The sequence below is a fragment of the Oncorhynchus gorbuscha genome, linkage group LG15, assembly GCF_021184085.1.
Source record: "Oncorhynchus gorbuscha isolate QuinsamMale2020 ecotype Even-year linkage group LG15, OgorEven_v1.0, whole genome shotgun sequence".
Lineage (NCBI taxonomy): Eukaryota > Metazoa > Chordata > Actinopteri > Salmoniformes > Salmonidae > Oncorhynchus > Oncorhynchus gorbuscha.
This window is the reverse complement of record NC_060187.1, coordinates 67,571,432-67,688,246: the sequence shown is the minus strand read 5'-3', so window position 1 is coordinate 67,688,246 and position 116,815 is coordinate 67,571,432. Positions and strand designations below refer to the sequence as shown.

Below are 116,815 nucleotides of genomic sequence, written 5' to 3'. Positions count from 1 at the left end.
CCTACTGTAAATTGGACAGTGCCATTAGATTAACAAGAATTGAACCGATATAAGACACTTGTATGTACCTAAATGTTTAATATCCATAATTTTGATGATTATTTATTTGAATTGCGCGCCCTCCAGTTTCACCGGAAGTTGTCCCGCTAGCGGGACCCCTAGCCTTAATTAAAGGAGAATTTACCCCCAAAACAATGTTATTTGATGATGTTTCCACTTACAGGGTACCTGAACTGTTGCCAAGCAACCAATGTAGGTATTTTCAGCAACCTCTCATTAGCTTAGAATACTAACTTGAGTGTCCAAAGAGATCCATGGGCAGATGTTAAAGCCTCAAACCAACTTGAAGTTATTTCTGTCCAAGTTCAATCACCATATTATTATGTGGCCAGATTTGCTCAATCACTTCAATGGGCACATTTCTGCTGATGTTCCACTTGGGAGAGATGCCTAGCTCAGGGGAAGAGGGTGAAATGTCAAAACAGCCTAGAAAGAGGTGATTTGACATTACCAAGCGTGGCCAGATGCTAAGTGATTACTTTCCAAAACCCGGACTCAAAAATATCATAATTTCTCTCTTCTGAGGGCTTTCATACTCACTCACTCACTCACTCACTCACTCACTCACTCACTCACTCACTCACCTCACTCACTCACTCAAATGTATATGCACACACTCACTCACACACACACACAAACATGCAAGTGTACACACTCACTCACACACACTCAAGTGCACAAAAATACACACATACATCCACATACAGTACACACACACACCTTTTTATAACTCTGCATGTTCCAGCCTCTAAAGATTAGTGTCACTTTGACATTTTCCCTGCTCTAATGTTACCTGAACACAAACACCCCCTCTATACTACTCCCTCCCTCCCTTTGTGTTGTCCTCCATCACCACCCCTCCCTCCTTTCTCTTTTCCTTGGCTCAAGCATATTACTGAGGAAATTGGGGCCGATGGAGTCTGTCACTGTACGACCTAGAGCTTACAGAAGAAAATGAGAGAGGATAAGAAAGAGGGGGAAGAGGGGAGGGAAGCAGAGACGGGTGCAGAAGTGTAGAGGAAACAGGCAGAGGGGAGGGAAGCAGGGACGGGTGCGGAAGTGTAGAGGAAACAGGCAGAGGGGAGGGAAGAGGAGCGGGAAACAGGGGGACAGAATGGGCAGAAATGGAGAAAGGGGCACAGAGAGAGGGAATGCAAGAGAGAGGGAGAGAGAGACTCAAATTAAATTCCCATCATGTCAGGGTAGAGCAGGATTCAGTAGTGTTTATTGGCAGCTCCGAGCCTCAGGGAAATTACATTCTGCTGCAGAGCGTGAACACACTGACACACCCTCACCCACACACCAACACACCCACACATAAACAGCTGTTTGTGTCCTAAGGGGTGGCCGCTGAGAAAACCCACTCACGTCAAGTCACTCTAGACGCATGACTGGGTGTGTGTGTGAGGGGGGTGGGTGGGTGAGAAGTTTTTGATTGTGTCCTAAGCTGGCCTATGTCTTCTCTCTTAGATCAAGATCAACCACACCAACACAAGTCTGCTTTAACGTAGTGACATGAAGATCTAATGTAGCGTTATGAAGGTTTAACGTAGTGTTATGAAGGATGAAATTGTCCCACTCCACCCTGCTGCTTTCCATAAACCCCACTGAGGACAGAACATCTGGAGTTGACATCTGTGATAGCATAACTAACATCTCTCTTTCCCACGTTCTACACCTTCTCTCTTTATCTCTCTCTCCATCTCTATCTCTCCACAAATGTTCTCTCTCTGTCCCTCTGTCTCTCTCTCTCTCTTTTGCTCTCTCTTTCTATAGGATCATGGTGAGAGTGCAGCAGGTACAGTGGAGGATGATGGGAAGTCGAGTTTCTTCTGCCAGCTGTGTGAGAAACAGTACCTGAGACACCAGGAGTATGACAACCACATCAACTCCTATGACCACGCACACAGACAGGTAACAAACACACACAAAAACACGCAAAACCTCCCCTCACACACACACAAAACAAGTCTTCCCGTCTCATCCCACACAGAGGAATGTAAAATAAACATAAAGCTGTTGTGTAGTTGTCATTGTTCTGAACATGAATTACAGCAGCCCAGAGTTAAGGCTTTGTTGTCGCCAGCGGCAAAGACATGAAACGAGCTATAGGGGCGGCAGAGACACTTTAGCCATGGGCGTTGTACCCACACACACACACACACACACACACACACACACACACACACACACACACACACACACACACACACACACACACACACACACACACACACACACACACACACACACACACACACACACACACACACACACACACACACACACACACACACATAAAGACACACACCAGTTTTCGAGCTGTAATGTAGAGACTAGTTAATGTAGCCTATTTGTGATTCAGAGGCTGCCGCTATAAAGACACGTCTGTTCTTCTTTTAACATCCTTTCAGGAAGAAAGACACGTCTGTTCTTCCTTGTCAGGGGTAGTGAAATAAACATGTTGGGATTGTATAACACTACAGAAACACGTTACACACTGATTACGTACTGTTGTTCTTTTATGCCGCGACCATTTGTGGTAGATGGTGGCATTCTGTTATCGCACCTCACTATCACAAGGAGGGTTAGCATGCTGATCTATCGGTAGTCTAAACTGTGACAATTAATGGAGGTGTTTTCAGTCTGAGAGTCTCCTCTGGCACTAGAGTCCTGCATCAGGCAACAACAACAACAAACTGTCGGTGGTCCTGGAGTTAAGAGAGAACTTGGGTAAATACAATGGGGGAATTTCACTTGACATGTGGACTGAAGATTTTCCCCCAAAAAATCTTGGTGGGCTTTTGGTTTCTCTTCCTCTAAAAACAGAAATAAATCATTCTAAATAACAAACTGGCTTTATTTACAAATTAGTAAGAATGTCTCACCCCATGTTCAAGAATGGCTTTTTTTCCAATTTATTCAGATTACAATCGCTCACTTTCAGTTATTTGAAACGAAATAATCTCCAAAATATCATTATTTTTTTAAACAAAGTGATTAATATTATTATTATTATTAACCATGCATTATTATTATATAAAAGCCCCTTAGATATTCTCACAGACAAGATTTGCCCTAATGGAAAATGCCCCTTAGATATTAATTTAGAATCCTCCAATCATCTAAATGTAATTCTTGGCGGAGAGTCACATCATTGGCGAGAGTCAGGAGGCATTGGCAGAGTTGAAGAGGGCGAGGAACGAGATGGAGTCACAATCCATGCCAGGCAAACATGCAGATGATTTTTTTAAATACATTTTAGTTGCAACAAGTTCGATCGGGTTTAAATCAGGAAACGTACATGTAGAGATTTTAAAAATATTTGTAGATATACTGTAGGCCTACCGTAGGCGACATGAGCCGAACTAGTGTTGAGCACTGTGCTGTTAAAAGTGTTGTAGGTCTTGTTAATTTAAACGTATTTTACTACATAAAGGTCTACTTACTGTGCTGGCGTCTTCACCCAGTTTGTGCCCTCATTTGCATTGCTAACCATAACGAAATACTATGGGAATAAATGGAAGAGACAAGTGGAAGGTGGGGGAAAGTAAGGAACTTCTCTGTTGGCCCTGGAGGCATATTGAAAACGTGTTTTCACCGTGGGATTTTGGTTTCTCTCCATCTAAAAACAGGGAGAGAAAACAAGCGTAGCAGGCTGTTCTGCAAACAACGTTTCTAGGATGGGCTTTTAGCAGGACAACAGTCTCTTCAACCATTAGAAAGGGTAGTAGTTCGACCTCTGTAGGTGTGACCCCCCCCCCACAACTTGCAATGTATTAAGTCCTCTAAAGTTTGACGTTTCTAACTCCAAACCTCATGAAACCACAAAACGTTGGATCAACCATCAACCATACAGTATTTGTGCTTTCCTTAATACCGGTCCACACAAGTTCCTTCAACTGTCTTCTGACGATGATTAGAGCGATGTTGATTGCCTTTGCCGATCGATGATCATCTTCAACCATCAGTGAATCCATCTTACCGAGACTAAAACCAGATTTGTCCCAACAAAAAAATGCATCAAGCCCTACAAATATCTACATTTATCATTAACCCTGCATTGTAATTGTAATGCAGGTGTTTATTTTGTTATGGATCCAAAACGAATTACTATGGGAATAAATGTCACTGAATGACATGTGGTCAACTATTTCATCACCGTTTCGCGCTGCTCTGAGACCAGCATGGGGACTGGTCTTGATAAATTAGTCAATGAGATATATATATATACACTACCATTTTAAAGTTTGGGATCACTTATAAATGTCCTTGTTTTTGAAAAGAAAGCCATTTTTTTGTCCATTAAAATAACATCAAATTGATCAGAAATACCGTGTAGATATTGTTACTGTTGTAAATGACTATTGTAGCTAGAAAGGGGCTGATTTTTAATGGAATTGGCCAGACACTGGACAGAGGAAATCTGCCAAGAAGCATCCCGGAGTTGCCTCTTCACTGAAGTTGAGTCATTACCCTTCCTCTCCACTCCTTACCTCTTATTTATCTAGTGCTTTTCTTATCTAGTGCTTTTTTCCAGGCCTATGGTGCTGGAGGGAATAGCAGCTGTTTTACGGGATCCTGAACAATTGTGCTATTTTGTGTGTGTTTTTTTTTTGAGCTGATCTTAACTTCTTTTGTACATAATGATTCCGCCATCATTTCCTATGACTGAAAAGAGCTTTCGGACATCAGAACAACGATCACTAACATCAATTTGGATGAGGATTTCTACTTCAATGATTCGGGTCGAATGACATACTGCTCATTCCGGACCAGGCCCAAATCCCGACACTCAAAAATGGAAGAGGCGGTGCTATAAAGGCCAGCGTGCGGGATGCCTGACAAGACAACATCGGCGAGTGGGTAAACCACCTCTTCCCTCGAACCAGCAATCACTGGAGAATAAACTGGAGGAGCTCCTTTCAAGACAATCTTATCAACGTGATCTGAAGAACTGTAATATCCTATGTTTCTCTGAGTTGTGACTGAACAAGGACATGGAAAATTTAAATCTAGCTGTTTTTTCTATACATCGGAAGGACAGAACGGCAGCGTGGGATAAACTCGGGGGGGGTGGTGTCTTTGTTAACAACAGCTGGTGTGTGGTCTCTAATACTAAGGAGGTCTCGAGGTTCTGCTCGCATTAGTTAGAATATCTCATGATAAACTGTAGATGATACTATTTACAGAGAGAGTTTTCATCTATAATTTTCATAGCCCTCTACTTACCACCACAAACCAATGCTGGCACTAAGTCCGCACTCAACGAGCTGTATAGGGCCCTAAGCAAACACGAAAATTCTCACCCAGAGGTGTAGCTCCTAGTGGCCAATGATTTTAATGCAGGAAAAATGAAATCCATCTTACCTTATGTCTACCAACATGTCACCTGTGAAACTAGAGGCGGAAAAACTCTAGATCACCTTTACTCCACACACAGAGACACATACAAACTCACCCTCCATTTGGCAAATCTGACCATAACTATATCCTCCTGATTCCTGCTTACAAGCTAAAATACACTGAGCTAAAGGCTAGAGCGGGACACTAATCCAGATGTGTATAAGAAATCCTGCTACGCCCTCGGACAAACCATCAAACAGGCAAAGCATCAATTCAGGACTAAGATCAAATCCTACTCTACTATCTCTGACGCTCGTCAGATGTGACAGGGCTTGCAAACTATCATGGATTACAAAGGGAAACCCAGCCATGAGCTGCCTAGTGACCCAAGCCTACCAGATGAGTATAAGAATACGTGAGAATGCTGTTAATTGACTACAGTTCAGCGTTGAAGACCATAGTGCCTTCAAGCTCATCACTAAGCTAAGGACCATGGGACTGAACACCTTCCCCTGCAACTGGATCCTGGACTTCCTGATGAGCCGCCCCCAGATGGTGAAGGTAGGCAACAACACATCCACCACGCTGACCCTCAACACAGGGCTCCACACGACACCAACACCATAAATTAAGATTGCCAACGGCACGACGCTGGTAGGCCTGATCACCGACAACGATGACACAGCCTATAGGGAGGAGGTCAGTGTGGTGCCGAGACAACAACCTCTCCCTCAATGTCAGCAAGACAAAGGAGCTGATCGTGGACTACAAGAAACGGAGCGGCGAGCACGCCCCCATTCACATTGAATGGGCTGTAGTGGATTGGGTCGAGAGCTTCAAGTTCCTCGGTGTTCACCACACTAAGGACCTATCATGGTCCAAACACACCAATACAGTCGTAAAGAGGGCACAACTACGCCATTTCTCCCTCAGGAGGCTGAACAAATTTTGGCATGGGCCCTCAAATCCTCAAACAATTATACAGCTGCAAGATCGAGAGGGTCTTGACTAGCTGCATCACCGCTTGGTACGGCAACTGCTTGGCATCCGACAGTAAGGCGCAACAGAGTGTAGTGCATACGACCCAGTACATTACTGGGGCCGAGCCTGCTATCCAGGACCTCTATAGCAGGCGGTGTCAGAGTGTAGTGCATACGACTCAGTACATTACTGGGGCCGAGCCTGCCATCCAGGACCTCTATAGCAGGCGGTGTCAGAGGAAGGCCAGACAAATTGTCAAAGAATTCAGCCACCCAAGTCATAGACTGTTCTCTCTGTTACCGCATGGCAAGCGGTACTGGAGCGACAAGTTTGGGACCAAAAGGCTATTGATCTGCTTCTAACCCTCAAGCAATAAGACTGCGGCACATGCTACTTGGACTATTTGCATTGGCTACCTTTCACCGGCTCTATGCATACTCACTGGACTATACCCACACACTCACACACACTACACTGACACTCCAACACACACATACACAAGCACATGCATATTGACGCCACATACACACACACTCACTCAGACACACTTTCACGCTCTTCACATACGCTGCTGCTACTCTGTTTATTATCTATCCTGCGTACCTAGTCACTTTTACCTCTACCTACAGTGCCTTCAGAAAGAATTCATACCCCTTGACTTGCCTGAATTTAAAATGGATTAAATATGTTTTTGTGTCCCCCATCTACACACAATACCCCATATGACAAAATGAAAACATGTTTTTAGCAGTGTTTGCAAATATCTCATTAATGTAAGTATTCACACCCCTGAGTCAATGCATGTTTGAATCACCTTTATCAGCGATTACAGCTGTGATTCTTTCTGGGTAAGTCTCTAAGAGCTTAGCACACCTGGATTGTACAATATTTGCCCATTATTGTTTTCAAAATTCTTCAAGCTCTGTCAAATTCATTTTCAAGTCTTGTTATAGATTTTCAAGCAGATTTAAGTCAAAACTGTAACTAGGCCACTCAGGAACATTCACTCTCTTCCTGGTAAGCAACGCCAATGTAGATTTGTGTTTTAGGTTATTGTCCTGCTGAAAGCTGCTTTCATCTCCAAGTGTCTTGTGAAAAGCAGACTGAAGCAGGTTTTTCTCTAGGATTTTACCTGTGCTTAGCTGCATTCTGTTTCTTTTTCATCCTAAAAAACATCCCAGTCCTTAACGATTATGCAGCCACCACCATGCTTACAAATATGGAAAGTAATGTGTTGTGTTGGATTTGCCCCAAACATAACGGTTTGTATTCAGGACATAAATTTAATTTCTTTGCCAGATTTCTTGCAGTTTTACTTTAGTGCCTTATTGCAAACAGGATGCATGTTTTGGAATATTTTTTATTCTGTACGGGCTTCCTTCTCACTCTGTCATTTAGATTAGTATTGTGGAGTAACTACAATGTTGTTGATCGATCCTCAGTTTTCTCCTTTTACAGCCATTAAACACTAACTGTTTTAAAGTCATCGTTGGCCTCATGGTGAAATCCCTGAACAGTTTCCTTCCTCTCTAGCAACTGAGTTAGGAAGGACCCCTGTATCGTTGTAGTGACTGGGTGTATTGATACACCATCCAAAGTGTAATTAATAACTTCACCATGTTCAAAGGGATATTCAATGTCTGATTTTCTTTTACCCATCTACCAATAGATGTCCTTCTTTGCGAGGCATTGAAAACCTCCCTGGTCTTTGTGGTTGAATCTGGGTTTGAAATTCATTGCTCGACTGAGGGACCTTACAGATAATTGTACGTGTGAGTCATTCAGAAATCACGTTAAACACTATAGTCCATGCAAGTTATTATGTGACTTGTTAAGCACATGTTTTACTCCTGGACTTATTTAGGCTTGTCATAACAGAGGGGTTGAATACTTATATACTGAAGACATATCTGCTTTAAGTTTTTAATAAATGTAATTAGATTAGATTTTTTTCTTACTTTTTAACTATGCATTGCTGGGAAAGGGCTCTTAAGCATTCCACTGTAATGTCTATACCTGTTGTATTCGGCGCATGTGACAAATACAATTTTCCTTCTATTCCCTCTTCACTCCTCTACTCTCGGGTGGTCCAGTCACTGACAGATCCGCTCCCTCTATGATTGACATAAGTCCTGTCACACACACACACACACACACACACACACACACATTCTTGTACACCTAACCTTATAGAGAATCTTATTTTCCCTAACCCTAACCCAACCCTAGCTCCTAACTCTGACCCTAAAACTAACACTAGCTCCTAACCCTAACCTTAAACCTAATTCTAACCCTAATTCTAACCTTAACCCTAAACCGCCTAGAAATAGCATTTGACCTTGTGGGGACTAACAAATGTCCCCAGTTGGTCAAGTGCTTGTTTGTTTACTATTCTTGTGGGGAGTTCCAACAAGTATAGTTAATCATGTCCACATACACACGGATAGAGAGTTATGTATTATGTAGGCATCTGAGTAGGAATATGATTCATATTTCTCACATACCAGCATTTGGCATCAAAGACTCAAAGCTCCTTACTGTACGCTACCTACACACACACACACATGCACTCAAACACACATACCACCCCCCTGGATCAGTGTTTTCCTGGATTAGCGGGATGAACTTATCTGACATTGATTAGCAGCCACGGGAGGTGTGATGGTGAGAGTGTGCATGAATAAATGCATGCTCATTTGAGTGTGTCAAGATGTGCCCTTAGGGTTTACTGTGTGTGTGATTTCATGATAGCAAGAGAGGAGAGTGAGAGGGGAGGGGTAGAAGGAGTAAGGAGCGAAGGAGAGAGAGAAAGACGGAAGAGAGGAGGGAAGGTTTGACTGAACGACATGTCAGGCAGAGATGCAGGAAATAATCAGCTGTTGGCAAAGATAGTTAGTGGCTAGATAAAATGATGGAGACTCCTAGATGCTAAGTTAGGTGTAAATATGATCAGCTAATGAGAGTAAGAGTGAGAGAGAGCGAGAGAAAGAGAGAGGGAGGGAGATAGGGAAAGAGAGAGGGAGGGAGATAGGGAAAGAGAGAGGGAGGGAGATAGGGAAAGAGAGAGGGAGGGAGATAGGGAAAGAGAGAAGGGAGGGAGAGAGGGAAAGAGAGAGGGAGGGAGATAGGGAAAGAGAGGGAGGGAGATAGGGAAAGAGAGAGGGAGGGAGATAGGGAAAGAGAGAGGGAGGGAGATAGGGGAAGGGAGAGAGGGAGGGAGATAGGGGAAAGAGAGAGGGAGGGAGATAGGGAAAGAGAGAGGGAGGGAGATAGGGGGAAAGGGAGAGGGAAGGGAGGGAGAGAGGGAAAGAGAGAGGGAGGGAGATAGGGAAAGAGAGAAGGGAGGGAGAGAGGGAAAGAGAGAGGGAGGGAGATAGGGAAAGAGAGAGGGAGGGAGATAGGGAAAGAGAGAGGGAGGGAGATAGGGAAAGAAAGAGGGAGGGAGATAGGGAAAGAGGGAAGGGAGACAGTGGCAGGGTAGCCTAGTGGTTTAGAGCGTTGGACTAGTAACCGAAATGGTTGCAAGTTCAAAGCCCCGAGCTGACAAGGTACAAATCTGTCGTTCTGCCCCTGAACAGGCAGTTAACCCACTGTTCCTAGGCCTTCGTTGAAAGTAAGAATTTGTTCTTAACTGACTTGCCTAGTTAAATTAAGTTAAATAAGGAGAGGAGTGAGAGGCTGATAGAATAGAGGAGATTGATGCAGCTATTGTCAGACACCTTTACATCCTTCTACAGCCTGAAGACAGACACACTGACACACACACACCACACATATATATACCTCTACCTGCCAAGTGCAGATAAAGGCAGGATGAAAAATTATTAACAAAGGAAGGCAGAGAAAGAGAGAAAGAGACATGAATCACTATTTCCCTGAAAGAGCTGGCACGCCTGAAGGAGCAGACTGATGACTGATGGAGAGGAGACCCACACAGTGGTCTGTTTCTCAGTACTGATGAGATGGTGCTTGCTGTGATCTTAGGAGTTCTAGGGAGTTAGAGGTGAGTTCTAGGTTAGAGGGATTTTTGGGCCTTCCAATGCAGTTCCTCTAGTGCTGTTTATGCTTTATTTATCCAATCAGTGGTCTGTAGTTTCTATTAGTAACATCATCTCCCTGCCATACTCCAGTCAATGTCTTCAATGTAAGATTCCAATAAGCAGGATTATCACTGAGATTTGCGTAATGAAGTAAGTTTCCTAAATGATCCTCTTATGATGAAGTCCATATTAATGTGACAGATGGTTGCTAGCATTTAGGCTGATGATTGAAGGGTTGATACACTGCAGCCTGCTGAGAGATGACAATCTGACAGACTGCAACACTCATCATCATTAGGCTTATAACACTGTCAGTACTCAATCATCACCATTCTCCCTGTCATACAGTTTCTATGGCAGACCATGTAGAAACAACATGTTTCTCTCCATCAGAGTTGAATGAGTCTGTAGACACACACTTTGGATTGATAGACAATTCACACTCAGAGATGGTTCTTCCAAGAGATGGAGGGAGCTGAAATAGTTTCCACACAACGTACACACACACATGCACGCACGCACACACACACACGCGCGCACACACACACGCGCGCGCACACACACACACACACACACACACACACACACACACACACACACACACACACACACACACACACACACACACACACACACACACACACACACACACACACACACACACACACACACACACACACACACACACACACACTCTGACCCTCTCCTCTCCTCCTTGTAGAGACTGAAGGAATTGAAGCAGAGGGAGTTTGCTCGGAATGTTGCGTCTAAGTCGTGGAAGGACGACCGCAAGCAGGAGAGAGCTCTGAGACGCCTACACCAACTAGCACTGCTACGACAACAGACACACAGGTAAGAGGGTGTGTGTGTGTAGAGACCTGCTTTCCAAGCGCACTGCAGGGAAATCTCTATGATACACACAAACTGTCCACATACGCTCACGTGCATACACTCTGTCAGTTTCTCTATTCCTCAGAGTGATGGATGTAAGAGCTGGCCTAGATACTGTAAGCACACGCTGAGTTAATATAACATGAACACTCACAGTAAACTGCATAATATGGACAGTGTTTCACATGTTTATTCTGTTCTCTGCTATCCTCTCGTCTCCACCTCTCCTCTCTTTTGCACCAGGGGACCGGGCCAGGTTGTTAGGTTCCAAGGGACAGTGAGAGCTGAGATCCAGCATTCAGAGAGACACTGTGGAGAGAGAGACTACAAACCAGGGGACCACTATGTCCCCTTGACCCAAACAGGGTTAATCCAAACCACAGGGAACTCCCAGCGACCCGCTGTTACCCTTCCTCCAACCCAGCCCCAGACCATCCCGCTCAGCCTCCAGGGAAAGGACTCCCCCCATCTCCAGACCAAGCCTCTCTCCCCCTCCCAGCCCCAGCAGCCAGAGGATCCTACCCACATACCCATTTTCCCTGGAGGGCCCCTCCAAGCCTCCCGTCCCCTAGCCTTGCTTTCCAGATGTGGATCTTCTCTGGAGGATCATCAGCCTCGCCTGAACAACTCTCCCCAGGACCCTGCCTTTCCATGGGGCAGAGACAGAGGAAGGGTGGGGGTCTCCTTCTGTTTCTCCAGGAGGGGCCCAAGACTAGAGCCATCTGCCTCCGTCTTCTCAGACCAGCAAGAGGAGGAGGGGAGAGGACGAGGAGGGCAGATGAAGGAGAAGGGAAGGGGAGGAGATGAACTATGGCTGCGTCACCCAGACAACCTGTTAGTAGGGCAACCAACCAACAGCCTTCACCCCGGAAACAAGACAGAACCCCCAGGTGGGGAAGAGGGGGAGGAGAGAAGAGAGAAGAGAGGAGGGGAGGAGAGAGACAGGTTCTCTGCTAGCCATGACCCAGGCTGTCCTACCCGCAATGCCAGACGGAGAGAAACAGACCAGAGCCCTGTACACGGGACAGAATATAAGAGGGAGGAGGGGGAAGAGAGGGAGGAAAGGAACAGGGGTACAGAGCACAGACAAGAAAAACATGAGGTGAATCAGACTCCTATGTCTGACTCCTATCTCCATGTGGTTGCCAGAGACGGATCCACCCGTTTGAGATGGCCAGCAGAACTGTTGCAGTTTACCACAGCCAAACCCCACCTCTCCTACAGCTGTAAGCCCACACACTGGCAACGCCACACCAACCCACTACACTGTAACCCTGAACACAACCACAACCACTGTCAAACCAAGTCACGCTGTAACCACTCAGCAAGCCAGCAGGAGACAGAGAAACACACAGAGGAGTCCGACTCCCTCATGTTCTCTAGCTCCCAGCCTCCTCCTCAGGACACAGAAAATGTAGAATCCAATACAGATCTATATACAGAGACAGGCGGGACAGATGAGGGAGCCAAACACTCATCATCCTGTCACGTTGTGGAGAAGACAGAAGCACATGGAGTGACAGCAGCCTTCCAGGCAGAAGCAACAGTGCCAGGGAGTGGAGGTGAATCTGGGTTCAGATGGCACCACCCCCTCTTCGGGAATGGTGACCCCCTTCGCGGTGACAACACACAAACAACCCCCCACAATCCCCAAAGAGGCAGATTAGGAGGACATGTGAGACAGGAGAGAGATCGAGCCGTCAGAACCCCCAGGCCTAAATTAGAGGCTGTCATCCAGCCCTGCGCCGCCGTGTGTGTGTGTGCAAGCGAGGTTAGATGTGTGTGCACGCACACTGCCGGCTCACGCACATACTCCGTGGGCGGTTCAGTAAGCACTTCGACAGATGTGTCATGCCGAAATGTAAACGACAGCACAAAGAAGAAGAGGAGGAGAGGGGAAAGGCATAATGGGACGTCAAAGGAGTGCGAGGGAGAGCGGCAGCGTCTTAGGAGCGTCATAACCTCTGTTTCCACCTGGTGGGGCGGAAAGAGGAGATGTGACGGAGACAGAGGGGGGAGAAGGAGACAGGGAAATAGAGCGGGAGAGAGAGACAGGCGGAAAGAGGAGAAGAAAGGCAGGGGGGAAGAGGAGGAGGGGGAAGAGGAGGAGGGGTGGGACTCTGTGCCTGCTGGGGGGAGTGTGACTCGGAGTCTGTGCCCTGCTCTGACAGACAGAGGCCTCACAGGAGTCACAGTAGAGACCAACATCACTATAACTATAACTCTGCCTCCCCGTTCAAACCAGCATCAAGAGTCACAGAGAGGACAGAGTACTACGGCACAGCGTCTCAGCTGTATAGAGAGATAGAGAGATATGGAGAGGTGGAGAGAGGAGAAAGGCAGGGATGGCCTTTCTACTGGAGTTCAGACTCCTCTCTGTGTTCTACTTCCGGGTCGCCCTGGGAAAAGGCTCACAACCTCCCAGTGGCATATGGTGGTCCCCACGGTTGCAGCGGGGGCTACCCAGTCTACAGTCGCCATGACAACATCCATGGTAGTAATATTTCCTGTAGCCCAGTGAGGAAGAGTAAATACATCCACAGAAACAGGAAATACATGAGTAGGAAGTGGTCAGAGAGTGAGGAGTGGGAAAGAACAAAGAGTGGAAGGAGGCAGAGCTGGGATGGAGGGAGTAGAGGCTGTCGGGAAAGTGGTAGGGAGAGAGGGAACAGAGATTGGGGGAGTAGGAGGCAGGGTTGGGTAAGCAGGTTATCCAGCCCTGGAGGAGTCAGTGGAGGGGGCTGGCAGGGGTATCTCTCGACCCCCAGTCACAGAACTCTGGAGGGTTTCAGGGGATGGAGGTCTAGTCCTGGGGAGGGAGAAGTCTGGAACAGAGGACCAGTAGACTCAAGCCCAGACAGATGTACATGGGGCAGCAGTGACAGTTGGGAGGACAGGGGGACATACTGCAGGGAGGACAGATACAGCTGGGATGACAACTGGGAGAGACAGAGGTCCACTGAAGGTAGAGAGAGCTGGAGCAGGTGGGAGAAGGGATCACGACCTAGCCCCAGACCTGATAGTTTTAGCTGGGACTGGGCAACCAGATGCCCTGACCATAGACACAGCCGCAGTCCTGGTTCCCAGTCTGTTCCCAGTGTGCAGGTTACCAGATGCCCCATCTCCAGCCCCTGGCCTGATTCTAGCCCTGACTGGCTACCCCGACAGCCCAGCCCTGGCTTCTGTAGCAGCAGCACCAGTGTGTCAGACCTGAGTGGGGGGTGGAGTAGCTTTAGTACCCACTCAAGACTCAACCTGACTGGGAGAAAAACAACAGGGGTGCCCAGGCGAGCACCATGTCCCTCACCCACCGAGGAGAAACACCAAGCCCCCAGCCTCAAACCTACTCCTCCTCGACCTCTGCCCAGCACTGATACCACCCATCCACAGGACAGAGGCCCCAAACCCACAGCACAGCCTACATGTCTCTCAGACAGAGTGCCCAAAGCCCCCCCAAAGCCCAGAGAGGAGAACCCCAGCAGAACTATGCTACTGCCACTTATCGGGAAACTACCAGCAATTAGGAGAGGAACTAGGAGACGAGGGGCAGAAAGAGAGAGGGAGGGCCCTGACCAAACAGAGAAACATGACCACAATCAAGACCAGGTCCAGACACAGGACAAGGACCACAACCAAGGGAAGGAGAGTATGAAGAATGGAGAGGTCCAAAGTGGTCGACTGTGCCCTCAAACCCTCTTGTCTCCGAGCCCTGAGAAAACTGGAGAGGACACGTCCTGTCCTTCCCTGACCTCATATCCTGCCCTAACCTTACCTCACAGGGGTCAGTGGTCACATGGCCCCTCCCCTCCTCTGGCTCAACAGCCAATCAGCTTCAGCGCTGAAGAGATGGGCAAGTATCGCTGTCTGCAGGAGCAGGCACGAGAGCACATGCAGAGACTGCTACAGGGGACAGAGACACACACACACCATACCCCCTCTCCAGAGCCATACACACACCCCTCACTCACTCATACACATGTGGCACAGACTCAAGACAAAAACATACACTCCACTTTCCTAAATACCTCTCTAAAGCTAGACGCACACCCCGTACAAACACAGCTCTTACAGACACACTCTACCCCCAAGCTCCCCCCTCCTCATCCTCCTGTCCCCATACCGCAGCCTCTAATGACCCACCCTCCTCCACCCACACAACATCATTACATTCTACAACACACAGCATTCAGTATGGCACTCTCGTCACCCTCCTCTACCTCTTCCTCTCTCGCCCCCACACCTCACCCCCTCATCACCTGCCCCTCCTACACCTCCCTCTCCCCCATCCCCACCTCCCTCCATTCTCCATCTCCTCTATCTTTCCCTCCATTCTACTCTCCCATCCGCCTCTACATCTCCTCCCTCCCTCCCCTGCCTTCCACCCCTCTCCCCTCACCGCTCTCCCCCCCCTCACACTGCCACCACCAAGACCGCCGTATCCAGAAAGACTTTGGTCATTGAGGTTTCAACAGAAAGCATTATGATGCTCTCTGAGGACATCACATAGTAATACAGTGCATTGTTAACTCCTGGACAATAATGTCCCATACAGTATAACAATCCACTGAATTCTCAGAATTTGTGTGTGTGTGTATTATGTTTTTGTATGAGTGCATGCGTGTGTGTATTATGTTTTTGTATGAGTGCATGCGTGTGTGCGCATGTGTGTGCATGTCGTCGTTGTCGGATGAAAACCTTGTAACTCCATTTTTGCCCATTTCATGTTTATACATGTATTGGAAGCATTAACTCCACTCAATGTTCTCTGAACATTTCATGACTTTTGGAACAAGAAAATGTATTCAACATAGCTTCTGTAGTTTCATAATTGTATGTTTCTATCCCTCCCTGTTCAAGTATGACTCAAGGGAAAACGTGCACCTGCTAAGACTAGCTGGCTTTCTCTCATCTCTTTCTTCCTCTCTGAACTTTAGGCATACTGGCTGTCTTTAGAAGTACCCTCATACTGGCTGTCTTTAGAAGTACCGTCATACTGGCTGTCTTTAGAAGTACCGTCATACTGGCTGTCTTTAGAAGTACCCTCATACTGGCTGTCTTTAGAAGTACCGTCATACTGGCTGTCTTTAGAAGTACCTTCATACTGGCTGTCTTTTGAAGTACTGTCATACTGGCTGTCTTATACTGGCTGTCTTTAGAAGTACCCTCATACTGGCTGTCTTTAGAAGTACCGTCATACTGGCTGTCTTTAGAAGTACCGTAAAACACCAGAGAGAGAGCGACAGACAGACGACAAGACCGTGAGCAGAGCAATAGGCCCAAACCCACTCCTACATCCGCCCAAGCCCCATTCAGCGACCAAAGAGTCATGTATCAGGTGCCCAGTATGTTCTGCTCACCCCTATTAGTCTGAGGCGTAACCACACAAAGCACAACACTGGACACTATGGAACACAAAGCTTTTACTATATCATGCTAGAATATCCAAGGTCTGAGGTCATCTGCCTTAGACCTAAAGTGCAGGAACCCAGACTTCACCAAAGAGATCAGAAATACAGACATTGTCATCCTACAAGAAACATGGTATAGAGGAGACAGACCCACTGGTTGCCCTCTAGGTTACAGAGAACTGGTAGTCCCATCCACTAAACTACCAGGAGTGAAAAGGGGAAGAGACTCAGGGAGTATGCTAATTGGGTGTAAAATCAGACCGAGCCAACTCTATTGAATTAATCAAAACAGGAGCATTTTAGATCTGGTTTGAAATAACAGAGAAAAATGTCCTCCTGTGTGCTACTTGTATACCCCCACTAGAATCCCCATGATTTAATGACAACAGCTTCTCCATCCTAGAGAGGGAGATCAACCATGTTCATGTTCTAGTCTGTGACGACGTAAAACACCAGAACCAGTCAGGGACCTGACACTCTCAGCACACAGGGGGGCAAACACCTACCTCGAAGTGACAGCATTCCCTCCCAATATGCCCCCCTAGACACAACTATGACAAAACAACCAACAAAAACAGGTCACAAATCCTGCAACTCTATCGCACGCTGGGTCTGATAGGTTTCGAAGGGACTCCTTCGGTAGGTACACTTACAACTCATCCCTTGGCAATAGTACTGTAGACTACTTTATTACCGAACTCAACCCAGAGTCTCAGAGCGTTCACAGTCAGCCCACTGACACCCCTATCAGATCATAGCAAAATCACAGTCTACTTGAACAGAGCAATACTCAACATGAGGCATCAAAGCTGAACAAACTGCACACCATTACAAAATGTTATAGATGGAAGGAAAGTAGAGTAGAAACCTACCAAAAAACAACTGGCAAACAAAAATGTAATCCCTCTCAGACAACTTCCTGGACAAAACATTTCACTGCAATAGTGAAGGTGTAAACCTGTAGTAGAAAGCCTAAACTGTATATTTGACCTTTCAACTTCCCTATCAAATATAACAATTCCAAGCAGACAACCTAAGAAAATGAACAACAATGACAAATGGTTTGATGAAGAATGCAAAAACCTAAGAAAGACATTTTGAAACCTATCTGTTCAAAAACAGGGACCCAGAAAACCTGAGCCTACGTCTTCACTATGGTGAAATATTAAAACACTACAGAAATATACTAAGGCAAAAGAAAGGGCAGCACTTCAGCAGTCAGCTCAAAGTAATTGAAGAACACATAGAACCAAACCACTTCTGGGGGACAACACAGCCCCACCCTCTTCAACATATACAGTATATCACTAAAGTGAGTACACCCCTCACATTTTTGGAAATATTTGAGAATATCTTTTCATGTGACAACACTGAAGACATGACTTTGCTACAATGTAAAGTAGTGAGTGTAAAGTTTGTATAACAGTGTAAATTTGCTGTCCCCTCAAAATAACTCAACACACAGCCATTAATTCTAAACCGCTGGCAACAAAAGTGAGTAGACCCCGAAGTGAAAATGTCCAAATTGGGCCCAATTAGCCATTTTCCCCCCGGTGTCATGTGGCTCGTTAGTGTTACTAGGTCTCAGGTGTGAATGGGGAGCAGGTGTGTTACATTTGGTGTCATCGCTCTCACACTCCCTCATACTGACTGGTCACTGGAAGTTCAACATGGCACCTCATGGCAAAGAACACTCTGAGGATCTGAAAAAAAGAATTGTTGCTCTACATAAAGATGGCCTGGGCTATAAGAAGATTGCCAAGACCCTGAAACTGAGCTGTAGCACGGTGGCCAAGACCATACAGTGGTTTAACTGGACAGGTTCCACTCAGAACAGGCCTCGCCAAGAAGTTGAGTGCACGTGCTCAGCGTCATATCCAGAGGTTGTCTTTGGGAAATAGACGTATGAGTGCTGCCAGCATTGCTGCAGAGGTTGAAGGGGTGGGGGTCAGCCTGTCAGTCCTCAGACCATACGCCGTACACTGCATCAAATTGGTCTGCATGGCTGTCATCCCAGAAGGAAGCCTCTTCTAAATATGATGCACAAGAAAGCCCACAAACATTTTGCTGAAGACAAGCAGACTAAGGACATGGATTACTGGAACCATGTCCTGATGAGACCCAGATAAACTTATTTGGTTCAGATGGTGTCAAGCGTGTGTGGTGGCAACCAGGTGAGGAGTACAAAGACAAGTGTGTCTTGCCTACAGTCAAGCATGATGGTGGGAGTGTCATGGTCTGGGGCTGCATGAGTGCTGCCGGTACTGGGGAACTACAGTTCATTGAGGGAACCATGAATGCCAACATGTACTGTGACATACTGAAGCAGAGCATGATCCCCTCCCTTCAGAGACTGGGCCACAGGGCAGTATTCCAACATGATAACGACCCCAAACACACCTCCAAGACGACCACTGCCTTGCTAAAGAGGCTGAGGGTAAAGGTGATGGACTGGCTAAGCATGTCTCCAGACCTAAACCCTATTGAGCATCTGTGGGGCATCCTCAAACGGAAGGTGGAGGAGTGCAAGGTCTCTAACATCCACCAGCTCTGTGATGTTGTCATGGAGGAGTGGAAGAGGACTCCGGTGGCAACCTGTGAAGCTCTGGTGAACTCCATGCCCAAGAGGGTTAAGGCAGTGCTGGAAAATTATGGTGGCCACACAAAATATTGACACTTTGGGCCCAATTTGGACATTTTCAGTTAGGGGTGTACTCACTTTTGTTGCCAGCGATTTAGACATTAATGGCTGTGTGTTGAGTTATTTTGAGGGGACAGCAAATGTACACTGTTATACAAGCTCTACACTCACTACTTTACATTGTAGCAAAGGGTCATTTCTTCAGTGTTGTCACATGAAAAGATATACTCAAATATTTACAAAAATGTGAGGGGTGTACTCACTTTTGTGATATACTGTATATCAATGAATTGCCGAGGGCACTAGATCAGTCTGTAGCACCCGGCATTACCCTACTATACTCTATAGTCAAATGCCTACTGTTTGCAGATGATCTGGTGCTTCTGTCACCAACCAAGGCAGGCCTACAGCAGCACCAAGATCTTCTGCACAGATTCTGTCAGACCTGGGCCTTGACAGTGAATCTCAGAAAGACAAAAATAATGGTGACCAACTAATTCAAATTCTATCTAGACACCATTGCCCTCGAGCACACATAGAACTATACCTACTATACCTCAGCCTGAACATCAGCATGACAGGTACCTTCTACAAAGCTGTGAATGATCTGAGAGACAAGGCAAGAAGGGCCTTCTAGGCCATCAAAAGGAACATAACATTCGACATCCCAATTAGGATCTGGCTAAAAATACTGGAAGCCGTTATAGAACCAATTGCTCTTTATGGTTGTGAGGTCTGGGGTCCACTTACCAACCAAAAAAAGTCACAAAATGGGACACACACCAAATCACATTGAAACTCTGCTTGGAGAATTCTGCAAACACATTATTTGTGTACAACGTAAAACCCAAACTAATGCATGCAGAGCAGAATTAGGGTGATAGCCGCTAATTATCAAAATCCAGAAAAGAGACGTTATGTTATGTTATACAACCACCTAAAAGGAAGCATCACCCAAACCTTCCATAACAGAGCCATCACCTACAGAGAGATTAACATGGAGAAGAGTCCCCTCAGCCAGCTTGTCCTGGGGCTCTGTTCACAAACACAAACAGATCCCACAGAGCCCCAGGACAGCAACACAATTAGACCCAACCAAATCATGAGACAACTATTTGACACATTGGAAGTAATTAACCGAGAAACAGACCAAACTGGAATGCTACCTTTCCCTAAAACAATGATATACAGTGGCAGAATAGCTGATGACTGTGCACTGGCGTAATGCAATTTCTCTGGACCCCCCAAAGGTCAGAGTTTGCAACGTACCTGTATATCCTACCTGAATGTGCATGACATGAGTCATTCCTCGCAGCGTGGATAGAAAATTGTTTTTTGTAAAACCAGTTTATTAATTCCAATCTCATTGTTTCTATGTAGAGGCCTGTAGTAGCTACAGTATGCGGCTGCGTCGGCTTGCATTTTTGTGTGCAAACGTTCTCACCACGGCCCGTAGGTCCAGGTTACAGACCCCACTGTTTTCTATACTGAGTATTGACAATCCAGACAGTTTTTTCTGAGACATTGTGCATTATATGTCCATTGCGCTGCACACAATTTAAACTTAGTCTTGAATGGTGCATAGCAAGATATACCAGAAATAAGGGACTGTTAATATTGAAACCACACAACTCAAATGACGGTTCACCAGAATGAACAAAATCAAGAACGCAGTTCTGTTTGCATCTGCCAATTTACTGGCTGTCCAGTATACAGACAACATGTCCCAGCGAGAGACTCAATTAAAGATATTGCTGAACTGCTATATTTGAAGCACCACTGCTTTCTTCCCAGTTTCCCTGACGTTGCTACGGCAATCAAGTTGTTTCTAACCATCCTGTAACTGTCACTTCTGTGAAGAGATCGTTTTCTAGACTAAAACTCATAAAGACCTAACTAAGAAGAGTTAGGCTCTCGGTCTGACATGAACAAGCTCCACTCATGTCACTGGGCACCGTGGTAGTTCTGACCAGGCATTTGCTCACCAATATCCACGTCATTTCAATCAGCTTAATGATTTATTTTTCAAGGCCTGAGGGACTTTGATCAGTCACATTATTGAAGCCCAATAAACAAATGCTTAGCTTCCTAGTAATATAATAATAATAATATATGCCATTTAGCAGACGCTTTTATCCAAAGCGACTTACAGTCATGTGTGCATACATTCTACGTATGGGTGGTCCCGGGGATCGAACCCACTACCCTGGCGTTACAAGCGCCATGCTCTACCAACTGAGCTACACAGGACCACAGTATATATGGACATTTAAAAGGTTAATGAATTACTTTTTAGAGGGTTACTGTGAAAATGATTTATTAACTAAAATAAAAATAGACCAACGTCAGACAGGCGCATGGCCTCCCACGGGGATGTGGGGGTATCCAGCACGCCAGTGCCACGGTGAGGAACCCAAACTTAAGAAAAGCCTTGCCTATTTACAGACTCCATGTGAGCCTTGCTGCTGAGAGAGGTCGTCATAGGCAGAGAGAGAGAAGAAAGTCTGTGCCCACTGTCCACCAAACGAGGTAGAAACTAAGCTTCACTTCCTAACCTCCGGCCAAGTATGAACATATTAGAGACACATATTTCCCTCAGATCACACAGACCAAGAAAGAATTTGAAAACCAATCAAATATTGACAAACACCCTTATTTGTCAAAATACCGCAGTGGGCCATCTCAGCAACCAAATGTGTGACCTATTGCCACAAGTAAAGGGCAACCAGTGTAGCACAAACCCCTTTGTAAGAACAACCAATATTGGTTTATTTTCCCTTGCCATTCCTATTACAACTATTTGCACACTGTTACAACATATACCTTGCAAACAATATAAAATTTGAGATGTCTTTATCCTTTTGAAACTTTTGTTTGTAATGTTAACTGTTAATTTCTGATTGCATATATCACTTTTGCTTATTGTTTTCCACTTGCTTTGGCAATATAAACAGGGTGTTTCCCATGCCCATAAATCCCCTTTGAATTAAATTGAATTGAGGGAGAGAAAGAGAGAGAGAAAGAACAGAGCAAGAGAGAAAGAAAGAAGAGAAAGCGCGAGGGAGAGAGAGAGAGCCCTCGAGGGATATAGCGAGAAAAGGGGAGGTGAGAAATAGAGGGAGAGAAAGATCAAGAAAAAGGGCCATCTCTGTTTCATACAGGTTAGTTAAGCATTTGTACAAAAAGGCATCAATCACATTAAAAGCTGAAAATACTGTAACTTAAAACATAAAGACTGTATCATCCCTGGGACAACACACACACATATAACGGAATGCAGCAAAATGTTTCCATATATCTGGTGTACAATGTAATGTAAATATATCTGCCCTGCTGAGGGGTAGAGACAGAGACTGACTGCATTATACAACCATGGGACAATAAAATTGACTTTACAGATACAATTTATTCCTGTCTGCTTATTTCACATGCTGTGCTCGTTGTTTTGCTTTTTAGCTCAATGTCTGCTCTCACACACAACCATACACAAACATCCACGCATGGGCACACATAAACATGTACGCACACACTATCTCAGTTCAGGTCCAGATGGCACATATTGAGTAGATTACCCAGAGTGATTTGATTGATTTGGCCTCTGTGAGATTATGGACCTCCGGGGGATGACGCACACACACACACCTACAGTAGCAGTCAGAGGTTTGGATACACCTGCTCAAGGGTTTTTCTTTATTTTTAAAATGTTCTTCATTGTATAATAATAGTGAAGACATCAAAACTTCGAAATAACACATATGGAATCATGTAGTAACCAAAAAAGTGTTAAACAAATCAAAATATACACTGCTCAAAAAAATAAAGGGAACACTTAAACAACACAATGTAACTCCAAGTCAATCACACTTCTGTGAAATCAAACTGTCCACTTAGGAAGCAACACTGATTGACAATAAATTCCACATGCTGTTGTGCAAATGGAATAGACAACAGGTGGAAATTATAGGCCATTAACAAGACACCCCCAATAAAGGAGTGGTTCTGCAGGTGGTGACCACTGACCAATATCAGGTCCTATGCTTCCTGACTGATGTTTTGGTCACTTTTGAATGCTGGCGGTGCTTTCACTCTAGTGGTAGCATGAGACGGAGTCTACAACTCACACAAGTGGCTCAGGTAGTGCAGCTCATCCAGGATGGCACATCAATGTGAGATGTGGCAAGGTTTGCTCTGTCTGTCAGCGTATTGTCCAGAGCATGGAGGCGCTACCAGGAGACAGGCCAGTACATCAGGAGACGTGGAGGAGGCCGTAGGAGGGCAACAACCCAGCAGCAGGACCGCTACCTCCGCCTTTGTGCAAGGAGGAGTAGGAGGAGCACTGCCAGAGCCCTGCAAAATTACCCCCAGCAGGCCACAAATGTGCATGTGTCTGCTCAAACAGTCAGAAACAGACTCCATGAGGGTGGTATGAGGGCCCGATGTCCACAGGTGGGGGTTGTGCTTACAGCCCAACACCGTGCAGGACGTTTGGCATTTTCCAGAGAACAACAAGATTGGCAAATTCTCCACTGGCGCCCTGTGCTCTTCACAGATGAAAGCAGGTTCACACTGAGCACGTGACAGACGTGTCAGAGTCTGAAGACGCTGTGGAGAACGTTCTGCTGCCTGCAACATCCTCCAGCATGGCCGATTTGGCGGTGGGTCAGTCATGGTGTGGGGTGGAATTTCTTTGTAGGGCCGCACAGCCCTCCATGTGATCGCCAGAGGTAGCCTGACTGCCATTAGGTACCGAGATGAGATCCTCAGACCCCTTGTGAGACCATATGCTGGTGCGGATGGCCCTGGGTTCCTCCTAATGCAAGACAATGCTAGACCTCATGTGGCTGGAGGGTGTCAGCAGTTCCTGCAAGAGGGAGGCATTGATGCTATGGACTGTCCCACCCGTTCCCCAGACCTGAATCCAATTGAGCACATCTGGGACATCATGTCTCGCTCCATCCACCAACGCCACGTTGCACCACAGACTGTCCAGGAGTTGGCGGATGCTTTAGTCCAGGTCTGGGAGGAGATCTCTCAGGAGACCATCTCATCAGGAGCATGCCCAGGCGTTGTAGGGAGGTCATACAGGCACGTGGAGGCCACACACACTACTGAGCCTCATTTTGACTTGTTTTAAGGACATTACATCAAAGTTGGATCAGCCTGTAGTGTGGTTTTCCACTTTAATTTTGAGTGTGACTCCAAATCCAGACCTCCATGGGTTGATACATTTGATTTCAATTGATAATTTTTGTGTGATTTTGTTGTCAGCACATTCAACTATGTAAAGAAAAAAGTATTTAATAAGAATATTTCATTCATTCAGATCTAGGATGTGTTATTTTAGTGTTCCCTTTATTTTTTTGAGCAGTGTATTTTATATTTTGGATTCTTCACCCCTTGCCTTGATGACATCTTTGCACACTCTTGGCATTTTCTCAACCAGCTTCACATGGAATGCTTTTCCAACAGTTGGAAGTTCCTACATATGCTGAGCACTTGTTGGCTGCTTTTCCTTTAATCCATGGTCCAACTCATCCCAAACCATCTCAATTGGTTTGAGGTCGGGTGATTGTGGAGGCCAGGTCATCTAATACAGCACTCCCTTACTCTCCATCTTGGTCAAATAGCCCTTACACAGCCTGGAGGTGTGTTTGGGGTAATTTTCCTGTTGAAAAACAAATGATAGTCCCACTAAGCGCAAACCAGATGGGATGGCGTATTGCTGCACAATGCTGTAGTTGCCATGCTGGTTAACTGTGCCTTGAATTCTAAATAAATCACTGACAGTGTCACCAGCAAAGCACCGGCACACCTCCTCTTCCATGCTTCACGGTGGGAACCACACATGCGGGGATCATCCGTTCACCTACTCTGCGTCTCACAATGACACGGTGGTTGGAACCAAAAATCTCAAATTTGGACTCATCAGACCAAAGAACAGATTTCCACCAGTCTAATGTCCACTGCTCATGTGTCTTGGCCCAAGCAAGTCTCTTCTTATTATTGGTGTCCTTTAGTAGTGGTTTCTTTGCAGCAATTCAACCATAAAGGCCTGATTCACACAGTCTCCTCTGAACTGTTGATGTTGAGATGTGTCTGTGACTTGAACTCTGTGAAGCATTTATTTGTGCTGCAATCTGAGGAGCAGTTAACTCTAATTATCCTCTGCAGCAGAGGTAACTCTGGGTCTTCCTTTCCATTGGCGGTCCTCATGAGAGCCAGTTTCATCATAGCGCTTGATGGTTTTTGCCAGTGCACTTGAAGAAACTTTCAAAGTTTTTGAAATTGTCCATATTGACTGACCTTCATGTCTGAAAGTAATGACGAATTGTCGTTTCTCTGCTTATTTGAGCTGTTCTAGCCATAATATGGAGTTGGTGTTTTACCAAATAGGGCTAACTTCTGAATACCACCCCTACCTTGTCACAACACAAAAGCATAAAGAAATTCCACAAATTAACTTTTACTGTATACACACATACATTCCTGTTATGTAAGTATGCGGAACCAAACAGACTACTAGGGTCTCAGTAATTGGAGTTCAAGCCTCCTCTCTCCTCCCTATGACCCCAAATTGTGTGTCTGTGTGTGTGCGCGCCAGAGCACGCACGCTCTCGATCCGTCTCCACAGGACAGCAGATCAAACAGATTGAGTGAAATCCAGAGCAGCAATAATTAGCAGCTGTTACAGCATCAAACCTCTCATCTTAAAATACAGACACTCAATTTGAAGGCACTGATAATGAGTGGATGTTTCATAATCAAGCTACACCAGTCAGCCATCAATCCTCCCCTGTCATCTATCAGACACACACATATTCTGACTGAACCACCACACAAACACACAGCTTGAACCTTCCCAAACACACACACGCACACGCACACGCACACACACACACACACACACACACACACACACACACACACACACACACACACACACACACACACACACACACACACACACACACACACACACACACACACACCACAAAACACAATGGTTATTATTGAAGTGAAGCAGCGATGCTGAACCCAAAGCTCACTGGAGTTAATGTTCAATGGAACTTCTCTGAGGGTGAGCAATAGCATGTGATGGTGTGATGTAAGAGGTGTACTGCTGAGAGAAAGACCCTCACCAGCATGACTCTGTAACAACAAAAACACACACACACACAAACCACACACACACACACCTCAGGATTAGGGGAAAAGGCCCCTTATTAATCATGATGTCACAGTATCATGATGGCGCTGCAGGTAGCCTAGGTCAGAGGTAGGTAGCCTAGGTCCGGACTAGTAACCGAAAGGTTGGTGGATCGGATCCCGGAGCTGACAAGGTTAAACAAAAATCTGTTGTTCTGCCCATGAACAAGGCAGTTAACCCATTGTTTTTAGGTCGTCATTGTAAATAAGAATTTGTTCTTTACTGATTTGCCTAGTTAAATAAAAACATTCCTGTTGTCTGTCAGTGACTGATTAAATCCTTATCACTCAAATCAAAACCCTGTGTGTGTGTGTGTGTGGTGATTTACGACCAGGAATAGGCTTTTTCTGTGGCCTAATGATGTAGGAAAACAAGGGAGGTGACACAATCTCACACACACACCACTGTTTGTAACTACAGTGTACAGCGGTCAGATGTGAGGTGTCGCTCTAAGACAGCATGGCTAATTGGCTGGTTATGTTATATCTTTGAAACACACTGTATCTAGTAAAGATTACAGCGCTCATGTACACACAGACAAACACAATGCTCTTTCACACACACACAGAGAGCGAGAGAGAGAGAGAAAGAGAGCGAGAGAGAGAGAGCAGAGCAGGCGGTGTTAGAATTAGAGTTATTGACAGAATAGTGAGGTCATTAATGAATGGCGTTCCATTTTGTGAAAGTTAATTATAAGAGTTAGTGCGTCTCTGCTAAATAGAGACTGAGTTCGCCTCCTTTCTATTGACTGTTGTACTGTAGAGAATAGAGAGGGAAAACTGAATACTTCATTTTAATTAACTTTTCACTGATGTTTTAACAGACAGATGGAGGCTTCAGAGCCTTTCAGAACACACCGCCCCAACACAGTGATAAAAATACACCCCCCCCCCCCGATCCTATAAAAAGGGCCAGTATATTAGAATGTTTCTTTATGGCCACTTTAAATCCATACTCTCAGCTGTTACTTACTTACTTACTTACTTACTTACTTACTTACTTACTTACTTACACACACACACACACACACACACGCTGCTTTTACTGCATTTTTACACTAATTGGTCCTTTGACGAATCAGGTCATCTCTGAAAAAGATCTGATGTGAAAAGTTCTGATGTGATTGGTCAAAAGATAAATAAGTGGAAAGAAATATCAGAATTGGGCTGCCTGTGTAAACTCAGCCTTACACACACACTTAAACACACGCGTGTGCTGACTGACTGTGACCACACATTGAAATCTCAGCTATTCAGGAAAACATCAGTGTACAATATGTGATAACTCAGGATGTGTGTATCCATTAATCCATTCACCTTACAGAGGATCCATCACTCTAAACACCAGGATGTTACTTTCTTTAGGAAGTATTATCCCTTTGGGTGCATTATGTATCATACTCATCAGGAAGGATATTAGCTTAGATACACAACTATCTCGCTCTGTCTCTCTCTGGGAGAGGGAGGTTATACACACCGACACAGGTCTGATGTGTTCATTTAGTAGGATTCTGATTTGATGATTTATTCATTAATTCCCTGCAAGATGGCCTGATTAACTCACTAATTAACTACACACACACACACAATGATCAATGTTCAGTTCCAACCGATGTGTTGTTATGACAACGCAAGTGTTATAATCTGTTAATCCAGGATTAGCTCTCTCCCACAAACCTATGTTCTGACTAATAAAACACACTCACAACTACACCACACACACTGAGTGTACAAAACATTAGGAACACCTGCTCTTTCCATGACATAGACTGACCAGGTGAATCCAGGTGATAGCAATGATCCCTTATTGATGTTACATGTTAAATCCACTTCAATCAGTGTCGATGAAGTAGAGGAGAGAGGTTAAATAATCATTTTTAAGCCTTGAGACAATTGTATTGTGTATGTGTGCCATTCAGAGGTTGAATGGGCAAGACAAAATATTGAAGTGCCTTTGAATGGGATATGGTAGTAGGTGCCAGGCGCACAGGTTTCAGTGCGTCAAGAAGTGTAATCCTGGTGGGTTTTTCACCCTCAACAGTTTCCTGTGTCTATCAAGAATGGTCCACCACCCAAAGGACATCCAGTCAACTAACTGTGGGAAGCATTGGTGTCAACATGGGCCAGCATCCCTGTGTAAAATTTGACACCTTGTCGAGTCCATGACCTGACAAATTAAGGCTGTTCTGAGGGCTAAAGGGGATGCAGCTCAATATTAGGAAGATGTTCCTAAAGTTTGCACACTGTGTATACCTGCACTCTGCAGACACCTACGCAGATGCACACACACCCCCCGTGCACACACACACGTATCCCCCCATGCACACACATGCAAAATCAGCTCTCCTCATCTAAACCCCAGCGTTCCCAAAGCAGCTACCACGGGCCTGATGATAATCAGTCCCGGAATCTTAGATAACATTCCTGTTTAGCGGTGTGGGAATTCTTCAAAGAGACGAGGTGCTGTGCTGTGTTGGGTTAGCTAACAGGCTTGGAGAGACACCTAGGTCAGTGTGTGTGTGTGTGTGTGTTTGTGTATTTGATTTAACATTGTCTGTTTATCTGTCTCAGATCCAGGAGGTGTTTCATAGTGTGTGAAGCGTAAAGTAGGTTAGAGTTGTGTGAGTGGACTAGAATAAGCAGATGATTCAACAGCCTAGATACTGTATATCCTCTTTCTGCTTTATTCGTGTTGCTTTAATGCTTTACTGTTCGTGTTCAGTTCAGTACTTTTTCCACATTGTGTTACCTTACAGACTTATTCTAAAACTGATTCAATTTTTTTTTCATTCTACAGACAATACCCCATAATGATGAAGCAAAAACAGGTTTTTAGATATTTTAGCAAAGTTATTCAAAATAAAAAGCTGAAATATCATATTTACATAAGTATTCAGACTTTTTACTCAGTACTTTGTTGAAGCAACTTTGGCAGCAATTACAGCCTCAAGTCTTCTTGGGTATGACGCTATAAGCTTGGCACGTGTATTTGGGGGGTTTCTCCCATTCTTCTCTGCAGATCCTCTCAAGCTCTGTCAGGTTGGATGGGGAGCGTCGCTGAACAGCTATTTTCAAAGATGTTAGATCGGGTTCAACCACTTTGAAAAATTTGGGCCACTCAAGGACATTCAGAGACTTGTCCCAAAGCCACTCCTGCATTGTCTTGGCTGTATGCTTAGTGTCATTGTCCTCACATCATGATGCTGCCAACCCCATGCTTCCCTGTAGGGATGGTGCCAGGTTTCTTCCAGATGTGATGCTTGGCATTCAGGACAAAGAGTTCAATATTGGTTTCATCAGACCAAAGAATCTTGTTTGTCATGGTCTGAGGGTCTTTAGGTGCCTTTTGGCAACCTAAAGGAGGGTAAGCTGTCATGTGCCTTTTACTGCGAGTTCATTAGAACGTGCGTTGAAGATGTCGACGATTAAAACATTCCCAAACCAGAAACCGTGGATTGATGGCAGCATTCTCTTGAAACTGAAAGCGCGAACCACTGCTTTTAATCAGGGCAAGGTGACCGGAAAAATGACTGAATACAAACAGTGTAACTATTCCCTCCGCAAGGCAATCAAACAAGCGAAGCATCAGTATAGAGACAAAGTAGAATCTCATTTCAACGGCTCAGACACAAGAGGTATGTGGCAGGGTCTACAGTCAATCACGGATTACAAAAAGAAAACCAGCCCCGTCACGGACCAGGATGTCTTGCTCCCAGGCAGACTAAATAACTTTTTTGCCCGCTTTGAGGACAATACAGTGCCACTGACACGGCCTGCAACCAAAACATGCGGCCTCTCCTTCACTACAGTCGAGGTGAGTAAAACATTTAAACGTGTTAACCCTCGCAAGGCTTCAGGCCCAGACGGCAGCCCCAGCCGCGCCCTCAGAGCATGCGCAGACTACCTGGCTGGTGTGTTTACGGACATATTCAGTCAATCCCTATCCCAGTCTGCTGTTCCCACATGCTTCAAGAGGGCCACCATTGTTCCTGTTCCCAAGAAAGCTAAGGTAACGACTACCGCCCCGTAGCACTCACTTCCGTCATTATGAAGTGCTTTGAGAGACTAGTCAAGGACCATATCACCTCCACCCTATCTCACACCCTAGACCCACTCCAATTTGCTTACCGCCCAAATAGGTCCACAGACGATGCAATCTCAACCACACTGCCCTAACCCATCTGGACAAGAGGAATACCTATGTGAAAATGCTGTTCATCGACTACAGCTCGGCATTTAACACCATATTACCCTCCAAGCTCGTCATCAAGCTCGAGACCCTGGGTCTCGACCCCGCCCTCTGCAACTGGGTACTTGACTTCCTGACGGGCCGCCCCCAGGTGGTGAGGGTAGGCAACAACATCTCCACCCCGCTGATCCTCAACACTGGGGCCCCACAAGGGTGCGTTCTGAGCCCTGTCCTGTACTCCCTGTTCACCCACGACTGCGTGGCCACGCACGCCTCCAACTCAATCATCAAGTTTGCGGACGACACAACAGTGGTAGGCTTGATTACCAACAATGACGAGACGGCCTACAGGGAGGAGGTGAGGGCCCTCGGAGTGTGGTGTCAGGAAAATAACCTCACACTCAACGTCAACAAAACTAAGGAGATGATTGTGGACTTCAGGAAACAGCAGAGGGAACAACCCCCTATCCACATCAATGGAACAGTAGTGGAGAGGGTAGTAAGTTTTAAGTTCCTCGGCATACACATCACAGACAAACTGAATTGGTCCACCCACACAGACAGCAAAAAAGAGAGAGCAGTCTCGGTTGAGTGACCCATCTTGAAGCCTGACTGGTTAGGGTCAAGGATGAGGGAAGTCAGGAATGGGAGAAGGTCTCCAGAGTTGGTCTGGGGAAGGAAGGAGGGGATGGGGTCAAGCCGGCAGGTTGCTGGGCAGCCAGACCTCAATAGTCACAGGATGTCATCTGGAGAGAGGGGGGAGAAAGAGTTCAATGCATAGGGTAGTTATGTGAGAGTGAGACCAGTGGACTCAATAGGCTGAGTGAATGAGTAGCGGATGTCAACCTTTTTTTCAAAGTGGTTGACAAAGTCGTTCGCAGAGAGGGAGGGGGTGGAGGATTAAGGAGGGAGGAGAAAGTGGAAAAGAGTTTCCTAGGATTAGAGGTAGAAGCTTGAAATTTAGAGTGGTAGAATGCAGCTTTAGCAGCGGATACAGAGGAAGAGAAGATAGAGTGAGTCACTCAGCCATGGAGCAAGAGGGGAGGGCCGACCCGGACGGGAGGAAAGGGGACAGTGCAGGTCATAGGATGCGGAAAGGGAGGAAGGTAGGGTCGAAGAGGCAGAATCAGGAGACAGCAGGATTCAGCAGAAGGGAGAGATGATAGGATAGAAGAGGAGAGAGTGTGAAGATTCCGAAGGCATATGACCATATGGGTAGGGGCTGAGAGGTTAAGGTTGGAGGAGAGGGAGACAAAAAAGGAAACAAAGTTGTGATCAGAGACCTGGAGGGGGGTTGAAGTGAGACTAGTGGGCGAGCAGCCTGTAGTAAAGATGACGTCAAGTGTATTGCCTGCCTTGTGAGTTGGAGGGGATTGGGAAAGGGTGAGGTCAAAAGTGGCAAGGAGAGGTAAGAGAGAGTTAGAAAGAAATGAATAAAGGCGGGGGGGGGGGGTCAATGTAAATTGTCCGGTGGCAATTTTATTAATTGTTCAGCAATCTTATGCCTTGGGGGTAGAAGCTGTTGAGGAGCCTTTTTGTCCTAGACCTGGTGCTCCGGTACCACTTGCCGTGCGGTAGCAGTCTATATCTTGGGTGACTGGAGTCTCTGACAATTTTATGGACTTTCCTTTGACACCGCCTATTGAATAGGTCCTGGATGGCAGGGAGCTTGGCCCCAGTGATGTACTGGGCCGTTCGCACTACCCTCCATAGTGCCTTACGGTCAGATGCCAAGCAGTTTCCATACCAGGCGGTGATGCAACCAGTCAGGATGCTCTCGATAGTGCAGCTGTAGAACCTTTTGAGGATCTGGGGACCCATGCCAAATCTTTTCAGTCTCATGAAGGGGAAAACATTTTGTTGTGCCCTCTTCACGACTGTCTTGGTATGATTGGACCATGAAAGTTCATTGTTGATGTGGACACCAAGGAACTTGAAACTCTCGACCCGCTCCACTATAGCCCCGTCAATGTTAATGGGGGCCTGTTCAGCCCGCTTTTTCCTGTAGTCCACGATCAGCTCCTTTGTCTTGCTCACATTGAGGGAGAGGTTGTTGTCCTGGCACCACTCTGGCAGTACACTGACCTCCTCCCTATTAGCCATCTCATCGTTGACGGTGATCAGGCCTACCACGGTTGTGTCGTCAGCAAACTTAATGATGGTGTTGGAGTCGTTTTTGGCCACTCAGTCGTGGGTGAACAGGGAATACAGGAGAGGACTAAGTATACACCTCTGAGGGGCCCCAGTGTTAAGAATCAGCGTGGCAGACTTGTTGTTGCCTACTCTTACCACCTGGGTGCGGCCCGTCAGGAAGTCCAGGATCTAGTGCAGAGGGAAAGCCCTTAGCTTAGTGATGAGCTTCGTGGGCCCTATGGTGTTGAACGCTGAGCTGTAGTCAATGAACAGCATTCTCACATAGGTGTTCCTTTTGTCCAGGTGAGCAAGGGCAGTGTGGAGCGTGATTGAGATTGCGTCATCTGTGGATCTGCTGGGGGCGGTGTGCGAGTTGGAGTGGGTCTAGGGTGTTCGGGAGGATGCTATTGATGTGAGCCATGACCAGCCTTTCAAAGCACTTCATGGCTATCGTCGTGAGTGGCACGGGGCGGTAATCATTTAGGCAAGTTACCTTCACTTCCTGGGACACAGGGACTATGTTGTTCTGCTTAAAACATGTAGCTATTACAGACTTGGTCAGGGAGAGGTTGAAAATGTCAGTGAAGACACTTGACAGTTGGTCAGCGCATGCTTTGAGTACACATCCTGGTAATCCATCTGGCCCAGCGGCTTTGTGAATGTTGACCTTTTAAAGGTTTTGTTCACATTGGCTACTGAGAGCGTTATCACACAGTCATCCAGAATAGCTGGTGCTCTCGTGCATGCTTCAGTGTTGTATGCCTTGAACAAGAATAAAAGGCATTTAGCTCATCTGGTAGGCTCGCGTCACTCCGCAGCTCGCGTCTGGGTTTCTCTTTGTAACCCGTAATAGTTTTCAAGCCCTGCCACATCCAACGAGCGTCAGAGCTAGTGTAGTAGGATTCAATCTTAATCCTGTATTGACGCTTTGCTTGTTTGATGGTTTGTCTGAGGACATAGCAGGCTTTCTTATAAGTGTCCGGATTAGTCTCTCGCTCCTTGAAAGAGGCAGCTCTAGCCTTTAGCTCAATGTTGCCTGTAATCCATGGCTTCTGGTTGGGATATGTACGTACAGTCACTGTGGGGATGACGTCGTCGATGCACTTATTGATGAAGCCGATGACTGAGGTGGTGTACTCCTCAATGCCATTGGATGAAACCGGGAACATATTCCAGTCTGTGCTAGCAAAACAGTCCTGTAGTGTAGCATCCGCGTCATCTGATCACTGGTACTTCCTACTTTAGTTTTTGCTTGTAAGCAGGAATCAGAAGGATAGAATGATGGTCAGATTTGCCAAATGGATGGCGGGGGAGAGCTCTGTATGCATCTTTGTGTGTGGAGTAAAGATGGTCTAGGATTTTTTTCTCTGGTTGCACATGTGACATGCTGGTAAAAATTTGGTAAAACTGATTTAAGTTTGCCTGCATTAAAGTCCCCAGCCACTAGGAGCGCCGCTTCTGGGGGAGCATTGTCTTCTTTGCTTATGACCTTGTAGAGTTGGTTGAGAGAGGTCTTAGTGCCAGCTTCGTTCTGTGGTGGTAAATAGATGGCTACGAATAATATAGATGATTACTCTCTTGGTAGATAGTGTGGTCTACAGCTTATCATAAGGTACTGTACCTCAGGCAAGTAATACCTTGAGACTTCTTTAATATTAGTCATCACACACCAGCTGTTATTGACAAATAGACACATACCCCCACGCCTCGTCTTACCATGACTTAAATGTAAATGTCTCTGTTCTGCCGGTGCATGGAAAATCCCGCTAGCTCTATATTGTCTGTGTTGTCATTCAGCCACGGTCTCGGTGAAACATAAGATGTTACAGTTTTTGATGTCCCATTGGTAGGATAAACTTAATCGTAGGTCATCAATTTTATTTTCCAATGATTGCACGTTAGCAAGCAGAACAGATGGCAGTGGGAGTTTACCTACAGATTTTCAGAAAGCTTCCCGATCTCCAGTCCCTTTTCCTGTGTCTTTTCTTCACACAGAGCCTGTTCCAGTGAAAACAGGACATCCTTCTCGTCTGACTCATTAAAGGGAAAAGTTTATTCCAGTCTGCAGTGAGTAATCACAGTTCTGATGTCCAGAAGTTATTTTCGGTCGTAAGAGACGGTAGCAGTAACATTTTTTTTTAAATCTGCCATGTTCTTTGGCGCCATCCAGACATAAAGTCTGTAAATAACTAGGTAAGATACTCAAGTGAGAGAGTGGTGTGGAGCCTTCCTCTCTTTCTTTCCTCAAACATCTCCGCAGAACAACTCGGCAGAGCCGTCTTAGTTCCGTCAACCTTCTTAGTATGCGACAAAACAGCCACTGACACGACTGCCGCTTGTAGCTGCCGCTGAGAAACCAGGGGACACAGAAGAACTAACACTAATTTCTAATTGCTTAGCAGAGGTAGAGAGCATACCTCCCTGTACTAATTACTGATTGGCTAGGAGAGGTGAAACCACTCCCCCTCCAATACAGCCACTGATTACCAAAACAAGTCACAAATTGCCCTGCCCCTTGATCCTGGTTGATGGAAACAAAGCTTGAGTCGACATGTCAATCACTCTTTTCTAATACAGAAAAACTTCAGCACTAATATGACAGAGAGAGAGAGGTCATATGATTCTGGGAAACTGAGGGTTGAACAGCAGAAAGGCACTTCTGAGAACACAATACAGACAATATCTAGAGAGAGAGAGAGAGAGAGAGAGAGAGAGAGAGAGAGAGAGAGAGAGAGAGAGAGAGAGAGAGAGAGAGAGAGAGAGAGTGAAACTCAGAGAAAACTCAAGGGCCCATTCATCCTCTCTCAAGGGCCCATCAACAGTCATAACTCTGCTGCTTTCAAACAAAGTGTTGCATCTGGTCTAGTTTGTGAGTTGTACAGAGATAGGTAAGAGTCTTTATAAACTACAATTCTAAAAACTGTACCTTTATTTAATGTCTGAGTTAATAGTGTACAGGGGTATACAGTCTAAATGGCTTTTACACACTTTGTTTTACCTGTGCTTTTCCCCACCTATCACAGAAAAATGCATTGGAAATATAGGGAGCGTTACTTCATTCACCACAAACGTCTCTCATCGTGTGCTAACCCACTGTTTTACCACTAGGTCACTTGTAGAGCGAGAGAGAGGGGTGTGGTCAATGTTCCATGGCGTCCTCCTCCTCATCGTCACTACTGGTCTTCATCCAGGGCAGGGTCTGTTTCCCTTCCTCCCCCTCTGTCTCATCCCCTAGTTCCACCAGAAGCTACTCTATGTGCTCCAGAATGGGTCTGTCATCACAGCGCAACTTCACATACAGCTAGAGAGAGAGACACACACACAGAAATAAACATTTGTTACATACATACACGTTACCAAATGCCTCTTTCCTGGTGTATTGGGCTCAGTGAAATACGCTGGGTAAACTTCTGACCCACTGGGAATGTAATGAAAGAAATAAAAGCTGAAATAAATAATTCTCTCCACTATTATTCTGTCATTTCACATTCTTAAAATAAAGTGGTGATCCTAACTGACCTAAAACAGGGAGTTTTTACTATGATTAAATGTCAGGAATTGTGAAAAACTGAGTTTAAATGTATTTGGCAAAGGTGTATGTAAACTTCCGACTTCAACTGTATACAGTACACATACTGTATTCTTGACATAGCTCATCCTGTATAACTACTGCTGTACATACCTTTTCCTACGTATATATTGTCCATGCTGTCTATACACACCATGTATTTATATTGCGGACTCTGACATTGCTCATTCTGATATTTCCACAGCTTTCTTAATTTTTCTTTTGTTTCTTATTTGTGTTTCAGTATTGTACTGTTGGACACTTACCGCACTTATGGCTCTAAAAACAAGAATTTCGCTCCATTTGCTTTAGCATCTCCTAATCTGCATATGGCGATACTTTCATTTGATATGGAACCACACGCATCATTTGCACTGTTTAGAATGGTGTTTTCCTATAAATTGCATTTAGCAAATGTTTGAAAATGAAATTTTATTGGCTGCTTTACATGAGTTGCATGTTCTGTTAAGATGAATTACCCGGACCCCAAAAGCGTTCTACCTGGAACCAAAAAAGGTTCTCCTATGGGGACAACCCGAATAACCCTTTTTTCAAGAGTGTACTCTTAAACACTCACCTGGCTCAACCCTCTCTTCCTACATTCTGCTTCTATAAAGCCTTAACGGTCCTTGAGAAACATTGAGAGGTGAGTGTTGTACACACACACACACAACACTCACTCTCCTCGCTCTTCAGCTGTCATTCCTCTCCTCTCTCCCTTCTGTTAGCAAACTAAATAGCTAACAAAATGACTACATGGACTATCAGAGTTGAATCTCTTATTTATGCACACTCACAGGGCCCTACACACTTACAGTACACACCCACTCCATAATTTGCTCACAAACATTTATACTGACTACACACACCCTCTCACATACAATCATCATATACGCTGCTGCTACTGTTTATCATATATCCTGATGCCTAGTTACCTTACCCCTATCGATCCAGTATCTCTGCAAATGTAAATATGGTACTGGAACTGGCCCTGTGTAATATACTTGTTATATCTTGTGTGTTTTAATTCTACGTTATTGATTACTGCATTGTTGGGGTTAGCGCGTGCAAGAAAGATATTTCACTCTACTTGTGCATGTGACATTGAAACTTAATCCATCTCTCAATGCTCACTCCTCATGAACTCCACAACCCTACAGAATCTGTTCTGTATTAGTTCTTTTAGCAGGTCACATTCCGATTGGAATCTCTTTCTAAAGTGAGCCTGGGTCATGAAGGGAAGCACACACTCACCTCATTATTATAACATGTATCCCAAACAGTATCAGATTGAGAGGAGAAAAATACAGAAAATAAACAGCATTGAAGTTGTTTTTTTATCTGGTTCATTCCAGGACAATGGAAACAAAGCTTGAGTCGACATGTCAATCACTCTTTTCTAATACAGAACACAATTCAGCACTAATATGACAGAGAGAGAGAGGTCATATGATTCTGGGAAACTCAGGGTTGAACAGCAGAAAGGCACTTCTGAGAACACAATACAGACAATATCTAGAGAGAGAGAGAGAGAGAGAGAGAGAGAGAGAGAGAGAGAGAGAGAGAGAGAGAGAGAGAGAGAGAGAGAGAGAGAGAGAGAGAGAGTGAAACTCAGAGAAAACTCAAGGGCCCATTCATCCTCTCTCAAGGGCCCATCAACAGTCATAACTCTGCTGCTTTCAAACAAAGTGTTGCATCTGGTCTAGTTTGTGAGTTGTACAGAGATAGGTAAGAGGTCTTTATAAACTACAATTCTAAAAACTGTACCTTTATTTAATGTCTGAGTTAATAGTGTACAGGGGTATACAGTCTAAATGGCTTTTACACACTTTGTTTTACCTGTGCTTTTCCCCACCTATCACAGAAAAATGCATTGGAAATATAGGGAGCGTTACTTCATTCACCACAAACGTCTCTCATCGTGTGCTAACCCACTGTTTTACCACTAGGTCACTTGTAGAGCGAGAGAGAGGGGTGTGGTCAATGTTCCATGGCGTCCTCCTCCTCATCGTCACTACTGGTCTTCATCCAGGGCAGGGTCTGTTTCCCTTCCTCCCCCTCTGTCTCATCCCCTAGTTCCACCAGAAGCTACTCTATGTGCTCCAGAATGGGTCTGTCATCACAGCGCAACTTCACATACAGCTAGAGAGAGACACACACACAGAAATAAACATTTGTTACATACATACACGTTACCAAATGCCTCTTTCCTGGTGTATTGGGCTCAGTGAAATACGCTGGGTAAACTTCTGACCCACTGGGAATGTAATGAAAGAAATAAAAGCTGAAATAAATAATTCTCTCCACTATTATTCTGTCATTTCACATTCTTAAAATAAAGTGGTGATCCTAACTGACCTAAAACAGGGAGTTTTTACTATGATTAAATGTCAGGAATTGTGAAAAACTGAGTTTAAATGTATTTGGCAAAGGTGTATGTAAACTTCCGACTTCAACTGTATACAGTACACATACTGTATTCTTGACATAGCTCATCCTGTATAACTACTGCTGTACATACCTTTTCCTACGTATATATTGTCCATGCTGTCTATACACACCATGTATTTATATTGCGGACTCTGACATTGCTCATTCTGATATTTCCACAGCTTTCTTAATTTTTCTTTTGTTTCTTATTTGTGTTTCAGTATTGTACTGTTGGACACTTACCGCACTTATGGCTCTAAAAACAAGAATTTCGCTCCATTTGCTTTAGCATCTCCTAATCTGCATATGGCGATACTTTCATTTGATATGGAACCACACGCATCATTTGCACTGTTTAGAATGGTGTTTTCCTATAAATTGCATTTAGCAAATGTTTGAAAATGAAATTTTATTGGCTGCTTTACATGAGTTGCATGTTCTGTTAAGATGAATTACCCGGACCCCAAAAGCGTTCTACCTGGAACCAAAAAAGGTTCTCCTATGGGGACAACCCGAATAACCCTTTTTTCAAGAGTGTACTCTTAAACACTCACCTGGCTCAACCCTCTCTTCCTACATTCTGCTTCTATAAAGCCTTAACGGTCCTTGAGAAACATTGAGAGGTGAGTGTTGTACACACACACACACAACACTCACTCTCCTCGCTCTTCAGCTGTCATTCCTCTCCTCTCCCTTCTGTTAGCAAACTAAATAGCTAACAAAATGACTACATGGACTATCAGAGTTGAATCTCTTATTTATGCACACTCACAGGGCCCTACACACTTACAGTACACACCCACTCCATAATTTGCTCACAAACATTTATACTGACTACACACACCCTCTCACATACAATCATCATATACGCTGCTGCTACTGTTTATCATATATCCTGATGCCTAGTTACCTTACCCCTATCGATCCAGTATCCCTGCAAATGTAAATATGGTACTGGAACTGGCCCTGTGTAATATACTTGTTATATCTTGTGTGTTTTAATTCTACGTTATTGATTACTGCATTGTTGGGGTTAGCGCGTGCAAGAAAGATATTTCACTCTACTTGTGCATGTGACATTGAAACTTAATCCATCTCTCAATGCTCACTCCTCATGAACTCCACAACCCTACAGAATCTGTTCTGTATTAGTTCTTTTAGCAGGTCACATTCCGATTGGAATCTCTTTCTAAAGTGAGCCTGGGTCATGAAGGGAAGCACACACTCACCTCATTATTATAACATGTATCCCAAACAGTATCAGATTGAGAGGAGAAAAATACAGAAAATAAACAGCATTGAAGTTGTTTTTTTATCTGGTTCATTCCAGGACAATGGAAACAAAGCTTGAGTCGACATGTCAATCACTCTTTTCTAATACAGAACACAATTCAGCACTAATATGACAGAGAGAGAGAGGTCATATGATTCTGGGAAACTCAGGGTTGAACAGCAGAAAGGCACTTCTGAGAACACAATACAGACAATATCTAGAGAGAGATTCAGAGAATACTCAAGGGCCCATCGACTGTCGCACTCACAACTCGGCTGCTTTCCAACAAAGTGTTGCATCTGGTCTAGTTTGTAAGGTGTACAGTGATAGTTAAGAGGTCTTAGTAAACTACATCTCTATAAACTTGACCTTTATTTAAGGTCCGAGTTAATAGTGTACTATAAAAGTAGAGAGTGGTATGCAGTCTAAACGCTGTTTACCCACTTTTTGATTTATTTACGCACCTGTCGCAGAAAAAGACATTGGAAACATGGAGAGCATTACTTTATTCACAGCGAAAGTCTCTCAGCGTTACCAACGTACTGTTTTACCACTACATCACTGGTAGAGAGGGGTGAGGTCAATGTTACATGGTATCCTCTTCCTCATCGTCACTGTAGAGCTCAAAGTCTTCATCCAGTGCAGGGTCTGTCTCCTCCTCCCCCTCTGTCTCACCCCCCAGTTCCACCAGGAGCTGCTCCATGTGCTCCAGTATGGGTCAGTCGTCACAGCGCAACTTCACGTATAGCTGGAGAGAGAGAGAGAGACCGTTTGTTACATACATGCACATTTCCACCACGACTTATTGTTAAAAATGCCTCTTTCCTAGTGTATTGGAAGAACAAGGAAAGCAGATAGGATTGTTCTCTGCTCTCTCTCGCATACACAGTATTGCTGTTGTTATCTCAGTGAAATGTGCTGTGAAGCAGGACCATTACAAAAGCCTATTGTAGAGGGGACCAGTAGATTTCCTGGTGTATAAAACTCTCTGCCTGAGTGGAAGCACTGGACTGATAACAGAACGGAACCCACCACACACACACTGATTCATTCCTTTTGCTCGAAACGACTTCTCCTCTAGTGAAGGAGATAAGCAGGTCTGAGAATCTGGGCTGAACTGCATTATTCTGTCTCATCCAAGCACGCACGCACATGCACACAAAGTACAAACAGCAGCAGGAACAGATCACCTTCACACTTACAGTGTAACCCTGCCAAAATAGTTTGTGTGTGCGTACGTGCATGCGTTTGTGTCACCCCAGGAACAGTCTCCAAGCAGACGCTTGGCCCCTTAGGAGCTCATTTGGAGACAGTTGATGTCCTTCATTTTCAAGCTGATCAATTGAGTAGCATGGCATATCAATAAAATGTACTTATTCAACATAAGCTGTGACGTTTATGGAATGCTCATTTATAAAGAGGAACGCATCTGCCAGGATAGTATCGTTAGTTAAATAAACAGTGTTATACATTAGAGAAGAGTGCTGAGCTCAGCAAAGCCACACAATCAATTAAACACATTTCTCATTTAGAGTAATGCAAGTTTCTCTCCCTTCTTTCACAGGTTGGCTGCTCTGTGTATGTGAGAGTGTGTTTGTGTCTCCCTCTTTCACAGGTTGGCTGCTCTGTGTGGTGTGTATGTGTTTGTGTCTCTCTCTTTCACTGGTCAGCTGGTCTGTGTATGTGCATCACGGGTCAGCAGGTTCTCTGGTCTAATCCAAGAAGCTTTCCCTCAAAGCCTGGAGTCTGAGGCACATCTGGCCACTGCTACACGTACACACACCCAATGACACGTCTTTCTTAAGCCGTTGTGACAGGGGGTGAGGGTGTTGACCTATGAAGAGAGAGGAGGGAAATGAACCCTTTAATTATCTCACCCTCTCGCTCTCCTTCCTCTATCTCTCCCCACGCTCCAGATCCCTCTCGCTCTCCTTCCTCTTTCTCTCCCCACGCTCCGGATCCCTCTCGCTCTCCTTCCTCTTTCTCTCCCCACGCTCCAGATCCCTATCGCTCTCCTTCCTCTTTCTCTCCCCAAGCTCCAGATCCCTATCGCTCTCCTTCCTCTTTCTCTCCCCACGCTCCAGATCCCTCTCGCTCTCCTTCCTCTTTCTCTCCCCACGCTCCGGATCCCTCTCGCTCTCCTTCCTCTTTCTCTCCCCACGCTCCAGATCCCTATCGCTCTCCTTCCTCTTTCTCTCCCCATGCTCCAGATCCCTATCGCTCTCCTTCCTCTTTCTCTCCCCACGCTCCAGATCCCTATCGCTCTCCTTCCTCTTTCTCTCCCCACGCTCCAGATCCCTCTCGCTCTCCTTCCTCTTTCTCTCCCCACGCTCCAGATCCCTCTCGCTCTCCTTCCTCTTTCTCTCCCCACGCTCCAGATCCCTCTCGCTCTCCTTCCTCTTTCTCTCCCCACGCTCCAGATCCCTATCGCTCTCCTTCCTCTTTCTCTCCCCACGCTCCAGATCCCTATCGCTCTCCTTCCTCTTTCTCTCCCCACGCTCCAGATCCCTCTCGCTCTCCTTCCTCTTTCTCTCCCCACGCTCCAGATCCCTCTCGCTCTCCTTCCTCTTTCTCTCCCCACGCTCCAGATCCCTCTCGCTCTCCTTCCTCTTTCTCTCCCCACGCTCCAGATCCCTCTCGCTCTCCTTCCTCTTTCTCTCCCCACACTCCAGATCCCTATCGCTCTCCTTCCTCTTTCTCTCCCCATGCTCCAGATCCCTATCGCTCTCCTTCCTCTTTCTCTCCCCATGCTCCAGATCCCTATCGCTCTCCTTCCTCTTTCTCTCCCCACGCTCCAGATCCCTCTCGCTCTCCTTCCTCTTTCTCTCCCCACGCTCCAGATCCCTCTCGCTCTCCTTCCTCTTTCTCTCCCCACGCTCCAGATCCCTCTCGCTCTCCTTCCTCTTTCTCTCCCCACGCTCCAGATCCCTCTCGCTCTCCTTCCTCTTTCTCTCCCCACGCTCCAGATCCCTCTCGCTCTCCTTCCTCTTTCTCTCCCCACACTCCAGATCCCTCTCGCTCTCCTTCCTCTTTCTCTCCCCACACTCCAGATCCCTCTCGCTCTCCTTCCTCTTTCTCTCCCCATGCTCCAGATCCCTTCCACTATCGTTCCGCTTTCTCTCCCCACGCTCCAGACCCCTCTCGCTCTCCTTCCTCTTTCTCTCCCTAAGGTCCAGATCCCTATCACTTTCCTTGAGGTTCAGGGGGATTAAGTGTACATACAATAAATGGCACACATCTCATAAAAAGAGCAGCAGAAATTGTTTAAGTGAGAGCCGATGTGCCCTTGACGCAAAATGAATGATAGACTTTCTTTCTTTCTTTGGGTGAATCTAATAGAGATCAAGGACTTTCTCCTCGCCTCCCTCTAAATCACAATCCCCCTCTCCTATCTCAGTTCCTCTCAAACTTCCTACAAATCTCTCCTGCTGTGTCTCCACTCCCTCCATCCTTCACCCGCTCTCTTTTCCTCCTGACCCACACTACTTTCTTCATCCCTCTTTCTTCACCTTCTCCATCTTTCTCAACCCGCCTTCTCTCTCTGCTCCACAAGTGACCTTCCTGTCTGTGTGACAGATCACTGCTCAAACTCCAACCTAGAAACACACACCCACACACACACTCTCAGGAGATGAGGAGAGCAGGGTAGGGAATGATGTGAGAGGTGGAGTGTAGGGGAGTAGAGGGCTGAGGGATGGTGTGGTATGGTTAACAGCAGAGGAGGTGAAATCAATAGTAAAAACATCAGAGAGAGGCAGCCTTGTGTGTGTGGAGTAAAAGAGTATGTGTGTGTGTGTGTGTGTGTGTGTGTGTGTGTGTGTGTGTGTGTGTGTGTGTGTGTGTGTGTGTGTGTGTGTGTGTGTGTGTGTGTGTGTGTGTGTGTGTGTGTGTGTGTGTGTGTGTGTGTGTGTGTGTGTGTGTGAATATATAAATGAGTGTGTGTGGGAAGGAGCAAGTGGAGGTCAAGCGTTTTACTCTTTGATGAGCTAGAGGCGATCCCTTAGGGTATGGATGGCTTGGAGGGTGTGTGTGTGATGTAATTTTAATGCTGTGGCTGAAAAGCGTGAGTGAACTCCAGGAGTGAAGTGTTAATAGTGTGTGTGTCAGGGTTTTTGTTAGGAAAATGTGGCGCCGGACATTTAACCGGCAGCATTTTAATTTAACGGACATTTGAGAGATTTACCAGACCTATATGCATTGGGTGCGCAACCTGATTAGGGCGTCAACCCACGGTGCTCAGAATGACAGAACTCACATTTAGATAATGGTTACTCAGAACATGCAAGTCAAGGATGCAACGGTGTGCGTCCTTATCTAATTCCGAAGAGCAATTTGAAGATGTTAGAATAACTGCCACATATACAGTGCCTTGCGAAAGTATTCGGCCCCCTTGAAATTTGTAACCTTTTGCCACATTTCAGGCTTCAAACATAAAGATATAAAACTGTATTTTTTTGTGAAGAAACAACAACAAGTGGGACACAATCATGAAGTGGAACGACATTTATTGGATATTTCAAACTTTTTTAACAAATCAAAAACTGAAAAATTGGGCGTGCAAAATTATTCAGCCCCCTTAAGTTAATACTTTGTAGCGACACCTTTTGCTGTGATTACAGCTGTAAGTCGCTTGGGGTATGTCTCTATCAGTTTTGCACATCGAGAGACTGAAATTTTTTCCCATTCGTCCTTGCAAAACAGCTCGAGCTCAGTGAGGTTGGATGGAGAGCATTTGTGAACAGCAGTTTTCAGTTCTTTCCACAGATTCTCGATTGGATTCAGGTCTGGACTTTGACTTGGCCATTCTAACACCTGGATATGTTTATTTTTGAACCATTCCATTGTAGATTTTGCTTTATGTTTTGGATCATTGTCTTGTTGGAAGACAAATCTCCGTCCCAGTCTCAGGTCTTTTGCAGACTTTTCTTCTAGAATGGTCCTGTATTTGGCTCCATCCATCTTCCCATCTTCCCTGTCCCTGCTGAAGAAAAGCAGGCCCAAACCATGATGCTGCCACCACCATGTTTGACAGTGGGATGGTGTGTTCAGGGTGATGAGCTGTGTTGCTTTTACGCCAAACATAACTTTTTGCATTGTTGCCAAAAAGTTCAATTTTGGTTTCATCTGACCAGAGCACCTTCTTCCACATGTTTGGTGTGTCTCCCAGGTGGCTTGTGGCAAACTTTAAACAGCACTTTGTATGGATATCTTTAAGAAATGGCTTTCTTCTTGCCACTCTTCCATAAAGGCCAGATTTGTGCAATATACGACTGATTGTTGTCCTATGGACAGAGTCTCCCACCTCAGCTGTAGATCTCTGCAGTTCATCCAGAGTGATCATGGGCCTCTTGGCTGCATCTCTGATCAGTCTTCTCCTTGTATGAGCTGAAAGTTTAGAGGGACGGCCAGGTCTTGGTAGATTTGCAGTGGTCTGATACTCCTTCCATTTCAATATTATCGCTTGCACAGTGCTCCTTGGGATGTTTAAAGCTTGGGAAATATTTTTGTATCCAAATCCGGCTTTAAAATTCTTCACAACAGTATCTCGGACCTGCCTGGTGTGTTCCTTGTTCTTCATGATGCTCTCCACACTTTTAACGGACCTCTGAGACTATCACAGTGCAGGTGCATTTATACGGAGACTTGATTACACACAGGTGGATTGTATTTATCATCATTAGTCATTTAGGTCAACATTGGATCATTCAGAAATCCTCACTGAACTTCTGGAGAGAGTTTGCTGCACTGAAAGTAAAGGGGCTGAATAATTTTGCACGCCCAATTTTTCAGCTTTTGATTTGTTAAAAAAGTTTGAAATATCCAATAAATGTCATTCCACTTCATGATTGTGTCCCACTTGTTGTTGATTCTTCACAAAAAAATACAGTTTTATATCTTTACGTTTGAAGCCTGAAATGTGGCAAAAGGTCACAAAGTTCGAGGGGGCCGAATACTTTCGCAAGGCACTGTACCTTTCCTCAGCCAACAAGACGAGTAACAGAAAAATCACTAGCCTATGTCCATCTACTGTCCCCCTTAGTGGAAAAAGTTGACCTATTCTATTAGTCAGCTTGTTGAGAAATAAATAGCCTAATCCAAACAGACTCTGGGACAGTTGTGGGACAATATATCCCAAATTCGTACAACCAGTAGGCCTAGGCTACATCAAAAAAAATATGTATAAGCAATGAGGCTGATGCAACAGATCAGAATGTTGATAAACTATTAATTCTTCACATTATAAGCGCAGCAATGTGCACAAGGCTACTCGCGAATGTATGCTTCATAATGCAATTAGCGGTAGACACTGTTGTAAAACGCACACCGCACATGAGTGGTTTCATGTAACAAGAGATAAAAAATATACATTTGAAATTTAGAAAGAGGGGAGATCTAAAGATGCAACAACTACCGTGGATTGCTAATATGACTATGATTGTGCCTTTGGCTCCTGGTAAATGGAATAAATAATTGCCTCCACGTTTCGACGGTCGGTTTTTACTTTGAAGCGCGGTAAGACATGCCTCATCATATGAGAAGTAAAATGTTCAGGTTCCAAACAATTAAGTATGTTTTTAAAATGCATACTGCTTCCAGCACATTGTAAAGTGATGTGTGACACGCTGAAGCCTGCCTAAAGTTGCCTACATGCACTTGAATGGCGAATAGAAAACTCGCTTCAATTAGGCCTACCAGTTGACAAATAAAAATAGTAGTCCTAGCTCTTTTTAAATTGTGGATTTAGAATAGTTTTAGAATGATTGGGCTTATAAAAGCACCTTTAACTCCAGGAGCAACGAATGACCTGTTTGAGAAGCTGTAGCAGTAGCTCCCGCGCTCTCTAACAGATTTTCCTCTCATAGGTTCTGTGTCTGTATACTGTGAGCATGTGATAAACATAACAACTAACGAAAGTACACGCGCGCCAATTTAATTCCACTAAATTATGCAAATTAACCTATAGACCGTTAAGCATGAGTGGTAAAATGTGTTTAGATCGACTGGTATTTCAAAAAAGCAATATTTTGCCATGGGATTCTTTTTCTTCTCCTGAACAGTTTTATTTAAAAGGCTTAAAAATATATTTTACGCCAAAAGCCGGCTATTGTCAGCTAACAGAAGCCCTGGTGTGTGCACACGTGTGTACGACTCCCCTGGTGAGAGATAAATTGCCAAAGACATGTACTGTTCACACCACTACCTGTGTGTGTGTGTGTGTGTGTGTGTGTGTGTGTGTGTGTGTGTGTGTGTGTGTGTGTGTGTGTGTGTGTGTGTGTGTGTGTGTGTGTGTGTGCGCATGGTGTTCATGCCTGTGTCCTATGACAAACATACAAATTGCATACAGCTATTTGTGGCTTTATAAGGGGCTATGAGTTTACAGCTCCTCTTCTCTCCTCTAAGAGGGGTTGAGGGATGGTTGGAGGGGTGTCAAGGTCAACCATCATCCAACCCCCTTGTAAACTTCCATGAGAGGGAGCCAAAGAGAAACAGGGTCTGTCTCTTTAGAAGTAATGTGGCGAAGCACATTCATCAGAGGGGAAATGAATAATGGAGATATTTCTAACGAACAGAATCAAATGTGCACAGACACATACATGCACAAATGTAATTAAATATGCACACTCACACAAACAGTGCTAACAACATAATTAAGTATGCTAGAAGTGGACTTGTGTCTAAACAAGCCAGTGTGTAGTAGGCCTCATTAACATGTTCAGTGTTTCTGACTAACTTTGAGACTGAACACTTTAATAATTAACACCACGCTCACAAACACTGGTCTGTTACAATGGAAGACTCTCATACACACACTTGTGATGCACGGGTTGAAACTAACCCGCAGTCCCCGTGGTTAAATCCGTGGGGTGGGCAGGTTTATGGTCATGGAATATTGTGTGGATTAAGGGTGGGTGGCAGGCGGGCGGGTTGAATAAAGAGAAAAATCCATAAATGTATAATTATTGTGCAATTCATAGCTATAGGTTACATTGGGGTTTCCCTTTAACTATTTGTATCTGAAGTCAGTGCGTAAGCCTAAGCTTCAGGGCCTAACTGTAAAGGCGTCAAATACACAGCAATTGCCAAATGCTTTTGGGAACACTGGCAGAAACTTTTACGTCGGTCCACTGAGGCAAAAAGGACAATGTCGGAGTATAATTCAATAAGAGAAAAGCTGCAAAATGGAGTTTAAAATAAAGAGAAGGGAGGACCAGAAAAGTAATATATGGGAAAAATGATGTGTGATGGTTGTGAGGAGCTATACAAATGTGACAGTCACAAGACTGTCACATGTCAAGGGACCTGTACTGTTCAGGTGGGTTAAATGGAATAGGAACTGAAATCTGGACATTAACTGTGGGTCTTTAACCTCTCGCATAGTCTTAATATTAACTCCTGCAGAATTAAGCGGTTATTGCAGTAAAATTATACACCAAATGTAAATTGACTTGGAAAGAGCAGTGGATAAATATTATTTATTTATCTTGAGAGAATGAATGCGCGGTTAGGGACCGCCCGTGAAGGTCCTAACTTTATCAGCATCGAAAAAACTGATAGTATTTCAATCACATAAAATATGCATCCAAGCTCAAATTGAATCTTATCAGAAACATGTTTGGTCGTTTTCACAGCTTTGAACTTCCTTAAAACTAGGGATGCAAGGGTACAGTATGTTATCGAACCGTTCGGTACGCCCACTACGGCTCAATACACACACGTGAACCGCTGAATTACGGTATAAATGTCATTTTCTTATCATTTCCTAAACTTGCTTATTGGGCTGCAGACTACACGCACATTGTACATTCAGATCCACCAAACCAGACGCGCAGTTTGTGGCCGTTAGGGGGCTCCTGAGGGCTGACAAACTTTACTCCACAGCAATGTCTCAAAATGTGGCAACCGCAGTGACAGCAACCCCCTCCCCTTAAACAACCAATGGACGATTTGCAATGACAGTAGGAAACCTCCCTAATGGGGCCACATGAAGAGAATGGAAACTAAAAATAATATTCTCTCAGCTCCAACGGCAAGACAGAGAGAAGTAATGCCGTCTTTCAAATCAACTGTGTGGGAACATTTTGGATTCAGCGTTCAATACGATGATGAGGGTAAGAAGACCGTAAAAAAACAAGTACAGTCTGCAAGCATTGCTTTGCCACTGTCGGCTACTCGAGTGGAAACACTTCTAACATGATGTGTCATTTACGTCGCCATCACTCGGCCCTATCCCTAGCTGGTGGAGCTGGAGCAAGGAGCATCCACTCGTTAGCGAAACACAACAATCTCTCGCTGCTGCCTTCCAACAACAATTTGCGACAAATTAAAAAAAACACAAAGAAATAAAGAGTATTCATAGCCAAAGATTTGCAGCCCTATTCGGTGGTTACTGACTCTGGATTTCGTCACCAGATGAAATGTTTTTTACCGCGTTACAATGTCCCCTTCCGCACACATTTCAGCAGCGAAGTAATTCCCAAACTCTATGAAACATCACGGAGAGAAATGGAAAAAGAATTGACACAGACACCCTATCTAGCTCTCGCCACTGATAGTTGGACCTCCAGAGCAACTCAAAGCTACCTCACTGTGACGGTTTACTATGTACTGGAAGCTACCTCACTGTGACGGTTTACTATGTACTGGAAGCTACCCCACTGTGACGGTTTACTATGTACTGGAAGCTACCTCACTGTGACGGTTCACTATGTACTGGAAGCTACCTCACTGTGACGGTTCACTGTGTACTGGAAGCTACCTCACTGTGACGGTTCACTGTGTACTGGAAGCTACCTTACTGTGACGGTTCACTATGTACTGGATTGGGAGATTAAGAGCTACGTGTTGCCAACTCGTCCCCTTTATGAGTCATAAAAGCGCACACTTTTCTTCAAAATCTAGACACCGAAACCATACCCCACAAACTGTGATTACATACCGAACAGTGGGCCCACTGTACTGTTGCATCCCTACTTAAAACTGGTAAAATGTTGGTAATTTGGACATTTTGCACAGAACATCGTTCCCATTTTGGGGGGTTATTTCTGCGCAGAGAAACAGATGAAAGAGAACTTTACCGATGTCAACGAGATTGAACCATTAATTCTATCGATGTATACATGCATCTTTTCTGTTGAGTAAGGGTTTATTTTGTTTTCTAAGTCAACAAGTACATGACAAAAGCTGCATGTATCTAATTAGACAAGTAGAGTAACAAATAGCCTAACAAAATGTCAGAAAGCAGAAACATATGCTCAACTCAAAATAAATCCTGCACCCCCAGTTAAAAAATTGTTCCAGCATCTCTGACTGTACAGGACATTTTATATATTAGCAGTCAGATGCAAGCCTCAGATTTCCACTTTGTCACATAATTTGGCGGTTGCGGATGGCTTATTAGCAATTGCGGAGGGGTTGAACAAACAGCTGACCCGCGCATAACTAACCTTGTGGGGACACACAATTCAGTTCCATTCAAAATCCTATTTCTCTAACCTTAACCCCCAAACTGAACCTTAACCCTAAAAATTAACCCTAGCTCCTAAAAGTAATTCTAACCTTAACCCTAAACCCCTTTTATAATATAATAATAATATAATAATAATATAATAATAATAATATAATATAATATATGCCATTTAGCAGACGCTTTTATCCAAAGCGACTTACAGTCATGTGTGCATACATTCTACGTATGGGTGGTCCCGGGAATTGAACCCACTACCCTGGCGTTACAAGCGCCATGCTCTACCAACTGAGCTACAGTTTACTATTCTTGGACACACACACACACACTTCATAGGGCTCTCCATATAGAGTGTAACAAAATTCTAAATTAAGATAGGGTTAACATTTCAGATTCACTGCCAGCAGTGAAGCTCTGTATCATACATGTGTATTACTGACTGTACAAGCTGACGGTACAATATTGACCAAACAGGCTGACATCAATACATGGCCTCATCAGTGTGTACCTGCTTGACTTTGGACAGGTAAGATCTGGCTGCCTCCTTCAACGCTTCACACTCCTCCCGCTCTTCTCTCTCCTCCCTTGTTCTCTTCTCTCTCCTCCCTTGTTCTCTCCATGTGCAGGTAACACACCCAGCCTGAGAGATACCACACCTGTGAGAGAGAGAGAGAAATTTGTATTTTATTAAGTGAGCTCAGCTGTGACAGGGAAAAACACATTTAACGGTCTAGCCTGCGTGAAATCTGTACCTGGAACTGTGACAAACAGGCTTTACACACGCGCACACACCGGAGGCACTTATTGAAATGCTCACGGCATCCTCATGAGCTGCCACTATGGTAACGAGCTGGGCCTGTGCCGCTTCACTGTGTCTTCGCAAAGTTGTCTCCATGCGTCAATCTGACAGCGCTGTCACACACACACACACACCCCACTTACAGACTAAAGGACAAAACACAGCTACACACATTGCATTCCTTCTCACCTCTCAACTACCTGCTGTATTCTCTCTCCCTCATACCAATACTGTACACACCTACATTAAAACACACCCTACATAGTTTACCCTCTTCCTTCCACCTACAACACACAGCACACTTGTACTTCAGAAACGTGTGTGAGGGTGTGTATCTCATCTGAGGACAAGGATCAGCCACCAACACTTCTTGCACAAGCAGGACATTAACATTCCCCTCATTTACTATTCATTTTACAACAGAAAACATCAGTGACCTCCACCTCTATCAGTAGACCCATTACATGCACGCACGCACGAACTCATGAAGACAAGAGGCTTGAAGGCTGAACATAACTTTATGCCTTTTGAATGATTATACAATTATTAGAAGCATCCTCTTCATGACCTGATCTGCAACTCGTAACTTAAGTTGAGCATAGCGGTTTGAATACACGCACTGACCGGTGTGTGTGTGTGTGTGTGTGTGTGTGTGTGTGTGTGTGTGTGTGTGTGTGTGTGTGTGTGTGTGTGTGTGTGTGTGTGTGTGTGTGTGTGTGTGTGTGTGTGTGTGTGTGTGTGTGTGTGTGTGTGTGTGTCTAGATCTGGGTTGTTACTTCAATCAGAATGTCTTTGCTTCCTCAAAAGAACCTTCATTAGAATAAGTCTCTTTGAAAGTGTTTATGAAATGTGGTCTGTTTTGCTCGTATTTATGGATGTATTAAACTAAGCACACACACACACTTCATGAGCACACACACACCACTCGTCTCAGCAAACGAACGAGCCAGCTAATTAAGAACATCAGAGAATCCACTCAACACCCACACGTTATTCTCTTAATGATAAGTCTACAGTAAGTAGGTGTCAATCAGTCCTCTTGGACGAGACAACAGTCACAGATACCATCTAGTTCTAGAGAGTATTTGTAGTTTTAACAAGGTCCATGTAAAGACGTCTAAGTCAGAATTCTATTGTTGACAAAGTACTACTTTGTACAGCGAGTTACGTGCCACCACCTTGACTAGTGGAAGCTGTTTGGGTCCATTAACAATGCATGAGTTACCGAGGTGGGTGACTTATCAAAAAGAATGGTTAGCACAAATACAGTTTGAGCTGTGGATAGAGGGTTTAGAGTAGGCTGTGTCATCGTCATTTCCAGTTGTGTTATACAGGTTATTCTGATGGTGCGACTGACAAAACATACGCTTTACTGTATATTCATAGGAGTTCAAACTGTGTGTGTGTGTATATATAAAAACAAATATATAATATATATATATATTATGTGTGTGTGCGTGTTTCTGCTTAGAACAGGTGTCTCCTGAATGAGTTCAAAGGTTCAGCAAGTGACTGCTCTCAATCTGTCAGCTGAGGTGTGTAGGAGGAAGGGTGAGAAAGAATGAGCACACTGCAGTGAGATCGACACACACACACACACACACACACACACACACACACACACACACACACACACACACACACACACACACACACACACACACACACACACACACACACACACACACACACACACACACACACACACACCCTGCAAAGAATACCAATATGGCTCTGGAGCAGAGAGAACTGAACAGAGGCTGCAGGTGTGTGTCCAGCTCACTTCACACACAGAAAATAAAACTACCCCAGAATCTTTTCAGTGTCTATTTTCAAATGATAAAGGTAAAAACATGAACAACTTCATAGTTAAGAACACTATAACAGTGGAAGAAAATGTAACTTAAGAACACTAAAGTGGAAGAAAATGTAACTTAAGAACACTATAACAGTGGAAGAAAATGTAACTTAAGAACACTACAACAGTGGAAGAAAATGTAACTTAAGAACACTATAACAGTGGAAGAAAATGTAACTTCAGAACACTGTAACAGTGGAAGAAAATGTAACTTCAGAACACTGTAACAGTGGAAGAAAATGTAACTTCAGAACACTATAACAGTGGAAGAAAATGTAACTTCAGAACACTACAACAGTGGAAGAAAATGTAACTTAAGAACACTACAACAGTGGAAGAAAATGTAACTTAAGAACACTACAACAGTGGAAGAAAATGTAACTTAAGAACACTATAACAGTGGAAGAAAATGTAACTTAAAAACACTATAACAGTGGAAGAAAATGTAACTTAAGAACACTATAACAGTGGAAGAAAATGTAACTTAAGAACACTATAACAGTGGAAGAAAATGTAACTTAAGAACACTACAACAGTGGAAGAAAATGTAACTTAAGAACACTACAACAGTGGAAGAAAATGTAACTTAAGAACACTACAACAGTGGAAGAAAATGTAACTTCAGAACACTATAACAGTGGAAGAAAATGTAACTTAAAAACACTATAACAGTGGAAGAAAATGTAACTTAAGAACACTATAACAGTGGAAGAAAATGTAACTTAAGAACACTATAACAGTGGAAGAAAATGTAACTTAAGAACACTATAACAGTGGAAGAAAATGTAACTTAAGAACACTATAACAGTGGATGAAAATGTAACTTAAGAACACTATAACAGTGGAATAAAATGTAACTTCAGAACACTATAACAGTGGTAGAAAATGTAACTTAATAACACTATAACAGTGGAAGAAAATGTAACTTCAGAACACTATAACAGTGGAAGAAAATGTAACTTCAGAACACTATAACAGTGGAAGAAAATGTAACTTAAGAACACTATAACAGTGGAAGAAAATGTAACTTAAGAACACTATAACAGTGGAAGACAATGTAACATATTCTACAAGAACCAATATCACTCCCTAAAAACAACCCTATGGAACAATCCTTGGATAGCTTTTCAGAATTCACAGATAAAATGGTCCACATTGAAAACTAAAAGGCATAGAAACTGTAAATGACGGTAATAGGAAATAAATGTATTTCCATGACAGAATTAAAAAGCAATTTTGAACTGACCAATGTAGATATTTTCAAATGCATGTAACTTAAAAGTTCATATGACAGGTTAAGTATACAAAACCTTGCAGAGACCATAATCAACGGACAATCTCTTAGAAAAAAGAACAAAAAGAAACTATTGGAACCAAGACTTAAATAACTGATATTGGCACAAGATGGAGGGAATGTTGGAACATAACTAACAGAATAACAGTGCACGAAAATGTACGCTTAACCCAGTATAAACTAAAGAGACAAAATGTATAAATTCTACACCACAACGACAGAGTCACGTCTTAAGTGTAAAACTAATAATGACGCAATAATCCATGCCTTCTGGGAATGGTGAACTCCAAAAGTTATGGGGAGAGTTAGAAAGTTGGCTGTCAGAAGGATTCATGTAAATAAACTTTTTAATCAGTCTGTCTGCATACTGTATTTCAAGACTTGGCATATGAGGGTGCAGTGAGATACCCAATTGGTTGGACAATACTTTTCTCATCAATCATCTTGAAAAAACTTACACATAAAACTGGAAATCAATCAATCCCTCGTTAACACAATGGAAAAGGTCAAATGCTTTATTGTCTAAATGTTTAAAGTATGTAGGCGACGGAGAGAAACAAAATGGTGCAGTAGAGGCCAGAGAAAGTGATGCGGGTGCTGGAGACGGGGGTGTGAGCAGGTGGGCCTGGGCAGGGTTGATGTTGATGTTTGTGTGTGCCTGTATGCTATCATTTGTGTGTGGATGTTTTGTATTGTGTAAAAAATATATATATATAAAAACACACACACACAAAAAAAAAACGGACATCATGACTCACCTGCACCACCTCGTCATCTTCCTCTAGTAGACCCTCCAACACATCTACTGCTGTCAGAGAGCAATCATTAAAAAAACACACAAACCATAATTTCTGTTGTTCATTATACATCAAGCACATCCTGCTCCTAGCCTGAGTGGCTATGTGTGTGAAGGCAGAGCGAGCGAGGTGTTTCCTGTCACACACATCTCGCTCTTTCTGCTGCCCTAATCAATGGATGTGATCAGCGAGTCTGATTAGACTCTCAGAACCCAGTGATCCGTCGACACGGTCGTCAATAGCAACAGGACAGCTTACACAGTCATCAATACACAACGAAGCTAATCTCGTGATTACTATCAATAATCAGTCAATATCGCTCCTTTCCAATACTCCTCGACCTCAACAACCAATACAGAACTGGTCATGGTCAATAGTTCTAGTCTTGATCACCAGTCCACGCCCTCCTGTCCTGATGATTCCAGACTAGTTCACCTTACCCCTCCCCAGTGTTTATGATCTCACGCATCTCTTCAAAGAGTTCACCTGTCCCGTTTTCGTCTTCCCTCTTACACTTTTTATCATCACTTGTGTATGCGAGAGACAAAGGGTGTGTGTGTTCATTAACTGTGGCGCTGATTACCTGCTAAGTGGTATTACGTTTGATTAATTAACACATTCTGATTAGCGGGAAATCAACATGTCATTCCTGATGATCTACAGAGTACATGTTTTGTATTAGAGCGGAGGTTGATCAAACTATTTAGCCGATGTAGTTAAACACTCAACTATCTGTGTTAGTTCCAGACCTCCAAGGAGCCAACCACTGAGTAACAACAGCTTACTAGAAAACAGACATCAACTCACAACAGACAGACATTCCCCTGACAACAACCCATGACGACGACAACAACTCAACTCTAAGACTGGTTGTCATGACACTACCTCTTGTAAGGACAAAATATTATTCCTGTGTGAATTGCTGAGGACTTTTACCTGTTTATATGGTCTTTATATACATGTACCTCTGCATTATTCACTTGAAATACACCGATTGTCATTCACAGTTGCTTTGGTGTTCCTGCATCTCTGTCTCTGAAACAGTGTGTGTGTGTGTGTGTGTGTGTGTGTGTGTGTGTGTGTGTGTGTGTGTGTGTGTGTGTGTGTGTGTGTGTGTGTGTGTGTGTGTGTGTGTGTGTGTGTGTGTGTGTGTGTGTGTGTGTGTGTGTGAGAGAGACAGCTCTCCTGACTATTGTAGTCATTTGTCTTGTCCCTATCCATGCTCTGCACTCTTGTAAAATGGTTCTGTTCAGCAACATTGCCTGCAGATTACTCAACAGCAACAACAAATATACACACGAAACGTGTCGTCCCCTTTGCTTCAGGACCAGTTAGAAACCGCCCTCCTGGGATTAGCTCATTTATAACTCTCTCTCTCTATGTGTCTATGTGTAGCCGTGAGCATGCTTGTGTGTGTTTGTAGTGTCTTTATTAGTGTTTGTTGAGTCAGACTCCCGTACCTTTGTAACCTCCTGTCATATGAGTGAAAAACAAAGTGATTAATTTGACACTTGGAATTTACCTAAAGGTCCAATGTAGCATTTAAAAAAAGAAAAATTAAAGCTTCAATATCAAATAATTTCTGGGTAATAATTAAGTACCTTACTGTGATTATTTTTAACCATTTTAATTGAAAACAAACTGAAATAGCTTCTTAGAAAATAGCACATTTTCAAGCAAGAACTTAGCTAGGGCTGGTCTGAGTGGGGAGGGGGAAACTGAAAACTAGCTGTTATTGGCAGCGAGGTTTGGAACTCTTATTGGTCTATTAACTAATCTAGTTTTGTCACGCAACACAATGCCACAGAGCTTGCAATTGTCATGCTGACTGCAGGAATGCCCACCAGAGCTATTTCCAGATAATTTAATGTTAGTTTCTCTACCATAAGCCACCTCCAATGTCATTTTGGATGTTTTGGCCTGGCTCTACAGTGGGTGTACATGGCTCCCAAGTGGGTGGGCCTATACCCTCCCAGACCCACCCATGGCTGCACCCCTGCACAGTCATGTAAAATCCATAGATGAATGACTGATTTCCTAATTTGAACTGTAACTCAGCAAAATATTTTAAATGATTGAATGTTGCGTTTATATTTTTGTTCAGTATATATACAAACTACATGACCAAAAGTATGTGGACACCTGCTCGTCAAACATCTCATTCCAAAATCATGGGCATTAATATGGAGTTGGTCCCCCCTTTCTTCTGGGAAGGCTTAGCACTAGATGTTGGAACATTGCTACAGAGACTTGCTTCCATTCAACCACAAGAGCATTACTGAGGTTGGGCACTGTTGGTGATTAAGCCTGGATCACAGTCTGAGTTCCAATTCATGTCAATGGTGTTAGATGGGGTTGAGGTCAGGGCTCTGTGCAGGCCAGTCAAGTTCTTCCACACCTATCTCGACAAACCATTTCTGTATGGACCTTGCTTTCTGCACAGGGGCATTGTCATGCTGAAGAGAAATTTGGAAGCACAGAATCGTCTAGAATGTCATTGTATGCTGTAGAATTAACATTTCCCTTCAATGGAACCAAGGGGCCTAGAGCTGAACTTGTTGGAAAGGTGGCATCCTATGACGGTGCCACGTTGAAAGTCACTGAGCTCTTCGGTAAGGCGATTGATTGTACTGCCAATGTATGTCGATGGAAATTGCATGCCTGTGTGCTCGATTTTATACACCTGTCAGCAACGTGTGTAGCTGATATAGCCAAATCCACTAATTGGAAGGTCTCCACATACTTTTGTATATATAGTGTATTTTTGGAATGTTCGTTCAAATCACCACTGAGTTTTTATTTCAGCTGTTCAGAAATATCATATTGGTTTACGGTTCAGAAGAGGGTGAGTAAAGCATAGAGTAAAAAGAAAAACTTGAATGTGTAAAATAACACGTGCAGAACATAGTTATGAGAAAGAAGTTTACAGAGGGGTAGAACAGGGGTGAGAAATCCGTATTCATAGCCAATTATATTTGACCCTGGTTGTAACCACAGTCTTTTTTTCCCTTGTTCCCTCTCTGCTGTACTTGGGTCAAATGCTTCTTGTCCGCTTTTTAACAACGGATTCCCTATTCGATTCTGATGTGTGTGTTGTTGTTGAATGAAAACTGCAATGTTAATGACTTGCCTCTGGGTTTTTACCACTGCTGTGTAGAAACTTTTAACAATAGAAGACTAAAATAGTCTGTTATTCTAGCTCTGAGTTATCTTGTCAGGCATCTCCTGTTCTCCAGTTATCTGCTGCTTCCATATTGTTGTTATCGTGGTGAATGTTTCCAAGCTCACAGCCATCTTCATCCTCATCTCCTCCTCCTCAATTGTGTCTGATTCCTCAATAGATGCACTGAGTCTGTAGTGTGTGTGTGTGTGCGGCTTGCTGACACATGCAGGAGGATGAAGACAAACAATGTGTCAGACACAAACACCTCTCCACCCCTCTCCCTCCAGATCATTTCTAAAGCCCTCTATCCTCTTATCTCCGTTCCTCCCTCCATTTACCTCGCTCTCTGGGTAAAGACCGCTCCTCTATTATTGAAGATGATCTCTGGCAAAGATAAAGAATACAGAGCACTGGCCTTGTCAAAGAGGAAACTCATCCTACACACATATATTCCTATCTCGTACTCTTCTGCCTCTATGAGGAGTTTGGCCGTGGTGATGCGGGATTCATATGGTGGGAAGTCACTCTGGAAAGGGAACACCAATTAGACACACACACTCACTCACAGAATCTCTCTCACACAGACACACACAACGTCACACACAGACAGAGCGATAAGTTGGCCCTCTGACTTGGCTTTTATGCTCCGGGTTGTCTGACTCACCTGTGTGTGTATGTGTGTGTGTGTGGGGGGGTTAGTCTCTCACCTGTGTGTGTATGTGTGGGGGGGGGTTAGTCTCTCACCTGTGTGTGTTCCTCCTCTATGTCCTCTCTGCTGGGTGGAGCGTCACTCTGTTTCAGGGTAGGTAGCCACGCATCCACACTCCTCATCAGGTACTCCCTCCCCTCCTACACACACAGAAAATCAGACATCTGCTCCCCTGAACTGTCAAATAAAACTCCATCAGGTTAGACCCACAGTGCCATCTGGTGGCTGGAGGAGATATCAAAAGTAACCTTGAGAAAATCTGCAGTATTCCAAAACTCGTCCCCTCTTTGAAATATTAAGAGTCATTTAGGAGTAAATACCTAGCTAGCTGTTATTGTTGCTCCCTAAAGATTAAGGTTTGCCGAAGAATTGGAGGCCTGTCTCATTGCAGTGCTAGGACTAGCAGATTATCATAAAATTATATGGCAATTGCAAATGCTCTGATTGTTCAGTTATAGACCATTTTTCTCTCTCCCCTTATCACTTTCTTTTGCTCTCTCTCCCCCCACCTTTCCTCCTCCTCTCTTTGTCAGATGTGATCCCTGTGCCCAAATGTATCTGCTTCATAACTAATTCTGCATTAATATCTGTCATAAACTGATTCATGTGTGTGTGTCTAGCTCAGCAGATTAATGGCATATGATTCCATTTTCTCACATTAATTAATCTGATTTGATTAATCTGATAATCTGATCGCTGCTTTAATAAGATGATAACTTAGCGTGAGACATACCACCCTCTGATTTATAGCCATACAGTGTGTGTGTGTGTGTGTGTGTGTGTGTGTGTGTGTGTGTGTGTGTGTGTGTGGACCTGGTTCTTCTCTGTACTGAACAGGTAGCTGGCCATCAGCTGTAGAGCCTCTGGGTTGTCAGGGTGATAGGTCAACACTCTCTCTATGGCCTCTCGACACTGATCTCCTGCCCTATCTTCCATACTACACAAACACAAACACACACACACAAATCTGTAAATTCAATACACAACAGGCCTTTCAGGTAACAAAAATGTATATATGACTTTTGTGTTACCAGAGGTCAGTGAAGTAGATCTCTGCCACAGAACAGTAGGCCACACACACATCTCTGGCTGTCAGGATCTCTGACCCCGAGTCCTGGAGTGGGAAGGCTGCTGCCTCAGCTCCTGCTCCTGCCTGCGGTGACGGTTGGGGTAGAAGTTTTCAGCATCTCTGGCTGCCAGTTTGTAACCGTTAGTTTATGATAGTCAGTTTGTGACAGTCAGTAGACGTGTTCAGACTGAAGCAACAGCTCCTCCTTGTGTTCTGTGTTAGACATGCATTCAACAAGATCCATAATACGTGTGTGTGTGTGCTCACTGTGGCTTGTGCATGTTTCTCCAGCATACACCGTAGTATCTGTATTCCTTTGAGGTAGTATTGCACAGCCTCCTGGCCTGTGTGTATCTGCCCTAGAGACATGTATTTACTATGACCTTCATCAGGACTCAACTGCACCGCATGCCGAAACACTTAGAGCTGGAGTTAATAGTAATAATAATAATATATGCCATTTAGCAGACGCTTTTATCCAAAGCGACTTACAGTCATGTGTGCATACATTCTACGTATGGGTGGTCCCGGGGATCGAACCCACTACCCTGGCGTTACAAGCGCCATGCTCTACCAAGGAACACACCCACACGCATGTGCATTTGCACAACACACACAGAGATGCAATCAAACCATACACACACACAGAAGGATATTTCCTTAGCCCTCTCTGTGTTTCCCAGTTCATAGTGGATGTGTCCTAGCAGATCAAGGGTAAGGAGGTTGTAAGGTTCGCTGTCAGAACCTCCCCGCCATCTCAAACTCCAAACTGTCCATACCCTCCTCAGTCTTAAACACAACACAGGACAGTGTGACGTGTGTGGCAAACTCTAAACTTCCCACACACTCCTGACTCCATCTGAAACAGGAGAAAGAGAGAGTAGGTCTGGAGTGTGTGTGTGTGTGTTTGATTTATTTTACCTTTATTTAACCAGGCAAGTCAGTTAAGAACATATTCTTATTTTCAATGACGGCCTGGGAACTGCCTTGTCAGCTCGGGGGTTTGAACTCGCAACCTTCCGGTTACTAGTCCAACACTCTAACCACTAGGCTACGCTGCTGCCCCAGTGTGTGTGTGTTCTACCTTCCCCAATAGTTGTTATACAGTATATATACAGCAGTTTTTTTCTTGGCTTTCCCCTGCATCTTCAGCTTCATTCAATCTTGAGGTGACAGACCTGCCAGTCCAGAGCCTGTTGCAACACAGTCCCTATTGTCAACAATAGCCTACACAAGTCTGCCTACAGTTACTGTAGCTAGCAAGCAAGTTAGATTGCTAGGTTGTTCTTTCCAGAGCGGACAAGCGAGCTACAGTGCCTTCAGAAAGTATTTAAACCCCTCGACATTATCCACATATTGTTGTGTTACAGCCGGAATAGAAAATGGATTAAATTGCATTTTTTTGTCATTGGCCTACACACAATACCCCCATAATGTTAAAATGGAATGATGTTTTTGAAAATATAAAATGAAAAGCTGAAAAGTCTTGAGTCAATAAGGATTCAACCCCTTTGTTATGACAGGCCTAAAGTTCAGGAGTAAAAATGTCCTTAACAAGTCAAATAAAAAGTTGCATGGACTCACTCTGTAACCAATAATAGTGTTTAACATGATTTTTGAATGACTACTTCATCCCTGTGACAAACACATACAATTATCTGTAAGGTCATTTAGTAGAGCAGTGAAAATCAAACACAGATTCAACCACAAAGACTAGGGAGGTTTTCCAATGCCTCGCAAAGAAGGGCACATATTGGTAGAAGGGTAAAACAAAAAGCAGACATTGAATATCCCTTTGAGCATGGTGAAGTTATTAAATACACTTTGGATGGTGTAACGATACAGGCGTCCTTCCTAACTCAGTTGCTCTAGAGGAAGGAAACCGCCCAGGGATTTCACATTGAGGCCAATCGAGGCTTTAAAACGGTTTTACTAGGTTTAATAGTGGTGGCTGCATCATGTTATGGGTATGCTTGTAGTTAAGGACTGGGGAGTTTTTCAGGATAAAAAAATAAACAAAGGAGCTAAGCACAGACAAAGTCCTAGAGGAAAACCTGGTTCAGAATGCTATCCACCAGACACCCGGAGATGAATTCACCTTTCAGCAGGACAATAACCCAATACATAAGGACTTATCTACACTGGGGTTGCTTACCAAGAAGACAGTGGCCAAGTTACAGTTTTGACATAAATCTACTTGAAAATCTATGGCAAGACCTGCAAATGGCTGTCTAGCAAAGATGAATAACCATTTTGGCAGAACATTAATATTTTTCTAAAGAATAATGGGCACATGTTGCACAATCCAGGTGTGGAAAGCGCTTAGAGACTTACCCAGAAAGACTCACAGCTGTAATCACTGACAAATGTTTTCACTTTGTCAATATGGGGTAACTCTGGGTAGTAAGTTGGTGGTCTGTTGACATCCCTCTAGTGGTGTGGGGGCTGTGCTTTGGCAAAGTCGGTGGGGTTATATCCTGCCTGGTTGGCCTTGTCTGGTGATATCGTCGGAAGGAGCCACAGTGTCCCCTGACCCCCCTTGGTCTCAGCTTCCATTATCTATGCTGCAATAGTCTGTGCGCCGGGGGCTAGGGTCAGTCTGTTATATCTGGTGTCATTCTCCCGTCTTATCTGGTGTCCTGTGTTAATTTAAGTATGCTCCCTCGAATTCTCTCTCTCAAGTGCTCCCTCGAATTCTCTCTCTCGAATTCTCTCTCTCAAGAATTCTCTCTCGAATTCTCTCTCAGGACTACCTGGCCTGATGACTCCTGGCTGTCCCCAGTCCACATGGTCGTGCTGCTGCTCCAGTTTCAACTGTTCTGCCTCTGGCTATGGAACCCTGATCTGTTCACCGGACGTGCGACGGTACCTTGTACCAGACCTGCTGTTTTCGACTCTCTCTACCACACCTGCTGTCTCAACCCCTGAATGTCAGCTACGAAAAGCCAACTGACATTTATTCCATTAGTCTACAACCACTGTAATTATTATTCACTGGCCAAGTACTCTAATCTCCACCCGGCACAGCCAGAAGAGGACTGGCCACCCCTCAGAGCCTGGTTCCTCTCGGGGTTCTTCCTAGGTTCCTGTCTTTCTAGGGAGTTCATTTATTCCATTAGTCTACAACCACTGTAATTATTATTCACTGGCCAAGTACTCTAATCTCCACCTGGCACAGCCAGAAGAGGACTGGCTACCCCTCAGAGCCTGGTTCCTCTCTCTGGGTTCTTCCTAGGTTCCTGTCTTTCTAGGGAGTTATTCCAAGCCACCGTGCTTCTACATCTGAAATTGTTTGCTGTTTGGGGTTTTAGTATAAACACTTAAGAGACATCTGCTGATGTAAACTGGGCTTTAAGACAACAAAATATGAAATACGTCAACCGGTATGAATACTTTCTGAAGGCACTGTAGCTATCACACAAGGACAACAACACAAGTTGTCCTTTATAGCAATCTAGCTAACGCGTTAGCCACGTCTCATACCCCCGTTAGAGCACGGATCGTTCCTCTTGGCTTTGCTCTTCTTTTTGCCATTGGGTTTGCCTCCCATTACAACAAGAACGATTTGTAATCAACTTCTATCATTTATGTTAGAATCACTGTAAAAATATGGGGATAAATGAGTCCACCCATAGGATATAAGTGTACATACTCAGTACTGTTAACCCAGCGGCTACGGAGCATGATAGTGGACAAACAGTTCCAGTCCCAATGAATGACAGTAAGAAGTCACTGTTTGAGAACACCAAAGGCAATCGATTTGATGTTGCGTTTTCTTGTGTATTATTTGTTATATACAACCTTAATTAGTTGAGTCTTTGATCAAAATATTTGATGTTATGTCTCCTTGTGCCTCATTTATTATATAAAACCTGAATTAGTTGTCTTCGATCAACTGCCATTGATAAAGTATTGAACCAAACGTCACTGAGATAATGTACAGAAAATAGGCGGGAAAGATATGACGTAAGATAATTGACAGTCTGAACTCACCAATGGGCTGCCAAGCCTGAGCCCATACCTCAAGAACATTCTGGATTTGGACCAATCCACAGCTACGAGCGTTTTCGTCACTCAATACACTATTCCAAACAGCTGTTGTAAATAGACGAATGACATACTGCTAGCTAGTCTTTGATACCGGCAACAAGCATATATTTTTTCAAGATTTTACTACTTTCGTTATCCATTACAGGTGTTTGCCTCCTAGCAATTGACTAAACGAAAGTTACCGGCAGGCAGACCTGAATTTAAACGGCCACCGCCTCAGCGCTCCTTGGAACATCAAAACGTGATGCATTTAACGTTAGCTAGCTAACGTAACAAATTGGTACTAACGAGTTAACGTTAGCAGGCTACTAGTAGCAAGGTAACGTTACGACTTGGACCGAGGGGAATTGAGCAGTTAGCTAACAGTCTAGCTCCCTAACTTATTGTTATCAATCTGGACAGCTGACCAGACCGCTAACTAGTTTACACCCGCTGCTTTGCTGGAGAAGTCGGCCCACGCAAAGATAGTTGGGCAGTCGCGTCCACTTAACATTAGCTAGGTAGCTAACTAACGTTGATGCGCCTATCTCCCGCCTGCCCGCTGGTCAGACCGGGGAGATTGCCTTGTCACGGAGTTTCGTTGTGGCCGATGCCACCGGCCCGGTTTGCCGAGGGAAGAAAAGCACCAGTTCCTGGAAAGTCGAAGGGTAAACCACAACGCTAGCTAAGGTTAGCTATCCTACTCCAACCCGAACGGGACCGTGGCTGTGTATGTAGTGACAGCTCTGTATATGATTGTAGTTAGCTAGCCAGCTAACCCTTTGCCAGGGCTGTTGGAGGAGCGATGGGGGAGTTAAATAAAGAAGTTGTGGATCTAGTTTGGAAAAGACCAGGCAGCAACGGGGTGTCTGCTTCACTCTTCCGGAGATGGACCCAAGGTAAGCTACCTCTCACCTCTGTTTCGCTCCATTCTGCCGCAATTCTCCTCTAACCTGAACACCATCCTAGACATTGTCAGTGTTGAAGCAGGTAGTGGTGGGGCAAAATAAGTGGCTCTGATGTGATTCCTGTGTTTCAGGGTTGGTCTTCAGTGAGACAGAACACACAGCACTGGAGCAGTTTGAAGGAGGACCCTGCGCTGTCATTGCTCCTATACAGGTATGGACGAGTCCCCAGAAAAGGCAGCGCATAACCTTACACACAAACATGAGTTAGGTGGCCCAGCCTATGAGCAGGTAGAGGGTGTTGGTGTCTGTTACCAGAATGATGATATCAGGACAGGCACACATCTTCTTAGATAGCACTTTCCGGAAGTCACCTGACAGGCACTCTGCTGAGTTGCCTTCTCTACTACTGTTTATTATAGTACTATATGGTGCTTTCAGAGAGTGTCTTTGTAAACATCTGTTCTTAGAGTGGATAGGGTTGATGAGGATGGCAGGTTGCGTTTTTGATCCTACTATAGAGATGGGTTACAGCTTGTAGAATATTTCTTGATTGTGTGTTTCCTGCAGGCCTTCCTTCTGAAGAACATCTTGTTTAACAGAGAGAGTTCTAACTGGAGACATATCACAGGTAAGCTTGACCTCTATCCCTAACCCAGTGTTTCCCGAACTCAGTCCTCGGGACCCCAAGGGGTGCACATGTTGTTTTTGGCCTAATACTACACAGCTGATTCAAATGATTAAATCTTGATGATTATTTGAATCGGCTGTGTAGTGTTCGGGAAGAAAAGAAAAGCACCCCTTGGGGTACCGAGGACTGAGTTTGGGAAACCTAGCCCTGACCATGTTTTACTGGAAAAAGTTGTAACTGGAGGTAACCCTAACTTCTGACCCCTAACTGACCCTGTTAAACAGAGGGCGCTACAAATGGAGACTCATCATAACTGGGTTTATATATAAACTCAGCAAAAAAAATAAACGTCCTCACTGTCAACTGTGTTTATTTTCAGCAAACTTAACATGTGTAAATATTTGTATGAACATAAGATCCAACAACTGAGACATAAACTGAACAAGTTCCACAGACATGTGACTAACAGAAATGGAATAATGTGTTTCTGAACAAAGGGAAGGTCAAAATCAAAAACTGTCTGTATCTGGTGTGGCCACCAGCTGCATTAAGTACTGCAGTGCATCTCCTCTTCATGGACTGCACCAGATTTGCCAGTGAGATGTTACCCCACTCTTCCATCAATGCACCTGCAAGTTCCCAGACATTTCTGGGGGGAATGGCCCTAGCCCTCACCCTCCGATCCAACAGGTCCCAGATGTGCTCAATGGGATTGAGATCCAGGCTCTTCGCTGGCCATGGCAGAACACTGACATTCTTGTCTTGCAGGAAATCACTCACAGAACAAGCAGTATGGCTGGTGGCATTGTCATGCTGGGGGGTCATGTCAGGATGAGCCTGCAGGAAGGGTACCACATGAGGGAGGAGGATGTCTTCCCACCAACATTGAGATTGCCTGAAATGACAACAAGCTCAGTCTGATGATGCTGTAACACACCGCCCCAGACCATGACGGACCTTCCACCTCCAAATCAATCCCGCTCCAGAGTACAGGCCTCGGTGTAACGCTCATTCCTTCGACGATGAACGCAAATCTGACCATCACCCCTGGTGAGACAAAACTGCAACTTGTCAGTGAAGAGCACTTTTTGCCAGTCCTGTCTTGTCCAGTGATGGTGGGTTTGTGCCCATAGGCAATGTTGTTGCCGGTGAGGACCTGCCTTACAACAGGCCTACAAGTCCTCAGTCCAGCCTTTCTCAGCCTATTGCGGAGAGTCTGAGCACTGAAGGAGGGATTAACTCTGGCAGTTGTTGCCAGTACCTGTACCTGTCCTGCAGGTGTGATGTTTGGATGTACTGATCCTGTGCAGGTGTTGTTACACGTGGACTGCCACTGCGAGGATGATCATCTGTCCCTCCTGTCTTAGGCGTCTCACAGTACGGACATTTCAATTTATTGCCCTGGCCACATCTGCAGTCCTCATGCCTCCTTGCACCATGCCTGAGGCATGTTCACGCAGATGAGCAGGAACCCTGGGCATCTTTCTTCTGGTGATTTTCAGAGTCTGTAGAAAGGCCTCTTTAGTATCCTAAGTTTTCATAACTGTTACCTTAATTGCCTACCGTCTGTAAGTTGTTAGTGTCTTAACGACCGTTCCACAGGTGCATGTTCAGTAATTGTTTATGGTTCATTGAACCAGCATGGGAAACGGTCTTTAAATTCTTTACAATGAAGATCTGTGAAGTTATATGGATTTTTATGAATTATCTTTGAAAGACAGGGTCCTGAAAAAGAAAAAAAAGAAACGTCCCTGAGTTTATATATTTATAAGGAATCCTAGCCTATATCTTCAGACAGCACCTTGGCAATGAATTATTTTGATTGTATGTGTTCCTTGTAGAGGAGGAGCAGAAAGCTGCCCTGTGTTCTACTCTGGCTGAGATCCTGGAACAGGCCTGCTCTACTTCCTCCACTACCTCCTTCTGCCTGGTGACCTGGGCCAAAGGACAGTGCCCCCACACTACCACTCATACACCCCTCACAGGGGGTCCAGAGACCAGCCAGACCCCGCAAGACCAGCAACCCAGTGAGTCCCACTACTCATCAATCCACTAATACCCATGTAATATGAATAACTGCATTGCTGTACTGAGTGGTATTAATCATCGCGTATGATAGTGAGTAGACCAAATAGTGAGTAGTATTGCAGTCACTGTTAATCTAGAATAATTACGTGTTGTGTTCTGTCAACGTTACCTCAGTTGTTTCACTAGAACGTGTGTGTGTTTGCATCTCTGTGTGTCTATTGTGTGTAGCTGCTTTGGCTGATGAGGATCTTGGCTTTGAGCGGTTTCACAGCATCCTCCAGTAAGTAACTCTACTGACTGTTGACTCGTCTCTCTATTGGCCATGACTTCCATGGAGATGAAAGGACCACTGCATTGCAGAAAAAAAGTGTGTATCTCCTTCTGTCTGGGATTGGCTAAGCCGTGTGTGACTGGAGTTTCTCGATAATGATTTACAACCTGCTGACTCGGCACACACATTCCTCACTGATTCCTTAAGGAGACACACACACAATCTTTGATTTTCTGCCAGAGGAGCATCAGATTGCCATCTGCCCCATTGCGTAATAATACGACACTGTCAGCATGAACTACTGCACTGTCAGCATGAACTACTGCACAGTCATAGCAGTGTGACAGTTAATGACTGCTATACAATAACCTTTCAGTAACTGTTCAGTAGTTGTATGGTCCTTCTGTAGCTCAGTTGGTAGAGCATGGCGCTTGTAACGCCAGGGTAGTGGGTTCGATCCCCGGGACCACCCATACGTAGAATGTATGCACACATGACTCTTAAGTCGCTTTGGATAAAAGCGTCTGCTAAATGGCATATATTATATATATTATTATATTATTATTATTATATATTATATATTATTATACCTACATTAACCTGAATCCCCCCCCTAAATGAGTGCAATGTCATTAGTGGTGCTCTTGCTGGCTTCTAGCCACTGACCTTTGACCTCTAATCTCTACAGGAAGCGTATTGTGAAGTCATTATCAGAGCTTAGAGAGGAGGTGGTGTCTCTCTACGAAACCTGGAAAGGGCGCTGTGGAGTCCTGTTCTTCCTCTACTCTGTCATCCTCACCAAGGTAAGGCTCTGCGTGTGTTTGTATGTATGCGTATTACTCTGCACTCTGTGCATGCATGTAACCACTTTTCTCTTTCTGTTTCTACAGGGGATAGTTAACATCAGGAATGAGATTGAAGATACTACAGAGCCTCTCGTAGATCCAGTCTATGGCCACGGCAGGTACGACCCCTGATCCCTCACTTTATTGAATCTTTATCAGCTACCTTTCTTTTGATGACTTCAGCTAAGTGATGTTCCAAAAAGCTTAAGCCATTACTTTTCTTTCTCTCTGCAGTCAGAGTCTGGTTAACCTGTTAGTGGCGGGCCATGCTGTCTCTAATGTGTGGGATGGAGACAGGGAGTGCTCTGGCATGAGTAAGTACTCCACACGCTGACACATTTAAAAAAAACTTTTTTTGTAATTTAGCTGACGATCTAATCAGAGCGATTTACAGTATTGAATGCATACATTTGTCTGCTTTATTTTCATACGTGTCCCCTGTGGGAATCGAACTCCCAACCCTGGAATTGCAAGCGCCATGCTCTACCAAATGGGGGACACACAGCGGAATACATTATCTTAGTGCAAAGTGTTGTGCAATAAGCCTCGTTTTCTGACAGCGTGATTTAATTTGAAACTTTTCTTCAATGAGCGTTAGCCGACTATTGCTCAGTTTACTAACAGTGTTTCGAAGACGTCCAGTTTCCTGGTGACTGTGATCCCACAGCTGAACACTAGATGGTAGTGATCAGTCACACTTTCACTTGGTCAACATACACACAAAGAGACTTTACATTTACCAAAGAAGCTGTTTCATTTAAGAGTTTTTTGTTGTTGGTCTAAGCTAGGCCTCTTTCCCTCCCTCAGAGCTCCATGGTATCCACAACCAGACATCCGTGGGCTTCCTCACTCTCATGGAGTCACTACGCTACTGCAAGGTACAAAAACACACACAGACAACATTCCTTCAAGCTTGTTATGTCCAAACCATAGTGGTGAGTTTGTTCTTGTTCACTAGTCACGAATAATTGCAGGGAGAGAGATTCAAACATTCTGTGAGAGAATCAGCACCACAAATAAACACATTGTCATACACACCCTCTCTCACACATACTGCCCCTTCTTGTCTGTGACTGACTACAGTAGATTAGGAACTACAGTAGATTAGTAGAACAGCTGAGGATGTCTGGGTAGATGAGTTAGACCTGGGTACATTGGTATGTCCATGCTATAAACCTCATTGAACAACCATTGTATTAGCAACAATATGACAGTCTTCTCTATTACTGTACATATTCTATTACGACATCAGATTGTATTCCCTGATCATTCCTTCTGTTAATTGAAATGGCATCAGAAAGCCTTTATTCTGTAAAACTAACTTCGTCTGGGATCAGACAGTTAAGTCAGCCTGGAATATGAATCAGAACTGCTTTGCTCTAGTTTTGCTATGTATGTGTGTTTCAGGTGGGTGCGTTCCTGAAGTCTCCTAAGTTCCCTATATGGATCCTTGGCAGTGAGACTCATCTCTCAGTGTTCTTCGCCAAGGTAAGAATCACACAAAAACACACTCAACCTGGGCCCTGTGTGTCTGTGTATAATATAAGCCAGTCTCTCTTCCAGCAGCAGGTCAGAAAAAGCAGAAACAGGAATGTGTGCTGTAACAAATTTAATACTGCACAGTTTACATCAGAGCGAGAGGGAGACAGGAAGAGTGAGAGGAGGTATTAGAAAAGATAGGACGGCAGTAGTATGGTCTTATATGGCTAGTTGCTGCTGTTTTTTTGGCGTTGTCTTGAAACCTTGTGGTCAGCTGCAACTGGGAAAATCAGCATGTAAAGTATCTGTCATGCCAAGCAGCACAAAACACACACACACACATCAGTGTTTTGGGTTTGTGTAACACAGCTGATGTGGGGGGTTGAGAAATGACAGCATGTTCACAAAATTTATTAATTGTTACAAATGGGCTCTTAAAGGTAGACTCCTTAATGGCGAAACTTCCCCGTCTGTTTGTAATATTCCAACAAAAACACTGTCCCCCCCAGTCATCAGTGTAAGTGCGATAGCAGTGCACAATATGCAGTGGTGATTTTAGCATGAAAATCTTGGTGGGGCAGAAACAAGTGGGATGCATGCCATCAAACCCACTAAACTAAACAAATGCATTAATTGCACAAACTGTGCCCACAAACTGTTAGGGCCCACATAAAGCTGTCCCAATAGCAGGACCAACATTTTACCACTGATACAACTGTCTTTCAGTGGAGCCTTGTCTGGCAGTGAAACGGTTCATTCAACTTAATTTACAAGACATATAAACTATGGCATAAGGGGACGACAAGCGGATAAGAGGCCATCTCTAATTTCGCTTAACACATTAATGAGCGAGCTCGGACGGACATAGTTAATATAACTATTTATTTAGCACTTTTGAAATCTGCAGCGACAGAATTCAGAACATGGGCCATTCTTACAGTGTTCTCCCTGTACACCAAGAACCGTATGTTAAATAAATGTGTCATATAAGCACACAATAAAAGCTCTTAGAATATTCGATGAATACATTTCTCAAAAACAGGTTATAGGCTACATGTGAACCACGAAGTCAGAACAGTAGGTGATCTAAGATGGGTAAATAGACCAAATGATTAGGGTGAGGCACATCGGCTACTAATGTCTTACACACGACATACACTTAGTATTACTTTCTTAGCTACAGTATACATCTTTCCCTGGCATATTACATTTATGCAGCAACATACAATACATGTTTGGACTCACCTTTTTGTCTTGAACAATGGAAGTCAAGTTTTTATACACTGCTCAAAAAAATAAAGGGAACACTAAAATAACACATCCTAGATCTGAATGAATGAAATATTCTTATTAAATACTTTTTTTCTTTACATAGTTGAATGTGCTGACAACAAAATCACACACAAATTATCAATGGAAATCAAATGTATCAACCCATGGAGGTCTGGATTTGGAGTCACACTCAAAATTAAAGTGGAAAACCACACTACAGGCTGATCCAACTTCGATGTAATGTCCTTAAAACAAGTCAAAATGAGGCTCAGTAGTGCGTGTGGCCTCCATGTGCCTGTATGACCTCACTACAACACCTGGGCATGCTCCTGATGAGGTGGCGGATGGTCTCCTGAGAGATCTCCTCCCAGACCTGGACTAAAGCATCCGCCAACTCCTGAACAGTCTTGTGCAACGTGGCGTTGGTGGATGGAGCGAAACATGATGTGCTCAATTGGATTCAGGCCTGGGGAACGGGCGGTCCAGTCTATAGCATCAATGCCTTCCTCTTGCAGGAACTGCTGACACACTCCAGCCACATGAGGTCTTGCATTAGGAGGAACCCAGGGCCAACCACACCAGCATATGTTCTCACAAGGGGTCTGAGGATCTCATCTCGGTACCTAATGGCAGTCGGGCTACTTTTGGCGAGCACATGGAGGTCTGTGCGGCCCCCCAAAGAAATGCCACCCCACACCATGACTGACCCACCGCCAAACCGGTCATGCTGGAGGATGTTGCAGGCAGCAGAACGTTCTCTACGGCGTCTCCAGACTCTGCCACATGCTCAGTGTGAACCTGCTTTCATCTGTGAAGAGCACAGGGCGCCAGTGGTGAATTTGCCAATCTTGGTGTTCTCAGGCAAATGCCAAACGTCTTGCACGGTGTTGGGCTGCAAGCACAACCCCCACCTGTGGATGTCAGGCCCTCATAACACCCTCATGGAGTCTGTTTCTGACCGTTTGAGCAGACATGCACATTTGTGGCCTGCTGGAGGTCATTTTGCAGGGCTCTGGCAGTGCTCCTCCTGCTCCTCCTTGCACAAAGGCGAAGGTAGCGGTCCTGCTGCTGGGTTGTTGCCCTCCTACGGCCTCCTCCACGTCTCCTGATATACTGGCCTGTCTCCTGGTAGCGCCTCCATGCTCTGGACACTACGTTGACAGACACAGCAAACCTTGCCACATCTCGCATTGATGTCCCATCCTGGATGAGCTGCACTATCTGAGCCACTTGTGTGGGTTTTAGACTCAGTCTCATGCTACCACTAGAGTGAAAGCACCGCCAGCATTCAAAAGTGACCAAAACATCAGTCAGGAAGCATAGGACCTGATATTGGTCAGTGGTCACCACCTGCAGAACCACTCCTTTATTGGGGGAGTCTTGTTAATGGCCTATAATTTCCACCTGTTGTCTATTCCATTTGCACAACAGCATGTGAAATGTATTGTCAATCAGTGTTGCTTCCTAAGTGGACAGTTTGATTTCACAGAAGTGTGATTGACTTGGAGTTACATTGTGTTGTTTAAGTGTTCCCTTTATTTTTTTGAGCAGTGTAGTTCCGCGTTAACAGTTGTTTTGAGCATGGCACAAATCATGCTTCATTGACAGGATGGCCAATGTTGAATGTTTATCATTTTAAATTTGGAAAATAGCCTCTTAATCCCAAATTTGGGACCACACAGCCATTCCACTGAATAGCAGGCTAGTGCTTTCTTTGCAATGCTGGCAGTTAGGCACTGTCATTTATTCCTTCCAAACCACTTGCTGAATTTGCGATTTCCAACTTGTGTAATGTTTATAGCCGATGAGTACCGATTCGTTTTTTTTAATCTAGAATTTCTCTTCATAATTTTTCTTCATATGACAAGGATTTGCCAGTAGCTTGTCGACTTGATTCATGAAGATAACTGCTAGCTAAGATTGATCATGCCAACATCATACTTTCACAATCAGAACTGCTGTAGATATAACCTGATTTGACTTCATTTTATCTGTGGCCAATGACCTTGAGCCTTTTTCGATTGGCACTTCTAATGTACTGTAACTCTATGGCAGCCCCCAAGGGGCTAGAATGTTCTAGCTCTACCCTTAGACTTGGCAGTGCGTAATGTCCCCATGAGTGACAGAACACTGAGCCAGTCACGGTGCAACGCTCTGTATTTTCTGCTGGCTTGCACCACCACCACAGAAAGCACTGAATTAGGCTGAAACGCCTGCATTTTCGAGCTTCCTTACTCAAGAAAACAAAAAAGAGACCATGTTTTTGTGCAGCTTTATTAACTCAATTTTATATATATTTTACAATATTGTTGGCAAACTGATATGTGACACGTATTAATGCCAAAATAACATGGAAAACGGGCAAGTTTTGCTCTGAATGACAGGTCGCAACCAACAATATGCTCTTTTTTTAACATGCTGCGTGGCAACAAAAACAATAGGTTAAATCAAATGTCACACGGTGCTGAGCATTTGATTTGACTGCTGGTGGGCAAGGAGAGCCCAAGCTCCGCTTAAACCATTGACAACTACTTGCCATTTTCAAGGGGTTGTTTAATGAATGTTAACTATTTGGTTTTAATATCATCACCTCCTTGAAGAGCATTGTCGGAACTACACAGTTCAGATTACTCCACATTTAGCTCTGATAGTTTTACTGCATGCTTTCAGTAAACATCAATTGATCATGTACTTCAGGGTAGCCTATCCATTTGGCATGTAGCTGGCTAGCTAAGCAAACATGTCATTTAGCTTGCTTCATCAGACATTTAGGCTTTTGGAAAGAGCTTGACACTGACCATCCTTGTCCTGGTAAAGTCGGCAGTCACACTACTGTAATCACCAATATAATGGATGGCAAGCAAATATAACAATATTTGGATATAGCCATCTAGTTTATCCCCTGAAAGTTAGCTTGTTAACTAGCCATATACAGTGAGCTCTGGGGCTATTGGGACAGTGACACTTTTTATCCCAGCACTTTGGATTTTAAATGATACGACTGACTTTAAGTGCAGACTGTCCTCTTACATTTGAGAGTATTTTCAGGTGAACTGTTCAGAAATTATAGCACTTTCTGTACGTGGTCCCCCCCACCCCACCATTTTAGGGGACCAAAAGTATTGGCACATTCACTTACAGTACCAGTCAAAAGTTGGGGGTTTTCTTTATTTTTACTATTTTCTGCATTGTAGATAATAGTGAAGACATCACAACTATGAAATAACACATGGAATCATGTAGTAACCAAAAGTGTTAAACAAATCCAAATATAGTTGAGCTTCTTCAAAGTAGTCACCCTTTGCCTTGACAGCTTTGCACACTGTGTTCTCTCAACTGGCTTCACCTGGAATGCTTTTCCCACAGTCTTGAAGGAGTTCCCACACATACTTGTTTTGCTGCTTTTCCTTCACTCTGCAGTCCAACTCATCCCAAACTAACTCAATTGGGTTCAGGCTGGGTGATTGTGGGGGCCAGGTCATCTGATGCAGCTCCTCATCGCTCTCCATCTTGGTCAAATAGCCCTTACACAGCCTGGAGTTGTGTTGGGTCATTTTCCTGTTGAAAAACAAATGATGGTCCCACTAAGCGCATACCAGATGGGATGGCATATCGCTTTATTTCTAAATAAATCACGAGCAAAACACCATCACTCCAACATGCTTCACGGTGGGAACCACACATGTAAAGATCATCCCGTTCACCTACTTTGTGTCTCACAAAGACAAGGCAGTTGGAACCAAAAATCGCAAATTTGGACTCATCAGACCAGAGGACAGATTTCCACCGGTCTAATATCTATTGCTTGTGTTTCTTGGCCCAGCAAGTCTCTTCTTATTGGTGTCCTTTAGTAGTGGTTTCTTTGCAGCGACGCTACCGTGAAGGCATGATTCACTCAGTCTCCTCTGAACAGTTGATTGAGTCTGTTACTTGTTTGTTACTTGAACTCTGAAGTGTTTATTTGGGCTTGGAATTTGAGACTGGTAATTAACTTAGCCTCTGCAGCAGAGGTTACTCTGGGTCTTCCTTTCCAGTGGTGGTCCTCATGAGCCAGTTTCTTCATCGGTGCTTGATGGTTTTTGAGACTGACCTTCATGTCTTAAAGTAATGATAGACTGTCGTTTATTTTGCGTAATTGAGCTGTTCTTGCCATAATATGGACTTGGTATTTTACCAAATAGGGCTACCAACCGTACCTTGTCACAACACAACTGATTGGCTCAAATGCATTAAGAAGGAAAGAAATTCCACAAATTAACTTTTAATGAGGCACACCTGTTTATTTACATTTACATTTAAGTCATTTAGCAGACGCTCTTATCCAGAGCGACTTACAACTAGGCAAGTCAGTTGTGAACAAATTCTTATTTACAATGACGGCCTACCTCTGCCAAACCCTAACCCGGATGACATTGGGCCAATTGTGGTTGGGATACAGCCTGGAATCAAACCAGGGTCTGTAGTGATGCCTCTAGCACGGAGAAGCAGTTCCTTAGACCGCTGCGCCACTCGTCAGGAGCTCCCCGAGTGTTCATCAAGGCAAAGGGTGGCTACTTTAAAAAATCTCATATAAAATATCTTTTGAGCACTTTTTTGGTTACTACATGATTCCATATGTTATTTCATAGTTTTGATGTCTTCACTATTATTATACAATGTAAAAAATTAAGAAAAACCATGGAATGAGTAGGTGTTCAAATTTGACTGGTACTGTTTGTGTATTTAAGTAGTCAAAAATGTAGTATTTGGTCCCATATTCCAAGCACGCAATGTTTACATCAACGTTGTGACTCTACACACTTGTTGAATGCTTTTGCTGTTTGTTTTGGTGGTTTCAGATAATATTGTGCCTAAGAGAAATTCATGGTAAATAATGTACGTTTCCAAACATGCTACCATTTTTACGGATAGTTTTTACAGATAGTCCTGAATGAATGGCACAAATATCACCCCCCCAAGACATGCTAACCTCTCCCATTACAATAAGTTATGGGAGGTTTGCATTTTTTTGCGGGGGTGGGTATGATATTTAATTCTCTAACTTTCGAACACTTAAACAAAGTTGAAAAGGGGATGTTAGCTAACTTCACTAAGTAGGTCTACGTTGGTTGGATAAAAAAGTACATTAGGTCTACTTACCACTATGTTTAGCCAACTGTACAAATGTTCTACTGGTAGCTTGCAAAGTAGAAAATATCAGCTAACAGTACATTGGCAAATGCTTCCTTCTGCTGCTTGACAGGCAGGGCCCACAAAGGATGGTGAAATTATCTTCAACTTAAAATACTTGTCAGGTATAATTCACTTTTATTTTATCACTCAAATTAATGGTGGCCAATATTGAGAGATCGAGGCTACCCTCATGTATGACATAATCATGCTTACTGACCATGAAAAGCATGCAGTTTCTTGCTATATAAATGATGAAAGAGCTGAACTAAATGTGAACAATTATTTTGTATGGAAAAATCAGACATTTGGAGTTCTGACTATGCTCTTCAAGAGGTGATCATGTTACAGCCAAATAATTAATATTTTATTCAACAATCCCTTAAACTGCACGTAGTTGTCACTTGTTTAAGTGGAGTTGGGTCTCCTTGCCCTCTAGCAGGCAAAAATGTTCTACACCGTATTGTGATGTTTTATTGATAATGACCTATAACAATTGTGGTGGGGTGGCACTGATTCCATATTCTATCTTGAAGTAAATTTACTTTAACAATTTGGAACACTATTTTAGTAAGAAATTCTTCCAGGAATAAACTGAAATCCTTCTGCATACATACAGTGGGGCAAAAAAGTATTTAGTCAGCCACCAATCGTGCAAGTTCTCCCACTTAAAAAGATGAGAGGCCTGTAATTTTCATCATAGCTACACTTCAACTATGACAGACAAAATGAGGTGGAAAAAATCCAGAAAATTACATTGTAGGATTTTTAAATAATTTATTTACAAATTATGGTGGAAAATAAGTATTTGGTCAACAACAAAAGTTTGCTCAATACTTTGTTATATACCCTTTGTTGGCAATGACAGAGGTCAAATGTTTTCCGTAAGTCTTCACAAGGTTTTCATACACTGTTGCTGATAGTTTGGCCCATTCCTCTATGCAGATCTCCTCTAGAGCAGTGATGTTTTGGGGCTGTTGCTGGGCAACGTGGACTTTCAACTCCCTCCAAAGATTTTCTATGGGGTTGAGATCTGGAGACTGGCTAGGCCACAATGCTTCTTACGAAGCCACTCCTTCATTGTCCGGGCGATGTGTTTGGGATCATTGTCATGCTGAAAGACCCAGCCACGTTTCATCTTCAATGCCCTTGCTGATGGAAGGAGGTTTTCACTCAATCTCACGATACATGGCCCCATTCATTCCTTTACACGGATCAGTCGTCCTGGTCCCTTTGCAGAAAAACAGCCCCAAAGCATGATGTTTCCACCCCCATGCTTCACAGTAGGTATGGTGTTCTTTGGATGCAACTCTGCATTCTTTGTCCTCCAAACAAGACGAGTTGAGTTTTTACCAAAAAGTAATATTTTGGTTTCATCTGACCATATGACATTCTCCCAATCTTCTTCTGGATCATCCAAATGCTCTCTAGCAAACTTCAGATGGGCCTGGACATGTACTGGCTTAAGCAGGGGGACACGTCTGGCACTGCAGGATTTGAGTCCCTTACGGCTTTGTGAGTTACTGATGGTAGGCTTTGTTACTTTCGTCCCAGCTCTCTGCAGGTCATTCACTAGGTCCCCCCGTGTTGTTCTGGGATTTTTGCTCACTGTTCTTGTGATCATTTTGAGCCCACGAGGTGAGATCTTGCATGGAGCCCCAGCTGGAGGGAAATTATCATTGGTCTTATATGTCTTCCATTTCCTAATAATTGCTCCCACAGATGATTTCTTCAAACCAAGTTGCTTACCTATTGCAGATTCAGTCTTCCCAGCCTGGTGCAGGTCGACAATTTTGTTTCTGGTGTCCTTTGGCAGCTCTTTGGTCTTGGCCATAGTGGAGTTTGGAGTGTGACTGTTTGAGGTTGTGGACAGGTGTCTTTTATACTGATAACAAGTTCAAACAGGTGCCATTAATACAGGTAAAGAGTGGAGGACAGAGGAGCCTCTTAAAGAACAAGTTACAGGTCTGTGAGAGCCAGAAATCTTGCTTGTTTGTAGGTGACCAAATACGTATTATTAATATTTTCCACCATAATTTGCAAATAAATTCATTAAAAATCCTACAATGTGATTTTCTGCATTTTTTTTCTTCTCATTTTGTCTGTCATAGTTGAAGTGTACCTATGATGAAAATTACAGGCCTCATCTTTTTAAGTGGGAGAACTTGCACAATTGGTGGCTGACTAAATACTTTTTTGCCACACTATACATACATACAGACATGCATGCATATACATGCATGCACTGGATTCTGTTGGCTGTGGATCGTGTGTGTAACTGTATACTGCTATACCTGTGTATCAAAGCCAGCAATCAGCTTAAGTAGTTGTAGATGGGTGTCTCCTTACCCCTCTCGTCGAGCCCGCTCTTCAGCTTCCCATTCCTCCTTTCTCTACCCCTCCCTTTTTGTCCCTCTGTACTGTCCTGACACATACTTTCATCTGCCTCTCAATCTATCCATCCCTGACCATTTTCTTCCTCTGTCACGCTAACAGGAACTCCTAGTCTACAGTGTATGTGGTGTTGGTTTAGTGTTTCACTTTGTTAGGTGGAGAGCCTCTTGAAGCAGAAGACTCAATTACACTCAGACCTTTGTCCTGGCTAAGAGGGGCTGAGAGGTGTGTGTGCCAGAGAAAGACAGGTGATTAATGGTCTGTCAGGGACAACAAGCTATCTGGGGTTTCTCTCTGTGTGTGTGTCTGAACAACAGAACAAGACTAGAGAACAGGGCTATACAGGGCAGCTATAGAGACTGAGACCAGTCACAGACAAGGGGCCAGGCCCTATCACACACAGCCTTTGTCCCTGCTAGAATAGAACAGGTCAGATGCGTCAGAATATTAATGACGGTTACTGTACACTTCTTTCACTCAGATCTAGCTTTGTGTGTATGTGAGAGAGAGCACTCACAGGTAAGGTACCATAATTATTTTATTTTTCTTAGATGCTCTGAAAGGGAGACCTGCCTCAGACCTAATGACCCAGTCCGCTCTCTCACTCACTGAGACGTTTAGGAAGATGTGTGCTTGTGTCTGTATTATACATCAGACACATGCTCTTTGGGGAAAGACAGTGTGTGTGTTTCTGTCAGTAAGAGGCCAGTCTCTTGAGAGAAACTGAGGGCCAGAAGAGCTGCTCATCTCCCGTTAAATCACTGACCCATAACGGTGCGTAAACACACACACACACAAACACACACACACACACACACACAGCTCCCGAGAGGGGCTTGAGGATAGAGGCCTGTGAATGGCATCACTCTCAAATGGAAAGGAAGAGAGAAAGGAGGAAACACTACAGAGAGCGAAGACAAAGGACATGGTCCCCTAGGGCAGCCAGAAGCCCTTTTAAAGTAAATCTTTCCTTCCGCACTCCCTTCCATCCTTTCCGGATCAAAATATGTCATTATGACTGATGTGACATGACAGGACAGGGTTAATGACAGGGCTGTAATGGAGCAGGTTGAACTTCAAGATTCTAGGTGTCCACATCACCAACGAACTAACATGGTCCAAGCACACCAAGACAGTCGTGAAGAGGGCAAGACAAAGCCTATTCCCCCTCAAGAGACTGAAAAGATTTGGCATGGGTCCTCAGATCCTCAAAACGTTCTACAGCTGCACCATCGAGAGCATCCTGACTGGTTGCATCACCGTCTGGTATGGCAACTACAGAGGGTAGTGCGTACAGCCCAGTACATCACTGAGGCAAAGCTTCCAGTTATCCAGGACCTCTATACCAGGCAGTGTCAGGAAGGCCCCAAAAAATTGCCAGACTTCAGCCACCCTAGCCAGACTGTCCTCTCTGCTACCGCACGGCAAGCAGTACCGGAGCACCAAGTCTAGGTCCAAAAGGCTCCTTAACAGCTTCTACCCTCAAGCCATAAGACTCCTGGACTATTTGCATTATCCCCCCTCAACCCCTTTTTTAAATTGCTTCTACTCTGTTTATTATCCATGCATAGTCACTTTACCTCTACCTACATATTACCTCAATAACCTGGACTAACCTGTGCCTCTGCACATCGACTCTGTACCGGTACCCCCTGTATATAGCCTCGCTACTGTTCTTTTTTTGTTTCTCCTTAATTATTTTTCAATTCTGATTTTTTTTAAATTACAAATAAAATAAAATAAATCATTTTTATTTGAGTAAATACTTTTTTATTAACTGCATTGTTGGTTAAGGGCTTGTAAGTAAGCATTTCACTGTTGTATTCAGCATGTGACAAATACAATTTGACTGATTAACTGTACAGTAGAATTAGAACGCAGTGGCTGTACAGTAACATGCTATACATGACAGAGCTAAGAGTCTCCGCTTAACATTGGGCAACTTTTACAAAAAGACAGGAAAATGGTCCAATTCACACACTCGAGAACATCCCTGGTCATCCCTACCGTCTCTGATCAGGCATCCGGGTAGGGTTGAGCTTGTTCCATATCACGAAGGCATTGTATGAGGGCACATCAATGATGTTATGGAAGATGACCAGGGGCCAGCGGGGGGTCATCCTCCTGTAAGTACTATCACCTTGTCCAGGTTGTCCATGCCTCCTTTGTGGTTGTAGTCCAAGATGATGGCTGGCTTCCTGTCCTCATGATTGCTGATCTAAGCCATTTTGTGCAGTGTGCTCAGGAAGACCACATTCTTGTTCCTCTTTGGGAGGTAGGAAATTAGAGTGGTGGTGAAGGCAAACCTTTGAGAAGGCCTCTCTCCCTCTTGTTGCGAGGAGTGCAGGGGGGTGCTCAGACGTGTTCTTTCTAACTGTGCCAACCATGGTGATCTTCCTCTTCAGGAGCTGCTGGCTAAGTTGAATCAGTAACGCACTTAATCTCAATTTATCATTGTGTGCATCTTTGTGGTTTGTAAATTCTTATAACAGCCGTGTCAGAAATGACCGTAATATAATATTTTTACCCTGGTGGTGTACAGCTTTCATGGAAATATGAACAAAGGCGATGTTTCACTTTTTCTAATGTTGACGTCACTCTAGGAAAAGGGGGAAAAAACATAATTTAGGGGGTTCTCTGCTGTTTTTGATTTTTGACCCTTAAGACAACACACGGGATAAGTATCTTTTGGCAATTACAATTACTATTGACCGTTAAGTATATTTAAAACCAAATACTTTCAGGCTTTTACTCATTAAGTATTTTACTGGGTGACTCACTTTTACTTGAGTCATATTCTATTGTGGCATCTTTACTTTTACTCAAGTATGACAATTGGGTACTTTTTCCAACACTGCATAAAACGCATATCATAGTGTCAAGGTTTATTTATGATCACTATGTTTGTATAAGATGACTTGGTGATATACCCTGGGTTGTCCTCAACAGAATGAGCCTGTTTGTTGTGAAGAGAATTTGCTGTGCACCATGCATCAATGCACACATGACTCAATTCTGAGAACCAAAATGATCTGCTTCTCTGAATTGCCTTGTCAAAGCCTAACACAAGATTCTTATAAAATAATTTAGCTTGTCATGTTGGCAATAGAAGTTTTCAAATTATGCTCACCTGACCCAGATCGCGATTTATAATGGACTATCAGTAATTGGTAAAGGTGGGGATGCTGGGCTGTGTTCAAAACAACTACAAGTGTGCTTGCTCTAGTTCTTCAACGGCACAGCTATGAGAGCTTAAAATAAATCAAAAACACAACTCTTCTTTGAGTCATAATGTGCATTGAAATTACTGTGCACACTTTGGAGAGGTATGGATGTTGTCTCAGTTTTCAAATACAAAAAATATTCTCTCCACCATCTTTCTCCCTTCTCCTCCCTCTGTAGTCTCATCCCCTTCTCTCCCTCCTATGTGGTGACAGAAGGCCTCAGATCCCATTACAGGCCATTATAGAGAGCCTGTAATGGGATGAAGAGAGGTGGATGGGGGGGGGGTTGAGAAAGGTAAAAAAAGAGGGAGGGTGGTGGAGAGGGGGAGCTTTTGTCCTGTTAGATCAGATAAAAACACTAATGCTATGAGGCAGTCACACACTAATGGTCTAAAAGCCACACTAACAATGACAGGACATCACACACACTAGATAGGGACACAGGGGAATCCTAGAACAGGCATCACAAGATGCATGGTTTGAGGTCAGCTCCCGAGCTCTCAACACTAACACACTGAACACTGTCGTCATCACACACCGACATTAACTAGTTAAACTGTAATGACACGATATGTACGCGCATGTGTGAAAAAGGGAGAATGTGTGTCTGATGGGGCAGACGGCTATTCTCCCTAATCAGCGTAGCGTTAGCTGCATGAGCTCATTGTGTGTTGAGGATGGAGGAGAACCCAAACCGGATGCTATATCCTACATATCTTTGCTTACCATAATAAAATGCATAACCTGCTCGATTGCTTACACAAAAGTTTAAATGGTTTGAAGTAAAAGGGCAAAAAAATATCTTTTTGGTTTTAAAAATTTTACCTCCTTTTTTGTGATATTCACATTGGTAGTTACGATCTTGTCTCATTGCTGCAACTCCCCAACGGGCTTGGGAGAGGCGAAGCTCAAATCATGTGTCCTCTGAAACAAGTCGCGCTGTGTCTTAACACCTGCTTGCTTAAGCCGGAAGCCAGCACAAATGTGTCTGCGGAAACACCGTTCAACTGACTGAGGTCAGCTTGCAGGTGCCTGGCCCACCTCAAGGAGTTGCTAGAACGCGATGAGCCCTGGAAAGCCCCACAGTCAAACCCTCCCTTAACGACACTGGGCCAATTGTGCCACCATACGGGACTCCCAGTCACGGTACAAGTATTTTTATATAACCCTGTGTCCCAGATCACACAGGCACACAGAATTATCAGAGGCCTCAACATGTGACAATCCAAACTTGAAATAGCTCTAGCTCCTGAATATCACTCTCTGTACCAAAAATCAGCAGATGCCTCACTGTTCAATTGAAAGTTGAATGAGATTCATATCACCCAACGTCTGTAATGATGCATGTATACGTAATTAAGAAAGACTATATACCGTAGCCTCGAGACAGAAGAATAAATTGGCCTTTTGTGCCATTTGTTTCTTAGCCATTTAGGTTTTTTTAGCCACTGGTTTTGACATACTGTAGATGTAAATGCCATGCTATTAATTCTGTACTATGCTCTTGCATCTAAGTAACTTGCCCTCACATCTTGCATATTGAATGTAAATTCATATACTCAAATGTGTTACTTTGAGCACACCAAGGCCTTGAGTCTCCATTCTCTCCAGCCAAGTGAAAAATCAGAAATGAGAGGTCCACGGTCTCCAGCGGGACAAACGGATCCAGATGGGAACTCTGGGATCACATTCCCAACTTTAAAACAACCACCTGAGGGTGCACACACACATCTATGACCATTAATGCTAATCAGGATCAGGTTCCCCCTCTTTCAGGAATTTGTGTGTACTATGTCACCAGTGCCTTGGGAGCCATGGTGGTTATTGGAAGTCATCACAGTGAAATCATGAGGACCATGACTCTGGGTCATCTAGTTTGCCTCGATATGTGTTCCAGTCCCCTAGCAGGCAGACACTACCCAGTACCCTGATTTTTTCCCAGGGGACATGAAATAACTGCTCTAATCTAAAATGATAGTTCACTCCAACATCAAGATGTTTCCAACCCTTAAGACATAAGTGGAGTTGAAGCACAATACACAACATCTTCACAGATGATATGGGACTTGTACTCATCTCATAAAGACCCCTTTAAAAGGCCATGGAAACTGCTGACAGACTTCTGCTTTTGGAGTTAATGATCACTTTATATAATAATTGTATTATCCATTTCCTCGAAAATCCATTGGGTGTGGTGTTGAGGTAAATGCTAGCTGAAACATTCTGTTTTCCTCTGATGCCATAACCTGTACCAGAGAGAATCAATTCCCTCCGGCCTTAAATCTCAGGAGAGAGCGAGGGGTTAAGGGGAGGCTGGAGGGAGGGAAGGTGAGAGGGTTAGAAAATGCCCAAACTAAAGTAGGAAGGAAGGGGAGAGAACCAGATGGATAGAGATGAGCTGGACTAGTGTGTTTCTGTTTTAAGAGGTTTTCTGTTGCTGTTCAGGAGCTGGATCTGATTAATAAGAATCTGCTCCAGTAGACAACCCAGACTTGAGGGTGTGTGGAACAGAATTAGGTTCTGAGCTAGTTTGGAATGCATTCCTCTTGATTTTCATAGCGCACACATCTTGGTACCATTGGGGGGTGTGCACGTGCGTACACATTTAGAGAATGCAGTCCTCTGGTCCAGTGCACGCAAACAAGAGGCTGGAAGGGGACGGTGCTAATACACACCCCTTCCCTGTGGAGTGTGTGACATGACATGTAATCTAAACTCAGCAGCATCTCCAGGCCTCTAATAAAACACAAAGACATACTAGCAGGCCAGGCATTTAACACACCCACACACTACACACACATGGGTAACTGCCAAAATAAAGGAAACACTTGGGTAAATGAGGAATACAAAATATGTTGAAAGCGGGTGTTCATTAAGATAATTCATATCCCATCATGCTTAGGGTGGTGTAATATAATGCACAGTTGCCCATTATTTTGGCTATCGTGGCTAGAAGAGATCTGTGGCTTTTTGAAAGAGGGGTCTCAAACGAGCATAGGGGGTTTAAAGTTTCTGTGTGTGTCACCAGATCTCAACCCAATTGAACAATTATGGGAGATTCTAGAGCGGTGCCTGAGACAGCGTTTTCCATCAACAAAACCCCAAATGATGGAATATCTCATGGAAGAATGGTGTCGGATCCCTCCAATAAAGTTAGTCAATTGTAGAGTTTATGCCAAGGTGCATTAATAACCTCTTGAAGCAAGGGGGCAGTATTTTGATGTTTGGATAAAAAAAAAACGTTCCCAAAGTAAACTGCCTATTTTCCAGGCTTAGAAGCTAGAATATGCATATAATTGGCAGATTAGGATAGAAAACACTAACATTTCCAAAACTGTCAAACTGTGCATTAACTTCTGGTGGCTTGTAGTGGCCCCACGCCCTATTAAGACTTTGTTGTTGTTTTCTTCATTTTGGCAGTTATCTGTACATAGACACGTTTTGTTAGTGTGTCCCATTATTGTATCTGAGCTCATCGTATGTGTATGTGCAGACTTCAGGTAATGATATGTTGCCTTGTCTGTAAATGAGAGTATATTTACTGTCTCTTAAGGAGAAGTGTATCTTGTTCTCTGCAAAATCACTGCATGTTTTAGAACTACTGAACATAACACGCCAATGTAAAATCAGATTTTTGGATATAAATATGCACTTTACACAACAATACAAAACATACATGTATTGTTTAACATGAAATCATATGAGTGTCATCTGATGAAGATCATCAAAGGTTAGTGATTCATTTTATCTCTTGGTGCTTTTCTTTTCTTTTTTTTCTATTGGTGATTTCCCACTCCCTGTTTGGATCTTTTCTCAGGTTTTTGCCTGCCATATGAGTTTGGTTATACTCAGACATCATTAAAAACTCAGTGTTTTCTATCCAATACTAATAATAATATGCATATATTAGCATCTGGGACTGAGTAGGAGGCAGTTTATTCTGGGCACGCTTTTCATCCAAAAGTGAAAATGCTGCCCCCTATCCCAAAGAAGTTTTAAGGAGACTCCAGACCTGGTTATGACCTGAGACATGGAGCTGAGAGAACGTCACAACTCTGCCCGCTTTGTGTTGAAAACAACCTGTGGTGATTACCCCATTGGCTCCCAGCAAAAACTTGACATTTTTCAAGCACCATTGTTTTTGGTCTGTTTTAGTCGTTTTACAAAAGTACATTTTAAGAAAAGTACATGTCTAAAGTTTACTTTTCAACATTGCCCGCTCCCTAGCGTTCTCCCTACTTATAAAAAGGTAATATTGTAGTGCTTCCTTACACCCCTTTTCATGGTGATGCTAGCAGCCACGTGAGTGAGTGCTAGATAACTTTAACATTAAGCTAGCTAAGACCAATAACACAGACTATACAGCTGCAAGTAGTTAGTGGAGTTTCAAACGTACTATACTAAACAAGTTAAATGTCTTACCTGTGATGAAATTTCTTCCCACACACGTGTGTAGACTACATGGACAACACGTCCCCACATTTTCCACTCTCCCACACAGGATAACCTGAAGACACGGGGCTCTTCTCGCAAGATCTATTTCCCTACATGGGAGCATTGTGAACCGTAGGTTGTGGTTTTTGACCTGACTACATGTACTTTGAACAACACAGCAGCTTTTCGGCATGTTTTGTTATTTCTGTAGAACAAAAAAACCACGACCAAGTTGCAGCTTACAATGAGGGTGATTGAAAAATGTTTTTTCTGCAATTTGTGGTTGAGAGGCATTCCATATTATTACTTGAATACCGACTGGGAATATTTCCGTGTGTGTGTGTGTGTGTGTGTGTGTGCGTCTGTGTGTGTGTGTGTCCTGCATCTCTCATTTAGGTTCCAGCGCTGTGTTATTAACTACAGTTATAACTCTTGAGTCTTAACCCTCACTGCTAGAGGAGAGTACATGAGTTAACCCTGTCTCTATAACTGGGTTAAACTGTACAGTGGCATCAAAGTATTCAGACCCCTTGATTAAAAAATATATATATATATATTTAGAACAGGGCTGTAACGTAACAAATTGTGGGAAAAATCCTCTGCGTACTAAACAGAATACCCCATAATGACAAAGCAAAATGTTTTTTAGGAACAGAAATATATTTTCGGTCACTTTGCTATGTCGTGACTATCATTGTGTTTGACTGTTTATTTATAAAATAATTACATACCACGTTCAATTATTACGCGATTAATCATTAAACAATTAAGTAATCTGAGGCACCATGGGAAAGTTGATGAGTTACTATCTCCCGACTAAACTCTAAATATATAAATATCTCTTACATCAGTCGATTCATTAATTATCATTTACCTTATCACACTCATTCTGAATGTCGCAAAATTCTTGAATATCTGCACGAACCCTAGCATAAATGAATCAGTGGTATGCAAATTGGCTTAATTATTTATTTTAACTAAATGATCATTCAGAAATACACACACACACACACACACGGTATAGTTATTGGTTACTAACACAATGCAATGAAAAGTCCCTGGTGGACTAAACCGATATGACGGCTTGTTACACAAAATGGCAGACTCAAAAGAGGGAAAGGGGAGAAACAAAGGAATTTCACGATTGTACATACAGCTCATGGAAATGCAAATACTTTGCACATGAACGGCCGCTCATTCGAAAGAATTGCAATGTACATATTTACGTGTGTATGTCTTTGCTGTCTCTCTGTTGAAAATACTTGAGCCGTCTATGGGGAGTAATTCGACAGTCTCTAGTTGTGTAAGTCTTCTGGTTCGCCACCAGAGGTCACCATGTCCTTTGTAGCTGTTGCTTCTCTGTCTGAGTGTCTGTTCGACCGAATCTTCCAGAGAAAGTGTTCGTTAAAATGGATCATTCAAAGTACCACCCGGTGGTTCTCGGTCGAGTTTACTAGACTAAAGTACTTAAACAGCTGCAGACTGAATGTTACTGTGTGGTCTTCTTCTTCTTCGAGAGAGAGATTTTCAAACCATTTCGTACCTTTCAGCTCACGCTGTCGGTCACGCTGGGCTAATGTAGAGCTAGAACCATTTTAGCCACTTGAAAATATACTGGTCTCTAGAGATTTAAATTCCTACCATTTCAACGTGCAGCCACGCTCCATGGTTTTTCTGGTCTAATATGTAAATTCTTCAGTGAGTCCTATTAACCACTTGCTCCTACCTGGCACGCAGGCGTCCCATCTAGAGCTCTGGAAATGCAAATGCGCTACGCTAAATGCTAATAGTATTAGTTAAAACTCAAACGTTCATTAAAATACATATGCAGTGTATTGAATTAAAGCTACACTCGTTGTGAATCCAGGCAACAAGTCAGATTTTTAAAATGCTTTTCGGCGAAAGCATGAGAAGCTATTATCTGATAGCATGTAACACCCCAAAAGACCCGCAGGGGACGTAAACAAAATAATTAGCATAGTCGGCGCTACACAAACCGCACAAATAAAATATAAAACATTCATTACCTTTGACCATCTTCTTTGTTGGCACTCCTAGATGTCCCATAATCACTATTGGGTCTTTTTTTCGGTTAAATCCATTCATATACAGCCTAGATATCGATCTATGAAGACTGTGTGATAAATGGAAAAAAATAGCGTTTCATAACGTAACGTCATTTTTTAAAATTCAAAAAGTCGACGATAAACTTTCACAAAACACTTCGAAATACTTTTGTAATACAACTTTAGGTATTAGTAAACGTTAATAAGCGATCAAATTAATCACGAGACGTAGTGTTTTCTATAGGGGTCCGTCTTGAAATACTGTCCGTGTATTTCTCAACCAAAATATCCGGTCGGAGACCGGAAGAAATGGGCTGTCTCTTGTTCGTTTGACCAAGAAACAAATCCTAGACAAATGACAAGACTGTTGACATCGTGTTGAAGCTGTAGGTACTGCAACCTCAGCTATATTTAATGTATTTCGCCCATAACAATGGGTTGAAGCGGCGGATGGATATATTTTTCCACTTTCAGTGATCAGATTTTCCTGCACTTTCCAATGAAACGCACGTTCTGTTAAAGTCACAGCCGTGATTTAACCAGTTTTATAAACGTCTGAGTGTTTTCTATCCACACATACTAATCACATGCATATACTATATTCCTGGCATGAGTAGCAGGGCGCTGAAATGTTGCACGATTTTTAACAGAATGTTCGAAAAAGTAGAGGGTAGACTGAAGAGGTTAAGCACTCACCTTGGAGGGCGGTGTCATTCACGTTAACACAAGGTCTGTGCTCATGTGGGCGTGGTTACAGACTGGGTAAAACTTTACATGAAAAACAATTATCTCATTTAGAAGGCTAAACTGACATTTCATCTTCTCACAAATAGTTTAATATTTAATCATATAAGTTCCACAACATTTTAGATGTATATGTCCCAGTTATCAGATTTACATTTCTAGAGTTATCGTTATTTGATAATAGCGTCTTTAATGACATCATAAAATTGTAATGAATTCAACAGGATTATTCTTTAAATAGCCATGGACCATTCCAAGTGTTTGGATTACGGAAATATTGTTTCATTATCCAATCTTGGATGTCACGGTACTGCAAAATATCTGTTGTAACAAAGGGGTTTTTAACTTTCATTTCTGCATAGTGGGAGAGTGAGTTCCTGCAGGTATTTTATGACTATCATAAAAGGGAAAACTTCACCCCTCCCCCTCTGTCGGAGGGAGCGAGGGCGCTCTATAGCGGACCCACTGTAACCTGATCATTCAGGTCTTCACAGGAGAGTCATGACAGCTGTGAGACTCGAAATTGAGCTTAGGTACATCCTGTTTCCATTGATCATCCTTGATTGGAGTCCGCCTGTAGTAAATAAAATGTATTGGACATGATTTGGAAAGGCGCATACCTGTCTATATAAGGTCCCACAGTTGAAAGTGCATATCAGTACAAAAATCAAGCCATGAGGTCAAAGGAATCGGCCATAGAGCTCCGAGACAGGATTGTGTCAAGGCACAGATCTGGGTAAGGGTACCAAAAAATGTCTACAGCATTGAATGACCCAAAGAACACATTGGCCTTCTTAAATGGAAGAAGTTTGGAACCACAAACTCTTCCTAAATCTTGCCGCCCTGCCAAACTGAGCAATCGGGGAGAAGGGCCTTGGTCAAGGAGGTGACCAAGGATCCGATGGTCACTCTGACAGAGCTCCAGAGTTCCTCTGTGGAGATGGGAGAACCTTCCAGAAGGACAACCATTTCTGCAGCACTCCACCAATCAGCCCTTTATCGTAGAATGGCCAGACGGAAGCCTCTCCTCAGGCACATGTCAGACGGCTTGAAGTTTGCCAAAAGTCACCTTAAGGACTCTCAGACCATGAGAAACAAGGTTCTCTGGTCTGATGAAACCAAGATTGAACTCTTTGGCCTGAATACCAAGCATCATGTCTGGAGGAAACCTGGCACAATCCCTACGGTGAAGCATGTTGGAGGCAGCATCATGCTGTGGGGATGTTTTTTCAGCGTCAGAGACTGGAAGACTAGTCAGGATTGAAGGAAAGTACAGAGAGATCCTTGATGAAAACCTGCTCCAGAATGCTCAGGACCTCAGACTGGGGTGAAGGTTTACCTTCCAACAGGACTATGACCCTAAGCACACAGCCAAGAAATCGCAGGAGTGGCTTCGGGACAAGTCTCAATGACCTTGAGGCACAGCCAGAGCCTGGACTTGAACCCGATCTAACATTTTTGGAGAGACCTGAAAATAGCTGTGCAGCAACACTCCCCATCTAACCTGACAGAGCTTGAGAGGATCTGCAGAGAAGAATAGGAGAAACTCTCCAAATACAGATGTGCCAAGCTTGTAGTGTTATACCCAAGGAGACTTGATGCTGTAATCGCTGCCAAATGTGCTTCAACAAAGTACTGAGTAAAGGGTCTGAATACTTATGTAAATGTGATATTTCTGTTGTATAAATTAGCAAACATTTCTTTAAAAAACCTATCTTTGTTTTGTCATTATGGGGTATTGTGTATAGATTGAAGGGGGAAAAAATATTGAATACATTTGAAGTCTAACTTAATAAAATGTGGAAAATTCAGAATACTTTCCGAATGCGCTGTATGTCACACATACACACTCCCTTCAGCAGCATCCTCCTCAGTAAATTATGCTCATGTAAGGGCAGTTAACCCCCTGACCATTCATTAACCCTTAACACACACGTCTATCTATCTGGAGGAAGAATGTACCGTTTGATTTATAGAGATACTTAAACCAACATCTACCCATTCTGTACCCCCAGCTGCTCTGACAGTGAGCGATGTGTGTGTGCACTCCTCTCTACCAGCTGGGAGCCTTCTCCTCTTGATGTCTCTTTCTCTCCAACTCTTCCCCTGATCTCCCTCTGTCATCTCTCTCCCTCTGTTCGTCTCGCTCTCTCGCCTCTACTGTTTCATCTGAACTCCTACATTAATAAAGGCTAGCTGAGGGAGATGTGTTCAGTTTATTTGCTCTTTTCTGTCTGTGTTTATGCAGGCTGAGTGTGTTTGTGTAAAATGCCACTAGTAAACATACTCCAGTTCAGTGGATGCGGCCAGTGTCATTAATACTAGGCTAACCACGGTGCGTGTTTGCTTATGCAGTTTGGTTCACAGCCTGTCAAAACTGTCATATTTCACTATGAAACTTGGGTAAGGGAGTACGGAGTTGGGGGTTGATGAATCCAGAGGGCCGGACTAACCCCCCCCCCCCCCATCTCAACACACACACACACACTGTCCTATCTCTGTGAAATCTGTCTTCCCTTATTTCTCCTCCGAGTCCCCCTGGCAACATCACTCTGAGCCAGCAAACAAACAACTATAATTCTGTATGATCGCCTGATTGGCTGATATGTGTTTTGAGTGAAAACAAAATGTCTGGTTTTATCTGCAGATCAGCTAATAACCCAACAGAGCCTGATAATGATAGTCCGTACACACACACACACGCGTGTACTCCTTAGAGCTGGTGTTGTAGTCTTAATTCTTGACCTATTATGTGATCTTTGTGTGCCTCGGTCTACACATCACTCTCGCTCTTGGGATTTTCTGGAGAATTGGAAGCCTGTCTAATTTCTGTGTTTAAACTATAATATAATGTTGAAATCTGACATATGTCCCTTTCTCTTGTCTTTGTAGGAGATGTGTCTGGTGGCTCCTGAGTCTCCATCTGAACAGGCCAGGAGAGTCTTCCAAACCTTCGACCCAGAAGGTAATACCGTTCAATGATAGTCTGATAGTCTCTAGGGTTGGGCAGTATCCAGATGTTCATACTGTTTCTGTACCATACTGGGGTATACAGTATTACCGGAAGTGCACACAAGGGGTACTGTTAAAATAGAAACCACAACAATTTAGGCAACGAGGATCTTGATCCAGGAGGGGATTGAATGTCTCTGCTGTAACCAAGAAGCTTGATCTTGACACTTAGCAAGTTAGCAAACCAAATGCATAGCTGGAGCCCTGAGCTGCATATAATTGATTTGCCACATCTTAGGTTTCTTATAGTTATAAGCAGTGGCTTAGCACGCAAACCCTGGTTTATCGGTATTGAATATCATACCATCTGTATTTCGAAATACCCCAACATACGGTATAAATGGTATGTTGCCTAACAATCTCTCTCTCTCTCACACACACACACACCAATATCCTGGACATGTTATATTTTCTCCTCTCTCCTTCCTGGTAGAGCATGTGCCCGTATAACCTCCCATTCCTATCTTTTCATCCTCTCTTCTCCTCACCCTCTGTGCGGGGGTCCTCTCATCTCTGCTGTTGTTTTGGGGTTAGTGTCTGTGTCAGCCCGCCCCAATCTCCCCACAGCTGAGTCAACCTGCTCCCATCCTTTTCCTCTTTTTGGGGTGACCGGAGGGGGGCAAAGAAAGGGGCAAGGATAGGGCATCCAGCTTGGTCTCACATTAGAATTAGACGTTCATCCATATTTCTCAAGCATCGAATTTAGAAGTTGTTCAAAAAGTCAAATTTTGAAGTATTTTTAATGTTCAGGCATTAACTCCGAAGCAACTTTCTATCGTTGGATTCGAACTTGCAACCCGAGGCAGATGCTTACACCTATCCGCCATCCCTGTCCACAACGCCCTAGCAAAACCGAAACCTACTTGAAGGTAACAGCGCTCACTGTTGCCTCTAGTGGCCGGTTTCCAACGTCCTGAGACATGGATGGATGTCGAATACTGACTTGTATCACGGGTGACCTGGCTGGAGAAGAGAGGAACGTAGCGGAGTTCTACTTAACTCTCTACTGAGTCTGAGTATTTACTGAGTCGAGAGGATGTTAGATTCTGAGGCCCGCTGCTTTCTAATCACTACCCTCTGCTTTTGGCCGTGGAAAGAAGGTGAGAGACTGAATGAACGATGAGGGAAGAGGGACACACGGCGTTACAATTTATCCCAGAGGTGTTCGATGGGGTTGAGGTCAGGGCTCTTGTGATCAAACGTACTTCAGCCGATGTTACAAAGTGCTATACAGAGATGTCACAAAATGCTATACAGAAACCCAGCCTAAAACCCCAAACAGCAAGAAATGCAAATGTAAAAGCACGGTGGCTAGAAAAAAACTCAATAGAAAGTCAGGAACCTAGGAAAAAACATAGAGAGGAACCAGGCTCTGAGGCCAAGATGTTCAAATGTTCATAGATGACCAGCAGGGTCTAATAATCATCATCATCATCATAGTGGTTTTAGAGGGTCAGCACAGGTCAGCACCTCAGGAATGAATGTCAGTTGGCTTTTCATAGCAGAGCATTCAGAGGTTGAGACAGCAGGTGTGGTAGAGTGAGAGTCGAAAACAGCAGGTCCGGGACAAGGTAGCACGTGCAGTGAACAGGTCAGGGTTCTATAGCCACGGGCAGAACAGTTGAAACTGGAGCAGCAGCACGACCAGGTGAACTGGGGACAGCAAGGAGTCGTCAAGCCAGGTAGTCCTGAGGCAAGGTCCCAGGGCTCAGGTCCTCCGAGAGGGGAGGGAGAGAGAGAGAATTAGAGGGAGCGTACTTAAATTCACAGAGTACACCGGATAAGACAGGAGAAATACTCCAGATATAACAGACTGACCATAGCCCCCCGACAAACTATTGCAGCATAAATACTGGAGGCTGAGACGGGAGGGGTCGGAAGACACCTACGTTACCCCCAGACAGGGCCAACCAGACAGGATATAACCCCACCCATTTTGCCAAAGCACAGCCCCCACACCACCAGAGGGGTATCTTCAAGGCCAGTCAAGTTCTCAACAAACCATTTCTGTATGGACCTCACTTTGTGCACAGATACGTTGTCATGCTGAAACAGGAAAGGGTCATCCCCAAACGGTTTCCACAAAGTTGTAACGCTGTAGCGTCAAGATTTCCGTTGACTGGAACTAAGGGGCCGAGCCCGAAGCATGAAAAACAGCTCCAGACCATTATTCCTCCTCCACCAAACATTAGTTGGCACTATGTATTGGGGCAATAGCGATCTCTTGGCATCTGCCAAACCCAGATTAATCTGCCGAACAGCCAGATGGTGAAGCGTGATTCATCACTTCAGAGAACGCAAGCCCAATGGCGGCGAGCTGTACACCACTCCAGCCAACACTTAGCATTGTGCATGGTGATCTTACTCTTGTGTGCTGCTGCTCAGCCATGGAAACCCACTTCATGAAGCTCCCCACGAACAGTTAATTTGCTGACATTGCTTCCAAAGGCAATTTGGAACTCGGTAGTGAGTGTTGCAACCAAGGACAGGCAATTTAAAAATATATATATGTGTGTGCTACAGCACTCTGCGGTCCTGTTCTGGGGCTTGTGTGGCCTACCACTTTGCGGCTGAGCCGTTGTTACTCCTAGATTTTTCCACTTCACAATAACAGCACTTACCGTTGACCAGGGTAGCTTTAGCAGTGAAGACATTTGACGAACTGAGTTGTTGGAAAGGTGCCATCCTATGACGGTGTCATGTTAAAAGTCAGAGTTCTTCGGTAAGGCCATTCTATTGCCAGTGTTTGTCTATGGAGATTGCATGGCTGTGTGCTCAATTTTATACACCTGTCAGCAACGGGTATGGCTGAAGTTGCTGAATCCACTAATTTAAAGTGGTGTCCACTTACTTTTGTATATGTAATGTATGTATGGAGCGATGGAGTTACCCATGGTATGTGTGATTGTCACACTACACAATGAGAGCGTGATGCATGTTGCTGGAGTGTGTGTGTGTGTGTGTGTGTGTGTGTGTGTGTGTGTGTGTGTGTGTGTGTGTGTGTGTGTGTGTGTGTGTGTGTGTGTGTGTGTGTGTGTGTGTGTGTGTGTGTGTGTGTGTGTGTGTGTGTGTGTGTGTGTGTGTGTGTGTGTTTAGCTGAAGACTGATAAGGTCACCAAAGTAATAACCCCACACACACACACACACACACACAACCCCCCCATGGACCAGACCTGCACAGACACATTTGTGTGTTTGTCGCTGTCTTTGATGTCTGTCTTTAGTGAGCGCTGCTGTGTGTGTGTTCCAGCAGGAATTGACGCCATCTTTTCTGACGCACTAATCAACATTCCTCCGTTTCATGTTTATAAGAACAATATGCCTCTTAACATGGCTGAGGGTATGTGTGCGCCTGTGTGTTTTGTGTTGTTTTTTAACAAAGTGAGCCTCACCAGCTGAGAGTAGTCTTCTATTTGCCACACCAAATATGTAGTAAACACACTGATCCATTCAGACCAGAGAGAGAGAAATTGATGGGTCTTACTGCGCCCGAGATGAGTTTCTGCTGTTTTGTGAAAAACAAATCATATATACCATATGGATGATTATACACACACTAAAACCAGCAGAGTTGAGAGCAGTGTCAAAGCCCGATAAATCTGCCAGTGTGTCATCTAGAGTCGGCCCAGATCACTATGTTATAGAAGAGAGGCGCCAAAAAACACACACATCCCGCATGCAAGCAATAATTTACACACAGGTCTCACATGCACTCGATAACACGCACACATAGGTCTCCCATTCATGCAATAACATACACACAGGTCTCGCATGCATGCAATAACACACAGTTTCATTAGTGTTCCACACAGAATTTGAAACTATGACTCTGCTGTAGTCCTTCCCAATGTACAACACACATGCTCAAATCAAATTTTATTAGTCACATGTGCCGAATACAACAGGTGTAGACCTTAAAGTGAAATGCTTACTTACGTGCTCCTAACCAACAATGCAGTTAAAAAAATATGGATAAGAATAAGAAATAAAAGTAACAAGTAATTAAAGAGCAGCAGTAAAATAACAATAGCGAGACTATATACAGGTGGGTACCAGTACAGAGTCAATGTGCGGGGGCACCAGGTAGTTGAGGTAATATGTACAGGTACAGTGGGGAGAACAAGTATTTGATACACTGCCGATTTTGCAGGTTTTCCTACTTACAAAGCATGTAGAGGCCTGTAATTTTTATCATGGTTACACTTCAACTGTGTGAGATGGAATCTAAAACTAAAATCCAGAAAATCACATTGTATGATTTTTAAGTAATTAATTTGCATGTTATTGCATGCCATAAGTATTTGATCACCAACCAACCAGTAAGAATTCCAGCTCTCACAGACCTGTTAGTTTTTCTTTAAGAAGTCCTCCTGTTCTCCACTCATTACCTGTATTAACTGCACCTGTTTGAACTTGTTACCTGTATAAAAGACACCTGTCCACACACTCAATCAAACAAACTCCAACCTCTCCACAATTGCCAAGACCAGAGAGGTGTGTAAGGACATCAGGGATACAATTTTAGACCTGCACAAGGCTGGGATGGGCTACTGGACAATAGGCAAGCAGCTTGGTGAGAAGGCAACAACTGTTGGCGCAATTATTAGAAAATGGAAGAAGTTCAAGATGACGGTCAATCACCCTCGGTCTGAGGCTCCATGCAAGATCTCACCTCGTGTGGCATCAATGATCATGAGGAATGTGAGGGATCAGCCCAGAACTACACAGCAGGACCTGGTCAATGACCTGATGAGAGCTGGGACCACAGTCTCATTGAAAACCATTAGTAAAACACTACGCCGTCATGGATTAAAATCCTGCAGCACACACAAGGTCCCCCTGCTCAAGCCAGCGCATGCCCAGGCCCGTCTGAAGTTTGCCAATGACCATCTGGATGATCCAGAGGATCTCCTCCTCAACTGACGATACTGTCTGCATGCACAAGAGTATGGTCATGTGGTCTGATGAGACAAAAATAGAGCTTTTTGGTCTAAACTCCACTCGCCGTGTTTGGAGGAAGAAGGATGAGTACAACCCCAAGAACACCATCCCAACCGTGAAGCATGGAGGTGGAAACATCATTCTTTGGAGATGCTTTTCTGCAAAGGGGACAGGACGACTGCACCATATTGAGTGGAGGATGGATGGGGCCATGTATCGCGGAATCTTGGCCAACAACCTCCTTCCCTCAGTAAGACCATTGAAGATGGGTCGTGGCTGGGTCTTCCAGCATGACAACGACCCAAAACACACAGCCAGCTCCTTAGTGGCTCCGTAAGAAGCATCTCAAGGTCCTGGAGTGGCCTAGCCGGTCTCCAGACCTGAACCCAATAGAAAATCTTTGGAGGGAGCTGAAAGTCCGTATGGCCCAGCGACAGCCCCGAAACCTGAAGGATCTGGAGAAGCTCTGTATGAAGGAGTGGGCCAAAATCCCTGCTGCAGTGTGTGCAAATCTAGTCAAGAACTACAGAAAACGTATGATCTCTGTAATTGCAAACGAAGGTTTCTGTACCAAATATTAAGTTCTGCTTTTCTGATGTATCAAATACTTATGTCATGCAATGTGCAAAATGTGCTTTTCTGGATTTTTGTTTTAGATTCCGTCTCTCACAGTTGAAGTGTACCTATGATAAATATTACAGACCACTACATTCTTTGTAAGTAGGAAAACCTACAAATATTTGTTCTCCCCACTGTAGGTAAAGTTAAGGTGACTATGCATAGATGACAACAGAGAGTAGCAGTGGAGTGAGTAGCAGCGGCGTAAAAGAGTGGGGGGGCAATGAGGTGGTGTAAAAGGGGGGGGGGCAATGCAAATAGTCTGGGTAGCCATTTGATAAGGTGTTCAGGAGGATTGGGGGTAGAAGCAGTTTAGAAGCCTTTTGGACCTAGACTTGGCACTCTGATGCCGTGAGGTAGCAGAGATAACACTCAGACAATATTTAGGGCCTTCCTCTGACACCGACTGGTTTTGAGGTCCTGGATGGCTTAAAGCTTGGCCCCAGATGTACTGGGCCGTTAGCGCTACACTCTGTAGTACCTTGCAGTTACCATACCAGGCAGTGACGCAACCAGTCGATATACTCTCTATGGTGCAGCTGTAGAACCTTTTGAAGATCTGCGGACCCATACCAAATCTTTTCAGTCTCCTGAGGGGGAATGGGTTTTGTCGTGCCCTCTTCACGAATGTCTTGGTGTGCTTGGACCATGTTAGTTTGTTGGTGATGTGGACACCAAGGAACTTGAAGCTCTCAACCTGCTCCACTGCAGCCCCGTCGATGAGAATGGGGGCATGCTCGGTAGTCCACAATCATCTCCTTTGTCTTGATCACGTTGCAGGAGAGATTGTTGTCCTGGCACCACACGGCCAGGTCTCTGACCTCCTCCCTATAGGCTGTCTCGTCGTTGTCAGTGATCAGGCTACTACTGTTGTCATCAGCAAACTTAATGATTGTGTTTGAGTTGTGCCTGGCCGTGCAGTCATGAGTGAACAGGAGGGGACTGAGCACGCACCCCTGAGGGGCCCCTGTGCTGAGGATCAGCGTGGCAGATGTGTTGTTACCTACCCTTACCACCTGGGGGCGGCCTGTTAGGAAGTCCAAGATTCAGCTGCAGAGGGAGGTGTTTAGTCCCAGGGTCCTTAGCTTATTGATGAGCTTTGAGGGCACTATGGTGTTGAATGCTGAGCTCTTGTCAATGAATAGCATTCTCACATAGGTGTTCCCTTTGTCCAGGTGAGAAAGGGCTGTGTGGAGTGCAATAGAGATTGCATGATGTGTATGCAAATTGGAGTGGGTCTAGGGTTTCTAGGATAATGGTGTTGATGTGAATCATGACCAGCCTTTCAAAGCATTTCATGGCTACAGACATGAGTGCCACGGGTCTGTAGTCATTTAGGCAGGTTACCTTAGTGTTATTGGGCACAGGCACTGTGGTTGTCTGCTTAAAACATGTTGGTATTACAGACTTGGACAGGGAGAGGTTGAAAATGTCAGAGAAGACACCTGCCAGTTGAACAGCGCATGCTCGCAGTACACGTCCTGGTAATCCGTCTGGCCCTGCGGCCTTGTGAATGCTGACCTGTTTAACTTCTTATGGCTGCAGGGGCAGCATTGAGTAGCTTGGATGAAAGGTGCCCAGAGTAAATGGCCTGCTCCTCATTCTCAGTTGCTAATATATGCATATTATTAGTAGTATTGGATAGAACACACTCAGAAGTTTCTAAAACTGTTTGAATGTCTTAGAGTATAAAATAACTCATATGGCAGGCAAAAACCTGAGAAGAAATCCAAACAGGAAGTGGAAATCTGAGGTTGGTCGATTTTTCAACCCAGGCCCTATTGAATTCACAGTGGGATATGAATGAAGTTGCACTTCCTAGGGCTTCCACTAGATGTCAACTGTATTTAGAAACTTGAATGAGGCTTCTACTATGGTGTGGGACTGAATGAGTCAGGTTACTGACAGAGAGCCATTTACTGGTCACGTGCATTCCACATGATATTGACCTGTGTTCCATTGCTCCTCTACTCATAGGAATTCTCCGGTTGAAACTTTATTGAATATTTATGATAAAAACATCCTAATGATTGATTCTTGGACATAAATAACGGACATTATCGAACAAATCAAGCATTTATTGTGGAACTAGGATTTCTGGGAGCGCATTCTGATGAAGATCATCAAAGGTGAGGGAATATTTATGGTTTCTGTTGACTCCAACATGGCGGCTAATTTATTATTTTTCTGAGCGCCGTCTCAGATTATTGCATGGTTTGCCTTTTCTGTTTTTTAAAAATCTGACACCGGTTGCATTAAGGTGAGGTTTATCTATAATTCCATGTGTATAACTTGTATTATCATCTACATTTATGATGAGTATTTCTATTGAATCGATGTGGCTATGCAAAATCACTGAATGTTTTTGGAACTAGTGAACGTAACTCGCCGACGTAAACTCAGATTTTTCATAATTATATGAACTTTATCAAACAAAACGAGCATCATAGCCGGTGTAGTACAATTTGATCTTAGTCCTGTATTGACGCTTCGCCTGTTTAATGGTTTGTCGGAGGGCATAGGATTTCTCATACGCTTCCAGGTTAGAGTCCCGCTCCATGAAAGCGGCAGCTCTAGCCTTTACCTAATTCAAGGCTTCTGGTTGGGGTATGTATGTATAGTCACTGTGGGGACGACGTCATTGATGCACTTATTGATAAAGCCAATGACTAATGTGGTGTACTCCTCAATGCCATCAGAATATATTCCAGTCTGTGCAAAACAGTCCTGTAGTTTAGCATCTGCTTCATCTGGCTGCTTTAATATTTGCTTTTAAGCAAGAATCTGGAGGGTAGAATTATGGTCAGATTTGCCAAATGTAGGGCGAAGGAGAGCTTTGTATGCGTCTCTGTGCGTGGAGTAAAGGTGGTCAAGTTTTTAAAGTTTTTTTTTACCCCCGGTGGTTGCACATTTAACATGCTGATAAATCAGTTTTAACACATTTCTAAGTTCCCCTGTATTAAAGTCCCAGCTACTAGGAGCACCGCCTCTGGGTGAGCATTTTCTTGTTTGCTTATGGCGGAATACCGCTCATTCAATGCTGTCTTAGTGCCAGCCTTAGTCTGTGGTGGTATGTAGACAGCTATGAAAAATACAGATGAAAACTCTCTAGGTAGATAGTGTGGTCTACAGCTTATCATGAGATACTGTACCTCAGGTGAGCAATGGCTCTAAACTTCCTTAGATATCGTGCACCAGCTGTTATTTACAAAAATACATACTCTGCTGCCCCTTACCAGACACCGCTGTTCTATCCTGCCGGTACATTGTATAACCAGCCAGCTGTATGTTGATAGTGTCGTCATTCAGCCATGACTCCATGAAACATAAGGTATTACAGTTTTGAATGTCCTGTTGTCAGTTTAGTCTTCCGCGTAGGTCATCTATTTTATTCTCCAAAGATTGCACGTCTGCAAGCAAAATGGGAGGAAGTGAAGGTTTATTCGATCGCCTACGAATTCTCAGATGGCAGCCTGCCCCTGGCCCCTTTTTCTCTGCCGCCTCATCACGCATATCACAGGGATCTGCGCCTGTTCCCGAGAAAGCAGTAGTATATAATTCGTGTTGGGCTCGTCAGACACGTTAAAGGGAAAAAATGATTCTGCTTGTCCGTGGTGAGTAATCGCAGTCCTGATGTCCAGAAGTTATTTTCGGTCAAAAGAGATGGTAGATGGCCACATTAAGTTACAAACAACACAAATAAACAAAAAAACAAAACACAATGGGTTGGGAACATGTAAAACGTCAGCTTTCTTCTCCAGCGCCATTGCGCACACACACACAATCATATGTTAGTGTTTTAAGACAGGTTGGACACACGTGCATATGGACACACGTGGTAGTGTTTAAAGCTGGTCCTCTCAGGTACAGAAGTCATAGCTGAGGAATGTAGGTCAGACAGAGGAGAGAACAAGGCTGGCTTTTGTGTGTGTGTTGCATGTGTACATATGTGTTTGTGTGTGCTTAATTTCCTCAGTTAGCTCAATGTAAACTGTGTGTGTTCAGTGTGAGGGAAAGTGAAGGCCTGTCCTGTCTCAGTGCCACTGGGACTTGCTGATAATGGCGCACCCTCTCCATCCCACCTCTTTGATCATGACTGACAGAAAACAAACACACGGAATTGCTGTGGAATCTGAGGCCTGTCTCCTAGCTGTGTTAGAACTAAAATTATCTGACAAATATTCTCTTTCTTTCCCTCCAGATAACGGCTTTATTCCAGACTCTCTGTTGGAGGAGGTGATGAAGGCACTAGACCTCGTCTCAGAACCTGAATACTAGTAAGTGTGTGTGCTCTTGTCCAGCACCAGTTCCAGCCGGCTTAGCTAATGTTTCACTGCTGCTAGGTAAAGAGCAGAGAACACCGACAGAACAAGAGAGCGAGAACACTAAACGTCCAGAGGATGCGAGAAAGAGGGGTGGGTGGAGGGGGGTATTAAACTACTAGCAGAAAGACTGGAAGGAAATAATTGAATGTGCTGCTTCAAACAAGGTTTAGAGTGAGGAATAGTTCAATTCAAAGGGCTTTATTGGCATGGGAAACATGTTTACATTGCCAAAGCAAGTGGAATAGATAATATACAGAAGTGAATTTAACATTGGCAGTAGAATGGCCTTACTGATGAGCTCACGGACTTTCAACGTGGTACCATCATAGGATGCCACCTTTCCAACAAGTCAGTTTGTAAAATTTCTACCCTGCTAGAGCTGCCCTGGTCAACTAAGTGCTGTTATTGTGAAGTAGAAATGTCTAGGATCAGCCTCGAAGTGGTAGGCCACACAAGCTAACAGAATGGGGTTGCCGATTGCTGAAGCTCATAGCGTGTTAAAATCATCTGTCCTCGGTTGCAACACTCACTACTGAGTTCCGAACTGCCTCAGGAAGCAACGTCAGCACAGGAACTGTTCGTGGGAAGCTTCATGAAATGGGTTTCCATGGCCGAGCAGCCATACACAAGCGTACGATCACCATGCGCAATGCCAAGCATCGTCTGGAGTGGTGTAAATCTCGCTACCATTGGACTCTGGAGCAGTGGAAATGTGTTTTCTGGAGTGATGAATCACGCTTCACCACCTTGCAGTCCGACGGACGATTCTGGGTTTGGCAGATGCCAGGAGAATGCTACCTGCCCCAAAGCATAGTGCCAACTGTAGTTTGGTGGAGGAGGAATATTGGTCTGGTGTTGTTTTTCATGGTTTGGAGGGAGTCTTAATGCTACATCATACAATGACATTCTAGATGATTCTGTGCTTTGTGGCAACAGTATGGAGGAAGGCCCTTTCATGTTTCAGCATGACAATGCCCCCATGAACAAAGATACAGATGGTTAGTCGAGATCAGTGTGGAAGAACTTGACTGGCCTGCACAGAGCCCTGTCCTCAACTTCATTGAACAATTTTGGGATGAATTGGAACGCCGACTGAGACCCAGGCCTAATCGCCCAACATCAGTGCCCGACCTCACTAATGCTCTTGTGGCTGAATGGATGTAAGTCCCCGCAGTAATGTTTCAACATTTAGTGGAAAGCCTTCCCCAGAAGAGTGGAGGATGTTATAGCAGCAAAGGGGGGACCAACTCCATATTAATGCCCATGCTTTTGGAATGAGATGTTCGACGTGCCGGTGTTCACATACTTTGGCTTATGTAGTTTGTATTTACAATGGTGTTTGTGCTTCACTGGTTGCCCTTGTGACAACGGGTCACAAATATTGCTGCTGTGACGGCACACTGTGGTATTTCAACGAATAGATGTGGGAGTTATCAAAATTGATTTGCTTTCAAATTCTTTGTGGGCCTGTGTAATCTGAAGGAAATATGTGTCTCTAACATGGTCATACATTTGGCAGGGGAACTGAACAGTTATTTTAAAAGCATGAGAACCGGTTAACTTCTTGGCGCACCCATCCCGTTAGCGGGATCATTTTCATCAACATCCGCTGAATTTCAGAGCGCCAAATTCAAATTAAATGACAATATAGCAAAACACAGCTTAGCTTGTTGTTAATCCACCTGGCGTGTCAGATTTCAAAAAAGCTTTACAGCAAAAGCTATCCAAGCGTTTATGCTAGGACATCTCTCTCAGCAGACAAAACATTACAAAGAGCTAGCAGCAAAGTAGATTGGTCACGAAAGTCAGAAAAAACAATAAAATGAATCGCTTACCTTTGATGATCTTCGGATGTTTGCACTCACGAGACTCCCAGTTACACAATAAATGTTCCTTTTGTTCCACAAAGATTGTTTTTATACTCAAAATACCTCCATTTGGTTGGCCCGTTTTGTTCAGAAATCCACAGGCTCGAGCAGTCACGACGGGGCAGAGGAAAATTCCAAAAAGTATCCGTAAAGTTTGTAGAAACATGTCAAATGTTTTTTTATAATCAATCCTCAGGTTGTTTTTACAATAAATAATTGATAATATTTCAACCGGACCGTAGCTTTTTCAATAGGAAAGAGAAAAACATGTCTGCTCCAAGCTGTTGTGCATGCAAAACTCTGCTGGCACCCAGCCACCCACTGACGCGATGTGATCATTCTCGCTCATTTTTCAGAATAAAAGCCTGAAACTATGTCTAAGGAATGTTCACGCCATGTGGAAGCCATAGGGAAAGGAATCTGGTTGATATCCCTTTAAATGGAGGGAAGGCATGCAATGGAACGGGGAGATTTGTTTCTCTTAGGCACTTCCTTGTTGGATTTTCCTCAGGTTTTCACCTGCAATATCAGTTATGTTATACTCACAGACAATATTTTGACAGTTTTGGAAACTTTTGTGTTTTATATCTATCTAATTATATCCATATTCTAGATTCTGGGCCTGAGAAATAGGCAGTTTCATTTGGGTACGTTTTTCATCAAAATACTGCCCCCTACACTCAACAGGTTAATCTAGTCCCACAACAAAATGCCTATGCAAAGCCCTCCAGTGTCTGCCTGGAAGCTGAAAAGCTTTGCCCTCCCCTGCCCTCCTTTTGGCAAATCTGACCATGACTCCATTTTGTTGCTCCCATTCTATTGGCCGAAACTAAAACAGGAAACGCCCGTGCTCAGGTCTATCCAACACTGGTCTTACCAATCGGATTCCACACTTCAAGATTGCTTCGATCACGTGGACTGGGATATGTTCCGGGTAGCCTCAGACAATAACATTGACGTATACACTGACTCGGTGAGCAAGTTTATTAGCTAGTGCATCAGAGATCTTGTACCCAAGGTGACTGGAAACATGACCGAATACAAACAGTGTAGCTATTACCTCCAAGGCAATCAAACAAGCAAAGCGTCAGTATAGAGACAAAGCGGAGTCGCAATTCAACGGCTCAAACACGAGACTAATGTGGCAGGGTCTACAGTCAATCACAGATTACAAAAAGAAAACCAGCCCCATCACAGATGTTGACATCTTGCTTTCAGACAAACTAAACAACTTCTTTGCTCGCTTTGAAGACAATACAGTGCCACTGACACGGCCCGCTACCGAAGCCTGTGGGCTCTCTGTGGCCAACATGAGTAAAACATTTAAACGTGTTATTCCTCGCAAGGCTAGCTGTGTCCTCAGCGCATGTGCAGACCAGCTGGCTGGTGTGTTTACGGACATATTCAATCAATCCCTATTCCAGTCTGCTGTCCCCACATGTTTCAAGATGGCCACTATTGTTCCTGTACCCAAGAAGGCAAAGGTAACTGAACTAAATGACTATCCCCCCATAGCAATCATTTCTGTCATCAGGAAGTGCTTTGAGAGACAAGTCAAGGATCATATCACCTTCACCCTACCTAATACCCTAGACCCACTCCAATTTTCTTACCGCCCCAATAGGTCCACAGACGACACAATCGCCAGCACACTGCCCTATCCCATCTGGATAAGAGGAATACCTATGTAAGAATACTGTTCATTGACTACAGCTCAGCATTTGACACCATTGTACCCTCAACTCGTCATTAAGCTTGAGACCCTGGCTCTCGACCCCGCTCAGTGCAACTGCATCCTGGACTTTGATGGGCCAGTAGGAAACAACATCTTCACCCCGCTGATACTCAACACTGGGGCCCCACAAGAGTGCGTTCTCAGCCCTCCTGTACTCCCTGTTCACCCATGACTGCGTGGCCATGCATGTCTCCAACTCAGACGAAACTACAGTGGTAGGCTTGATTACCAACAACGACGAGACAGCCTACAGGGAAGGAGGTGAGGGCCCTCGGAGTGTGGTGTCAGAAAAATAACCTCTCACTCAACGTCAACAAAACAAAGGAGGTGATTGTGGACTTCAAGAAAGAGCAGAGGGTGCACCCCTCCATCCACATCGATGGGACAGTAGTGAAAGTGGCAAGTTTTAAGTTCCTCTGCCTACAAATCACGGACAAACTGAAATGGTCCACCCACACAGATAGTGTGGTGAAGAAGGCTGAAGGAATGTGGCTTGTCACCTAAAACACTCACAAACTTTTACAGATGCACAATCGAGAGCATCCTGTCGGGCTGTATCACCGCCTGGTACGGTATCACTAGTCACTATAAATAACGCCACTTTAATAATGTTTACATATCCTACATTACTCATCTCATATGTATATACTGTATTCTATACTGTATTCTATACTATCTATTGCATCTTGCCTTTGCCGCCCGGCCATCACTCATCCATATATTTATATGTACAGTGGGACAAAAAAGTATTTAGTCAGCCACCAATTGTGCAAGTTCTCCCACTTAAAAAGATGAGCGGCCTGTAATTTTCATCATAGGTACACTTAAACTATGACAGACAAAATTAGAAGAAGAAAAATCCAGAAAATCACATTGTAGGATTTTTAATGAATTTATTTGCATATTATGGTGGAAAATAAGTATTTGCTTGTTTGTAGGTGACCCGAATACTTATTTTCCACCATAATTTGCAAATTAATTAATAAAAAATCCTACAATGTGATTTTCTGGATTTTATTCCCTCATTTTGTCTGTCATAGTTGAAGTGTACCTATGATGAAAATTACAGGCCTCTCATCTTTGAACAAATAGAAATAAAAAATAGTTATATATTTAAAAAATAATTATAATAATACAAAAATAATTATAATATATAATTCTAAAAAAACATATATATAAAACATGCAGCAGCACTATCAAGGTTCTTATTAGCTATTTCCAGCCTTAGCTGAGACGATGAGCAAATAATTAGTTTTTAGATTTTACAGCACCTTACACAACATGCATCTGGTCATTTCCCTAATCACCCCATTCACTCTGTCCAATTTGAAATATAGTTGAGTAGTGGAGACCAGAGTCTATCAAACTTGGGCTGTCTCTTGCGGAGGTCATAAGTGAGCTTTTCAAGAGAAAGTCAGCAATCTGGTCAATCCACATTTTAAATGTAGGAGGGGTATTAGAGGCCCACAATAGAATAATACATTTCTTAGCAAAGTATGTAATAGTCATAAGCAAATTGTCTCTGTCAGGATCAAGAACAAAGTCCTGCTGGGCATTAAGAATATTGATATGACCCCGTGTATCTAACTGTAGGATTTTCTGTGCAGCAGTGTGTATAGATTGCCAAAATCTGGCAATCTCTCTACAATTCCAAAATACATGCATATAGGTTCCACTTTCAGAGGTACATCTTTTACAGTTAGGAGAGATGTCCGTTTTCATTCTATGGAGTCTCAAATGAGTGTAATAAAATTTGTACAACCATTTGTAATTAGATTCTTTCATTTTTACATTAGTATAGGAGCAGTATACCCTGTCGCAAACCTCCGCCCATAACTCATCACTGATAGTCAGACCAAGGTCCTTTTCCCAGATTATTTTTGAAGGAGTAAAGGAGGAGCCTCCTTTCTCAGAAAGGAGTCTATAGATATAAGATATTTTGCCTTTAATGGATTGTGCTGTGACAAGAAGGGTTTCAACTTCATTCAACTGAGTTTCTTATCTCCTCTTGGAAGTAAATGAGGAAATGAAATGTCTAATTGGAAGATATTTTTTCCAAAAATAATAAAGAAAATGGGATCTTGGCACGTCTGCTAAATGACTTAAATGTAAATGTAAATGTTGAATTCACTGCAGAGCTCTTGAACGGATTTCAGTGTAGTGGTTTTCTGATGAAATAGGTCTGAAAAGGTCCTGATTCCTAGAATATGCCAAAGATGAAAGTTGGCATCCTTCAGGACTTTTGTCAAGTCTGGGTTGCCTACTATGGGCGAGTGAGAACATATTTGGGAGGAAATACCCAGATATTTCTTAGTCCCTCCGCTAGTAGGGTGCTGTAAATCACAAAGGTTTTGGCCATGTTGCCCACTTCACTAAAGTTATTAATGAATATAATTGAGCTTAGTGGCAATGAACCACAGGATTGGGCTTCTATCTGAATCCATGTTGACTCTTGTCTGTCTGTGATCCATGTTAGCATGTTGCGGATTTGGGCAGACCAGTAGTACAATTGAAGGGAGAGAAGGGCAAGACCACACTTCGATTCAGGTTTCGATAGAGTGGAGAACTTGATCCTAGGTGTTTTATTGCCACATATAAATTTGATGATGCTTTGGTTAGTTGTTTTGAAAAAGGAAACTGGGAGATAGCATGGGAGCATCTGAAATAAATAGTTCAGTCTAGGGAAGATGTTCATACAGATGACATTAATTCTTCCTACTAAGCTAATTAAGAGGGAGATGCAGGTTTGGAGATCGTTCTTTATTCAATCCAGGAGTGGAAGATAGTTGTCCTTGAAAAGGCTATTCAGATCTGGTGTAATGAAGATCCCAAGGTATTGAAACCCCTGTGACTTCCATTGGAATGGACATAGTGTCTTCATAGAGCTGGTGAGCGTAAGATTGAGAGGGCAGACAGTGGATTTGTTCAAATTGATCTTATAACCTGAACTTGCCATAAGGAATCTCGCGAAATCTTGTGCTGCAGGCCGCCTGCAGAAACACCCGTAATACTTGGATTGCTCCTTATCAACTCTGCCAGCGGCTCCGCCCCCAACAAATAGAGCAGGGGGGGGACAGCGAACACCCTTGTCTTGTGCCTCGTCCCAAAGGGAATCTGTCAGAATTCAGTCCATTAGTAGTCACCATGACATTTGGATGAGAGTATAGTGATTTGATCCATTTAATAAAGTTTGGGCCCATATTGAACTGAGACTGAGAACAGAATGCTCCACTCCATCCTGTCGAACGCCTTCTCAGCATCCAGTGAAGCCAGCAGGACAAATCAAATCAAATCAAATTTTATTTGTCACATACACATGGTTAGCAGATGTTAATGCGAGTGTAGCGAAATGCTTGTGCTTCTAGTTCCGACAATGCAGTGATAACCAACAAGTAATCTAACTAACAATTCCAAAACTACTGTCTTATACACAGTGTAAGGGGATAAGGAACATGTACATAAGGATATATGAATGAGTGATGGTACAGAGCAGCATACAGTAGATGGTATCGAGTACAGTATATACATATGAGATGAGTGTGTAGACAAAGTAAACAAAGTGGCATAGTTAAAGTGGCTAGTGATACATGTGTTACATAAGGATGCAGTCGATGATGTAGAGTACAGTATATACATATGCATATGAGATTAATAATGTAGGGTAAGTAACATTATATAAGGTAGCATTGTTTAAAGTGGTCTTCTGTGTGTTTACTTGATCAATAATATCAAAAAGACGGCTAATGTTATCAGAAGAGTATCCGTCTCAAATAAATCCAGTTTGGTCCACTTTTATTATTTTGGGAAGAAGAGTGTTTGGTCTTTTGGCGAGCAATTTGGTAATTATTTTGTTGTCGTAATACAACAAGCTTATGGGCCGGAATGTACGAGCAGGATAGAGGCTCCTTGTCTTTTTTGCGCAACACTTTAATGTGAGCTGTGTGCATTGAGTCTGGGAGAACTCAGTTTTTGCAAAAACATCCAGCATTTGCATGAAAATAGGGCTAAGCTGGGGCCAAAATGCTTTGTAGAACTCTCTGGGGAATCCATCTGGGCCTGGGGACTTGTTAGGTGACATGGTGGTAATTGCCTCCAGGATCTCCTCAGGAGTACGGGGGAGTTGAGATCTTCTTAGTCGGTATCTGATAGTTTAGGTAGCGAGATTCCCTCTAGGAAGGAGTGGAGTTCTGCCGCTGTGTGTTTTCTCTCAGAGGTATATAGTTTGCAGTAAAAATCATGAAAGGTTCAATTTATATTTTTGGGGTCTTATGTGACCTCGTCCTCTGCTGTTCGGATAGCCATGATTGTACGCTCTAACGGCTCTTTTTTAAATTGGTAAGCAAGCAATCTACTCTGCCTATGGCTATGGTATTTCTGTTTAGTAAAGAACTTTTTTTTAACTCTCCCAAGTATAATCCAAATTCAGTTTGGCTTTGGCTGCTTTAAGTTGACTCCAGGAGGTGCTGTCTGAGGATTGTTTATGTACTCTTTCACAGCATTCTAGCTCGCTCTCAAGAACTAGCCTGTGTGCTTCCATTGCTATTTTCTTAGAGGGAACATATGCATTTAGATGACATCTTAGTGTGGCTTTGGCAGCGTCCCACATTGTGGCTGGAGAAACAGGAGAATCTTTGTTGTCTTGTGTGTAGTTGTCTATCCATGTAGTTACCAATGTATGGAACAATTTGTTTGATAACATGGAGGTGTTGAATTTCCAGCTCTTTGACCTCGGATGTTTTTGCAGCGGTCAAACCGGAGGTGGACAACGGCGTGATCTGAAAGTGCTATGGGTCCGATTGTACACGTGGCTGAAACTCTTTGGGATAAAAATGTAATCTATACGGGAGTAGGTGTTATGGACATTCGAGTAGTATGTATAGTCCATAGATGTGCCATTAGTCTCTCTCCAGATATCTATCAGTCCCATCTCTTTAGTAAAAGAGAGTTTAACATCTTTGCAGATCTAGGGTTTGTGGTGGGAACTTGAGATGATTTGTCTACAGTTGGGTTAAGGGTACAATTAAATTCTCCCGCCACCACGCCAAAGGAAACACAATGCTCATTGAAAAGGGTTATCATTTTTGACATGAAAGCAGGGGTATCTGTGTTAGGGGCGTATATGTTTAAGATAGTAATTGGTTGTCCATACAGTGACCCAGTTATCAAAATAAATATCCCCTCCGGATCAGATATGTTTTTGTCAATTATGAATGGAACATTCTTATGGATAAGTATGTTTGTACCTCTACTGTTTGATTTGAAAGATGAGAAATACACCTGTTCCCACCCAAGCTCTGCGGAGTTTGGCATGTTCGGCATCACAGAGGTGTCTTTCTTGTAATAGATAGGGCAATGTCTGCTTTTTCCTCTTCTTTTTTTTAGAGCACATAGTATCTTTTTCTGGTCTTTGGATATCGGTTATATGTTGTCTTACCTCCTTTAGTAATAACAGTAATAGTATTTAGTCATTGGTCCATTTCTCATTGACCAGGATTGTCTTTCAAAAAATGTTATGCCTCTTCGGGAGTTTTGAAGTGTCGCAGGGCTCCTTGGTGAAGAATCCTGAGCTCTTTTGGGTATTTGAATCCCCTGAAGATGCCTCGGTCAATGGAGTATTTCTTCACCTCGTCAAACTCTCTGCGCTTTCGGCGTATTCCAGCTGACAGGTCCGGGTGTAAAGTGAGTTTGGCATTTCCCACTGTGATGGTGTTGATTTTCGCCGCCTGTAGGACTCGTTCCTTGTCGGTGAATCTCAGGAAACGTATGGTGATTGGGTGTGGTGGTTGTCTGGCTGCTGGTGGGGGCCTCAGTGCTCGGTGAGCTCTTTCGAGTTGTTCTATGGGCCTGTCGGTGGACAGGTGGAGCCATTCGGAAGTTTGTCTTGCAGGTAGCGGATCAGGGGCATGTTTTCCCTCTTCTTTCTCACCCAGATTTAATAGAACACAATTATTCCTTCGCCCCCTATTTTTCAGGTCCTCTGTTTTCTCTTCCAGATGTTCTATTTTCTTTTTAGCATATGCTATTGTTTCCATGGTGTCTGTCCAATAAGTTTTCCATGGATAGGATTCGCCCCTCTGCCTCGTCCAGGCGTCCCGCGTTTATGGTTCTTGTTGGTGATGTCAGGCAAAGCATTTTCCAGGATTGTCACCTTGCCCCCCTATCACACTGAGCTGAGAGTTAATGGCATCTAATTTAATGTTGAGTTCTGCACGTTGGGATCTCAACTCAGAAAGGATGTCTTCGACAGAGTGCGAGGTTGGCATTCATTGGGCCTCGGGGGGATGGGTCCTCTTGCTCCTGGCTAATGGCGCTAGCTTTTTCTGAAGCTAGCTGCTTCTTGTTTTGTTTGTCAATTAGGATGTGTAGGGTGAATACCTGGTCTGTCGTGTGGTAACTTGGTAAAAAGCCAATTGGATATTTGCTCAGGATGTTGTTTTCACTGAGGAAATGTAGGAGTCTGCTATTAATGACAATGCAGAGGATTATTTCTCTGACTGTAACATCAGATGACACACACAGTCTTAACTGGGTTATCAGCCTCTGTGTCTGAGCATGTAACACTCCTCTTATTTCTGCCTTAAAAGGGAAATGTTTTTCTATTTTATCACTGTGGAATAAGAATAATATTACTGCTGTAACACACAGGAATGTCTAGTGGTATATTTAGTATCACACATACACACACCAGAACTCCTCATCAGACGGGGTTACCGTACATTTCTCCAGTGTTTGCTTTCTTACACATAATCTTTTACACAGAACATGACACATTTATACCTCAGACAGCCCTTCACACCACCTCCCTCCTCACCTCCACCATTTGTGATCCCTCCTCACCCCCCCTCCCTCCTCACCTCTGCTCCTCCCTTCTCCACCCCTTCGGCCTCCCTCCTCACCTGCACCCGTTCCCCCATTCACCTGCACCCCTTCCCTCTTCACTTCCACCCCTCATCCTCCCTCACCACTCCTTCCTCAACGCCACCCTTTCCCTTCCACTAGCTCTCTCCCAATGTCTCTTCTTACTACCTCTCCCTCCATCAGACACACGGGGCTGATTTAGGTTTTCTGAAGAATTGGAGTCATGTCTCATTGCTGTACTTGGACTATAAGACAATGTTGAAATGTCAAACTTACAAACTGAACTCTTTCCTCTCTTTCTCTTCCTCCCTCTCTCTTATTCCCTCGCTCCCTCTCCAGTGTGAGTCTGATGAAGAGTAAGTTGGATCCAGAGGGCTTGGGGATTGTGCTGCTGGCTCCGTTCCTCCTGGAGTTCTTCCCTGATCAGGTAACTGAAGAGGAGCTGAGATACTTTAAGGCTGCAGCGACATCCATAAAACATGCTGCGAAGACCGATTTGGTGTATGTGTGTATGTACATGAGCGCTTCTGTTTTGTTAGTGGCTTGTGGCTGACGATAGATATGAATTTGTTGAGTCAAATCTTTTACAGCAATGTACTGGTGACCAAAATGTTTAAATATATATTTACACAAACTCCTGTTCAGACAGGGACTCTGTGGCAGGGAACCATGGCTGAAGAGTGGGAGAGCGAGAGGCAAAGAGAAAGGGAGGTGGGGACAGAGAGAGAGAGAGAGAGAGAGGAGCGGGAAGTGTGTTAAAGTGATCAGGGCTTCGGGGACTCACCAGAGGAATGGCCCTTGGCCACAAAGAAATTATACTGCCATTAGCCAACTGGACACACACACACACACACACAGACTGAGGTCATGGTTTCACATAAACATACTCTCACAGACTATTAGCATTCTGGAACGTCCCAGCAAAGTGTTTGGCTCTGTGTCATTATTGACTGGTTTCTAATATAGGCTGTTCTGTGGGATTGGGGTTATGGTTTCACAAACGCGTGTGTGTGCACGTGCGCTCACACACACACACACACACACACACACACGTATGTGGGTTTGGGGTATGGATATGGTTTCAGGCTAAAGTATGCTGAATTGTCTGTGGGTTCCCATATACACACCTTCCAGAGCAGAGTTATCGACACGCATCCCAGAGATGACTCCATGATTGTTAACTGGTGTATATTGTGTTTTCAGGATACTGGAATCCCAGACTCCTTCCCTGTCTACCACTACAATGGCCTGAAACAGTCCAACCACAACGAGAGGGTAAGATATACACACACACCTCTAAAACAGCCTGAAACTGTCATGCCACTATGATAATGTAAGGTGTTGGTGTGTGTTGTCTCTCTTTGTCAGGTGGAGTATGTTCAGGGTTCAGCCCTGGTCCTGGGCTTGGAGGACCCCATGGTGAGGACAGATGACACTCCAGTGAAGCGCTGCCTCCAGACCAAGTGGCCCTACATAGAACTGCTGTGGAATACTGACCGCTCCCCTTCACTTAACTAACTCGCTGCTAGGGTGGTAGAGGACTGACTGATCTCTACAGGAACGAAGACCACAAAGACTGAGACACACAGTACATGTACACTGCTGCACAAACACACAGCAATTTGCTCACTGTCCTGGGCAGGACAAAAACAGAACATATGCCATTACACACACCCTTGACATACAGACACACTTGTTTACTGTTAATGCTGTTGTGTTTTACATGACTGTAAATTAAGTCACAGGATGTTTTTGGTTTGCTGTAAAAATCTGAATGAATTATTATTGTCACCCTGTAGATGACTGTTTTATACTCTGGGATATATGCACCTAATAAGAACTACATGTAAAGGAAACAGCTGACCACGTTGGATGTAAACCTGTAACTGACTGACTGGAGCTATGCTTCTGTAACACCCAGCTTTCTGACTGTTAAAGAGATAAACAACCAAAGCTTTCCGCAAGACAAATATACAGTGGGGCAAAAACGTATTTAGTCAGCCACCAATTGTGCAAGTTCTCCAACTTAAAAAGATGAGAGAGGCCTGTAATTTTCATCATAGGTACACTTCAACTATGACAGACAAAATTAGGAAGAAAATTCAGAAAATCACATTGTAGGATTTTTAATTTATTTATTTGCAAATTATGGTGGAAAATAAGTATTTGGTCAATAACAAAAGTTTGCTCAATACTTTGTTATATACCCCCTGTTTTCGCAATGACAGAGGTCAAACGTTTTCTGTAAGTCTTCACACACGGTTGCTGGTATTTTGGCCCATTCCTCCATGCAGATCTCCTCTAGAGCAGTGATGTTTTGGGGCTGTTGCTGGGCAACACGGACTTTCAACTCCCTCCAAAGATTTTCTATGGGGTTGAGATCTGGAGACTGGCTAGGCCACTCCAGGACCTTGAAATGCTTCTTACGAAGTCACTCCTTCGTTGCCCGGGCGGTGTGTTAGGGATCATTGTCACGCTGAAAGAACCAGCCACGTTTCATCTTCAATGCCCTTGCTGATGGAAGGAGGTTTTCTCTCAAAATCTCACGATACATGGCCCCATTCATTCTTTCCTTTACACGGATCAGTCGTCCTGGTCACTTTGCAGAAAAACAGCCCCAAAGCATTTTGTTTCCACCCCCATGCTTCACAGTAGGTATGGTGTTCTTTGGATGCAACTCTGCGTTCTTTGTCCTCCAAACACGACGAGTTGAGTTTTTACCAAAAAGTAATATTTTGGTTTCATCTGACCATATGACATTCTCCCAATCTTCTTCTGGATCATCCAAATGCTCTCTAGCAAACTTCTTACGGGCCTGGACATGTACTGGCTTAAGCAGGGGGACACGTCTGGCACTGCAGGATTTGCGTCCCTGGCGGCGTAGTGTGTTACTGATGGTAGGCTTGGTTACTTTGGTCCCAGCTCTCTGCAGGTCATTCACTAGGTCCCCCCGTGTGGTTCTGGGATTTTTGCACACCGTTCTTGTGATCATTTTTTCATCTTGCATGGAGCCCCAGATCGAGGGAGATTATTAGTGGTCTTGTATGTCTTCCATTTCCTAATAATTGCTCCCACAGTTGATTTATTCAAACCAAGCTGCTTACCTATTGCAGATTCAGTCTTCCCAGCCTGGTGCAGGTCTACAATTTTGTTTTTGGTGTCCTTTGACAGCTCTTTGGTCTTGGCCATAGTGGAGTTTGGAGTGTGACTGTTTGAGGTTGTGAACAGGTGTTTTTATACTGATAACAAGTTCAAACAGGTGCCATTAATACAGGTAAAGAGTGGAGGACAAAGGAGCCTCTTAAAGAAGAAGTTACAGGTCTGTGAGAGCCAGAAATCTTGCTTGTTTGTTGGTGACCAAATACTTATTTTCCACCATAATTTGCTAATTAATTAATTAATGTGATTTTCTGGATTTTTTTTTCTCATTTTGTCTGTCATAGTTGAATTGTACCATTGATGAAAAGTACAGGCCTCTCATCTTTTTAAGTGGCAGAACTTGCACAATTGGTGGCTGACTACTTTTTTGCCCACCTGTATATGCACATACACACACACCTATTTGAACTACATCTGAGTTAGTTTGACCTCTTAATACTGAGGCAGGGTATCCCTGACCCAGATTAGGTTTACTGCATTATCGCCAT

General features: G+C 43.8%; 3 protein-coding genes across 13 annotated transcripts; 2 read left to right on the top strand and 1 right to left on the bottom strand.

Annotated features, from left to right (window-relative positions):
- The first annotated feature begins 973 nt into the window (after window positions 1-973).
- LOC123997311 (G patch domain-containing protein 8-like) lies at window positions 974-16,128 on the top strand. The gene is made up of 4 exons (XM_046301454.1): window positions 974-988; window positions 1,837-1,974; window positions 11,149-11,279; window positions 11,562-16,128. The coding sequence occupies exons 1-4, from the start codon at window positions 974-976 to the stop codon at window positions 13,624-13,626; spliced, it is 2,349 nt and encodes a 782-aa protein (XP_046157410.1). The 3' UTR covers window positions 13,627-16,128.
- Window positions 16,129-40,653: 24,525 nt separating this feature from the next.
- On the bottom strand, window positions 40,654-65,059 carry LOC123997849 (probable assembly chaperone of rpl4). Of its 11 annotated transcripts, none has more exons than XR_006832187.1 (7): window positions 60,588-61,311; window positions 60,283-60,404; window positions 60,065-60,188; window positions 59,287-59,391; window positions 55,341-55,390; window positions 51,140-51,287; window positions 40,654-40,914 (listed from the first exon to the last, which is right to left on the bottom strand). XR_006832187.1 is itself a non-coding variant. In XM_046302459.1 (6 exons), the coding sequence occupies exons 1-5, from the start codon at window positions 60,687-60,689 to the stop codon at window positions 51,186-51,188; spliced, it is 555 nt and encodes a 184-aa protein (XP_046158415.1). In that variant the 5' UTR covers window positions 60,690-61,311; the 3' UTR covers window positions 40,654-40,914; window positions 51,140-51,185. The 11 variants fall into 11 exon arrangements, 5 of the variants coding, with proteins under 5 accessions (XP_046158415.1, XP_046158413.1, XP_046158412.1 ...); XR_006832188.1 differs by having other exon boundaries at window positions 55,341-55,387; XR_006832191.1 differs by lacking the exon at window positions 60,065-60,188.
- Window positions 64,383-115,259, top strand: LOC123997848 (ubiquitin carboxyl-terminal hydrolase MINDY-3-like). The gene is made up of 15 exons (XM_046302453.1): window positions 64,383-65,248; window positions 65,389-65,468; window positions 65,825-65,885; window positions 67,727-67,912; window positions 68,142-68,193; window positions 68,873-68,987; window positions 69,075-69,148; window positions 69,264-69,343; window positions 69,837-69,907; window positions 70,437-70,517; window positions 92,704-92,776; window positions 102,584-102,659; window positions 113,508-113,595; window positions 114,372-114,443; window positions 114,537-115,259. The coding sequence occupies exons 1-15, from the start codon at window positions 65,155-65,157 to the stop codon at window positions 114,684-114,686; spliced, it is 1,353 nt and encodes a 450-aa protein (XP_046158409.1). The 5' UTR covers window positions 64,383-65,154; the 3' UTR covers window positions 114,687-115,259.
- The last annotated feature ends 1,556 nt before the right edge of the window (window positions 115,260-116,815 follow it).

Bases quoted from the DNA above. Each gene is read 5' to 3' on its own strand.
- LOC123997311 (XM_046301454.1), top strand. The intron at 1,975-11,148 runs GTAACAAACACA...TCCTCCTTGTAG, and splicing joins ATGACCACGCACACAGACAG to AGACTGAAGGAATTGAAGCA. The intron at 11,280-11,561 runs GTAAGAGGGTGT...CTTTTGCACCAG, and splicing joins CTACGACAACAGACACACAG to GGGACCGGGCCAGGTTGTTA.
- LOC123997849 (XM_046302457.1), bottom strand. From the start codon at position 60,689: ATGTCTCTAGGGCAGATACACACAGGCCAGGAGGCTGTGCAATACTAC. The intron at 60,405-60,587 runs GTGAGCACACAC...CCGTCACCGCAG, and splicing joins AGAAACATGCACAAGCCACA to GCAGGAGCAGGAGCTGAGGC. The intron at 59,069-59,286 runs GTGAGAGACTAA...TTCCCTTTCCAG, and splicing joins TAGAGGAGGAACACACACAG to AGTGACTTCCCACCATATGA.
- LOC123997848 (XM_046302453.1), top strand. From the start codon at position 65,155: ATGGGGGAGTTAAATAAAGAAGTTGTGGATCTAGTTTGGAAAAGACCA. The intron at 68,194-68,872 runs GTAAGTAACTCT...TAATCTCTACAG, and splicing joins CGGTTTCACAGCATCCTCCA to GAAGCGTATTGTGAAGTCAT. The intron at 69,344-69,836 runs GTAAGTACTCCA...TCCCTCCCTCAG, and splicing joins CAGGGAGTGCTCTGGCATGA to AGCTCCATGGTATCCACAAC.